The sequence below is a fragment of the Electrona antarctica genome (genome assembly GCF_951216825.1).
Source record: "Electrona antarctica genome assembly, chromosome: 12".
Classification (NCBI taxonomy): Eukaryota; Metazoa; Chordata; class Actinopteri; order Myctophiformes; family Myctophidae; genus Electrona; species Electrona antarctica.
In genome coordinates, this window is record NC_136793.1 from 50,783,997 (window position 1) to 50,928,175 (window position 144,179).

General features: G+C 44.2%; 2 protein-coding genes across 4 annotated transcripts in view; both read left to right on the forward strand.

Moving 5' to 3' along the window:
* Positions 1 to 31,612, forward strand: part of cux2b (cut-like homeobox 2b) — a gene marked incomplete at its 5' end in the record, with an annotated part of 94,825 nt that extends 63,213 nt beyond the window's left edge. The window contains 17 exons of the mRNA XM_079517019.1: positions 253 to 265; positions 679 to 870; positions 1,014 to 1,072; positions 1,189 to 1,237; positions 1,590 to 1,689; positions 2,714 to 3,222; positions 3,826 to 4,042; positions 7,860 to 7,985; positions 10,199 to 10,431; positions 12,639 to 12,836; positions 14,780 to 15,022; positions 16,126 to 16,377; positions 19,876 to 20,047; positions 22,604 to 22,939; positions 24,164 to 24,352; positions 25,036 to 25,312; positions 29,580 to 31,612. Coding sequence (XP_079373145.1) covers positions 253 to 265; positions 679 to 870; positions 1,014 to 1,072; positions 1,189 to 1,237; positions 1,590 to 1,689; positions 2,714 to 3,222; positions 3,826 to 4,042; positions 7,860 to 7,985; positions 10,199 to 10,431; positions 12,639 to 12,836; positions 14,780 to 15,022; positions 16,126 to 16,377; positions 19,876 to 20,047; positions 22,604 to 22,939; positions 24,164 to 24,352; positions 25,036 to 25,312; positions 29,580 to 30,435 — 4,021 coding nt within the window. The 3' untranslated portion in view covers positions 30,436 to 31,612. The remainder of the gene's footprint in view (positions 1 to 252; positions 266 to 678; positions 871 to 1,013; positions 1,073 to 1,188; positions 1,238 to 1,589; positions 1,690 to 2,713; positions 3,223 to 3,825; positions 4,043 to 7,859; positions 7,986 to 10,198; positions 10,432 to 12,638; positions 12,837 to 14,779; positions 15,023 to 16,125; positions 16,378 to 19,875; positions 20,048 to 22,603; positions 22,940 to 24,163; positions 24,353 to 25,035; positions 25,313 to 29,579) is intronic.
* A 10,139-nt stretch (positions 31,613 to 41,751) lies between these two features.
* mtmr3 (myotubularin related protein 3) lies at positions 41,752 to 120,068 on the forward strand (the record flags this gene model as incomplete). Of its 3 annotated transcripts, none has more annotated exons than XM_079517361.1 (20): positions 41,752 to 41,928; positions 46,708 to 46,790; positions 53,854 to 53,921; positions 61,689 to 61,778; positions 63,995 to 64,111; positions 72,504 to 72,586; positions 73,661 to 73,827; positions 75,419 to 75,515; positions 76,752 to 76,865; positions 79,224 to 79,465; positions 83,001 to 83,132; positions 84,971 to 85,082; positions 87,418 to 87,613; positions 90,912 to 91,097; positions 93,054 to 93,224; positions 99,467 to 99,612; positions 100,774 to 102,499; positions 108,465 to 108,575; positions 111,394 to 111,482; positions 119,888 to 120,068. In XM_079517361.1, exons 3-20 carry the CDS (start codon positions 53,919 to 53,921, stop codon positions 120,066 to 120,068), a joined length of 3,963 nt encoding a protein of 1,320 aa, XP_079373487.1. In that variant the 5' UTR covers positions 41,752 to 41,928; positions 46,708 to 46,790; positions 53,854 to 53,918. The 3 variants fall into 3 exon arrangements, with proteins under 3 accessions (XP_079373487.1, XP_079373488.1, XP_079373489.1); XM_079517362.1 differs by lacking the exon at positions 119,888 to 120,068 and adding an exon at positions 111,746 to 111,810; XM_079517363.1 differs by lacking the exon at positions 111,394 to 111,482 and having other exon boundaries at positions 119,888 to 120,018.
* Between the last annotated feature and the right edge of the window lie 24,111 nt (positions 120,069 to 144,179).

Below are 144,179 nucleotides of genomic sequence, written 5' to 3' on the forward strand. Positions count from 1 at the left end.
GCCCAGGGGCCCTCGTGGGAGTTAATCCGTCCCTGTAATGCACAACCTATGTAAAGCGGCTTGGATAATATATACAGTACATGCACCATTTACCTATACCATTTACGATCTGAAATCAGTTTTTATTTGAGTGAGTTATGTATACATAAATAAGAGTATGAGAGCTGGCTCAGGGAGACGGCAGAGGGAGGATGTGAGTCTCTAGACATCTAGGCATCTGAGGCTCTTTCTTCTTTCGTCTCTTTATCTCAGGGGTTCTCAACCCGTGGGTCGCGACCCCTCGGGGGGGGGGTCGCCAAATTATTTTAGGGGGTCCCCAAATTATTTTCAAAAAAAAAAAAAAAGATTTATTTTTTTAATTTGTTTTTCACGATTTTTCAAAAATAGCAGACCTACAAGCTCATAGCGCGCCACTCGGTGGCGCGCTATGAGCTTGTAGATCTGCTATTTTTAAATAGCTAAATTATAACAATGCTTAAAACACCAAAAGGGGTTCCCGGCAAAATTGTAGCAGTCAATTTATATTGGGGGTCGGGAGGGGGCGGGGCGGGGGTCCCGAGACGTTGCCAAAGCATTTTCGGGGGTCCCCGGCCAAAAACGTTGAGAACCCCTGCTTTATCTCGTACTGCTTTCTCACTCTCCCAGCGTGGCTCACATGTTCTCTTCTCACCCTGTCAGGAGAGAGACGAGAAGGGAGAAGTGTTGCCCTCCCAGCTGGAGGCCGCTCTGCTCGCTAAAGACCGCGAAATCCTCCGCCTGCTCGACAACGTCCAGAGGCTCCAGTTCACGCTGCAGGAAGTTCGGGAGACCTCGGCCAATCAGATCCTCGAGCTGGAGCGCCAGCTGGCCTATAAGACGGAAGCTATCGAGGTAAAGTGATCCCGACGCATGGGAAGTGACAGCGCACAAACGAACGCCATTTAGAGTGCCGCTCAGTAGCTCTGATTATTAATGAGGACGCTCTTAATGTGCATTGAAAAAGTGCCTCCTCTCTCTTTTCTTTTCCATTTCAGAGATTAGAAGCTAAACTGCAATCCCAGATGGACTATGAAGAGATTAAAACGGAGCTCAGGTGAGATTTGGGGCATAGATCGGATTCCTAATGAATGCTACTGCATGTGTAGAACCCAAACTTATTATTATTGTTATTATTGTTTTTTACGGCTCTTTATTTTTCACTCCCTTTAGCATCCTGAAGGTGATGAAGCTTGCCTCAGCAAATGGCAGTTCGTCCCAGGTGAGATATTCTGCCTGGTTTTGCAAAAGGCATTTTGGTTCAAGTCAGTCTTATTGTTCATACAGCCCCATTACACAGAGTAGCCTGCCTGCCTTCTAGCAAACCACTCTTTTGTTTTGTTCTTAATGTTCCCCTGGTGTCGGTGAGAAAGAAAACTACAGCAGTTCCATTGAATGGCTCAGTAACCGTCATCCATTGTAGGGATATGTGTTTCCTGCTATAATAGATTAATCGAAATGTAACAGCTTTTGTTTGTGTCCTCCTGTGTGGTTGCGTGCGTGGTTGCGTGCGTGCGTGCGTGCGTGCGTGCGTGCGTGCGTGCGTGTCTGTGTGTGTGTCTGTGTGTGTGTAGGATTCTGTCAAGGCTGCAGAGGCTCTTTTGCTGGACAAAGAGGCCTTTCTCCCATCTCACAAGTACCTGGCAGAGAAGGCTCGCATCTTGCACAGCAACGGTATGGCCGCGACATAACTGTCTAGCCTGTGTCTGCATGGAAGCCATTTACAGTAAACAACCAAATATTTGTTTGAATACATGGTCAGCATCGCTTTGCACAGAAAATGTGCTGTATTTAACAGTTTGACGGCCACATGATTTTCTTTTAACAAAATGCCTCATATCATGAATTTGAATGTCCAATTGACATCAAAGGCATAAGAAAAAATGGCACCTTTTTCACAATGGCTTATTATAGCGCCACCAGGAGGCCACAATAACCTACCTGATGTGGTGGAGACCTGTGCTCTGAGGAGCACGTTTTCTAGTGTTTCATTTTTGAGGGGCGCTAGCCCCTCCTATATACAGGTTCGATGTTTGTTTTTAGTTCAATGTTTGTTTTAAAAACGCCGTTGACAATGAAGGGATCATTTACGTCATATTGTCCCTCATTACGTCATATTGTCTCTTTATTGTTAATGGCGTTTAATGTTTGTGTTGGCACCGTTTGTTTTACATCACCTAATCAACACGAGTTAGACTTTAATATACTATAGCGCCCCTCACTTCACACGGGTTGTGATTTTTAAATTCCACATGCATCTTTTGTCAGTATTAGTCGCACATTCACTAGTACAGGGGTTCTCAACGCGTGGGTCGCGACCCCTCGGGGGGTCGCCAAATTATTATTTATTTTTTTCACGATTTTTCAAAAATAGCAGACCTACAAGCTCGTAGCGCGCCACTCGGTGGCGCGCTATGAGCTTGTAGATCTGCTATTTTTAAATAGCTAAATTATAACAATGCTTAAAACACCAAAAGGGGTTCCCGCCACAAATGGTTTAAGGTTATTGTAGCAGTCAATTTATATTGGGGGTCGGGAGGGGGCGGGGCGGGGGTCCGAAAACGTTGCCAAAGCATTTTCGGGGGTCCCGGGCCAAAAACGTTGAGAACCCCTGCACTAGTAGGCCTAGACAGTATTTACAGTATCAAGGAGAGCAATCCCATTCACCTCAACTGACTGTGTTGGGTCATTTCGCCAGATGACGAGCAGTCTGAGGACTCCGGCAGGGAGATGATGATGATGATGGGGAGGCCGCCAGCCTCCCACTCGTCCTCCTCCCACGGGGAAGGAGGCCGTGCCTCCTCCCCCAGTCCCGGCCCCCCCACCGCCACCCTGGACGGAGGGGGGTCCTCCTCCTCCTCTTCCGGCCACCACCACGGCCTCCCCCTCCTCCCCCGTCCCTTCTCGGTGTCCCCGTCGTGCTCCGCGGAGCGCCTCTCGGGCGACCACGTCCTCCACAAGCAGCTGCTGTCTCCGCTCTTCAAGAAGGAAGGCACCAGCGGCCTCATGGCGTTCCCCACCGCCCTCTACGCCGCCAAGGCCGCGCTCCTGTCGGCCAGTCACCATCAGGGAGGAGGGCCCACGACGACGGGGTCAGGTGGCGCGCTGCTCGAAGCCGGCCTGCCCGGCGGCAGCGACCAATCGGAGAGCGGCAGCTCCACCGCCGGCGACGAGGACCAGCTGGACACGGCGGAGATCGCCTTCCAGGTTAGGGACGGGAATTATTGATTCATTATTTCATTGATTATTGATGACCTTATCGATCGATTAACGGCATTTGAGCGGCGTTTAATTTTTTTTTTTATCTGCAAATCTTAATTTTCCTCAATAATGTTTTTTACCATTTGAGTTACAGGGCCAGGCAATGGCACCGTTGTATGAGGAATAAAATGAAAAGTGCACTGTCTTGTCTGTCACAACCTTTTAAACCGGCACACATCGTGCGTTCCTCGGGCCGCACGCGCGCGCAGCAGACGGCGTTACATTCTCCCGAGAACCGCCCAGTGATAGAACCGCACAATTGTCAATTAACTGTTGCCCGTTGAGTTTAATTGAAGAACTTCTTAACGGCGATTAATCGCTTAACCCATTTTGGGCGGGAACCCCTTTTGGTGTTAGCATTATGCTATGCTTTAGCTATTGAAAAATAGCAGATCTACAAGCTCATAGCGTGCCACCGAGTGGCGCGCTATGAGCTTGTAGATCTGCTATTTTTGAAAAATCGAAGAACGACTGACATAGAAACATAGATTTTTCAGAAGACTGTCAGGATGTAGAAGACATTAACGTTTTAACATCCCCCACTTCCAGGTGAAAGAGCAGCTGCTGAAGCACAACATCGGGCAGCGTGTGTTCGGCCACTACGTGCTGGGTCTGTCCCAGGGCTCGGTGAGCGAGATCCTGGCCCGGCCCAAACCCTGGAGGAAGCTGACGGTGAAGGGCAAGGAGCCTTTTATCAAGATGAAGCAGTTCCTGTCTGACGAGCAGAACATCCTGGCCCTCAGGACCATTCAGGTCCGGCAGAGAGGTGAGTGGACCACTCCAAAACGCTTTACTGCGGTGGTATTCAGACCGTGGATTTCACAATATAAATTGGGGGGGGGGGGGGGGGGGGTCCCAGAGATAGAAATGCCATTAACCCATTTTGACCTGAGATCGGATTCTCAAAAATGTCTTCTACATCCTGACAGTTTTCTGAAAAAGCTATGTTTCTATGTCAGTCGTTCTTCGATTTTTCAAAAATAGCAGACCTACAAGCTTGTAGATCTGCTATTTTTCAATAGCTAAAGCATAACATAATGCTAACACCAAAAGGGGTTCCTGCCCAAAATGGGTTAACACAATCAGCCCCGGGATTCCTTCAAAATAGGAGCTCTGGGGTGGCGGGAAGACATGGCCGCTTTTACTCTGTAAAGCCCCCCCCCCCTCTATAACGGATATTTTTTTTTGCTTGCTTACCTTTCTCTCGTTTTAATATTATCGCTAAATAATCCATCGTGTTCTTATTTTGAACGAGAGGCAGTTGAGAAGTCAGAAATGAAGAGCTTAGTACTGTATATCCATCAGATCAAAACCACGGAGAGCGCCTCTGGATTAGGAGAGACGAGGCATTCTTTCTGCCGCGTTACACTAGGAAGTAACCGGGACCGCATGGTGAACGAAGAGCAAAGCGTACGGTGGCCTTTATAGGGTCTAACTAAAAACAACAACAAAAAAAACAACAGAATATTATTCTCTCGCCTGGTATCATTGAAGATGCGCTAGGACGTCCTTTGAATCCGTCTGTTGGATTCCCTAGGACGTGTGGACACGTCGGATGGACGGAACCTGTTAAACGGGGGTCCTTAGACTAATGCATGTCAAACTGGGGGTCCTTGTTACCTCTGTAAAGCCCCCCCCCCCCATGTAAAGCGTCTTTGGGTAATCAGAAAAGCGCTATATACTGTAAGTTTGAGATTATTATTATTAATATTCAAGCATTTTGATACCAGGCACAGGCGGCCCATTATTTATTCACCATTTGATCTGATGACATTTATAGTGTGTACCAAAATCGCCTTGAGGGGGCGTCAACATATGTGTCACGTGGTAGCGGCCGCCATACTTGTTGTCTTGTCTGGTTTGTTTACATTGAGCGACTATCCAGTGTGCTTGTATACGTTCTTTTTTTAAACTGACCTCACAATGGTGCAGACTTGCTCAGTAAATAAGTGCCACAGCAGGTCACGTCGAGGGAATGAGCCAGAAAACGGAATTAGATTATCAGCTTTCCAGCATGGAGACAGCATCAAGGAACCCAGATTGACGAGTTTACAAAAAAGACGTAGAATGGCTTGGATCGGCGCACGGGCGCAGAGACATAACGTTCAACAAAGTATCTAAGCACAGCCGTGTTTGTTCACAACATTTTCCTTGTCCTTGTAATGTATTTGGGCCCGACGTTCTTTCTATCCATCCTGGTGTTGGTTCACTATGTTGTCGCCAAGAACGAGCTCAATATTTACAAAAACATACCACCGTCACTCTATTCTGAGTGATGTGGGCTAGAATTGAATGCCCACGAGAGGGCCGTCCCTAGCTTTTCAGACGCCGCCCTCCTCTTGGTGACGTACACGTTTTCACACGCTATAGCCTCTCAGACCCAAGAATAAAGAATGTTTTGTTTTTGCATAAATACATGCTGTGTTTAGGAGAGATAACAGGCAAACGTTGATCCAAATAACAATTCTTCTACATCCTCTAATTGTGTAGACTTCTAGTAAATTAAGTAATTCAGATGTTTAACAGAGTTAAAGATCAAGAGTTAAAGATCTATAAGGGTCTATTTGGTGACATATGTACATTATTCGAAATTGGCAGCCTGCATATATATGTCACATAAGCTATATAGAGATATTTCCTATATCCACATTAGCCTGGCTAATAAGCCAGACTAATATCACACAACACTGTCGCGGTATATCAGTCTGGGCTGGCTCCACTTGGATTTCATTTCCCGGGGAACATTTTCTCTTCGACGCAATTGGTCAGAGCTACTGTCAGTCAAAGGTCTCAAGCATTGAACGTCACTGTACCAAAGCCCGCCTATATTGCATACCGTGTCCCGATTGGTCCGACCTGTTCTCTGCTGTAGGAAAGAGGCGTGCTACTGAGCCTCGCCAGACCGTAATCCGCTGGTAGGCAACTTTTTTTTGCCAACGGCTGATTCGGTCTGGTTTATTAACCAGGCTATATCCACATGTGCATAATATCCACATAATTTGCACATATTATATAATAATAAACGCTCCACAGTTTGGGAATCCCTGGCATAATGGTATACACACTGGGTCGGGACCCATTTGTAGGTCGCGGACACATTTTTGTGGGTCCTTTTTATGTTTGCTTCCTACATTTTGTTTTTAAGTAGTATTATTCGGTCCGGTCCCAAGAACGCGACGCGGGCCACGCAGCGGCCAGCGGAGAGCGGGGCTCTATATTTTTTAGTACAGTCACACCAAGGCAAGCTTATACGAATCGGATCCCCTCCCAAACAACCAATACTGGGGAGTATGGAAATAAAATGTTTCACAAATGTTCCCCTCCAAAAATTCACAGCAAATGAGAGGTATTGTGTTGAGGCACAAAGAACACTTTTATTTTGTCAAGTTTCAGGGTCCACAGAGAGGTGGTCCGCGGTCCGTTCGTGGACCGCGGTCCGCCTATTGAGGACCCCTGCTTTAGAGATACAGCGCTTTGAAAATCCTGTTATAATGGAGGCTCAATGGAGCTGGATTTAAAAATCCCATAGCTGGTGGGGACGGAGGCTCTCCATACTAACCGGAGCAATGCTAAAAGGTAAACTGACGGGTCGCCGCTTTCATATATGGAGTATACGGTTGTCTACGAACGTACGCGTAGTAGCCTAGCAGGGAAAAAGTTAATATGTTGCTGTGAAACTCTGTATTTTAGTTGTGCAATAAAATAAAATAAATAATAATTAATTCGGTATGGGCCGTTCCTTTCGGTACGGAGCCAGTCGAGTCGGTCTGGTTCAGTTCGGTATTTTACGGCCGCTGCCAACCAACCAACCAGACATACAGCAATACTTTACAGTGTAGAAGTGAATTGTTTTTTTTTAACTTGATGGTTTAATCTCACAACTCACTGGCATAATGTGGGACAATGAAGTATACAGGTTGCAGCTCACTATTCAATCTCACGCTGGGGGTTTAGCTCTATATGCCAGACCGGTCTAAACCATGTCTAAACCTTTTTCTAATCCACTTGGCCCTCATCTTTAACTTCTACAAGGCTTTCCACTCCCGTGTTTGTTGTTACTTTTAACCCATTTTGGGCGGGAACCCCTTTTGGTGTTTCAAGCATTCTGTTATACTTTAGCTATTGAAAAATAGCAGCTCTACAAGCTGTAGGTCTGCTATTTTTGAAAAATCGTAAAAAAATGCGGCACACATCTTTGAATAGGTATATATTCTTTCAGAGCGAACGTTTTTTTTTTATTTCGACGTCGGGCCTAAATGGGTTAAACTTTGTTTTCTCCCCAGATTCACCGCTTTTGAAAGTTGAGCTTTCCTGTAGCTACACTGCAACCTCAGACAGCGCACTCTCAAAGGCAGTCATTGATCTAGCAGTCAAAAGCAAAGCCTTGGAACTTACTCTCTGATCAACCTTCCCACTCACCCCCTCTCTCTCTCTCTCTCTCTCTCTCTCTGTGTGTGTGTGTGTGTGTGTGTGTGTGTGTGTGTGTGTGTGTGTGTGTGTGTGTGTGTGTGTGTGTGTGTGTGTGTGTGTGTGTGTGTGTGTGTGTGTGCGTGTGCGTGTGCGTGTGATACCCTCTGTGGCAGGGAGCATCACTCCTCGAATTCGAACTCCTGAAACTGGGTCAGACGACGCCATCAAAAACATCTTGGAGCAGGCCAAGAAGGAGATCCAGTCTCAGCGAGGAGGAGGTGAGGATGCAGATGGCTGTAGTAAGTCATCCTTCAAAGACCATCATTACGTTTTTCTTTCCCACCCTTTCATTAATAAAGAAATACCATGAAAACATTTTCATTCAGATATTTCACATCCATTTCATCCAATATTCACCCATTGTTGTTGTAGTTCATACTTATTTATGAATTGTTTTCCTAGTTTCGCTAAAACAAAGTGTTTGATTTGTTTTGATATTAGATTTTGTATTTAAATGGAGCAGGCAAAAATAAGCTTCAGCTTCAACCTACATCTTTTCGGACCGTTTCTAAAGAGCCTTATTGAATTGTACCCTTTTATTTATTTTGCAATTTCACTAGGGGATTTTTTTTTAAATAAAATAAGTCCCTTGAGTTGCAGCAACTCGTTTTCAAGGGGGTCCCCATGGCACAACATAGAACAAGATACAATACACACTTCGCAAACACAAATACACAAACAATACACAAAGGCTCTTCCGGCACACAGAAGACACAGGACACAAGTGTGTCTTGCGTGTGTCTTAGATAAAGAACAACTGTGCTTTGCTCTGCCTGTGTTTCATGGCCGCCCCAATGCTTTTCCAATGGAAGTCACATGGCTTGACCAAACACTTGTGTTTGATTGCCCCCCCTCCCCCCATCACACACACAACTGTTTGGTCAAACCACGTGACTTCCATTGGAAAAGCATTGAGGCGGCCATGAAACACGGACAGCACAGAGCATGTTCGTCTGATATGTGTGTACGAAGCCTTAGAGGTTCTTTAAGAAAAAACGGTACTACACTGGTTGTCAAAAAAGGATCAAACTAAACTTAAACTTAAAGCTTAAACTGACAGCTAAAAGGAGTGGTGGCCCGGGTGAGGATGTGTGGGTCTTACCCGTGTGGGTCTCTCTTTCTAAAAGGAGTGGTGGGTGAGGATGTGTGGGTCTTACCCGTGTGGGTCTCTCTTTCTAAAAGGAGTGGTGGCCGGGTGAGGATGTGTGGGTCTTACCCGTGTGGGTCTCTCTTTCTAAAAGGAGTGGTGGGTGAGGATGTGTGGGTCTTACCCGTGTGGGTCTCTCTTTCTAAAAGGAGTGGTGGGTGAGGATGTGTGGGTCTTACCCGTGTGGGTCTCTCTTTCTAAAAGGAGTGGTGGCCGGGTGAGGATGTGTGGGTCTTACCCGTGTGGGTCTCTCTTTCTAAAAGGAGTGGTGGGTGAGGATGTGTGGGTCTTACCCGTGTGGGTCTCTCTTTCTAAAAGGAGTGGTGGGTGAGGATGTGTGGGTCTTACCCGTGTGGGTCTCTCTTTCTAAAAGGAGTGGTGGCCCGGGTGAGGATGTGTGGGTCTTACCCGTGTGGGTCTCTCTTTCTAAAAGGAGTGGTGGCCCGGGTGAGGATGTGTGGGTCTTACCCGTGTGGGCCTCGCTTTCTAAAAGGAGTGGTGGGTGGGGATGTGTGGGTCTTACCCGTGTGGGTCTCTCTTTCTAAAAGGAGTGGTGGCCCGGGTGAGGATGTGTGGGTCTTACCCGTGTGGGTCTCTCTTTCTAAAAGGAGTGGTGGGTGAGGATGTGTGGGTCTTACCCGTGTGGGTCTCTCTTTCTAAAAGGAGTGGTGGGTGAGGATGTGTGGGTCTTACCCGTGTGGGTCTCTCTTTCTAAAAGGAGTGGTGGGTGAGGATGTGTGGGTCTTACCCGTGTGGGTCTCTCTTTCTAAAAGGAGTGGTGGCCGGGTGAGGATGTGTGAGTCTTACCCGTGTGGGTCTCTCTTTCTAAAAGGAGTGGTGGGTGAGGATGTGTGAGTCTTACCCGTGTGGGTCTCTCTTTCTAAAAGGAGTGGTGGCCCGGGTGAGGATGTGTGAGTCTTACCCGTGTGGGTCTCTCTTTCTAAAAGGAGTGGTGGCCGGGTGAGGATGTGTGGGTCTTACCCGTGTGGGTCTCTCTTTCTAAAAGGAGTGGTGGCCCGGGTGAGGATGTGTGAGTCTTACCCGTGTGGGTCTCTCTTTCTAAAAGGAGTGGTGGCCGGGTGAGGATGTGTGGGTCTTACCCGTGTGGGTCTCTCTTTCTAAAAGGAGTGGTGGCCCGGGTGAGGATGTGTGAGTCTTACCCGTGTGGGTCTCTCTTTCTAAAAGGAGTGGTGGCCCGGGTGAGGATGTGTGAGTCTTACCCGTGTGGGTCTCTCTTTCTAAAAGGAGTGGTGGGTGGGGATGTGTTGTGAGTCCTAACCGCGTGGGTCTCTCTTTACCGTCCAGGTGACGGGAAGTCGTCTTTGGGCAACTCCTCGGGCAGGAGCAGCAACAACGGGCCTGGAGGAGGGAGCAGCTCCGACGACACCATCAAGAACATCCTGGAGCAGGCCAGGAGGGAGATGGAGGCCCAGCGGGAGATGGAGGCCCAGCAGCACGCCCTGCTGGAGATGGAGGTGTGCGGCGGCAGGACCTCGACCACCTCCAGCGTGGGCGCAGCAGCGGCTCACATGGCCCAGGTGACTCCAATTTACTTTCACTTCTACTCCACCACATCTCGGGTTCCAAATATGGTGCTTTTACTCCACTAGGTTTTCTTTTGAAAACGTTATCTGCTAGCCTCGGGATTCCTTCAAAATAGGAGCTCTGGGGTGCCGGGAAGACATGGCCGCTTTTACTCTGTAAAACCCCACTTTGGGAACCGCTGACCTAGACCACATGGATACTTTGTGTGTCTTGGAAAGTCTGGTGGTGACGCAAGGTTGATTGATTCTCTTGAATCTAGGGGGATGCGTTCTAGCGTGCACGCACATGCACCGTTCCGTCCCTGCGCGTGCACGTCAAAAGATTACTGGAACCACGGCGTGGTACTGCGCTCTACGAGCATGACACCACTGGACGGAACCTGTTAACCACTTCAGCCCTGTATACATCAAGGGGCCAGTGAGGCTTTCCAACGTTGAAGCACTGGGCCCTAGCGATAAGAGGAGGGACTGCAGGCGGACCCGTGGAAGTATGACGAGGAAACCCTGTGCAGCTGGGCTTTAACGTTGAGCGCGTTTGCACTTCCGCATTTTGGGCACCACATTTTGATGCCCAAATTGAAAAAAGGCGGAAGTAGACGGTCCTTCCGGGTGCTTCAAAACGCCACTGAGCAACTTCCACTGACATGAATAGCGGGGGGGGGGGGGGGCGGAGCTTCGTGCCAGATCAGTCTCTATCCTTTTATATACTCTATGGTATACATTGCAGCCATTTGAAAATAGCCGACGCACAATGTGTCGCGCTGCGACGCATTGTGAGCTTGTAGATCTGCAGTGCTATTTTCAAATGATTTTAATACATTTGAAAACTTGAAATGAGACAATTCTGCACAATGAGCACTTTTACTTTTGGTACTTTTAAGTACATTTTGATGCCTAAGGCTGAGCTCACACCTTTCATGCAATTCTCGTGCTCGTTGGATGCTCGTTGGATGCATGTTGTGTTGTGTCATGGCCGCCCAATGTATTTCCAATGGAGGTCACATGGTTTGACCCAACATTGTGTTGTGTGAGGGGGAGGGGCGCAGTCGAAACACCCCTCCCCCTCACACAACACAATGTTGGGTCAAACCATGTGACCTCCATTGGAAATGCATTGGGCCGCTGGGCGGCCATGACACAACACCCAACGAGCACAGAGAATTGCATGAAAGGTGTGAGCTCAGCCTAATACTTCTATACTTTTTACTCAAGTACATTTTGAATTCCGGACTTTTACTTGTAACAGTGCGTTTCTATATTGCAGACAGTATTGCTACTTTTTTCTAAAGATTTTTTTCGGGTTTTTTTCCCTTTTATTGATAGATAGATAGATAGTAAGTAGAACGGGGAGAGAGATGGGGGGAAGTTTGTCGGGATCGGGACTCGAACCACACGACACACTGTCCTGCTGGACTACCAGCCAAGGTACCTGGACCACTAAGCCAGCCCAGGCAGGCCAGTATTGATACTTTTTTTTTTTTTTTTTTTAAGATATTTTTTTTGCGGCTTACGCCTTTTATTGGTTTTTTGAAGGGACAGACTGACAGGAAACGGGAGAGAGATGGGGGAAGACATGCAGTAAAGGCCGTGTCGGGCTCGGGAGTCGAACCCGCGGCACACTGCGACTGGATTACCAGTCGGGTGCCCAGACGGTTACGCCACCGCCTGGGCCAGTATTGATACTTTAACTTAAAGTAAAACCAGTGGTGGAAAGTAACTTTTACATAGGTACTGTACTCAAGTACAATTTTGAGGTATTTGTTCTTTACTTGAGTATTTACAATTTCCAATACTTTTACTTCTACTCCACTACATCTCGTTACTTTGGAGATTTTAATTTTAGAAAACATACATTAACCACTTCAACCCTATACATTCGGCCATTTCAAAATAGCTGATCTACAAGCTCACAATGCGTCGCAACACATTGTGAGCGTTGCGACGCATTGTCTATCTATTTTCAATAGATTTTGTACACATTTTGAACTTGTGAAATGGTACATTCTGCACAATGACTACTTTTACTTTTAGTACTTTAAGTACATTTTGATGCCGATACTTTTTTCAGTACATTTTCAATTCCGTACTTTTACTTGTAACGAAGTAGTTCTAAATTGCAGTATTGGTGTACTCTTACTTAAGTAAAACAATTGAGTACTTTTTCCCCCAACTGAGTAAAACATGTCCGTTTCCCGTCCCAGGTGGAGCGCCTGGCAGCCCCGGAGCGCTCCAGCTCCCGGGGCCTGCCTCTGCCCGCCTTCATCAAGCAGGAGGAGGGCGGCTCGGTCTCCGTGTGCCTGGTCAACCCCATCAGCAGCCCCCAGACACCCCTCAGCGTCCTGTCGCCCGCCGCCTTCGTCCAGAACATCATCCGCAAGGTGAAGACCGAGATCGGCGAGGTGGGCACCTACTTTTTTTTATTTTATTATTTTTTTTTTTTCGGAAATGTGTACAACTTACCATAATAGTGAGCAGTGTTGATTTCGTCGACTAAAACTAAGACGAAAAATGTTCGTCGACTACCGTTTTCCACTGACGAAAGGTAAATGGAAACTAAATGAAAACTCGTCTATGATGACTAAAACTAAATATATTGACAATTTCGTGAACAAATAAAGACTAAACTGAAAGGGACTAGTGTACAAGAGATCCAGTATAAGTCATTTTACACTTGGTAGCATGCTGAAAATAGCAGATCTACAAGCTCAAGATCTACAAGATATTGTAGATCGGCTATTTTCAGCAAATGTAAACGTAAATGTCATTACGAAGGCATCAAGGCCCGCCAAAATACATTTTAGTCGACTAAATCACCTGTAGATTTAGTCAACTAAAATCTTATGATATTTAGTCGACTAAAACTAGACATAAAGTGAGTCTGGAACATTCCGGGTGACAAATGTGACTAAAACTAAATGAAAACTATTCAAGAGACTACGACTAAAACTAAAATAAAAATTTGCTGCCAAAAACAACACTGATAGTGAAGGAGCTTTTAGGGCCATATTTTAGAGAAATGTGGACACGGCTGACAAAAGCACCACATTTATTTCCACATTCTCTCCATCACCATACATTTCATTTTGGAAGGGGGGGGGGGTGGTCACGTCCACTTCAGTAGCTTAATGCAGGGGTTCTCAACCCGTGGGTCGCGACCCCTCGGGGGGTCGCCAAATTATTTTAGGGGGTCCCCAAATTATTTAAAAAAAAAAAAAAGTTTTTTTCACGATTTTTCAAAAATAGCAGACCTACAAGCTCGTAGCGCGCCACTCGGTGGCGCGCTATGAGCTTGTAGATCTGCTATTTTTCAATAGCTAAATTATAACAATGCTTAAAACACCAAAATGGGTTCCCGCCCAAAATGGTTTAAGGTTATTGTAGCAGTCAATTTATATTGGGGGTCGGGAGGGGGCGGGGCGGGGGTCCCGAGACATTGCCAAAGCATTTCCGGGGGTCCCCGGCCAAAAACGTTGAGAACCCCTGGCTTAATGCCCGTTATTTTCAAAAAATTATTATGCTTTAAGTAGTAATGTTAAGTAGTAATGTGACATGGGGTTTTCATGAGTTTCATGTGGGGTTTTTCGTGATTCTGAATCCATTCCAAGCATTTGTTTTGCACGAAAAACACTCCTTGGGCTAAATTCTAGTAGCCACTTGCCCAAAGTGCCCTTAATGTGCTGACCTCATCACATGACGGCCCATTTTTAGCCCAAGGATTGTTTTTCGTGAAAAACGAATGCTTGCAATGGATTCAGAATCATGAAAACCCCCTCGTTTGACATGTCACATGCTATTTAAAGCTTAACCCATTCTGGACGGGAACCCCTTTTGGTGTTTTAACTAAGCATTATGTTATACTTTAGCTATTGAAAAATAGCAGATCTACAAGCTCATAGCGCGCCACCGAGTGGCGCGCTACGAGCTTGTAGGTCTGCTATTTTTGAAAAATCGTGAAAATGTGGCACACATCTTTGAATATATATTCTTTCAGAAGACTTTTTTTTTTCATTGCCGGGCCTAAATGGGGAAATTTTGATTATTTTTTTTATTTTATTTTTACAGACAAAAGAAAACAAGACAAACAGACAAAACAAAAATAAAAGAAACAATGTACATTCTCAGACCAGGGAAGCACAGCAAACAATAGGATACCCTAATGACGCAGGAGATATTGTTTTGTATAAAGAGATCCAATTGCTTTCCACCAACTTTATTAGTGTTATCATGTACTAAGGAGGAAGGAAAGACAATCCCATAATACAAAAGAGAAAGATGAAACAACCAAAACCCAAAGACCTTTAATATATTATCTCTCTAAAGCCAAACTTTATTTGACCTGCAGGTGGGCACCTACTTCGACCAGCACTGGTCTCTGGAGCGCGGCACGCCCCTGGGTCTGCCGGGCAGCGGTCCACCCTTCGCCTCCGTCTCTCCCTCTCTGTCCTCGTCCTCCTCCGGGCCCTCGGCCCTGCCCCGGCCCGTCTGGCCCCGTCTGGAGAACGGCGAGGCCGGCCTCCTCAACAGCGAGGAGGCGTCTGCCGCGGAGGAGGAGTCGGGATCGGGTCGGCTCGGCGTGGAGGTGAAGGTAAGCTGGAAGTAAAACTCACTAGAGACAGCCGTGAACAGACGCTCCACACGTCCTAAACTCTTCTCCCTTCTGGCTCCAAAACTATGGAATGCACTTCCCATTGCAATCGGAGCTGCATGTGCAGACTCACTCCATAATCTTCCGCCGTAGTCTGACATCCCACCTCTTCAGACTCCATCTTAGCCCGTAGCACTTGCCCTAGCCTCGACGACCTAAGGCTACAGTCGTACGCAAAAGTCTCAACTTATGTAACTTAGATAGCATTGAACGGCGGCTGTGGCTCAGGAGGTAGAGCAGGTCGTCCAATGATCCCTGGGTCGGTGGTTCGAATCCCGGCTCCTCCTGTCTACATGTCGAAGTGTCCTTGGGCAAGACACTGAACCCTACATTGCCTCCAATGAGTCGGTCGGTGTTAGCTTGCCACCATTGGTGTGTGAATGTGGGAAGTGAGGACGCTGGCGTCGACTGTTCGCCGCTTCACCTCCCAATGTATGAATGAAGCGCTTTGAGCACTTGGAAAAGCGCTATAAAAATGCAATTCATTATTTTATGTAGACATGCGGCACTCTGTAGTGTATATGCATAGTTTCATTACATAGATACATTTTAGCTTACCTATGATTCTTGATGACTATTTTTGAGGGCCCTCCTATGGCCAACTTTGAGTGTTTGTGTAAACACAAACGTTGAAGCCAAAAGTGAGGACGCAAATTGTGATTGGCCGGCGTGATTGGGTGGGAGATGTGCGGTTGTGATGATGCACCGAGTGCCGCGCTTCGAGCTTGTAGATCTGCTATTTTTTGAAAAATCGTGAAAATGTGGCGCAAATCTTTGAATATATATTCTTTCAGAGCGAACATTTTGAACTCAAATCTGTGCTTCTGCGGGGGGTACCTGGAACAACATATTTTCAGATGAGGGTCGGCGGTCAATTACATATATTTGTGGGCGTCCTTGACATGAAAATGTTTGAGAACCACTGACACAGAAACACGAGTTCTTTCCCCGGAAACTGTCACGATTTAGAAGACATTTTGTAGAATCGTCCTCGGGTTATTAAGAGCGTCTGCTGAACTGCCTATACATTGTGAATCGTAAAGGTGGAGTCTGACGCGTCCGTGGTGAGCGGGGAGTCCCCCGGGCCCCCCGGAGGAGGAGGAGGACCCCACGGCGGGAGGCTGTCGTACTACCCGGCCTACATCCCCCGCGCCCTCAAACCCACCGTCCCCCCGCTGACCCCGGAGCAGTACGAGATGTACATGTACAGGGAGGTGGACACGCTGGAGCTGACGAGGCAGGTCAAGGAGAAGCTGGCCAAGAACGGCATCTGTCAGAGGATCTTCGGCGAAAAGGTCAGATGTCATTCTTGGATTTTTTTTCTTTTTTTTTTTCTTTTCTCCAGCAGCAGTGTTGTTATTATTTATCGGGGTATCAAAGCTGCTCCATAGTTAAAGGGGCATTCCACTCATTTTCAACATTTTACTATGACATTAATATACCTTAGAGCTGTTGTGTGGAAATAATTAAAAAAAAGTCCCCCCATTCTGTGTTTCCTAGAATTAGAGGTCTGAAAAAAATCATTAACATGGTGAAACACATCTTGATGATGTCATCAAGATGTGTTTCACCATGTTAATGATTTTTTTCATACTTACAGTTCTAGGAAACACAGAATGGGGGGACCTTTTTATTATTTCCACACAACAGCTCTAAGGTATATTAATGACATAGTAAAATGTTGAAAATGGGTGGTTTTCCCCTTTAACCCATTTTGTCGCATTATGTTATGCTTTAGCTATTGAAAAATAGCAGATCTACAAGCTCATAGCGCGCCACCGAGTGGCGCGCTATGAACTTGTAGGTCTGCTATTTTTTTTAAATCGAAGAACGACTGACATAGAAACATAGCTTTTTCAGAAAACTGTCGTGTATGTAGAAGACATTTTTAGAATCTGATCTCAGGTCAAAATGGGTTAATGAATAGTTAACTATAGTTAAATAGTAACATTTTTGTTTGGATCCCCCAGTGTTGTTTTTGCCAGCGCATTTCCATTTTAGTTTTTGTTTAAGTCTCTTGAATAGTTTTCACTTAGCTTTTTGGTCACATTTTGGTCACCTGGAATGCTTTAGTGTTAAGTCTAGTTTTAGCCGACTAAATATCATACGATTTTAGTCGACTAAATCTACAGTTGCTTTAGTCTACTACAATGCGTTTTGGCGGGCCATGATGCCGTCGTAATGACTGATTTAATTTTACACTTGCTGAAAACAGCCGATCTCCGATGGAGCCGATGCTCCACCTGCTGGTTGATTTCGGAACTAATTTTGCAACGTTCGCAAATTGAAAAGGACAGTTAAATGGAATGGGACAAGGTCGGTGGCACCTAACTGTACAAGCTCACAATGCGTCGCGCTGCGACGCGTTGACAGTATATTTAATCATAGTTTTAGTCATGGCTTAGTTTGTATTTAGTTTTCATGTAGTTTTTGTCAGTGAAAAAAGGTAGTCGACGAACATTTTTCGTCATAGTATTAGTCGACGAAAACAACACTGTCCCGCATACTAGGGATTTTGAGTATCTGCCGATACCGATTTTTCCCGATCCGATATTTCTATTTTTATAGCACTTATCACAACAGTACAATATCCAAAACCACAGACAATATCCAGTCTAATATCATGATATGGATATAATAGTGGGGATGTCCCGATCACGTTTATTTGCTCCCGATCCGATTCCGGATCAGGACAACCCTACCGCATACAGATTGATTGGGATGTTGTATATATACAATAGATAAGCAAGCTTTAGTTGTATTATCAATATTCTGAAATGGAACAGGTGCCCTCATTTCACAGAAACCTCTTCTGGGTTCTCTGTTTCCATGTTCATTCACTATGGAGCAGCTACAGTTCATTTCCAGTTAAGCATATCGCCGGGCTCTCTCTCTGCGTGTCCTGTGGCACGCCCTAGGCATGTCTGGAGAAATAATTCAAATGAAAGTCATACATGATTTAGTTTCAGATAAATGTCATACAAAAATATTAGGCTAACTTCATTAAGGAGTACCAAGTCGACTTATTAAAAATAACACCTCCTTTAGGTTAATGCATTTTGACCCTTGTCTGTTCTATACCGGGGCCTATGCTATTCACGTTTGTACAATCATGCAATGAATGCACTGTTTGACATTTGCAAATAATCAATAACTTGATGTACCATGGATGGATTAATCTCCCCCATTTTCCTCAAGTGTGTTGCAGCCCTGAAAAGGTTTAAACCAAACAGTGCTTGACTATGCTCTGTCTGGAGTCTAACTAACAAGAGATTTTAATGGTGCACTGCTGCCCTCTAGTGCTTGTTCAATGAACATGAATTACTAAAAGCTTTGTTGTATGTATGATGATGTGCCAAATGTAATAACGCTGGCAACTTAGTGCAGTGGTTCTCAGCCAGTGGGGGGGGGGGGGGGGGGGGGGGGGTTCCAGGAGGTCTCCAGCTAGATGGAGAGTTGATAACCAAAATGGTCCCTTATAGCCTAGATCTTTTACTCTTGAGAGCGTGAAATGAAACCAAATGGACCCGGTCCATTCGGTTTCATTTTACGAGTCTGTCTCATTTCTCTCCAAAAGCACGTGAATATGATCGTCGGTATCGATATATCGCGATATACGATATATCGTTACATGCCTACCACTGATACAGAAACATGAGGTATTTCAGAAAACTGTCAGGATTTTGAAGACATTTTTTAAATGTTGACGTCAGGCCTAAATGGGTTAAACATCTGCATTACTTAATTTTCAAGAAGTCTACACAATTAGAGAATGTAGAAGAATTGTTATCCTGTCGTACCACATCAACACAGCATGGAACAGTGGACAGAATCCTATCCAACGACAAAAACACATTATACAACAGGTCGTTTTGAGGAAGCAATCTGATTGGTTGAACTCCTTTCTAGCCGCGCTTCAAACCACATTATTTCAACGCCTAATCAAAACAAACAATTCAGCCGTGCTTTTCTCTCAGAGCGCAGCAGACTCGGTGGCTATAGGCTATAGCTAGTTTCTTGGGTCATTTGTGGTCGTAGTGACTACATCTGTCATTGAAACATTACTAATTTTCAAGCGATTTTCTTAGTTTTAAGTCATTTATGCACTTCAGGCGTGCATTAATGACGTTAAACCGCACCCCCCTCTCGTGTAATATTGCTTAATTCTACGTTTTGGGTCTGAGAGGCTAAATCTCATCAAATGGTGGTCCACCGTGGCTCAAATGCAAAATAAATAATGGGATGAAAAAGGTTGAAAACCACTGCCCTAGTGCCCTTGAGCAAAGCACTGGACTGCAAAAAAAAACTCAAATTCACATGCACAGGAAGAAAAGCTATGTGTAATTGTGCAAAAATCCCCATCCGTGTTCATTTACTGACATTTATTTTTACCGTGTATGAGGTAGTATAAACAGTTGATTTAAAATCAAATCAACTGTGCTCACTGTATAGTTACCTGAATGATTATGTCTACTTTAGTTTTGATGTAAAATCATATATATTCCTTTTTTTCCTCTCAATTAGGTTTTTAGACTAAAGTGTATGTTTTTTTAAAGTCTCCTGTGGACACGTGTTGAGACCTAGCACTTGTGCTAAAACACTAAGCAACGCATCTACAAATTGTACAATGGTGCAATCAATGTGATTCAAATCATTTAACTATACATAACATAACATAAATAGATAATCATTCATTTGAATTGCCTTTCTCTATCTAACTTGACTGTAATGTTGGTCCTGCACACACGCACACGCACACACGCACACACACACGCACACGCACACGCGCACAGGTCCTGGGGCTGTCCCAGGGCAGTGTGAGTGACATGCTGTCTCGGCCCAAGCCCTGGAGTAAGCTGACCCAGAAAGGCAGGGAACCCTTCATCCGCATGCAGCTGTGGCTGCTGGACCAGCTGGGACAGAGCCTCATGATGCAGATGCCCAGCCAAGGCATGCACGTTCAGGGTAAGAGCACACACACACAGCACACAGCACACGGTGTATATACTCGCGTTGGGTTGGCTCAGTCGGTCAGACGGTCATAAACGCATGCAAAGACGGGATTCCTGGAGGAATTATTGAGAGCCTTTAAACCGTTAATTCTGCCTCAAGCCAATAACATCAAGTATGCATGCATGTCTCCGCTGGGTTTGTTTCGCTGACAACATTATATGTGCATCCGCGCAAAGCAACGTGTCAATTAGCGTGCTCGGCCTTCTCGCTCTCTCTCTCTCTCTCTCTCTCTCTAATCTTAATTACATAGTACATACTTAGTCTGTAGAAAGATTACATCAGATTGTATATTATATATCAGATTGTGGACGGGCTTATTGTGCTGACAAGCGCGTTGCTTGATGACGTGGCGATCAGTGTGTTCAGGTTGTAGTAGCCGAGCCATGAGGCCCATATAGGCGGCAGGAGCCTATCTCCTACGTTTGATGTACAATTAACACTTTGTGTGCCCACGCAAAAGTGGGTGAAAATCACTTTCACCTAGAAAATCCATTCATTTTTTTTAATTCAGCTGACTGTGGAGACACATGCTTGAACTTTTTACTTTGAAATGTTTTATAGTTTCTGAGTTATTTAACTTAAACGCCCAATGCATTCCCAATGGCAATAACACAAACTTTGGCACCACGTATTAAAAAAATAATAATAATTTTTTAGATTTTTTTACATTAAAAAAAAGACGTCTTGGGCACTGCGCGTGCGGTAATACCAAAGACGTCCACAGACGTCTTGGACACTGGATGTGTTAAGTACACCCCCTGGACATGACGCTGTAGTAGTCATGTCGTAGGGACTTAATACCCCAATTCAACCCTTGATGCTGAGTGCCAAGCAGGGACACTGGGTCCCATTTTTATAGTCTTTGGTGTGACCCGGCCGGGGATGGAACCCAAAGCTCCCAGCAGTGTTGTTAATGTTTTTGGCAGCACATTTCTATTTTAGTTTAGTCATAGTCTTTGGAATGAAACTTAATTTTGTTTTAGTCACATTTTAGTCACCTGGAATGTTTTACTGTTAGTCTAGTTTTAGATATTAGTCGACTAGAATGTATTTTGGCGGGCCTTGATGCTGTCGAAATGAAAATAGCCGATCTACAAGCTCACAACGCGTAGCAGCTCGGCTATTTTCAGCATGCAACCAAGTGTAAAATGACTTGCCTTTTATTGTCTCCACCAGGCCGAAGGCATGGGGAGAGAGTATGTTTTGCACTCCGTCCGTCCGTCCGTCCGTCCGTGTGTGTGTGTGTCCGTCCTTCCGTCTGTGAACAGCTAATCTCCGGCACCGTTAACCCGGTCGATGCCAAATTTTGCACACACACTCCCTGGATGCCAACGATGAACCTCTGCCCCAGAACGGCCTGTTATAGCGCCACCAGGAGGCCACTTTGTGCAAAACAAGTTTTTGGACAGTACACCTACAGATTTTGTCCAAACATCACGCAAATTAGTACACAGTCTCTCTAGAGCCATTCAACAAAACCGTTTTTTCAGATTTCTCAGACTCCATCCTGATTGGCTAAGATTGAGTGCTCAGTTTCAAACAAAATGCTGCAAATCATGTGTGATCAATCGTGTGATTTCCGTGAAATTGTGCACGCACATTCCCACTAGGCCTAGGAAGAAATGCCATATGAACATTTTCAACTCGGCCTCATGGTGGCGCTATAACTGGCCGAAAAGTGTTTTTACCTCTAACTGCACGGATCTGTGGATAACTTTGTATGCCAACTCCCTAGAGGCCAAGGAAAAACCTTTGCCTGGAATTTTTCACATCTGCTCTTTATAGCGCCACCAGGAGGCCGACACATTTTCTAATATTACTCCTTCAGATTTTATCCAAATTTCACGCAAATCGGTACACATGCTCTTCATAGTCATGTGATCAAGTCGGGTTTGTTTGATTTCTCATAATCCACCCTCATTGTACAAATCGCCACAACTACTCAACGCAGCGTTGAGTTTGTGCGATTGTGGTGAAATTGTGCGCATGCATATAGGCTTTGGAAGAAATGCCACTTGACAGTTTTCAAATCAGCCTCATGGTGGCGCTACAACAGGCCAAGCCGCGTCACACACACACATACACGTTTATATTGCTAAACATTTTGCCAAACATCACACACACACTCCTATCCTCCTGGTGGAGACCTGTGCCCAGAAGGGCACTTTTTCTAGTTTATACTGGATCTCTTGTCCACTAGTCCCTTCCTAACATTTTAGTCTAGTTTTTATTTGTTGACAAAACTGTCAATATATTTAGTAGTTTTAGTCGTCATAGCTTAGTTTTCATTTAGTTTCCGTTTCGTCAGTGAAAAAAAAGGCAGTCGACGAACATTTTTCGTGTTAGTTTTAGTCGACGAAATCAACACTGCCTCCCAGTCCCAGGGCGGACACTCTAACCACGAGGCCAGGCCACTGACCTGGTCATTTCAATAGAAGGATTGTTCAAGCCTAACAGCATGGCTATAGTAGATACTAACGTGTCATTTGATATACGTTCCATCCACAGATAAAAGCCCTGCGACTGCCCAGTCCTCGCCCTCGCCGCCGCCCAGCCCGGCCGACAGCCACCCGAGTCCTCTGGTGGAGCCTCTGGTCAGCCTGGCCCTGGAGAGCAGCAAGGAGAACCAGCAGCCCGCAGAGAGCCTGGGGGGCCTGCAGGGGCTGAACCCACACCCTGAGGGAGGGAAGAGCACCCCGGGGGGGGGCATGATGATGATGATGACGACCCTGCATCAGCCCACCACCCCGCTGGGCATCCAGGAGCTGGTGGCCATGTCCCCCGAGCTGGACACCTACGCCATCACCAAGAAGGTGAAGGAGGTGTTGACGGACAACAACTTAGGTGAGTCGTCATCGAATCATCATGGCGCTGCTTGTTGGTTGGCTCAGAGCGTTGGTGCACTGGACGCTTTTCCGTTTGAACCCATGGCTCATGGACTCGGTACTGCATGCAGGCTTTTATTTTTGTTCGCATTTCGGCTCAAAGAAGAAAAGCCTGGGGGGGGGAAACCATAGAGTATTAAAAGGATAGAGACTGATCTGGCGCGAAGCCCCCCCCCCCCCGCTATTCATGTCAGTGGAAGTTGCTCAGTGGTGTTTTGAAGCACCCGGAAGGACCGTCTCAGAACGTCTATTTCCGCATTTGACCACCACATTTTGGTGGTCAAATGCGGAAGTGCAAACGAGCGCTCAATGTTAAATAAAGCCCAGCTGCACGTTTCCCAGTCATAAATCCACGGGTCCGCTTGTAGTCCCTCCTCTTACCACTAGGGTCCAGTGCTTCAACGTTGGAGCGCCTCACTGGCCCCTTAATTGGGGGAAACCCATTGGAAATTCTGGCATAGGAAGTGGGAGTCGACTTGTATTTCGCGAACCAATAGCAGTGTGCGGAAATTGGTGACGCCAGTGTTCTCCCGGGGAGGGAGAAATCATACAGGCTGGTCCATGCAGGCTACCTGGCACATGGCCCTTGATGCATGGCATCTGCCACCTGTCATCTCTCTCTCTCTTTATCTCTCTCTCTCTCTCTTCACACATTTCTGTCTCTTTCCAAAGTAACTGTCGGAGCATAAATATTTTTTTAAATATATAAACGGTATGTATTACACCTATGCCCAGTGATGTAATGATTAAAGGCCCATTCATACTCCTTACCCCATTTTGTGCGGGAACCCCCTTTTGGTGAAAATCAAAGAACCACTGACATAGAAACATAGCTTTTTCAGAAAACTGTCAGGATGTAGAAGACATTTTTAGAATCTGATCTCAGGTCAAAATGGGTTAAAGGCCTTAAGGCAGCCATTTTGCTCTTACGTCACACTTCGGGGAATATACTGTAGCTGATGATGAGCCATTGAGCCCCTTCCTACCCAAGGATCCCTAACGTCTTCCTCTTCCCTCTTCGCCTTACCTCATCTCTGTCAATGATATCACACTTCCTGTTTGGTTCCGTAGTTGTCAAGTTACACTGACACACTTGATGCATGCGTACAGTAGGCGTGTACCGCTTGGGTATATACTGACTGTATCATGTTGTTGAGAGCGCTGCTTTGTGTTCCCCATGCAGGCCAGCGTCTGTTTGGAGAGAGCATCCTGGGCTTGACACAAGGCTCGGTATCGGACCTGCTCTCCAGACCCAAACCCTGGCATAAACTCAGCCTCAAAGGCAGGGAGCCTTTTGTCCGCATGCAGCTCTGGCTCAATGACCCTCACAACGTGGAGAAGCTGAGGGACATGAAGAAGATGGAGAAGAAAGGTGGATTTGTCACCTTTTATTTTAGTATTATAGTTTGTGAACCGGTTCAAATTCGGCACATGTTCTCAATCTGCACTTATTATTGATGGCATCTGCTTCACCTCCTCATCTTGTTCCATTTGTCATTTTTGCACCACTGGACTGTGTCCATGTTGCTGATTTATTCCATTCAAAAGCCATTTCTTCTGGTTACAATCACCCGCTACAGTATGTGGAGTTTATGATATAGTATACTACAGTGGTTCTCAAAGTGGGGGCCGGGGACCCCCAGGGGTCCTTGAGGGAGTTCCAGGGGTTCCCCAGCTAAATGATAGTTAGGAACCAAATGGACCCTTGTGGGACTCAGAGTGTACAAATGGAACCAAATGGTTCATGTCGCTTCTCTCCCTGAACCAAATGGACACACTCTCAGAGTAATTTAACAATATACATTGGGGTCCCCGAGATAGAAATGCCACTAAATGGGGGTCCGTAGCCTAAACCTAATGCAAGTCAAACTGGGGGTCCTTCAAAATATAATGGTTGAGAGTCACTTGCTAGAGCTGTAAAAATCGTCTGCGGTGATGATTAGTGTCAAGTTGGGGGTCCTTGACATGAAAAGATTTGAGAACCAATGGTATATTACTATAATGTTTTTTTTTCTACTTCTTTGAAACCAGATATCATTTGTGTCTTCCCTCCAGCCTACCTGAAGAGGAGGTACGGGCTGCTGAGCACGGGTTCCGACAGTGACTCGCCCAGCACTCGCTCCGAGTGCGTGAGCCCGGCTCTGGGGTCTCTGGACCTGTGCCCTTACAGCCAGGTGAAGAAGGCCAGGGTGGTGCTGGGGGCCGAGGAGAAGGAGGCCCTGCGGAGGGCCTATCTCCTGGAGCCCTACCCCTCGCAGAACACCATCGAGATGCTCGCCTCCCAGCTCAACCTCAAGACCAACACGGTCATCAACTGGTTCCATAACTACAGGTCTGCAGTTCTAGAAAAGCGTGAATATGCAGTGGACAGAATATGAAAGAAAAGCCTTTAATGTCCTTACGGGAAATTGGTTTCCACGATGAGTCAAATGGAAACACAAAAACACTAGATATGTGCAGTTTGTGCACTAGATTTAAAATCGTAGAAACATAAAAACAACATTTAAAACATGTAAACAAAATAAACGTAAGGCTAGCACATGCATAACCTACTGGTACATCATCTTGTGCCAGAAGAAAGTAGCTACAAGAAATATGTAGAAGACATATTAAGACATCAAAGCTTTACCAGGCATTAAAGGGATATTTCACTTCACTAATTGTATTGTCTACTCAGGCTCATGTGAACACCGCAGACAGTTTTTAAGTTGCTTGATTCAGTATTTCGATATTTGATATTTTAGCTGCCCCGCCCACTTCCTATACAAACGCATTGTAACTTCAAACTCTATTTTAACCATGATAGATTCATCGAAAATACCCAACCTTTTTTACTGGTGTCCTTCCAATACGTGAGGGGCCGTGGTTTTTCATTTACTGTTTTTATTTATTTTTAATAATTATTTTTGATGTTTAGGGTGGTCTCAGGTAAAGTGGGCCGTCAGGTAAAATGAGCCAGCTAAGGTTTCAGCTTCCTAGCTCCTAGCCCTTTAAGTTTTAACAGCCAATGGCTGCACACGTTTCTTGCCACAGCAGTACTTGACATAAAACAATTTATTTGATTGGTCTATATTTTTTATGGTGGGAGGAGCAATGCCTCAAATCCAGACCGACATTGGAGAACACTCGGTTAGTGTCCGTGCAGGCAAATGTTACTTGCCAATGATAAGGTTTATAAGTCAAGAAAAGTCTAATCTACAAAAAGATATTTTGAATACATGGACCACCCATTTCATCTAAAATGGGACAGCCATTTTATCTGTAATGAGACTCTCAATTATTGTAATTTCTGCATGCTTGCACCTGTGTGATTGCAAATAGGTTGCATCTGTGTGATTGGGGCTGTTTTTGCATGCACATACATTTCCTCCAAAACACAGAGTTCAATTGACCTAAAGTTGAACAAACTAATGTGTTAATGTTCATTGTTTTATCATTACATGTAATTCTACACTGTATCTTGCATGCTATTCATTGTATTAATACGATGTAGGCCTAGTGACATTATTTTTTGAGTGGTGTAAACCACTCCTACAACTGGCTTTTGTGTGCAGAAAAAAATGAGCATGGTTGCTATGTTCAAAATAATTTCTGACGTAATTAAATCACACCCGGGTGAACTGGATGACCGTAGCAACCATGGTCATTTTCTCTGCACAGAAAAAGCCAGTTGTGAAATCACATCCGGGTGTGATTTCATTACGTCAGATCAGAGCTGATCAGGCTACATAATACCTTACCTTATTTCATTACGTCAGACATTACGTCAGACCACAGCTGATCATGCTATATAAAACCTTACACCACTCAGTTCACACGGGTGTGATTTTTTTTATCAGAAATGACTGTTTTGTTTTTGCATTTTTTATGATTGTGATTTTAGCTGAACACCTTTTTCATAAAAAACAAGTCGGCTAAGCAATACATCAGTATTATTTGAGATGAAGGCCACCATTATACATTTTTTGAGTGGTGTAAACCACTCCTACAACTGGCTTTTGTGTGCAGAAAAAAATGACCGTGGTTGCTATGTTCAAAATAATTTCTGACGTAATTAAATCACACCCGGGTGAACTGGATGACCGTAGCAACCGTGGTCATTTTCTCTGCGCAAAAAAAGCCAGTTGTGAAATCACATCCAGGTGTGATACATACATTTATCAAAAATCACACCCGTGTGAACTGAGTGGTGTAAGGTTTTATATAGCATGATCAGCTGTGGTCTGACGTAATGTCTGACGTAATGAAATCACACAAAATATGTATGTAAAAAAAGCTATCATTTTTGATAAATGTATGTATCACACCCGGATGTGATTTCACAACTGGCTTTTTTTGCGCAGAGAAAATGACCACGGTTGCTACGGTCATCCAGTTCACCCGGGTGTGATTTAATTACGTCAGAAATTATTTTGAACATAGCAACCATGGTCATTTTTTTCTGCACACAAAAGCCAGTTGTAGGAGTGGTTTACACCACTCAAAAATGATAGCTTTTTTTACTTAACATATTTTGTGTGATTTCATTACGTCAGACATTACGTCAGACCACAGCTGATCATGCTATATAAAACCTTACACCACTCAGTTCACACGGGTGTGATTTTTTTTTAATAGATTTGTTTTTTTTTAATGATTTATCAACATTATCATTGACAACTCGGATTGCTTTCACCTGGCATTTCCCCTGAGCAGTGATTATATGACTGATGATTGCACCATATCAGATGTGACGCATTGCATCTCCCACCATAACAACCATAGACCAATCAAATAAACTGTTTTATGTCAAGTACAACTGTGGCAAGAATCACGTGCATCCATCCATTGGCTGTTCAACTTTAAAGAGCAAGGAGCTAAGAGGCTAAAAATAAATGTTGGCCCATCTTAGCTGATCAGGTGGCTCATTTTACATAAATGCAAAATCTAAAAAGATATGTGACACTTATGTTTCAAAAGCTGTAGGGCCTAAACTATTTATTTTTTTATTATATAAATTTAAATCAAACATATTGAAAACAGTCAATGTTTTCGGCGGCGGTGGCTCAGGGGTAGAGTGGCTGGATGGTAACCGCAAGGTTCCCAGTTCGAACCCGGGCTATGGTGTCGAAGTGTCCTTGAGCAAGACACTGAACCCCAAATTGCTCCTGATGTGCTGGTTGGTGCCTTGCATGGTTTCCGCCGCCATCTATGAATGTGTGTGTGAATGGCTGAATGTAATGCACAATCTATGTAAAGCGCCTTGGATAAAGGCGCTATATAAATGCACCATTTACCAATGTTAAAGGAGCATTCAGTGATTTGAGTGATTTGGAAAACCACCCAGTCCGCCCCGGTAACAAAATGTGCACATGCACGCTCTACAGTGGGGGGAAGTGCAACAGGCCAACAGCATGTGCACCAAGGCCCGCCCCCACTCAATCATGATTGGAGGAAGGCCCCTCATCCTGATTGGATGAAGGCTTTGCCACCCGCCACCAAAACTGAAACCAGGGGCTCACTGGGGACAGGGAGGAACTCCTTATATGGTCAGCACACTCTATAGTAGGGAGGATTATCCAGAAAGAAATAAGTGATATTTAGATTAAGTCAAATCACTGAATATACCTTTAATCATATAAACCCAATTTAGTGTCATGCATCACTTTTTCTTAGTTCCCCAGGCTGATTACCAAAAAGCGGCCCAAATTAGCTGACATCTCCTTCTTCCGGCCTCTTCCTGGAGGAGATTATTTTCCAAAATAATTATTAAAAATAAATAAGAACAGTAAATGAAAAAGCACAACCCCCTCACGTATTGGAAGGACACTATCGGTCACCAGAAAAAAGGTTGTTTTCGATGAATCTATATTTGAAGTTATAATGGGTTTGTATAGGAAGGGGGCGGGGCAGCTAAAATTAATATCAAATATCTAATTACTGAATCAAGTAACTTAAAAACCGTCTGAGGTGTTCACATAAGCCCGGCCACTTTTAAAAAAAAAGTGAAATATCCCTTTAAATGAACAATGCAAGAATGCAGGAAGTGCAGGCATGGAGAAGTTTGACAATCATGTCATTTAAGCTTATAGAAAATGTTTGCGCACCGTGTAAATTGCACTAGACAAGAGAGCGCGTCAAATCGAACTCCAAATGCCTTCCACTGCAACACTTGCATACTTTAAACATGTTTTTTTGTGGCTTTCGCCTTTATTTTATATTTTTTTATGGAGGGACAGACAGTAGGCTGACAGGAAATGGGGAGAGAGATGGGGGGAAGACATGCAGTAAAGGCCGACGGGATCGGGAGTCGAACCCGCGGCACACTGCCAGACTGGATTACCAGCCAAGGTGCCTGGTGCCTTGTTTATGGGCCGACAAATGGTTTTGATCAGAACGCCGATGTTCTGTCTTCATTTCTGACTTAATCAAGCATCTCGTTTGGAATATAAACGCTTCTAGAGAGACTTCAGATGTGACAGTGTGAACTGTGAGGTAGTACCGGAAGAGTGAAAATCTGAGAGTAAATTCTGCCTCATCTGCGTGGCACTCTAGCGCCTTTTATTCTGAAAAATTCCCCGGCAAAAGTAGTGTTAACATGTCGCGTTTTTTTTGCGCAGGTCCAGGATGCGGCGGGAAGTGCTGATGGAGGGCCTGCCGGACAACGACACGGACGCAGAGCACCACAGCTACTCCCCCTTGGCCCCGCACAGCCCCCCCTACTCCGACGGAGAGGAGCGCAGGCTGCCGCAGCCCTCAGGATACGTCCCACACTCCGGCCGGCCTCTCAGCGCCAACGCGTCACTGCAGCGCGTCAAGCAGGAGGCGTCCGACAGGGAGGACGACGGGGAAGAGATGGGCTCCAGGGAGGGCTACGCCATGAGACAGCCGAGGGTTCAGTGTTTCTCGATGGCCGTCCAGTTCCCGCAGTTGAAAAGCGAGCGCGAGGACGGATCTCCGGCCGGCTGCCGCGAGCCCCACTCGGCCGGCCAGAGCCTGAGGCAGCAGCAGGAGGAGGGGATGGGTAGCGTCCAGGCCCAGGGCCTGTATCACGGGCCGCTCTCACAAGACGGGCCCCAACGAGCCAACCAGTCCAGGCACGAGGGCGACGACTCCAGCAAGTCCCCGGTGGACCCGGTCAGCTTCAAGGCCTCCTCGGAGCCGTGCCGCAGCAGCCTGGAGGTGTCGCTCAACTCCCCGTCGGCCGCCTCCTCGCCGGGCCTCATGATGTCGGTCTCCCCCGTCCCTTCCTCCTCCGCCCCCATATCGCCCTCGCTGCCCGGCAACAACCCGCCCTCGTCGTCGAGCACCAACAATCACAGCCTGGACCCTAACCCGCTGCCCCCCCTCCTCCAGAGCCCCAAACTCAACCGGAGCTCTCAGAGACGCACCGAGAAAATGGCCAACCTCAATAACATCATCCACCGGTTAGAGAGAGCGGCCAATCGAGAGGAGACACTGGAGTGGGAGTTCTAGTGTCCGTCTCTCTTCACACACATCCACATCCTGCTCACGCAATACTCTCAAAGAGAAGCTTCCGGAACACGAGGAAATGGAGCCTGGCTCCTGAAGGTCTGTTCTCCTCCTCCTCCTCCTCCTCCTCCCGTACTGAAAACTGCTCACAGAAAATGGAAAACACAGAGCTAAACATACAGACATATTCCATAAGAGAACTTTTAGGAAAGTAAAACAAACAAAAAAAAAATATTTATAAATGTGTTTTAGGTTTTTTTGATAATGAATACTACTTTGAAATATATGTGACAGCACTAGCTGTTGTTTTACCTGTTGGACTTGATGTGAAGACTTTTGCAGCTATGGTGTCATGAAATGTACACTGAAGTTCTGTAGATTGCCACTGGGTGAGATTAAAAAAAGACCCCTGTCTTAAGCCATCAAAAGCACTATAACTATTTGAAAAGAGACACTGACCAAATTTGCTACTTTTTGAATAGCAATTTTTCAGATTTTGTCTGTAAGACGGGACAGTTTAAGTCGAGTAACATGAAATCCTACTTCTGACTGAGGGATAGTCCTTCAAGACTCTAAATATTCCACATCTCGTATGTACTTAGTTTCTTGGTGATATGTTTTGAAACTATTTGTAACTCAGACGTATAAAATGTGGTTGTACATGTTGTAGAATTGTCTGCAATAGCCTTCTCTAAACCTGATGTAGCATGGTATTCACCTGACCCCCTCCTATCCTCTGTAGTTAGTCACCTGTGATATACTTGAGCAAAAAAACGAGAGAAAAAAAGTTTAAAAAGAATTCAGCCAAAAAAAAGACAAAAAAGAGAGAAAAGAATCACAACAAAAAAGGAAATGTTAAAACTAACGAGTATACCGTAGTATTTTTAGTGTTTTTGTTTTTGTTTTCTTTGGATAATCCTTGAGGTTTACAGTTCTAGGGCCCGTGTGCTTTTGGTAGTAAATGAAACATTCACTATACACGAGCACAGTTTACACGATTTATTTCAGACTTATACCTCTCTGAACTGGTTCTCAGACTGTAAACGGGTGAAGAAACACAGTAGATACACCCGGTTACCTCAGATTTCGTTGATCATTATGATCATCATGCTATGATCACACGTTTCATTCTTATACATATGCATTAACCACATTCTTTGAATAAATGGAGGAACATTTATTTTGTATCATGCCTCACAGACAGAACAGTCTGAAATCGGTGGGGATTGCTGCGATTCCAATGAGGAAAAAAAAAAAAAAAAGTTATTTCAGTCACAACAACTAATATGCTACCATTTGAAGAGACAGGAGGCAAACGATCCTGCCATTTTACTGACTCCATCATGTGGTCAGTCACTCTTGTTTCCTCTGCACTTTTACCTGGAAAAAGAGGAAACACTTTTGAAAATGGTAGGCTGACAATTTCTGCCCTTGAATTTATCTTCCTTTTTTAAAAAGGAAACCACTACAACTTGACCTGATGAAACAAGCTAGACTTCAACTCAATTTAGGAAGAGGTTTTCATTTGTGGGCAGTTGCATAAGAAATGGAATGAACCATTCCACCACCAATATAATATATAAATGATTATGTTTGGGCTATCTCACAGGAGTGTAGTATTTTTTGGAGCATAATACAAACCGTATGACCTCTTATCAACATAAACCGTAAAAAGTCAGTTTGTAAGTACAGTATATTACAGGACACTACAGGTTACAGGTTCTCCTCTCATATTATCTTTGCTCCTGACCACTTGTGTATTGTGTCTATAGACGTTTCTTTGTCATGCTTGCAAGTTGTTCTTTATGTATTTTTGCCTCTGTTTTATACTCGGAACGATTAACTAGATATTAAATACCTCGTGTATGAACTACTTACAGCACTTAGATTTTGATAATTGTGAAGGATTCAAGAAAAGTTCAAATATCAAAATTATCCTAACTTTAGTGTCCAAAAGTCTTTGCCTTTACTGTATCGTTGAAGTTGGTAGTAAAACACTTGCACATCGTCTAAATAGTTCAGAGGACTTGGATTGTATTATGTAGAGATATATATTACACAATTAACTGAAAAATAATATCTTACATTCTTGGAACAATATGTGCTGATTATATTGGAGAAAAAAAATAGAGTGTACAGATTTAATAAACCAAACCCGTACGAGCCAGTTCTGGGTCTGGCAAGCTTGCCCAACCTTTTAGACTCTTCTCTCAGGGTAGTCTTGCTTTTTAAAGCTTTACTGAAACAGTTGCTCTCATCAGTGGCAGTGAATAAGATAAACAAAATAGTACCTGGCGTATAGAAAGACCTTGTTGTCGTGCATTAAATGGAATTACGGAAGTTGTAATTAAGTCTATGGGACTAGTATAGGTTTGCTTCTTGAGAGCTGCAGGTGTTCTCTAATCTATTACACAGACGTCCAAGTATGGTATCAATTGGTATTGATTTTTGGCACTACCAGGATGAAGCTAATGGATATCCTTTCAGAGATAGTTTGCAGACTTCACTCTCACAGAAGATTGGTCTCTGGTTTTCATACAGTATACCTCCATTGTTTTGTGCATAATTTATATGCTGTGTTAATAGTGACATTCTGTATATGGAATTCTCATTGTCATACATGGTACACAGTAAAATTTATCAGTGTTCATTTATCCATTTATTACCATAAGGGTCCATTTGGTTGAATTTCGTCGGTGTCGGCTGAAAATCGTATATGTCCAAAACTGTTACTTTTTCCGGAAATAGCTGATGTACAAGCTCATAATGAATTGCGAGTTTGTATATCGGCTATTTTCGCTACTATTGTGCAACACTCTTGTAGGGCATTAATGAAATAAATATATATTTTTAAAATATATCGGGGGTTCTCAACGTTTTTGGCTGGGGACCCGCGGAAACACTTTGGCCGTGTCTCGTGACCCCCGCCCACCTCCCCACCCCCAATACAAATTGACCGCTACAATAACCTTAATAGAGAAACTGCATCATAAATAAAGATATAATCATTTAGGAAGGTTTATGCATGTACTATGTGTAGGCTACTATGTAAACTCTTAATTTCCATTTTCCAGCCATTCAGTTGCAATGGCTGGAATTGCCCCCCCCCCCCCCCCCCCCCCCCCCCCCCCCGCAACCCCCCCAGGTTGAGAACCCCTGAAATAGATGAAATATGGAGATGCAAGGTTTCTGCCCGACAGGAACGATTTGTACTATCTCAAAAGTTACATTAACACTTCAAAGTTTACTGTGTGACATGGACATATATGGCTGAAAATGAAATGTATACTCAGGCCATTATACCATTATACCTCTTCATGTAAACATCACATTATTGTTTCAATTTGCATGCAATTCCATTCTGGTCGCTCCACATTCTTTCTGGTGGATAGATAGACTCTTTTGGATTGTTGTTTTGGACATTGGAATCGGCACTTAACTTATTTGACATCATTTAAAGACCATGCATGTTGCAGCTGTTGATACATTTGGCTTTCACAATAGCTTCCACAGTGTCACCATGAGGCAGGTTAAAAAATGGTACCATCTGAAAAATAAATGCAAGTATAATCACAACTCAAAACATACCCATTTATACACTTGTTTAAATCAAGTTTTGTTTTAGTTTTTTTGTGCCATATCATGCCTCGGTGCGTTGTCCTCAGGACTAATGCCTTGTGGTAAATCGTGATTTTAAAAAGGGGGTACAGGTTTTTTCCTACCCCAGTTTGGAAAAAGCTAAGCTTTTTGTATCGAGAGGCCTAACACATGAGATGATTTTTTTTTTTTTTTTAATAATTGACATTGGTCACTAAATGATGAAAATTTGGTCGGCACGATTTGAGTGATTGCATTCATAGTTTTCAACATGGATACTAATCTATTATGTCAATATTTACAGCTCTGACAAGGAGGGTTTGTCATTTGGGGAAAGATGGACTTTGAGGTTCCAACTGTGAGGCACCAAGAGATACAAGTGTCATAAAGGCTTTAATAACTGTCTTATACCACATATTTCAAGGTAGGCTATTAAATGTTAATGAATGGACAAAAGTATGCCAAGCGTCTTGAAATTGAATTTACACATGTGTATCAAGCCATCATACAATACATAATTGTTTAAGATCTTGGTGTGTTGCGTCTTTATTTCTTCATCAATCATAAGAACTCCGGTAGATGTCTGACTATAGAACACTGTTTCCCAAACAGTGGGTCGCAGATAGCCTCGCAGTGGCCAGACGGGAATCTGTCCGTGGCAAAACATTGAAAATGAGTATTGGCCAGATTATTAGTCTGGCCAAAAAGCCAGGCTTTAGGTGGCGGACACATTTTTATGGCCCCTTTTCAAGAAACATTCCCCAAAAAGCTAATGTTTTCATGAATTATTACCAAATCAAATGATTTTTCCAAGTAATTTCTTGAATATATAAAATAAAAATCTAAGAAATTCCATAAATTAGAAAACTAATGTTTAAGAAGTACTGAGAATAGCCGATCTACGGGCTAATTTGGGTCCCAGAGGAATGTCTATACTTTGTCTTTTGGGTCTCAGGCTTTGAGCACCACTGAAATATCAATCCTACACATTATGCATGCTCTCTGAAAATGTTTACGCCATTTAGGCCTGACTTCGAAATTTAAAAAATGTCTTCTAAATCCTGACAATGTTCTGAAATACCTATGTTTCTATATCAGTGGTGCTCAATATTTCATGTCAAGGACCCCAAAAACGATACGTAATTAGCCACGCGTACCCCATCTGAAAATAGTGTTGCTCCAGGGACCCTCCAGAAACAAAGATATGAGTTAAAAACATTCGCTCTGAAAGAATATACATTCAAAGACTTGCGCCACATGTTCACGATTTTTCAAAAATAGCAGATCTACAAGCGCATAGCGCGGCACCAAGTGCCGCGCTATGAGCTTGTAGATCTGCTATTTTTCAATAGCTAAAGTAGAACATAATGCTTTAAACACCAAAAGGGGTTCCCGTGGCCGCCCAGAGATGGATAAGCTGGGAAGGTGGTAGGAAAGCAGACCCAGGAGGATGCAGACTCCTAGCAACTAGCAAGTCGCAGAAATAAAAGGTACATGTTTGTAATAATTGTTGAGATAGAAGCTGGTAAACGGCTAAAAGACATGCACATCCCGGACCTACTAGGCTGGGTGCTGGATTTAAAATGAAATAAAAAGGTATTAAGAAATCTGTACACGAGTATTGCTGCTCCCAAATGCAAGTTTAACGTTACTAATGTTACTAAATAAACGTGCGTTGGGCAGCAGCAATACTGCCACGGGTGTGCAGATTTATTTTTCAATTCTTACATAACATGTTTGTAATAATAGACCGCATCTCTCAGGATGGATGACATTGGCAACAATGCCACCATATCCTATAGGCCAGGGGTTCTCAACCCGTGGGTCGCGACCCCTCGGGGGGTCGCCAAATTATTTTAGGGGGTCCCCAAATTATTTTCCAAAAAAAAGAAAAAAAAAAAGATTTTGTTTTTAAAACAAAAATCACGATTTTTCAAAAATAGCAGACCTACAAGCTCGTAGCGCGGTGGCGCGCTATGAGCTTGTAGATCTGCTATTTTTAAATAGCTAAATTATAACAATGCTTAAAACACCAAAAGGGGTTCCCGCCCAAAATGGTTTAAGGTTATTGTAGCAGTCAATTTATATTGGGGGTCGGGAGGGGGCGGGGCGGGGGTCCCGAGACATTGCCAAAGCATTTCCGGGGGTCCCCGGCCAAAAACGTTGAGAACCCCTGCTATAGGCCAGGGGTTTTCAACTGATTGTGAACCAGGGACCACCACCCTGACTTAGAATCAACCTGGGGACCACTGTTGTGTTGGGTGGGTTTATGGGCTAAGATTAGTGCTTTTGTAACACTTGCTTTGCATCCCAAGTGTGTACATCCCACTGTTTCTCTAATGCAGGGGTTCTCAACCCGTGGGTCGCGACCCCTCGGGGGGTCGCCAAATTATTTTAGGGGGTCCCCAAATTATTTTCAAAAAATATATATATATATATATTTTCACGATTTTTCAAAAATAGCAGACCTACAAGCTCGCGCTATGAGCTTGTAGATCTGCTATTTTTCAATAGCTAAATTATAACAATGCTTAAAACACCAAAAGGGGTTCCCGCCCAAAATGGTTTAAGGTTATTGTAGCAGTCAATTTATATTGGGGGTCGGGAGGGGGCGGGGCAGGGGTCCCGAGACATTGCCAAAGCATTTTTGGCAATGTCCCCGTTTTTGGCCGGGGACCCCGGCCAAAAACGTTGAGAACCCCTGCTCTAATGGTCCATTGACCACTAATAATGTCCTAATAATAATGACTCAACCAAACAATCCGGTTTCCAACTCCCTTCCAACTCCCTTTTTCTGTTGAATTTCTTGACCTGCAACTTGTCAGTAAAGGACTACATGGACGGTCATCATGTAGGTCACCATGGGGTCATTCAGTTCACTGTTTCTCAACTAGTGGAACGATTTTTCTTTTTGTTAAATCAACAAATTACTGCATTACTAAATGAATAGTCAGGGACCACATGCAATACTTCCACAGACCACCTGTTGGAAACCCCTGCGTATAATAGGCTGTGGAATACAAGTGGAATAAAAGATGGCCCTTCCAATGTTCTTCATGGCGAGTTAAAGCATGCTTCTGTGTCTGCTTTTAAACAGAAAATACTTGTTGGAAACTAAAAGGTAACACTTCAAGGGACATTTCACCGCTGGAAGAAACTGCAGTCACTCACTGTTAATAATAGTATTCGTAGCACAATTAGAAATGTGCACCCTGTGGCCAGACAAATAATGAAGTCTGTGTGTTTGACTATAGGGTTTGACTGCACCCGTCTGAAGTGAGTGGTGCTGTAGGCCTACTGTACTGTACTGTACTGTACTGTACTGTACTGTACTGTACTGTACTGTACTGTACTGTACTGTACTGTACTGTACTGTACTGTACTGTACTGTACTGTACTGTACAAGCCCTCCTCCCTGGCCTGTGTGTGTCTGTGTGTTAGGCTGTGCAACAGTGACATTTGGTGGTGAACAAATGCTATAATGCTATTTTTGTGCTCGGGCACAGCCAGGGACCCAGGGACACAGGGACAGACCATAGAGAATAAAGAAGGATAGAGACTGAACCGGCGCGATAGCCCCCCCCACCAAATTTTGGTGCCCAAAATGCGGAAGTGAAAACGGGCTCAACGTTAAAGCCAAGCTGCACGGGGTTTCCTCGTCATACCTCCACGGGTCCGCCTGCAGTCCCTCCTCTTACCACTAGGGCCCAGTGCTTCAACGTTGGAGAGCCTCACTGGGGCCTTGGGACAGACCCAGGGACACAGCCACACCCATAGCCGTCTATAGACCGATTCAGAAACGGGTCTCATGGTCGCAGGCAACGTATTTCCTGTAGGCGGAGACGACATATCTGCGGTTTCCCCGCACCTCCTTCTACTACAGCAGTGAATGGAAAAGTGACTGATGTTAGTCTGCCTCAAACGTTACTCTTTTACCTGCTTTTTACTAACACTAACATTACAAAGATGCCCAGAACATCGGGATGAACCTGTGTAGTTTATAGCTGCTCCAACAGTAGTGGCAACATTAAAAAACAAAACAAAAGCGGAATGTCAAAATATCTACCGTGGTGGCTGAGACCAGAGCCATATAGTAATGGTTGAGACAAAGCAGTGAAAGGTCCTGCAAGATACATAACGGCAGTCTTACCCAATACCCAAAACTTTCTGTTTTAGGAACACAAGGCTGCTGTACTTTATACCTCATACTAAGCATTAAAGTATGAGGTCCCTGCGACCATGAGACGCGTTTCTGAATCGGTCTATAGGAGTGGTTGCACCACTCAAAAAGTGGTTTTCATGACAGGTTTTTGGTCATGAAAATGGCGTCATGACACACACATAAAAACCCCCAGAAAAGTGTTTCTTGTGTCCTATAAATATCATTAAAATAAGCTCTGGTTGCAAAAGGGGTGAAGTGGCTGTGGCCCTTTAACAGTAACACAAACAACACTATGGAAGCGACCGTATAAGATAAGAGATACGATAAGATAAGATAAGATGTATATTGTCACTGTATGGAACATACAACAAAATGTTGTTTTAGTGCATCCACTCAAAAACAAATAACAGCGTCAACAAAGAAATACAGTTAGATACACAATTGGTGTATTGATTGATTGTAGCAAGTATTTAAGATATGTGAAGCATAGTGTGAAGACAATAACACGTCCCACTTTGTCACATGCTCATGCAAGTAGGTCAGTAGTAAGTCATGAGGCCACAATAATAATAATACAAATAATAATAATAATAATAAAACTATTTGTATTAAAAAATAGTGTTCCAGAGCATGATCCAGATATAGATATGTGTGTGTTGACTTCAACAGTATTACAGTAATTGCATGATTGCACAACATTGATGATTTGTAATTATGCGTATATATATCCACAAATAATTCACTTAATTGTAGTCGTGTTTTTTGCTCTGTTTGAGTGTAGCCTATAATCTGACTTGCAACACTGACTTGTGCTGAATGGACAGTATGTGTGTCAACATAACAGCTGTCAGTGTAAACAGATCACATCTCTGATAGATAGGCAGCCAGTAGCATTCATTTCCATGATTATTCAGAGGTTTACAGAACAGGACAGCCATCACAAGACCCACTGTGTTTACCAGTGTGGTGTAAAGTAAATAACTACATTTACTCAAGTACTGTACTTAAAGACATTTTTGAGGTCTTGTTTTGTTTTAATTTAGTTGAGTATTTCCAATTTTCAGTACTTTTACTTCTACTCCAGTATAGAGCGTCGCAGTCCCGCCCCCTGTCATGACATTGGGAAATGAATCCCAATGCATTTTTCCCATAGACATTTCAAAAAGTATTTATTTAAAGATGGTTACGCCGCGGACAAAGCCAACTCCAGTCGTGACAAATCATGACAATAAACACAATATTTTGGACCAAACAAACAATTACAAAGAAGAAAAACAACAAAAAAAGTGTTGTAACCTGCCGTTTTTTTCTACTTTCTAATTCTTTGTTTGGACCAAAACATTGTGTTTATTGTCATGATTTGTCACGACAAGAGTTGGCTTTGTCCGCGGCGTAACCGTCTTTAAATAAATACTTTCTGAAAAGTCTATGAGGAAAATGAACGGAGAATCATTTCCTGGGCCCTGGTAGGGGGCGGGACTGCGACGCTCTATAGCCTAGCCTACATCTCAGAGGTAATTGTTATTACAAAACTTACATTAACCTCAGCTGGCTTCAGCCCTGCCCCTATTTAAACTAAGATCGGCTATTTGAAAATAGCCGATCTAGAACCTCTATAGATCGGCTATTTTCAAAAGATTTTAATACATTTTATACATAATAATGATACCAATTTGGAAACTGGACATAATGCATAATGGTACCTACTTCTGGTACTTGCATTTTGTATTAACAGTTTGTAGAATGCGTAGACTAGGCCTACAGTTCAAGAAAAGTACAGGTCAATGGTTACAAAACCTGCTATTATTTAAGAGGATAAAACAAAAAAAAAGCACTATAAGACATCAGAACATGTAAACCATACAAATATACACTTCTAAAAAAATACAAAATAATAATATATCATACGGTTAGAAAAACAGTGGAAAATGTGTACAGTAGGCTATAGAAAAATCACACCCGTGTGAAGTGAGGGGCGCTCTTATCATCATACATCATCTCATTCTGGCCAATTACAATTTGCGTCCTCACTTTTGTCTCCAATGTTTCTGATGAATTGAAAATGGTGGACCCGGTTGTAAACAAGTGTGGTGTCGTCCACACTAGTCCACAGTAACAGTTTTTGTATTGAGTTGTGCTTTCATTTGAAATGTACCTATTCTGCATGCTGTTAAATCAATCAATCAATCAATCAATCAATCAATCAATCAATCAATCAATCAATCAATCAAACTCAAAGCTGGCCAGTGGCCATTCAATGTCAATGACATTCAATGTTTGTGTTTATACAAACCCTCAAAGCTGTCACCAGACTGGTGTTTACATTATTATCATGCCGCGCGTGCTTAGTCCCTGCTTCTTCGACCACGCCTCCCTCACGCACGCCGTGACGCACGTGCGCCACGTTCTACTACGTCGTGTGTTGGGGTTGGAGACAGTGTTGCCATGTCCGCTTATTATAAGTGACTTTGTGCTTGTTTTTCCTGTAAAGTTACTTGTAAATATTTGTAGTTGTTGCGGGCTGCTGTTTTTTGGGGTTTGTTTCTAATGGGTATAGTTGCTTACCGGTATATTGGGCTTGTTTTCTAATGTTGTTTAAACCAGGGATTCTCACACATTTTCATGTCAAGGAGTCAAGGACCCCCTATCTATTTGTCTGAGAAGGACCCTATTATATACCTACATGATCTAACAAATATTTTGTGCCAGGGACCCGCATGTGTGTCATTAAAATGTTTCAAAAATATTCCACATTTGTCACTTTTCCCCCCAATATTTGTTTGGTTAAAAATAGCATATCTACAAGGTCACTGTGCGTAGCATGGCTTGTAGATCTGCTATTATCAAAATAAAAAACCCTATTCATTTATTTGGGGCTTCTTAGATAGTCTTGAGAAAGAATGCTGATATTTGTCCCAAAGTGACTGCAAAAGAAATGCTGCTACTTAATGTTTCAAAAAAGCTTTATACCCTGTATTATAACATGTATGAATTGAATTGAATTGAATTGAATTGAATTGAATTGAATTGAATTGAATTGAATTGAATTGAATTGGTAAATGGTGCATTTATATAGTGCCTTTATCCAAGGCGCTTTACATAGATTGTGCATTACATTCACCCATTCACACACACATCCATACACCGATTGCGGAGGAAGCCATGCAAGGTACCAACCAGCACATCGGGAGCAATTTGGGGTTCAGTGTCTTGCCCAAGGACACTTCGACATGTAGACAGGAGGAGCCGGGATTCGAACCGCCGACCCATGGATCATTGGACGACCTGCTCTACCTCTTGAGCCACATTGAATTGAATTGAATTGAATTGAATTGAATTGAATTGAATTGAATTGAATTGAATTGAATTGAATTGAATTGAATTGAATTGAATTGAATTGAATTGAATTGAATTGAATTGAATTGAATTGCTTCGCTTCTTTTTCTTTTAGACCCTGGATGCTTCTTTCTCACACACAATCTGGCAAGTGGCAACACTGACTGGTTGTGGAGAGATTTCGCGGCGGTGGTGGTGGTGATGATGATGATGATGATGGCGACGACGACGACGACGACGACTCGGCTCGGCTTCTGCTTGTTGTACTACTACGGGAGGAGGACGCAGTGAAGCTGGCCTCGGCTAGTGGGATATGACCGATAGTTTGTTCCACCACCAGTGTTGCTTCATTGGTAGTCGTTGTTACAAAAGCTTCGGCTTTTCGCTTCTTTCTTTTCACGGTGAGTCCGTCCGACCCAGCCGGGTTGTGTTTTCCTCCGTTTTTGTGTTTTGACAGAGCTCGAGCGGAGCGGCCTCGCTGGCTGGGGTCCGCCCTCCATCTCATAACAACAACAAAAACACTACAAGCTAGCATGCTAGTATTGCTACACACACACACACACACACACACACACACACACACACACACACACACACTCACAGCTGATTTATTTTAACCCTGCGGGTTTAAGCAATGTATGTAACACATGTATGGACACTTAACGGGCCCACTATTAGGTCACATTTGTGTTTCATACAATATCGGGGTTAAAACATGGATTTAATTGATTTTAACATTTCCCCCTGCTATTAAACCCGATTCGGTCAAATTCACAGTGAAGCAGCGCAGTTATTGTTTCGACCTGTTAGCTTAGCTTACCATTACTGTCTAGCTAGTGTTTTAGTTTGTTCTTGACTAGGCTACATTGTTGTTATTGGCGAATACAATACATAGCTGCCTGTAGAGAGTTTATTTTAAATCATGTCAGCATTGCTGATAATGATGCTATTATGTATCTTCTAGGTGATATTATTGCAATCCACTTGGGAGGGATGGATTTCAAGCAAATGACACAGCTAGCTGCTATGCATGGCATGTAGAGAGTTTAAATCGTGTCAGCATTGCTGATAATAATGCATGATGCATATTAATGATATTATGCATCTAGAACGTTAGCCATTAATGCTAACGTAACGTTAGCTGACTGGAAGGAATGAGCGCCTGCAAAGGAGTTTCAGAGTTGATATTGCAATGAATGCACTTGGCAGGAATGGATTTCAAAGAAAGAACACGATACACGATATGAGAATTTGCACTTCAAACTTGTTGCAGTCATTTGTTTAGGCACATACGACTGCTAGTCCGTTGCCATTATTTATTTGACAGATGTTGAAGCCATGCAGCCAACCCAGTTGTATTGCCAGGCAGGCAGTTGGGGTGGCTGTATATAAAACAAAAACTGCCTTTTGACAGTACAGGTCAGATCATCATTCATTACTCGCCAACAATCTTCAGATTAGATAAAGTTCAGATTTTCTGTTGCATGATCGTGTAGCCATGGAGTCACGGGTTAGGAGTAAGGTTAAGGCTCTGTAAGGGGCTTAGACCTCCCTGACTGTGTAACTGGGAATAGTAGAGACTGACTGAGCCCTCTGCGGTAAACATAGCCTGTGTCTGTGTGTGTGTGTGTTATAGAGATATGCGTTATCGGCCAACGCCAGCGGTGTGATTGCGTCAGTAGTAAAGTGAAGTCATGTTATTGGTGTCCTTCCGTGGCTACTCAGCAGTACACACACACACACACACACACACACACACACACACACACACACAACAACAACTGGACAGACAGACAGACAGACAGACAGACAGACAGACAGACAGGCTGTAGTGTCTGTGCGATCAGGGGCCAGGGTCCTTCCAGTGCAATGTTGGCATTCTTTTTCCGGCTGCTTGCTGGCTGCTAAGTAAGCCTGTCGTTGGCATGGCATCTTGCCCCAGAGAGAGAAGGTGTGCGATGCCCCAAGGAACCCTCAGTCTCCATTGACTGATCCGCAGAGATCGGGTTTCAGTTTCTGCCAGAGAGCCGCTGACCTTTACAACTATTTGTTGGCCTGCATCATGCTGAGAGGTCTCATAATGTGATGGGCACGGACTTTATTTGGAGTTCATTAATGCTTGATTTATTATTGTTATTTTTTTTATGGACTGGTCAACGGTGGTCCCCGTGGGAGCTATTTCAAACTCGTGGTCTTATGCAGGGTGGGAAATTGTTGGCCGTGTTTTGCCTTTTCACCCACCCAATTAGCAGGATCCCAACAGTCGCTTGTTTAATATTACAACAACTTTGGCCGCAATTTGCAACACTAGATCCTTTTTAATGGGTTGAATCTAGAGTTGCAACACCAGCCATTGACGGCCCATACACCCAAACGGAAGAATCCTATCTGATTGTATTAAACAACGTTAAACTCACCAACATTGCGGCTGTACGAAAAGCTTCTATCTGCAAAGTGTTTGTTTCATAAAAATCCACCTTAGACACGTTATGAGCTATTTTCTGTCAATAAATTCTGTGCAGGTGATTATTTTTCTAAGTGTTGGAGTTCGGAAGCGCTTGTTTTCAATAACCTCCTGAGTCCTGAATTATTGTGCAATTTCAAAACGGGTGGTACGCGGTGGCTTCCAAACTCGAAAAGTTATCATCTGCACGGAACGTATTGTTGGGTCAGCTACATGTAGCTTAACCTGCCCAACAGTAACACTGGATTTAATTATTTATTTGATGTTTTTTTTCCAGTAAGAATTGAGGCTCGAATACCTGCATGACACGTATAGTGGAGTAAGCAATAGGTCTATTAAAGTTAATTGATAGGCCTAGTATTAGCTATGATTCATTGTTATCTGCAGTGTTGGGCAAGGTTAGCTACATGTAGCTGACCCAACACTGCAAAACAGTGATTCATAGCTAATAGGCCTATTAATTAGGCCTATTAACTAGTCACTAGTTCATAATAACATGTCTACGATCAGATTGTAAACAGACTTCTGTTTGGATGTATGGGCTGTCAATGGCTGGTGTTGCAACTCTAGATTCAACCCATTAAAAAAAAATCTAGTGTTGCAAATTGCGGCAACAACAACAACCATAAACTCTGGTCAAAAATAAATGCATACATATTTGTAATTGTAAAGTAGTGCTGCACAATTATTCGAAAAAAGATTGCGATCTAGATTCAGACACATAATGAGATCTCATTTCTGAATTTGAGCAAGAATGGTGCAGCACTAGAGGCTGTCCAATTCATTTTAGTTACTCTTATGTTTTTGCTACAAGAGAGACTTGAACCCATTTTGGGTGGGAACCCCTTTTGGTGTTTTAAGTATTCTGTTCTACTTTAGCTATTGAAAAATAGCAGATCTACAAGCTCATAACGCGGCAACGAGTGCCGTGCTACGAGCTTGTAGATCTGCTATTTTTTTTTAAATCGTGAAAATGTGGCGCATATCTTTGAAAATATATTCTTTCAGAACGTTTTTACTCAAATCTTTGCTTCCCGGGGCGTCCCTGGAACAATATATTTTCAGATGGGGGTTGGAGGCCAAATACATATAATTCTGTGGGTCCTTGACATGAAATATTGAGCACCACTGATATAGAAACATAGGTATTTCAGAAAACTGTGATGATTTAGAAGACATGTTCTTTAAATTTAAATGGGTTAAGAGAGGTTTAAGTCAAGCACTTTGATGTTGTCTGTTTAAAGCCACAGTAGTTGGCTACAGGTGCCACATTTTGAATGTAGTAAATGTTCAGCAACTAAAGACAATACATGTTTTCGTGGAAGAAATGGGAATCGTGATATCGATTCTTGCGGAGGTAACTACATCGAGATCCACATTTGAGCAAGAACCGTTGGGTTCTGGTTCTGGTCCCCTGTTCTTCTTTCCTACATGCACACTGTGCCCTCTTATGGACTGTTGTTGGGTTCATTGGGTTCACTCTACTTACACAGTTACATAAGCAGACTTCCTCCATCATTCATTTGTGTATGTATATACCGGTGTATACATTATACTATGTATATATGGCTGAAGATGGCTCACTCAATATATTTGACGATGGAAATTATATATTTCAATATATATATATATATATATATATATATATATATATATATATATATATATATATATATATATATATGAGTAACATGGCTATCCTGAAGAGGCATACAACTAAATTGGGGAGGAAAAAGGGTAACAAATAAATAAAAATAAGCTGCATTTTCAGGTCGAGATGCCATGTCGAGATGCCATTTCATTAGATCAGATGAGAAAACACATGCTGAAGGGGTAATATGAAATTTCTAACCCTCCCAAAAATGTATTTTCTCTTTACTGAAGAGTTGGAGAGACGGGAAGATCCCTGTTACTACTAGCAATGATGATTATTGTGAGAATATAGGGCTTTTTTGTTTCAACAAATCTTCACCGTTTTTAATAAATCACTTAACAAAGGTCAGAGCCTGGTAATAGTATTAAAAAGTCTCATTGGGGTTTCCGATGAGAAATGGTAGACTTTACTTTTTAAGACCCACCGTTTAAGCAGAAATGATGTGTTTTGATCTGTTCTATCTGCGAAGGTGAAGGTTACAGACCACAGTGATTGATTGGACCAGGGCCACCGGTTGGCTAGACTGTGTTGTAGACCACAGTGATTGATTGGACCAGGGCCACCGGTTGGCTAGACTGTGTTACAGACCACAGTGATTGATTGGACCAGGGCCACCGGTTGGCTAGACTGTGTTGTAGACCACAGTGATTGATTGGACCAGGGCCACCGGTTGGCTAGACTGTGTTGTAGACCACAGTGATTGATTGGACCAGGGCCACCGGTTGGCTAGACTGTGTTGTAGACAAATTGTCAAAAAGACTTGTCTGGCTTCTTTCCATTCCACAAACGACGTGTTAAATTGCTATATCTCGCACACATAGGTTTCTTCAACCCCCACACTAGCACTGCTATATTTACAAATAAATAAAGAGGTCTGTTGTAGGTACTGTAGAATGTAAAATTACTCCTCATATGTAATATATATATATATATATATATATATATATATATATATATATATATATATATATATATATATATATATAGAGAGAGAAGGTACTTTTTAAGGTACTTTTTAAATGAAAGCATTTGTTCATGTCTATTTGCCTTGGTTTCCCACAGATTTCCATGTCCTCCTCCTCCTCCTGAGACGTTCAAAACGGGATCTTCGGGGATAAGTCATCGTCTGTTGCTCGTTGTCTGTGGTGAGTTCTTCTAAACCCGGCCGAACCAGAATATACAGTAGATCACATGACTCTTTTTGTGTGCGGCCCTTTTGGTTTCTGTTGTTGTGTTGTTTGTGTGACACGAGCACTTTTTCTTGCCCTCTCACATGATGCCACAGTATGATGCACTTGCTGAAAGAAATAAAAAAAAGAAAATAAATATACTGTAGTGTATACAGTAATATATATATATATATATATATATATATATATATATATATATATATATATATATGGGGTGTCACAATTTTGATTTAATACCAGTTTCTCAATAAGTAGCTTACATGAATAATGACCCGTACGGTCATGGACTATACTATACAGGCTGTTTTTAATCAGGAAACGGCATACATGGTAAAGGTTCTTTATGCAGAATTGAAGGCTTTGGCCTATAAGCTGCTGCTTGTTGCATTGTGATCTTTTCAGACGGCCCCTACTAATTCATTTTCAATGAGAGCTGAGCGAGCAGGTAACGCCTGTCGTGATCAGCATGCTGTGCCCAGCGCGCTAGCCGGTAACGCCTGTCGTGATCAGCATGCTGTGCCCAGCGCGCTAGCGTTGAATGGCCTCGTCGGACGGACCGAATCCCTAAAGATATTTATTAGGCTACGCATACGCAACAGTCGGTACCGGCTTTGTCGTCTTTGAAATGTTTTCAGCCCATTTGTCATTTTGATGCTCATGATAATTGAATGTCCATTTCAATCAATTTTCAGGGATTGAAGTCGTGACTTCAATCCCCAAAATGTGATAAAAAAAGTGTGATAACGCACGCACGCACGCACGCACGCACGCACGCGCGCACGCACACACACACACACACACACACACACACACACACACACACACACACTGTTAGGCCTTCTTCAGGTCTAGATGTATGTCCGCCTCAGACTATGGGATACTGAGAGTACTATGCACACGTAATATGCCCTCCTCAAGGCTAGAAGTCTAGAGTCCTCACATGCCTCACCCTGTTTGTATGATGCCTTGTGGGCTATGTAGATATCTATCTATATCGATAGGTACACAGATATACACACACACACACACACACAGTATATGCCCCTTCAAGACTAGAGTCTTAACATGCCTCATAATAGCTCGCTAGATGCAGGGTGAATTCATATATGCCTTAAAGGGGCTATTCTTGCCTCTACCTTGACGTTTTATGTGGGATTTATTGCCATGCTAGCCAGTTAACGACTGCCGGTTATGGCCGCTTCTGAAGAAATACGAGCCGTTTGTGTACATACAGTATATATATGTATATATATATATATATATACAGTATATATGTATATGCCACGAGGTTGCCTGACCTGAAACTCCAGTCAGCGCTCCTTTCACTATTTGAGGTCTTTCCTATAATGCAGGGGTGGGCAACTTTGACGATGGAGAGGGCCACTATATTTCCACACTCACTCCCTAGGGCCATATATTACTGTCGTCGCAAAAATAGCCGATCTACAAGCTCAAAACGCGTCGCGGCTATTTTTGCTATATTCGAATTGAAATGTTGAATTATTTTTTACTATTTTTGAATTGGAATCCTGAAAATTAACATTTTTATGTAATTTCAAATGCCTTTTAATTATACTTGTGTTGAGCAATCTACTATTTAGACTGAAGTAATTAAAGCGGGTCATGTTTGCATGTCGTGGAATTGTAAACAGCTGAAACCAATATTATATCAGTATCATGACATTAACCTGAGGGCCACATTAAGTGAAGGTGGGGGCCGCATGTGGCCCCCGGGCCGCCAGTTGCCCACCCCTGCTATAATGTCATAGGAAGCAGCTAGCCAGCCACACTGAGGCCCCTTTTCCACCGCTTGGTTCCCAGTGGGAACCGGTTCAGTTCTTTTCCACCGCTTGGTTCCCAGTGGGAACCGGTTCAGTTCTTTTCCACCGCTTGGTTCCCAAGGGGAACCGGTTCAGTTCTTTTCCACCGCTTGGTTCCCAGTGGGAACCGGTTCAGTTCTTTTCCACCGCTTGGTTCCCAGTGGGAACCGGTTCAGTTCTTTTCCACCGCTTGGTTCCCAGTGGGAACCGGTTCAGTTCTTTTCCACCGCTTGGTTCCCAGTGGGAACCGGTTCAGTTCTTTTCCACCGCTTGGTTCCCAGTGGGAACCGGTTCAGTTCTTTTCCACCGCTTGGTTCCCAGTGGGAACCGGTTCAGTTCTTTTCCCCTGCTTGGTTCCCAGTGGGAACCGGTTCAGTTCTTTTCCACCGCTTGGTTCCCAGTGGGAACCGGTTCAGTTCTTTTTGGTTCTCAGTCCATGAGCCAGAGCTCCAAAATTGGAACGTTAATTATGAATTGAGTGGGCAAAACCTATATTAGATTGTTATCACCATGAAACTTCCCCAATTGAGTACTTACACGAAGACAATGATTTATTGTGTTACAAACTTTACATTTTTAAATATGCAAATGAGGCATTATGTAGGAAAATATGCAAAAATAATCGAAAATATGAAAAAGCTACTACTGTGGAAGGTTTAGGGTTATCATGTATTCATTTACTTGTATTGATCCTATAAACAATTTAATATAGGTCTAGTTTTTCCCACCAATTTTGGAGATCTGGCTCATGGACTAAGAACCAAAAAGAACTGAACCGGTTCCTATTGGGAACCAACCGGTGGAAAGGGGGTCTGAGAGTTGCACCGCGCATATTGGGTGACACAGAAGATGTTACTGTCCACTTGGCGTTCCCCCTGTCTGCCTGGTGGAGTCCAAATACAAAGTGAGGATTGAAGGAGCATACTGGTAGATGGAGTCCACTTCAAGTCCTGAATGTCATGTAAAAATAATGGTACCTGGCTAAATGTTTGTGTGGTACTGTGGTTTTCTCTGCACACAGTCTGGTCAGGTAGTAGGTGAATAGTCTAGTGACAAACACGTTTGTTTTTTTGTTTATATATTTGCTTTGACATAAAAACAGGCTAGCCTGTGCTGCTACAGAGCTGATCATGAGGTTATAGCTTCACTTCTTCCCTGGAACCCTGCCTCAAAGCAGACCAGAGTTCGTTCCCTGATGTCATCGCTAGGGACACATGCATCAGTAAGCAGGAACTGGGGATGGCAATGAAGGACCGGGAAGTCTGGTGCGGCCGAAAAATGATGATGTGCTGTACAACACATTTTCTAGCGCTGATTGAACCCGTGGCAATCACTAAGCTACAGTATTTTCAGAGTAAATATTTATTCATAGACTTACACATGGCAAATTGGCTGTTTTGTGACATCCAAAAGCATAACTGTTTATTGAGATACACTGTTTCAGTCCAAGATAAGTATTGGTTTCATATATCAAAATTCAAAAGTAATCATTTTGACATTGATACTCTCCACAACTGGGTGTGCAACAGGCAAACTGCAATTTGTGTCATAGCTTGGCTTGGAAACGGTGGCCTAGTAACCTTTGTCAATACTTTAGCCTTTTTTGGGCACAATAGTCTTATCATGTTATGTTTGTATATTGTACCTAGAGATGTGGTTTAGTAGGCAAGTAGTAGCTCAGTGCAATAAAGAAAAAAATACTTGATTGATTGATTGAAGAATTTATTAACAGTTTGCAGAATTACAGTACATTTCAGGCACAAACTCAATACAAAGGCTGTTAACTGTGAGTGGACGACCCAATTAAGCATTACACTTGTTTCCAACAGGGTCCACCATGTTCAAATCATCAAAACATTTAGAGACGTACAAATAGACACTTCTATAGACAGAACAGGAATTCATCATAAAGGAGGTAAAAAGGGAAAAGAAACATATACAGTGAGGGGGAAAAAAGGGGTGGGCGGTGGGGGGGATTCACGTTCAGCTCCGTTAATTTGTTTGTTTTCCTTGGAGGAGCTGCGTTGGGTCCCCAAGTCGGCTCCGTGGCCGTACCTTGAGTTGGCTGTGTGGCCGTGACCGTCTCTTTTGTTGTCCTTGCGTTGGGTCCCCAAGTTGGCTCAGTGGCCATACCTTGAGTTGGCTGTGTGGCCGCGACCGTCTCTAGTGTTGTCCTTGCGTTCGTGTTTGAGGGATTCCGATTTTACAGGGGCCAGTTTCGAATTGCAGCCGACCGTAGGTGCCCTTTGAGAGCGGTTTTGAAAGAGTCAAGGGATTCGCATGTCTTAATGACAGTTGGTAGGGCGTTCCACATTTTAGTGGCATAGGAGCGAAAAGAATTTAGTCCCTTGTTTGTGCCGAATCTGGGTTGTACATGGTTCGTTGCACTCCCTCTGGTGTTGTGGGTGTGGACTTCGTTAACATTAAGGAAGTATCTAGACAGGTACATGGGTATCTTGGTGGTGTATCGAATCTTGTGGACCAGACCCATTGCAAGATGCTGTACTCTGTCGTCGACCCTAAGCCATTCCAGCCTGTCGAAGTGGGCAGGGGTGAGGTGGGTTCGGGGGGCTAGATCAAGTAGGAGCCTGACCAGTTTGTTTTGGGAAGTCTGGAGCCTGGTTTTAAGGGCCTTTGAGGTGCTGTGGTACCAGGAGGTGCATGCATAGTCAAAGAAACCCTGTACAAGGGCTCCTGTTAAGGTCTTCAAGGTGTTTTTGTTGACCAGTGAGGAGATCCTGTAGAGGAATCTTGTTCTATGGTTGACTTTTTTGATTACGTTGGTGGCCATTTTATCACCGGAAAGATTAGCCTCCAGGATGGAACCTAGGTAGGTAATTTCATCTTTACGTGTGATAACATTGTCACCCACTCTAACCAAGAAGCCATTTGCCTTGCTGAGATTACTAATAGAGCCAAAGAGAATGGATTCAGTTTTTCCCAGGTGTAAAGATAGTTTGTTATCAGCGAGCCAGGTGCAGATTCTACCGAGTTCAGAGCTGAGGGCATTTTCAACCTGCAGTTTGTCCCTGTCCGAGACCAGCAGTGCTGAGTCATCTGCGAACAGGAACAAGTTGCAGTCACAGGCTGAAGTCATGTCGTTTACATATATTAGGAACAGTAGAGGCCCTAGTATGCTTCCTTGTGGAACGCCACAGCTCACTGGGAGGGGGGGGGACAGTGTTCCGTTCACTTCCACCATCTGTTCTCTCCCCTCCAGGTAGGATTGCATCCAGCTCACTGATGTGCTATCGAAACCAATTGCTTTTAGCTTGTTAACCAGTATGGAGTGGTTCACGGTGTCAAAAGCCTTTTGGAGGTCCAGCATGACCATGCCGCAGTATTTGCCAGCGTCCACCTCTTGTTTGATGTGGTCGCTCAAATAGAGGAGGCATGTGTCAGTGGAGTGGGATGTTCTGAAGCCAGATTGGAACTCGTACAATAATTTATTAGTGGCAAGATACTTTTCAACCTGTTCATAGACTATTTTTTCCATCACTTTCGAGATGGAACTAAGAATAGAAATAGGGCGGTAGTTGCCGGGGTCTAATTTACTCCCTTTCTTGTGCAAGGGGGTTACTTTGGCCAGTTTGAAATCTTGGGGGACCTGTCCCTGTTTGATGGAGAGGTTTACTATGTGGGTGATGATTGGAGCTATAGAGATGGCTGAGTCTCTGAGAAATTTGGAGGGAATGTTGTCATGTCCTGTGGCCTTGTGGGGTTGGAGGGCACTCAGTTTCTTAATTACCTCATCAGTTGTTACCATAACTAGTTTAAAATCGTCTTTACAAACACCTAGGTTTTTGTAGAAGGTTGTAATGTGCTCTACACCAAAGAGCCCAGAGTGGGAGGGCAGTTTGTTAACCAGAGTTGTTGATATGTTTGTAAAGAAGATATTCAAGTAGTTGGCCACATCAAGGTTGTCAGTGATGAGAGTGTTGTCAGATTTGATGTTTATGTTCGAAAATCTGGTTTTTAGTTTCTGACCATAGCTTAGTTGATTGTTTAGTAGCTTCCAGAGCTCATGAGGATTGTTTTTGTTTTCCTCAGCTTTATCATTAATGAAGTTACTTTTAGCTGATTTGGTCATGGCAGTTACACTGTTTCGTAGTTTGATTCGTTGTGTATTTAGGTTGTTCAAACGAGCTTGGCGAACACTGTCGAAGCGCTTGGCTAGCTTTGACTTGCATTTTAGAACTTCAGAGCATTTTTTGTCTCTGGCTTTCATTGCAGCCAGTATGTCCGAATTCATCCATGGTTCCGAGCGGGTTTTGCCCCTGGTGGTTCTCAAAGGAGCCATGTTGTTCAGTACTGATGTAAATTTGGTTTTGAAGCCAAGCCAAGCTTCTTCGACATGTGTGCTTTTAAGCTCATCGGACCAATCCAGACTCTCCAATACTTGGTTAAAGACCTCACTAGAGTAGGTTTTGAGGTCCCTTGATATGACTGTTTTGTGGCAGCCGGTCTTAAGTTTTTGTATTTTGCGGGTACAGAATATCATAAAATGATCACTAAGCCCACATACAATAACCCCTTTCTTGGAGATTCTGGATTTGTCCGAGGACAGAATGAGATCAATGACAGTTTGAGTAGAATCACACACTCTAGTGGGTTGGGTAATTAGCTGACTGACACTATGTAGATCACAGAATTTACTGAATGACTTAAACACAGGTGCTTCCTTTCGTTGCATGTCTGTATTGTAGTCGCCAATCAGGATTTTCTCTACACATTCCTCCTCAGCTAAGCACCCCTCAAGTATATCATAGAACCCATGTTGGTCAGGCGGTCTGTAGACGGTGCCCACTAATACTGATTTAGCTTTTTTGAAAATTAATTCAACCCACACAGTTTCAATTTCATCATGCTGTAAGTCAGTACGAGTAACATATTCAGTGTCTTTGTGAATATACATACACACGCCACCACCATGCCTGTTTCTGTCGTTTCTGATCAAAGATACTGTATGCTTAGCTATGCTATCGGTTTGAAAATACAAAGTTCTCATTCATGTAACACTGCAGTGGGGAATGAAGTAGATGTTTACCGTTTTATGCAATTTAGCATGGAGTGAAGAGCAGACAATGACAAGAAAGATGCAATTTATAATTGACATGTTTCATATCAATCGGTGGTGACATTTCTCCCTCTCTCTCTCTCTCTCTCTCTCTCTCTCTCTCTCTCTCTCTCCTCTGCAGACTGAGGGCCCGGAGAGGAAAGCCCGGCACTTCTTCCTGGAAGACCCACACTCCTGACAGGGGCCATGGTAAAATCTATTCTCATCATGCTTTCTCTCTAGACTAGCCCATTTTGACCTGAGATCAGATTCTAAAAATGTCTTCTACATCCTGACAGTTTTCTGAAAAAGCTATGTTTCTATGTCAGTCGTTCTTCAATTTTTCAAAAATAGCAGACCTACAAGCTCGTAGCGCGCCACTCGGTGGCGCGCTATGAGCTTGTAGATCTGCTATTTTTCAATAGCTAAAGCATAACATAATGCTAACACCAAAAGGGGGAACACAGTGTTTCTCACACCAGATAACACATTACAGGAGAAAAAAAAATACTAATATTTATATTCTATTTGTATCTTCATACTGCATATTGGTGCTCTGCTCACTATCGGTTCACTTCAGGGGAAAAGGCACACTCAAGTCAGACAGTCTTTCAGGGTTCAGAAGAGTGTGGATTTTATTCTCTTCCCATCTGCTCACTATTGGACCACAGTACCATTTCTGTATACCTATATATCTATATCTAATCACAATGGAACATCTTTATATTAAAGGAGCATTCAGTGATTTGAGTGATTTGGAGAACCACCCAGTCCGCCCCGGTAACAAAATGTGCACATGCACGCTCTACAGTGGGGGGAAGTGCAACAGGCCAACAGCATGTGCACCAAGGCCCGCCCCCACTCGATCATGATTGGAGGAAGGCCCCTCTCATCCTGATTGGATGAAGGCTTTGCCACCCGCCACCAAAACTGAAACTAGGGTTTTTTGACCCCAGGGGCTCACTGGGGACAGGGAGGAACTCCTTATATGGTCAGCACACTCTATAGTAGGGAGGATTATCCAGAAAAAAATAAAAAATAAGTGATATTTAGATTAAGTCAAATCACTGAATATACCTTTAATAAGAAGTTAGCAAAGTGACTATAACTGGCCTCTTCAAATCCCCGTGAGGAATGCTTGAAGTGGTCCACGGACTCCACTTTGAGAGCTCCAACATCTATAGAATAACTGTCCTGTGGGCTGTGTGTTGCAGTCTGCACAATCGGAAACTGTTCATTGATTTTTGACTTTGTTAATCAGTTGTGCTCGCCGGGAGGAGGCAGACGATTGTTTCAGCAGACAGGCCACGGCACGGTGTCAAAGTCCCACTCTGTCTGTCTGCTGCTGCCCCGGCAGAGCAGCTTTCACGTTTCACCGCAGAGACATTTTCTTTATTCAGGAAAAAAAATAAGAAAAATACTGAAATCAAATCGCAAAACAATCATTCATTTCTTGAGTGTTATTTTCAAATTGCAAATACTGTGTATATATTAGGCATGTAACGATATATCGATATATATCGATATTAACAGGGGTGCACACAAGCGGTACGCCAGTGCGCATGCGTCGTCAACAGCTGGCGCCGCCCAGAATGATTATTATGGCCAGAATACTAGTAAAATCTGTAGCGAGAGCATTTCCCACCGACTGCCAATCAAAGTACGTCTTGCACAAGTGCACTGGCCATTGTGGCCAATCACAGCGCGTCCTTACTCAAACGAGGGAGGATCCATTTCCATTTCCATGCTGCTCGCTGCTCGGAGGAGGGCAGTTCGGTTGACTGGAGTTTACTACTGAGAAATCCTGACACAAATGGTTCGGCTTCTCCGTTTCAGATGTGGAGCAAACTAAAAAGTAAAAGTTGTAAAAGGGGATGCTTTGGATGCTTTGCACTCTTCCCATTCGCCGCTGTGCTTATGTTTGTTTTCCGGGTGCTGGAGCAAGTTGCTCGTGTGCGATGCCGTCTCTCACAGCCTAGGCACCGTAGCCTGGCTAATAAGCCAGACTCAAATCACACTGTCGTGATTCGGTCTGGCTTATAGGCACCAGCCACTGACTTTTTACGGGTACAGGTTTTAGTTCCGACAGTGGGAAGAGTGCAAAGCATTGCGGACTGGCACTGCTGCTGCAGCCTGCACAACATGAAGCTTATCAACATGACAACACCGTGTCCCGACATACTGTCCCTTATTATCGTAAAGTCGGGTAGTGTACACTGTTTATTTTTTCACCGAGGAGCCATGTGTGTCTAACTGTCTGAGTCTGACTGTACGTTGCCTCGGTAAAAACAAAAGGGAAGCCTGACGTATGCTTCGCCGTACGACCGACGTGTATGTTAAACAAATAGCTGATCTGCATGCTCACAACGTGTCGCCTCCGCAACACGTTGTGAGCTAGTAGATCGGCTATTTAAATATATATATATATATTTTTTTTTTAAAGTACCTAAATATTGCTTTGATGCTCATATTATCCTTAGGAAGTATTAAGTTGTTTTTATTAGAATATGCATTTAGGGCTGGACCACACATGGACCTAGCTGCAATTTCCAACTCTAGATTTTTTTTTATAATGGTATGAATCTAGAGTTGCAATACCCTCCATTGACTCCCCAGTCCCCACCTATCCAATAAATATAGTTTTTCTATAAGTTATTCATGCATCCCTCTTTTATCCATCCGGCGAGACGGGTCGCCGCATTTTAGGAGCACCAAGTAACTCCTCCAGGTACTCCTCTGAGTACTAGACCAAAAAAGTTGTGTGCACCCCTTGATATTAATCCCGACGATATGAATCGATTCATTGAAATTAAAAAAATCGATTTTCCAAAAAAAAAAGTGTGTGATGTGAAATGTGCGCTTTAGTCATATTCCATCATATTCAAGTGCTTTTGGAGAGAAATGATAGTCACTTTCAGTAGTAGAGCACTGTAGAGGGGAGCTGTGTGTGTCTGTGACTGTGCCCAGGTGATGATGGTCGTAAAGTAATGCTACTTTTTTGCAATGTAGTTAAATAAAAAATCTCAGGGGGGAAGATAAATTATGTAAAATTAAAAAAACGGTAATTTTTCTTTAAAATATATATTTTTTTTTAATATCGTGAAAAATCGTATCGTGATACGAATCGTACCGTGAGTTGAGTGAATCGTTACATGCCTAGTGTGTATATATAAACAAATTTTAGGACGAGTAAGGTTGTGAATTCTAAAGAAATAATTGCAGTTCTTCTGTGCCCTAATCAAGTGCCTTCCGTTAAGTTGTATGTTTTTATTCAAACTGACCGTAGCCTCAGATTCAAAAAATGTCTTCTACATCCTGACAGTTTTCTGAAAAAGCTATGTTATCGATGTCAGTCGTTCTTCGATTTTTCAAAAATAGCAGACCCACAAGCTCGTAGCGCGCCACTCGGTGGCGCGCTATGAGCTTGTAGATCTGCTATTTTTCAATAGCTAAAGCATAACATAATGCTAACACCATTTTGTAGAAAAACACATGATTTCTACTGAAAATATGCCTGCATTGCTGCAGTCACACTGTACACACAGTGGCATTTTTCTTTTTGTCAATGTCAAGCTGCCCTATAATGTTATTTAAGGACGTCAGTCAGCGCTGAAGGCAGATGGACAGGTCATGTGTGTGTGTGTGTGTGTGTGTGTGTGTGTGTGTGTGTGTGTGTGTGTGTGTGTGTGTGTGTGTGTGTGTGTGTGTGTGTGTGTGTGTGTGTGCGTGTGCGTGCGCGCGCGCGCGCGCGTGCGTGCGTGCGTGCGTGCGCCACTCACAGCTTGGCTCGCGCGCGCCACTCACAGCTTGGCTCGCAGTCCGACAACACACTGGGTAATGCTGAGCCAGCAGGACACACTGTGCCCCTGTCCCATTATCTGCCATCTCTCTCAGTGGACCACCCTAATCTCCCTCTGTCCAGCCAGCCTCTAGTCTTTGGATACACTCTTTAGTCACTCTCTGATTATGATGGGATGTCAAATGTATTATTATAAATTTGTTATACCGCTGTGGAAAACCAACGTGTTATGTTATTTCCAACGTAACGGCTCAACGGAAATACTCAAGACAGCAGAGAGGGAATGATAAAGCATATAATTTAAAAGTCCTTAACCCATTCTGGGCGGGAACCCCTTTTGGTGTTTTAACTAAGCATTATGTTATACTCATAGCTCATGGCGCGCTACTAGCTTGTAGGTCTGCTATTTTTGAAAATGTGGCACAAATCTTTGAATATATATTCTTTCAGAAGACTTTTTTATTTTTATTTCGACGTCGGGCCTAAATGGGTTAAAAGTCCTTAACTTGACAAGAAAATGTAGAGGTAAAAACAACCAGAGACCTTTTTGCGACGGTGCCGTCACAATGCCATCTTTGCTTACAAGTTACAACATGAGTACAGTGCAGTGCAGTGCAGTACAGTACAGTACAGTACAGTACAGTACAGTACAGTAGGGGTTCTCAACGTTTTTGGCCGGGGACCCCCTGGAAATGCTTTGGCAATGTCTCGGGACCCCCCCCCCCCCCGCCCCTCCCGACTCCCGAAATTGACTGCTACAATAACCTTAAACCATTTTGGGCGGGAACCCCTTTTGGTGTTTTAAGCATTGTTATAATTTAGCTATTGAAAAATAGCAGACCTACAAGCTCGGAGCGCGCCACTCGGTGGCGCGCTCCGAGCTTGTAGGTCTGCTATTTTTGAAAAATCGTGAACATTTTTTTTTCTTTTTAAATAATTTGGGGACCCCCTAAAATAATTTGGCGACCCCCCCGAGGGGTCGCGACCCACGGGTTGAGAACCCCTGCAGTACAGTACAGTACAGTACAGTACACCCTTGCGTGTGAAGCTGAGGTGACAATGTTACATTTCCCTTGGAACATAAGATGAAAGCCTGTGATAACTAAACAATGATTGTTGTGCTTATGGTACATTTAGGGGGGGAGGGCACGTAACACTGGGAAAGTGTCATAGTAGCTTGTTTACAACTGAAACGGACTTCCTGTGCATAACTTCCTCTTAAAAAAATAAGAGCCACATGTAATGATTAGTCAACACCAGTTTTATTTCTAAGTCTACTTACAGGACATTAACATCACATTTGAGTTCCTTTTGAAGATTTCTCTACATAACTGTTGCAATTGCATGCCTTTGATCTACGTGCAGAAAACATTTTGACGACGTATGCGCACTGGCACATCGGTTGTGTGCCCCCCTGATTATTAGTAACATGTAAACACAACATGAACATAGTACTCTTATTATGCATATCGCATTCTCGCCGAGAAATATTTTCGAGTTAAAAAACCCCCGAATGGTTCAAGCCTATTTATTAAGATTCGAGTGCCAACCCTAACGAGCGAAGGTTCGAACCCCGAATGTTCGGGGACAGCCTTAACACACACACCTGCACACACACACACACACACACACACACACACACACACACACACACACACACACGAAGGGCAAAAACGTAATCTTCAACTCCCAGCCTTCTGGCCTGGCAGGGATACATCAGTGATGTAAATAGGTTTTCACTGTAATGGGTCCTGGGACCCAGGGTGGCTTTTAAATTTGTTTTTTTGTGGCTTTCCCCTTTATTTTTTACATTTTATATGGAGGGACAGACAGTAGGCTGACAGGAAATGGGGAGAGAGATGGGGGAAGACATGCAGTAAAGGCCGTCGGGATCGGGAGTCGAACCCGCGGCACACTGCCAGACTGGATTACCAGCCAAGGTGCCTGGACCACTGAGCCACGGCCCAGCAGGGTGGTCTTTTAGATGGGACCCATGGACATTTTATAAGTCCTACTTCAACGACGTTAGGAGGAGTCATATTTTGTCATTTTTACAAATTGCAGCATAAAAAAACTCTTAATTTAGTATGGTTATAAAATGGTTATATTCATGTATAAAATATATCTGAAAGAAATAAACAATTCTAAATCTTCTAAAGAGTTATGCAAACAGTGTAAAGTATATGCGAACATAAAGTAAATTAAACGGCACCAAATTACAGTACAGTGCTGAGTACAGTAGTGCGTCCATGGGACCCCCAGAAAGGTCCACGGATGGGTCCATTATCAATAATCTGCGTTTTGGGATGCAAAATGCACGCTATTAGCATCACTGATACATATTTGTGTGTTTTCTTTTAGAGAGGGGCAATTCATCGGTCATCACATCGGTATAACTATCGGCTGGTATTGGCCTTAAAATGCAAAATCAGTATTGAATCGACATCAGAATAATATTTCGGTTTTAGCAGATATTTCATTTTTATAATAATTATGTTGGAAAAATAAATTGAAAAGCCTGAAAAGGCCTTTTGTGATGTTGAAGGTGTTCAGTGTTTTCTGGGGCAGCTTTCAAAAGAGTCAACCAGTTGGAACATTTTTCAATACAAATACTACATTAACCCATTCAGGCCTGAAATTTAAAAAAAAAAAAAGTTTTCTAAATCATGACAATTTTCGGAAAGATTTGAGGCACATTTTAACGATTTTTCAAAAATAGCAGACCTACAAGTTCATAGCGCGCCACTCGGTGGCGCGCTATGAGCTTGTAGATCTGCTATTTTTCAATAGCTAAATTATAACAATGTTTAAAACACCAAAAGGGGTTCCCGCCCCAAAATGGGTTAATGGTTAATGTGGTTAAACGCTAACGTGACAGACATGGATGCGTTCCAGGTCTCAATGGATTAAAGCTGTTTATGTTGGGGCCAACATTTCAATTACGGTGCATCCCTAGTTTTGGAATAAAGAGGCATTCAGTGTTTATAAGCCTTTTTTTGGACAATATTCTTATAATTTCTTAATACAGAATGAGATCATATCGACATTGGTTATCGGCCATAACGGCAATTAATTATATCGATATCGGCCAAAATGTCTCATCGGTACATCCCCATTCCCCAGTTTGTTTAAGGACTATACGTGACCCATTCTGGACGGGAACCCGTTTTGGTGTTTTAACTAAGCATTATTTAGCTCTTGAAAAATAGCAGATCGTACAAGCTACGAGCTTGTAGGTCTGCTATTTTTGAAAAATTGTGAAAATGTGGCACAAATCTTTGAATATATATTCTTTCAGAAGACTTTTTATTTATTTCGACGTCAGGCCTAATTGTACTCCGTTACAGGCACCTAAAAAATGCAACACCACCAATCACAAAAAAATCTGCTTTCTGCTGAAGTAGGCAGTTCTGAAATTCCGTTTCTATTCGAATCCATGTGTAAACGATTGTGAAAGCCACTTGCATGTCGTTGGTGTCGGGGGAACATCTGGTTGGTGAAAGAGAACGTGTAAAGGCTAGTTGCTTCAGTGCAGTGGTGTTGCTCAGTGGCTGACAGTGGGAGATTGTGGCGACACTGGGCGGCTCCCAAGTGTGAATGAATGTGTGTGTGGCTGTGTCTGTGTGAGTGTGAAGAAGCATGCGTGCATTCCCAGAGGAAATGCATAACAATGTGTACTGTACTGTACTGTACTGTACTGTACTGTCCGCGTGTTTCACAGCGGTATGGCAGTAGTAGGCCGAACAGACGGCCGGCATGCCTTTTGATTGGTGTGGCGGAATGCTGCAACCATCAACCGGTTATCCGTAGTCGGGTCGCGGGGGCAGCAGCTCCACCAGAGAGCTCCAGACTTCTCTCTCCACAGCAACATTAGTAACTTCATTGTGGGCGATCCCAAGGTGTTTCTGGCAGATTTTTGGAAATATAACTCCTCCATCTCAATCCTTGGTCTGCCCGTGGGGGGGGGGGTGGTCCGCACAAATCTTTGAATATATATTCTTTCAGAAGACTTATTATTTCTTTTCGACGTCACGCCTAAGTGGGTTAAACAAGATGACGGGTGGCCATCTCGCTGGGTTTCCCACCCCCAAATATAAAGCAAAAACGAAAAATATCCGCCATTTCAATATGGTCAGCGGAGTCTTGACTTGAAGTTGTGACTTGTTGTGTCTCTGCAGGAGGAGGAGGGGCAGCAGAGCCTGGAGTGTATCCAGGCCAATCAGATCTTCCCCAAGAAGTCCCCCGTCCTGGAAGAGGAAAACCTGCAGGTAAGCTGCTGGATTCAGGATTAATTGTGTGAAATAAATCCCAATGCATTTTCCTCCATAGACATTTCATAAAGTATTTATTTAAAGACCTTTTAAGAGTCGTACGAAGCCAGCTCGAGTCGTGACAAATCATGACAACAAACACAATATTTTGGACCAAACAAATAATTACAAAGAAGAATAACAACAAAATAAAGTGTTGTAACCTGCCGTTTTTTTCTACTTTCTAATTCTTTGTTTGGCCCAAAACATTGTGTTTATTGTCATGATTTGTCACGACAAGAGTTGGCTTTGTTTGCGGCGTAAACGTCTTTAAATAAATACTGTCTGAAAAGTCTATGAGGAAAATGAACGGGGATTTCTTTTCCGGGTCTCACGAGAGGGCGGGACTGCGACGCTCTATACCTGGGATGGGATATGGGCTAAGATGTAGTGCTTTCATAATACTTGGAACAACATATTTTCAGATGGGGGTCGGCAACCAATTACATAATAATCTTGGGGGTCCGTCCTTGACATGAAATAGTTTGGGAATGACAGAAAACTGTCAGGATTTAGAAGGCATTTGTAGAATCGTCCTCGTGTCTAAATGGGTTAAACTGATATGCAGTACTGATAGAGCAGACACATGATGACATGATGATATGGGCTCATTTCCTAATAATGATGACTCAATCAGGCAAGCTGGTACACTTACCCTTCTTGAGATTCTAACTCCTATGTCTTCACCTCAGACTTCCCAGTAACTGACAGCATCGACGCACTACCACGGAACAAAACCGGTTTAGTGCACTGTTCCGTGGAAGAAAATACAAAATCTCTTCACTTTGCTACATTACAAAATGCATCGGTCAGGGACCACATGCAATACCTTCAATACGTCTCAGGAAGACAGCCCTCCCCCTATCCACAAGGAGGGGCAGTGCACCAAAGCATTATGGGAATTGTAGTCCAGGAAGGAAGTGAGCCCAGTGTCCATGACATGTCTGAGCTCTATACACTGTCATATCAGTCACTGTCTCAATTCTAAGTTCTGAGTTTCCAGCCTAATGTCCATTTAAAAAAAAATGAAAATACATTTTGGATCTGAAAGTTTGTCCTATCAATCCTAATGATAAATAAGTAAGATTGATGACTCTATTTACAGTTTGATGTTATATTTCCCTTTTCTGTATTCCTTCCCTGTATCAGTGTTGATTTTGTCGACTAATACTATGACGACTACCCTTTTTCACTGACGAAAACTAAAAGGAAATTAAGCTATGATGACTAAAAGTAAGACTAAATATATTGACAATTTCATCAAAATAAAAACTAGACTAAATTGTTTGCAAGGGACTATGGGACACTCATTTTACACTTGGTTACATGCTGAAAATAGCTGATCTACACGCTTCTGTTGCGCAACACTCGATGTTATTTTCCGGTGGGACGTCATCGAAAATGTTCCCTCCACATTTTAGCCGACGAGATGGAAAATCTTAAAACGTGAATAACTCTTGATCTAAATCATTCCGTCCAATTCTAAGAAAAGATCATGTGTTAGACGGCCCACCGCGGTCCCGTCGCTAGTCGCGGTACAATTAATCATACCTCCCGTTGTCGGATCGCCTCAAGAGTGTTTTGGCTACACATCAAGCTACTTCAGCTACATCCGGGATAGCATCCGGTCCGTCGCTAAATGTGCTCCGCTGCTATAAATCGCTGGGCGCTATGATTTAATGGGTTAAATAACCTCCGGGCATTCCACTCATTTTCAACATTTTACTATGTCATTAATGTACCTTAGAGCTGTTGTGTGAAAATAATAAAAAAGTTCCCCCCATTCTGTGTTTCCTAGAACTGGAGGTCTGAAAAAAATCATTAACATGGTGAAACACATCTTGATGATGTCATCAAGATGTGTTTCACCATGTTAATGATTTTTTTCATAATTACAGTTCTAGGAAACACAGAATGGGAGGACTTTTTTTATTATTTCCACACAACAGCTCTAAGGTATATTAATGTCATAGTAAAATGTTGAAAATGGGTGGTTTTCCCCTTTAAGGCCCGCCAAAACACATTTTAGTCGACAAAATCAACTGTAGATTTAGCTGACTAAAGCTAGACTTAACCCCAAAACATTCCAGGTGACCAAAATATGACTAAAACTAAATTTCATTTCATTCCAAAGACCATGACTAAAATAGAAATGTCTCTGTCTGCTGTGTTAGGTGCCCTTTCCTGAGCTGCATGGAGAGTTCACAGAATACGTGGGAAGGGCAGAGGACGCCATCATCGCTATGTCCAGCTATCGCTTACACATCAAGTTCAAAGAATCCATTGTCAATGTAAGTTGTCGGAGAGAAAAGGTATTTCAACTGGACTCATTATTAATGTACAGTATAGGGCATTCCCAGCTGGACAAGGCTGATCGTTAAAGGTTTCATGACATGCATTTGTTTTTAGAGGCGGGATCAAGGCAGGACTGTGTATGCCTTGATCCCGCCTCCAGCTGCCGCTGATTGGCCAGGCCGTTTGGTGGCCGGTGCATCGACTCTGCCTGAGAGTTCCCAGATGGGAGCAGGAGGGGGGGGGGGGGGGGGGGGGGGGGGGGTAGAGGGCGCCAGTCCACAGGTTCGTGTACTTTTTATTTGCATTGAAATCCCCATAGGGGGATTTTAGATCTCTTCATTTAAGAACTGTGTTTGAAAAATAAACCGATCATTTTAGTCATCAATCGGCCTTTTCACTCATATGGATATGAAGCATCGACTGAAGGTGGAAATGTACAAATATACCCAAAGTAATACAAAATAAGCGTTAGAAACGAGTCAAACAACCCAGAGACTACATTTCCGGGTAGGCGGGGTGGCTGCAGAAAAAGAAACTGACAAGTTTTTTTTTTTAGTTTTTTTATTTATATTTAATGTTTCGTGGTTACTACGAGTCGAGTCACTGCCAGCTGAGCTTACGTCAACGAGGAATCTCAGGAACGCAATGTATTGTGTTGACAGCTGGGCGTGACGTATATTAGCAGCGACATTGCTAGTAGTTTCAAGACTTTTGCGGCCACATTAATTCCATTTTCTCCAGAAACTGGCTGTATCAAATATTAATGGACATCATTAACGACACCCCCCTGACAGAAAGGCTGGGATGATCGGTTTATTTTTAAAACCGTTCTTATATGAAGCGACCTAAAATCCCCCTATGGGGATTTCAATGCAAATAAAAAAATACATGAACCTGTGGCGCCCTCTACTGAAAGTGACGTCAGACTTCGGTGCTCTATGGGTTTCCCCCCAAGCCCCCAGTAAGGCTATCCAACGTTGAAGATGCCACTACCTACTGGCGAAATGTGGAATTGCAGCACTTAATGGAAGTGGACGGACGTTCATGACGTCACATGAAAAGCCTGGGCTAGGCTAAACTTCCGCTCGCTCGAGCCATTGAGTTATAATTATACTTCCGGAAGTCTTCCGGGTGCTTCAAAACGCCACTGAGCAACTTCCACTGGGGGGGGGGCTAACGCTCCAGTTCGGTCTCTATCCTTCTTTATACTCTATGGTTTCCCCCCCCCCCCCCCCCCCCCCAGGCTTTTTCTTTTTGAGACAAATGCGAACGAAAATAAAAGCCTGTGTACCGAACAGCGGTAGAAAAAGTACTCTATTGTTTTACTTAAGTAAAAGTACCAATACTGCAATTTAGAACTGCTTCGTAAAAGTACCGAATTGAAAATGTACTTGAGTAAAAGTACAAAAGTATCGGCATTACTACAAGTAAAAGTACTCATTGTGCAGAATGTACCATTTCACAAGTTCAAAATGTGTACAAAATCTATTGAAAATAGCAGATGTATAGGGTGTATAGGGTTGAAGTGGTTAGTGTATGTTTTCTAATCAAAATTAAAATCTAGTAACTAGTAACTAAAGTTTTCAAATAATTGTAGTGGAGTAAGTAAGTACACATTTTGGCTCTGAGATGTTAGTGGAGTAGAAGTGAAAGTATTGGAAATTGGAAATACTCAAGTGAAGTACAAATACCTCAAAATTGTACAGTACCTAAGTAAAAGTGCCTAGTTACCTTCCACCACTGGTACCGACTGAGCTACCGTTGCTATAGCCTGGAGTTCACCTATGCTTTCTATGGCAGGGGTTCTCAACCCGTGGGTCGCGACCCCTCGGGGGGTCGCCAAATTATTTTAGGGGGTCCCCAAATTATTTTCAAAAAAAAAAAAAAAAATGATTTTTCAAAAATAGCAGACCTACAAGCTCGTAGCGCGCCACTCGGTGGCGCGCTACGAGCTTGTAGATCTGCTATTTTTCAATAGCTAAATTATAACATAATGCTTAAAACACCAAAAGGGGTTCCCGCCCAAAATGGGTTAAGGTTATTGTAGCAGTCAATTTTTATTGGGGGTCGGGAGGGGGCGGGGCGGGGGTCCCGAGACGTTGCCAAAGCATTTTCGGGGGTCCCCGGACAAAAATGTTGAGAACCCCTGGCATAGGCAGCTCCCGGCAGGATCCGCCGGCAGAAACTGTGCGCAGCTGCTGGACATGAGACTAATTAATTAGAGCGACAGAGAGAGAGGAGTGTGTGTGTGTGTGTGTGTGTGTGTGTGTACGGGTGTGCGTGTGTGCGTCAATTTAACAAAGGTGCAGACGATCAGAAATCAGCAGAGAGTGGTCGACGTTTGCGCTACTCTATGCCGAATTGAAGTGGACTCGGACCCAGACTTTTTTTTTTCTCCCTGGAAATCAAAACGTCTGGGTTTCCGAGGCTATACCGTTGCTATGGCTGCTGTAGTTCCACTGGCGATGGATGAGAGTCACAACCCCTTCTCACCGTGTCAGGAAGAAGGTGGCTTTGTTTATCCTCCACGTCGGGTCGCTCTGGAAAAAGAACCTTTCATCGCAACGTGTTCTCAAGTCAGTCGGTACTAGTAGTAGAGTGTACTTATTCCCCTTTTCACTAGAAAGACGGCTATTTCATTTCCCTCCGAGTCGCACTGTTGCAGAGTGCCAGCGTTGGTTTTTTAAAATTTGATTTTGTGTGGTCTAGAACAGGGGTTCTCAACCCGTGGGTCGCGACCCCTCGGGGGGTCGTCAAATTATTTTAGGGGGTCCCCAAATTATTTTAAAAAAAAGAAAAGAAAAAAAGATTTTGTTTTTTAATTTTTTTTTCACGATTTTTCAAAAATAGCAGACCTACAAGCTCGTAGCGCGCCACTCGGTGGCGCGCTATGAGCTTGTAGATCTGCTATTTTTAAATAGCTAAATTATAACAATGCTTAAAACACCAAAAGGGGTTCCCGCCCAAAATGGTTTAAGGTTATTGTACCAGTCAATTTATATTGGGGGTCGGGAGGGGGCGGGGCGGGGGTCCCGAGACGTTGCCAAAGCATTTTCGGGGGTTCCCGGCCAAAAACGTTGAGAACCCCTGGTCTAGAAAGTAGCAAACATTGATTTGGGCGGCTGTGGCTCAGGAGGTAGAGCAGGTCGTCCAATGATCCCTGGGTCGGCGGTTCGAATCCCGGCTCCTCCTCCTGTCCACATGTCGAAGTGTCCTTGGGCAAGACACTGAACCCTACATTGCCTCCAATGTGTCGGTCGGTGTGAGCTCGCCACCATTGGTGTGTGAATGTGGGAAGTGAGGACGCTGGCGTCGACTGTTCGCCGCTTCACCTCCCAATGTATGAATGAATGAACCATTGTAAAGCGCTTTGGGCATTTGGAAAAGCGCTATAAACAAAATGCAATTCATTATTTACAGGCTGAAGAATTACTTGTTGTTGTTATGCTTCTCTTAATACTCATTTCTAAGAGTCAGACTTGCAGAATGGAAACCCTCTTCGTGTGGGAATTACAAAACACCTGGCAGTATATGCCAAATTGTGTGTAGAGAGCACATAGACAAAAAACATGCGTTACCTTTAACTTGTGGCACGCAGTTAGGACACATGTTTTCCTTAATATCGCCCCAAAAGTCCTCTTCACATTGATCTTAACGTGCATTTCTATTTTCTGCTAGTTGCACATGACGTGCACAGCCGTCTTGATTGTGTCACTTTCACTTTTGGCACACAGCAGGCCATGTGTTAGCACCAGGGTTAATTGGACCTGAATGAGGCCCTAGTTCTATCATCTAGGCCAGGGGTTCTCAACGTTTTTGGCCGGGGACTCCCGGAAATGCTTTGGCAATGTCTCGGGACCCCCGCCCCGCCCCCTCCCGACCCCCAATATAAATTGACTGCTACAATAACCTTAAACCATTTTGGGCGGGAACCCCTTTTGGTGTTTTAAGCATTGTTATAATTTAGCTATTGAAAAATAGCAGATCTACAAGCTCATAGCGCGCCACCGAGTGGCGCGCTACGAGCTTGTAGGTCTGCTATTTTTGAAAAATCGTGAAAAAAAAAATATTTATTTTTATTTTTTATTTTTTATTTTTTTGAAAATAATTTGGGGACCCCCTAAAATAATTTGGCGACCCCCCGAGGGGTCGCGACCCACGGGTTGAGAACCCCTGATCTAGGCTTTATTCGCATCAAACGGAGAGACTCACACATTTCATGATGCGTTTGCATCACATGGCAGCTGTTTGGGTGCTCAGCAATCTGCCAGAGGGTGTGGGAGGAGAGAGAGAGAGAGAGAGAGAGGGTGAGAGATAGAGGGTGAGAGATAGAAAAGACAGAAAGTGTGTGTGTGAGTGTGTGTGCGTGTGTGTGAGAGAGAGAGAGAGAGAGAGAGCTATTGAGGGCGTGTTGGAGAATGTGGACCGGGCAGGACGAGCATCGAAGCCCTTTTAACAAGCAGCCCAGGAATTTTGGCAGCAGCCAGATTAGGGATGTAGATTAGAGTATGAATTAAAACTTCCGCGGGATGTAAGAACGTCAGGAATGTGTGTGTGTGTGTGTGTGTGTGTGTGTGTGTGTGTGTGTGTGTGTGTGTGTGTGTGTGTGTGTGTGTGTGTGTGTGTGTGTGTGTGTGTGTGTGTGTGTGTGTGTGTGTGTGTGTGTGTGTGTGTGTGTGTGTGTGTGTGTGTGTGTGTGTGTGTGTGTGTGTAGTCAGCAGCAGCAGTAGCAGCAAGCCCAGTCACACAGTCATGCGGCATGCCCAGTTTTAACATAGCACATTCATTGATGTGCTCCCTACTAGTTAAAGATATCTTGTATCTCAAATGGGATTTCACATCTGTGTAAATATAAAGGTAAAATTGTTGTAATTGTTCCTTGTTCTGTTTTTTGTTTGTTTTTCGGATAGCAAAATTGTTGTTGTGAAGTGTCAGTAAGTACCTCTAGCGTCTTTGCACAGCGTGGGGTGGTTAACAGCGTGCGTGTGTGTGTGTTTGTGGCCGTCTCGTTAACCTGCTGAGAGGCAGTAGCGGTGTGCACTCCTCCCCAACCCGTTTGTGGTAAATGAGCTGGATAAAAGACTTGAAACACGAAAGCAAAACATGCACCCACCCACACAACAGGAGGTGCTATCTCTTAACACGATGCGCTATCTCTGTATACGTTATTGTGTATTATATACCGGTGTGTGTGTGTGTGTATATAACAGCTGGACAGGCTCACGAGGAAGTTGCTCAAGAGACGACCTTGTTGGTCAAGTCATTGCAATAACGTTTTGTAAGCTTAAATCCAGTGTTTGTTATATAATGCCTTCCCCTTTTGTGTTTCAACGTGCTGATGATTGCCTGTCCAGGATCCTGCATGGCTTTGGACTCGACTGTGTGTCAAGAACCGCTTTTATTAGCTCGCGTCAGTTAGCAAGAACCGCTTTTATTAGCTCGCGTCAGTTAGCAAGAACCGCTTTTATTAGCTCGCGTCAGTTAGCAAGAACCGCTTTTATTAGCTCGCGTCAGTTAGCAAGAACCGCTTTTATTAGCTCGCGTCAGTTAGCAAGAACCGCTTTTATTAGCTCGCGTCATTTAGCAAGAACCGCTTTTATTAGCTCGCGTCAGTTTGCAAGAACCGCTTTTATTAGCTCGCGTTAGTTAGCGGGGCTTAGTAAGACAAAGTAGTCTTGCTATTTCCCTGCAGTATTCAAAATATGTTCACGAGTCATAAGCACATTGCCGTTCTGTACTTTGGATAGAATTTGCTTAGAAAATATCATTAACATGATAATACAGATCAGCTCCACCGGTGTTCCTGTGTTTTAGTGTTTGTTTTTTAGGAACAGGGATAGTCTTGTGTTTATTGAGCGTTCGGGGAGATGCTACGTTACATAACCGTCCATGGAAATGCCCAGTTTGCCTTCACAAGAAGTAACCTGTATGACTGGTTTGCATCCTACCAGTTGTTGGCAGCATGATGCAAACTATGCTATTGAAGGTCACGTTGGAAAAGAGCATTGCATCACTGATTCTTAGTTGGCACGATGGTGATTTGCAGTGCATCTTTCAAGTACATACAGTTGGAGGCCATCGATATTGTCCTTTTCTTTTTGCTGAGGTTTGCGTGATCTGCGCAAAAGGACAGGTAACCCATTTTGGGCGGGAATCCCTTTTGGTGTTTTAAACATTACGTTATAATTTAGCTATTGAAAAATAGCAGATCTACAAGCTCATAGCGCGCCACCGAGTGGCGCGCTACGAGCTTTGTAGGTCTGCTATTTTTTTTAAATCGTGAAAATATTTATTTCAGAAAACTGGAGGATTTAGAAGGATTTAAAAAAAAAATCGGTGGCACCCAACTGTATAAAGTGTAGAATAGACCACTACTACTAACCTGGCGCTTGTGGTTATGGGTTTCATGCTGCCTGGAGTGGATGAACTGCATGCATTATTTGGCTGGTCGTTGATACATTTTGCCGCCTAGTTGTTTTCAGTTGTCCCTCTGCAAGGGAGACCGCCATTGCTGTCTATAATACGTCATTTCAAATCCAACGCTCTAAAGACGTCAGTGTTTTCACTGGTTTTTCGACGGAGGCCGCTCTACCAAACCTGTGAGTTCATCTAAGGCCTCACTCAGACCTTTACTGCGTTGCTGTATGCTTCTTGGATGAATGTTGTGTAGTGTCATGGCCGCCCCAATGCATTTCCAATGGGAGTCACATGGTTTGACTCAACATTGTGTTGTATGAGGGGGAGGGGCGCAGTCGAAACACAGCTGAAAGCCATACAACAGCTTGTAGTCCAAAATGTAGTCCAAAAACCATGTGACTCCCATTGGAAATGCATTGGGGCGGCCATGACACTCACAACATTGACAGTGGCCATGACACTCACAACATTCACAATGCAGTAAAGGTCTGAGTGAGGCCTACGGCTTCCGGATCAGAGGGCAACCGGGGGAAAAAAATCAAAACCAAGCCGGGACATTTATCGGATCGATCGAGTTTCACAAAAAAAGGTATCTTTGGTGAACAAGTTGTTCATTCAAATGCCGAGAACGGAACTAAAGAACGGAACATGGCAGAAACACACTTTGTTTCCCTGGTGAAAGTAGAGACTCTTCTTTCTTTTGAGATATTTCTGTGGGTCTTGAAAGATTCGTAAGAATGCTCAACAACGCTAGACACACAGACACATATCGTGGATTCACTGACGCTTCCTACTGGGAAGGAAGCATCGACGTTGTGTGTCTGGCAAAAGACAGGCTACAAAAACGCTGGCAGTGGCTGCAGACTGTCCTAGAGCCACTCTGGCAGTTAATGAGTTGTTAAGCACATCATGGTGAAAAAGTTTTGGCATGTAGCCACATCTAGCAGCTTACAAGCAAGCGGGTAAATTGCCTGGTGATTTACTTAAGTATACCTCGTCGTTATAATAAGGATAATAAGGACACATGGACAGGCTTAAAACCCAGTGCATTTCTGTCTCTATACTGGATCCACCAATCGGCCCCGTGACACCTGTCCCCCACGTTTCATCCGTGTGAGGAGAAAGAAAGTTGGCCTGCAGTGCTAACTTGGGTCTCCATATCAGATTGTAAGCACCCGCTCCGAATGCTATCAACCCATAATCACCAGTAGGTTACTCACCAAGACCATGCAATGGCGCACGTAAGTAGGCTCTACTGGAGCCTATACTGGCTGCGATAAGGAGTCGCGGAAGTGAAATGACTGCCGCCGAAGCTAAAACATTGTGTAACTGCGCTGTACAACAACTTGGCTTTGCGCTTGCTTACGTGACCGGTTAAAGGACCACTTCACCACTTTTCAACATATCTTCATATAATTGGTCCTCACTAATGTTCATGATAAAACACCACCATGTTTTCCTACTCAGTCTGTGTCTCATAGGAGGGCTTTGGGCAGTTCGGACACCCGTCCACCAGTGACATCATCATTAGGCAGATTTTTCTTTAAACAAGATTTGTTTTAAAATATATTTAGATTTTTATTATCGTGAGAACGATGGCTTCAACTTTTGCATTTCAACTTTTCAGGAAAATAAAGCCTGCTGTTTCTATTAGCTTGGATTCACCATCGATGATGTCACTGGTGGACGGGTTTCTGAACTGCCCACAGCCTTTCTATGAGACACAGACTGAGTAGGAAAAAAATGTGGTATTTTATCATGAACATTAGTTAGGACCAATTATAGGAAGAGAAGTTGAAAAGTGGTGAAGTGGTCCTTTAAGACTGAGGTTAGGTTAACAACGTCTCTGCTCCAGTCGAGCCTACTGGCTCCATTAACTGGTCTTGATAAGTAACCTGCTGGTTCATAATGGGTTGATAACACTCGAATCTGCTACTTTAAGTTGATCTGTGCCTTCTCTTATACTCCCAGGTCCCTCTTCAGCTCATCGAGAGCGCAGAGTGTCGCGACATGTTCCAGCTCCATGTCACCTGCAAGGACTGCAAAGTTGTCAGGTGTGTGTGTGTGTGTGTGTGTGTGTGTGTGTGTGTGGGTGTGTGGTGTGTGTGGTGTGTGGTGTGTGGTGTGTGTGTGTGTGTGTAACCTGAACAATATGATGGACGCAGATTGCGATGCAACGTGTTATCATATTATGACCGGCATAATCACAGAACTTCAGAGGTTCTGGAAGGTTTCAGGTTCTCGAGGAGGATTCTGGGTGACTCTTCGTAGTCGAAAAGAGCCATACTTTTATCAAATATCCAGCCTTATTTTCCCCTGGGTGAGTGTAGGTATAAATTAAAAGTTTTGGACTTTTTACAAGTACCCCCGCATCCTCGCGACACCAATACGCATTTACTTACAACCTTACATTTAGATGCCATTGGAACTATTTGTATTAAAACTTTTCAATCAAAGCGCAACCACATTTTCACAACTTTTATGTGAGTCTTTCATTTTTCTCCAAAAGCCCTCGCATATGACACATTACATAATTCACTAGCCAGAAACTAAATCTGAATTATTTCACAGACCCCCTGGCTATGGGTTGCGGACCCCCAGGGGTCCGTGGACCCCACTTTGGGAACGGTGACACTAGATCAAAGTGTTGCAAATTGTTTGTTGTCTTTGTAAATAAATTAGGTTTTGGGTATGTACGAGATATATAAAAAAAAAAAAAAGATTGGGTGGTATTCATCGTTGCTCTTGGTAATCTCAATAAGCAAAAAATGCCTGAATGATAATGGGGCGGATCGGGTTTTAGTATGCATTCGGTATGTCCCGATCACGTTTTGTTTCTCGTTTCCGGTCATTTTTCCGAACACCCGATCCGATCGGGACATCCCTAGTATGCAAATGTTACATACATACTATACATACATACTATACATACATACATACATACTCTATCGCAAGCTGTCCTACATACATTTGTGCAAATAAGAATTTGGCATATTTGAACTCAAATTGCCGATGGTCAAGTCTGTTCAGCCGTACTACCAAATGATTCATTTGGCCTCGCAAAAACACAAGGGTGACAAAACGTTTTCACGTGACGGTTCCTCTCTCCATCCCATCCCGGCACACAGGTGTCAGTTCTCCACCTTCGAGCAGTGCCAGGAGTGGCTGAAGCGCCTGGCGGCCGTGGTGCGCCCTCCCTCTCGCCTGGAGGACCTCTTCTCGTTCGCTTTCCACGCCTACTGCATGGAGGAGTACGCCGGGGAGAAGGAGCAGCACGGAGAGCTGTGTAGACCAGGTGCACTGCCGACACACACACACGCACGCACGCACGAAAAATGTCCGTCGACTAACGTTTTTTCACTGACGAAAACTAAATGGAAACTAAATGAAAACTAAGCTATGATGACTAAAACTAAGACTAAATGTATTGACAATTTCGTCAAAAGATTAAAACTAGACTAGAATGTTAGGAAGGGACTAGTGGACAGGAGATCCAGTATAAGTCATTTTACACTTGGTTGCATGCTGAAAATAGCTGATCTACAAGCTGTGAGCTTGTAGATCTGCTATTTTCAGCAAGTGTAAAATCAGTCATTACGACGGCATCAAGGCCCGCCACTAAAATCTTATGATATTTAGTCGACTAAAACTAGACTAACACTAAAACATTCCAGGTGACTAAAATGTGACTGAAACTAAATGAAAACTATTGAAGAGACTATGACTAAAACTTGAATTGAATTGTTGCCTAAGTAATAATACCTGATTATGTGAATCACTATCCTAGATTCTATAATAATCATGATGTCCTTTTGCTTATTCCACTGCTGTGGATTTGAGAAATGTGTAACACTATATTTAATGATATTTCATGAATTGATCTAATGACCATGTTGTGTTGGTTCCACCCACTGACTAGTAACGTGACCCATGGGTGTCTATTTAAGTGGGTGGATCACTGACATCTTGAGTTTGACCATATGAAGAGCCTTGGCTCGAAACGTCGTCAATAAATGTATCCTTCGGAGCATATGAGTGTGCGGCTTCCCTTCTCTTTTCATATGTTACTTTTTGAACCCAGCACCTCCATGAAGTGATGTGCGTATTTTACTATAGTTTCTGTATGACTAAAACTAAAATCAAAATTTGCTTCCAAAAACAACTCACTTCTGTATCTCTTCCTCCCCAGTGTTGATTTTGACACCAGATTTTTGTTTTAGTTTGAGTCTTTTGAATTGTTTTCATTTAGTTTTAGTCACATTTTAGTCACCTGGAATGTTTTAATGTAAAGGTCCCTGCACACTGCTGCGTTTTTCAGATTTTTAGCAGCGTTTTTCCACGTCCGGTCTGCACTCTGCAAGGACCTTTCAGTCTAGTTTTAGTCATACGATTTTAGTTGACTAAATCTACAGTTGATTTAGTTGACTAAAATGTATTTTGGCGGGCCTGTGATGATGATTTTACACTTGCTGCAAATACAAGCTCACAACGCGTCGCATTGCGAGCTTGTAGATCGGCTATTTGCAGCATGTAACCAAGTGTAAAATGACTTGTCTTTTTCTTATACTGGATCTCTTGTCCCACTAGTGCCTTCCTAACATTTTAGTCTCGTTTTTTATTTGTTGACAAAATCGTCAATGTAGTCTCCATTTAGTTTTCGTCGGTGAAAAAAGGTAGTCGACGAACATTTTTCGTATAGTCGACGAATTCAACACTGCTCGATCTCGGCCTACCCGTATGTTTGCCTTTCCGTCTTGCATCCCCCCCCCCCCCCCCCCCCCCACCCACCCACCCGCCTGGCACCCTCTTGCAAGTCCTCAGATAACCTTGCTTTTCCACTGCTCTGGTCTTATCCATCATCATCATCATCTCCTCCTCTGCCGCAGGTGAACACGTGACCTCCTGGTTCAAGAACGAGGTGGAGCGGATGGGCTTCGACACCCAAAACGCCTGGAGGATCTCGGACATCAACAGCAAGTTCAGGTATTGGCCCCGTCCTGTGGTGTTCTTCAGTCAGCGCTCGACTCCACTGTCCCGTCTGTACCTCCCGATCACCACCACCACCGCACTGATGACGCCCTCTCTCACTCTGTAACTCCCCCCTGGCTAGGAGAGTGATCTCTGCCGGGCCCCTGTGTTTTTGCTGGCACACGGCACAGGGTCAGACTGTGTGTGTGTGTGTGTGTGTGTGTGTGTGTGTGTGTGTGTGTGTGTGTGTGTGTGTGTGTGTGTGTGTGTGTGTGTGTGTGTGTGTGTGTGTGTGTGTGTGTGTGTGTGTGTGTGTGTGTGTGTGTGTGTGTGTGTGTGTGTGTGTGTGTGTGTGTGTGTGTGTGTGTGTGTGTGTGTGTCTCTCTCTCTCGCTCGCTCGCTCGCTCGCTGGTGCTGGTGCTGGTGCTGAGCCCTGTGTGGAGATAAGGGGCCCGGCCCAGGATTAGGTGTCCCGTGCAGGCCGAGGCTCTCTCCTACTCTCCCAGTTTGTTGTCATTCACTTCCCTTCTCTCTCTCTGACCCCTCCACTCTGCCTCTCTCTCTCTTTGATCCCTCCTCTCTCTCTCTCTCTCTCTCTCTCTGACCCCTCCACTCTGCCCCTCTTTCTCTCTCTCTCTGACCCCTCCACTCTGCCCCCCCCCCCCTCTCTCTCTCTCTCTCTCTCTGACCCCTCCACTCTGCCCCTCTCTCTCTCTGATCCCTCCAATCTGCCCCTCTCTCTCTCTGACCCCTCTACTCTGCCCCTCTCTCTCTCTCTCTGACCCCTCCACTCTGCCCCTCTCTCTCTCTCTCTCTCTGACCCCTCCACTCTGCCCCCCCTCTCTCTCTCTCTCTCTCTCTTTCTCTCTCTCTCTGACCCCTCTATTCTGACCCCTCCACTCTGCCCCTCTCTCTCTCTCTCTCTGACCCATCCACTCTGCCCCTCTCTCTCTCTGATCCCTCCAATCTGCCCCTCTCTCTCTCTCTGACCCCTCTACTCTGCCCCTCTCTCTCTCTCTCTCTCTCTCTGACCCCTCCACTCTGCCCCTCTCTCTCTCTGACCCCTCCACTCTGCCCCTCTCTCTCTCTCTCTCTCTCTCTCTCTCTCTCTCTCTCTCTCTCTCTCTCTCTCTCTCTCTCTCTGACCCCTCTACTCTGCCCCTCTCTCTCTCTCTCTCTGACCCCTCCACTCTGCCTCTCTCTCTCTCTCTCTCTCTCTCTCTCTCTCTCTCTCTCTCTCTACTCTGCCAGGCTCTGTTCCAGCTACCCTCAGCAGCTCCTGGTGCCAGCGTGGATCACTGACAAGGAGCTGGAGAACGTGGCTGCCTTCCGATCCTGGAAGAGATTCCCTGCCGTGGTTTACAGGTCTGTCTGTGTGTTTTGTCTCTCTCTTTCTCTCCCCTTCAGCTGTTCTGACTGACCTTGGCTTTGGCTAGTCTCGCGTATAGCCAGACAACTATTCCACAATAACCTCTGAATGCTAGAGTCTGGAACTACACCTCCTGAATGCTATATAGAGTCTGGAACTACACCTCCTGAATGCTATATAGAGTCTGGAACTACACCTCCTGAATGCTATATAGAGTCTGGAACTACACCAGTCCTGAATGCTATATATAGTCTGGAACTACACCTCCTGAATTCTATATAGAGTCTGGAACTACACCTCCTGAATGCTATATAGAGTCTGGAACTACACCTCCTGAATGCTATATAGAGTCTGGAACTACACCAGTCCTGAATGCTATATATAGTCTGGAACTACACCTCCTGAATTCTATATAGAGTCTGGAACTACACCTCCTGAATGCTATATAGAGTCTGGAACTACACCAGTCCTGAATGCTATATAGAGTCTGGAACTACACCTCCTGAATGCTATATAGAGTCTGGAACTACACCAGTCCTGAATGCTATATAGAGTCTGGAACTACACCTCCTGAATGCTATATAGAGTCTGGAACTACACCTCCCGGAATCCAGAGGAAGGAGGCTGCCATTTCCGGAAGAACACTGTTGTGTTTTAGAAGAAAAGTAGGCCGTAGGCACTAAGGCTATTTAAATATTGATAAACCTGTGGATCCTGCAGGTTTCAGATAGATCCACGCTTCACCATCAGTAAGTGTCCTCCATGATCAAATGTAGTGAATAACTCAAAATGTGGATAAAACTCTTATAAAAGTTGTGTACCACTATAATTAACACCCCAATCGCCCAGGACGAAGTTCACCGTCCTTTCAATTAGTAACACCCAGCGCCCAGGACGAAGTTTTATCCAAAAGACGAAGATTATTGATATCACAACCGATCGCATCGCTCCACAGCCTAGGAGCGCCTGTTGCGCAATACTCGATGTTGTGTAACAGTGAGACGTCATCGAAAATGCCCCCCCCCCCCCTGTTTAGCCGACGAGAACGAAAATCTTAAAACGTTAATAACTCGCGATCTAAATCATCCCGTCCAATTCTAAGAAAAGACCCTGTGTTAGATTTAATCATAACTCCCGTTGTTGTCGATCGGCTCTAGAGTGTTTTGGCTACATTTAGCTGCTCCATCCACATCCAGGATAACATCCGGTCCGTCGGTAAAAGTGCTCCGCTGCTATAAATCGCTGGGCGCTATGATTTAATGGATTAACCTATTCTGGGCGGGAACCCCTTTTAGGTGGGAACCTACAAGCTCGTAGCGCGCCACCGAGTGGCGCGCTACGAGCTTGTAGGTCTGCTATTTTTGAAAAATCGAAGAACGACTGACATAGAAACATAGCTTTTCCAGAAACAGAGAGCCTCTGGAAGGCTCTCTGTTACTCTGGAAGGAATGTAAACCTTTAGAACAGGGGTGGGCAACTTTAACGATGGAGAGGGCCACTATATTTCCACACTCACTCCAGAGGGCCACGTTGCATATTACTGCCGTAGCAAAAATGGCAGATGAAATATAGCAAAAAATATCTGATCTACAAGCTCAAAACGCGTCGCAGTGCAGCGCGTTTTGAGATTGTGGATCAGCTATTTTTGCTATGTTTTATTTGAAATCCTGATTTATTTATTTTTGCTTATTTTTTTTTTATCCTGAAAAGTAACATTTTTATTTCATTTCAAAATGCCTTTTAATTATAGTTAGTTATGTTAACTTTATGAACTAAATACAAATATATTGGACATAAAATAGACCCATTAACCCATTGTGACCTGAGATCAGATTCTAAAAATGTCTTCTACATCCTGACCGTTTTCTGAAAAAGCTATGTTTCTATGTCAGTCGTTCTTCCATTTTTCAAAAATAGCAGACCTACAAGCTCGTAGCGCGCCACTCGGTGGCGCGCTACGAGCTTGTAGATCTGCTATTTTTCAATAGCTAAAGCATAACATAATGCTAACACCAAAAGGGGTTCCCGCCCAGAATGGGTTAAGCTACTAATATAGAATGAAGTAATTAAAGCGGGTCATGTTTGCATTAATGGAATTGTAACGGCAACAATATACGTATCAGTATTCTGACATTAACCAGTTGCCCATGTATGCTTTAGGCCATATCGTACCCTCATCTAAGTTGTGTTGCCATAGCATCATGCCCCATAAGCACAAAGCTATACTCTCATTCTGGAATTGCATTCCCCCCCCCCCCCCCCCTGCAGACATTGGAGTCTGTTGTTGCTGACTCACTGTCTCATGGCCTCTCTCTCCCTCTCTCTCTCTCGCTCTCCCCCTCTCTCTCCTCCAGGCACCAGACCACGGGAGCAGTCATCGCCCGTTGTGGCCAGCCCGAGGTGAGCTGGTGGGGCTGGAGGAACGCGGACGACGAGCACCTGGTCCAGTCCATCGCCAAGGCCTGCGCCGTGGACGGCAGCTCCCGCAAACACCTGGCCAACGGCACCAACGGTACCAGCGGTACCAACGGTACCAGCGGTACCAACGGTACCTCCTACAGCAGCAATGGCACTGACCTGCCCGACACAGATTTCGGTGAGTGTCTGACTCACACGGGGGGCATGTCTTTGGTCCGACGTGCTAACAGTCCGACACGCAATCAGTCCCGACACCCTAACCCCAAAACCTAACCTAACCCCAACCGCACGCGGCCGGGGAACCACCACGGGTGAGTCTTAACCCATTTAGACCTGAGGCCGATTCTACAAAATGTCTTCTAAATCAGGGCAGTTTTCTGCAAAACCCTACGTTTCTATGTCAGTGGTTCTCAAACTATTTCATTTCAAGGACCCCAGAAATGATATGTAATTGGCCGCCGACCCCCATCTGAAAATATGTTGTCCCAGGGACCCCCCCCCCCCCCCTTCTGAAAATATGTTGTTCCAGGGACACCCCCCCCCCCCCCCCCCCAGAAGCAAAGATTTGAGTTAAAAACGCTCTGAAAGAATATGCATTCAAAGATTTGCGCCACATTTTCAAAAATAGCAGTGTTTTAAGTATAACATAATCCTTAAAACACCAAAAGGCGTTCCCGTCCAGAATGGGTTAATCGGACACGCATGTGTCTTAATCCATTGAGACCTGGAACGCATCCATGTCACGTTAGCGTTAGCGTTTTAAACATTATGTTATAATTTAGCTATTGAAAAATAGCAGATCTACAAGCTCATAGCGCGCCACCGAGTGGCGCGCTATGAACTTGTAGGTCTGCTATTTTTGAAAAATCGTTAAAATGTGCCTCAAATCTTTCCGAAAATTGTCATGATTTAGAAAACTTTTTTTTTAAAATGTCGACGTCAGGCCTGAATGGGTTAACCCGGACTGTTGCATGTCGGACCAACGTACGCGCCCTGACTCAAACACGCCTCTGGTATGCATTGAAGCAACGCCACTGCATAATGTGGCCAGTTAAGTGCTTCCTCTCACATCATGTACATCCAACATACATGCATGCAACATCCAAATTGCACTGACATGCCTGAAACTGTTTGCTTACACACGCACATGCGCGCGCACACAATACATACTAAACCAGCGGCATTGACAGGCCTATAACACAGAGCTCAGCACTCACCCGTTGTGTCACAACATGCACCTACCGTCACAACACTACCCGCAGCAGACATGTCTGTGCATTGACACTGAGCAGACACATACTTTCAGCCCGAGTCTTATCTTGCTATCTGCTTAGAGAGAGAGTTGCAGCAGACACCGTTCAAGAAATGTAACCTGTCAGGGCCTGTCTGATGGAGAGAGCTGTTGTCAGAAGGAGCACACACACGGACGCAGACACACACGCACGCACGCACATACGCACACAGATATCACAACATTCCATATGTCATGTGGAATCTCAAATGGATATACAGACAGCTCATTTCCTTACGTGACGTTTGATGTTGAATGTGGAAGGTCTCCAAGTATCAAGTGCTGCCATGTCTTTAATTCCATTCCAAATAACCATCATCAATCATCGTTGTAGCCCCTGTCTCTCTCTCTGCTGTCTTTTGTGTTCCTTTATTGTTAGCTGAAACGTTGATCTAGAAACGGAATGTACAACAGCTGTTGGGTACAACAGCTTTTTGTAAAGATTACAGAATATACTGCACGCGTCATGTATCCATCCCACCCTGCTCCTGTTTTCTGTTTTCTAGAATCGTCCTTGACCAACAGCTCAGTGTTTTCACCCTGCTCCTGTTTTCTGTTTTCTAGAATCGTCCTTGACCAACAGCTCAGTGTTTTCACCCTGCTCCTGTTTTCTGTTTTCTAGAATCGTCCTTGACCAACAGCTCAGTGTTTTCACCCTGCTCCTGTTTTCTGTTTTCTAGAATCGTCCTTGACCAACAGCTCAGTGTTTTCACCCTGCTCCTGTTTTCTGTTTTCTAGAATCGTCCTTGACCAACAGCTCAGTGTTTTCCCCCTGCTCCTGTTTTCTGTTTTCTAGAATCGTCCTTGACCAACAGCTCTGTGTTTTCACCCTGCTCCTGTTTTCTAGAATCGTCCTTGACCAACAGCTCAGTGTTTTCACCCTGCTCCTGTTTTCTGTTTCCTAGAATTGTCCTTGACCAACAGCTCCGTGTTTTCACCCTGCTCCTGTTTTCTGTTTTCTAGAATCGTCCTTGACCAACAGCTCCGTGTTTTCACCCTGCTCCTGTTTTCTAGAATCGTCCTTGACCAACAGCTCAGTGTTTTCACCCTGCTCCGGTTTTCTAGAATCGTCCTTGACCAACAGCTCAGTGTTTTCACCCTGCTCCTGTTTTCTGTTTTCTAGAATCGTCCTTGACCAACAGCTCAGTGTTTTCACCCTGCTCCTGTTTTCTGTTTTCTAGAATCGTCCTTGACCAACAGCTCAGTGTTTTCACCCTGCTCCTGTTTTCTGTTTCCTAGAATCGTCCTTGACCAACAGCTCAGTGTTTTCACCCTGCTCCTGTTTTCTGTTTTCTAGAATCGTCCTTGACCAACAGCTCAGTGTTTTCACCCTGCTCCTGTTTTCTGTTTCCTAGAATCGTCCTTGACCAACAGCTCAGTGTTTTCACCCTGCTCCTGTTTTCTGTTTTCTAGAATCGTCCTTGACCAACAGCTCAGTGTTTTCACCCTGCTCCTGTTTTCTGTTTTCTAGAATCGTCCTTGACCAACAGCTCAGTGTTTTCACCCTGCTCCTGTTTTCTGTTTTCTAGAATCGTCCTTGACCAACAGCTCAGTGTTTTCACCCTGCTCCTTTTTTCTAGAATCGTCCTTGACCAACAGCTCAGTGTTTTCACCCTGCTCCGGTTTTCTAGAATCGTCCTTGACCAACAGCTCAGTGTTTTCACCCTGCTCCGGTTTTCTAGAATCGTCCTTGACCAACAGCTCAGTGTTTTCACCCTGCTCCTGTTTTCTGTTTTCTAGAATCGTCCTTGACCAACAGCTCCGTGTTTTCACCCTGCTCCTGTTTTCTGTTTTCTAGAATCGTCCTTGACCAACAGCTCCGTGTTTTCACCCTGCTCCTGTTTTCTGTTTTCTAGAATCGTCCTTGACCAACAGCTCCGTGTTTTCACCCTGCTCCTGTTTTCTAGAATCGTCCTTGACCAACAGCTCAGTGTTTTCACCCTGCTCCTGTTTTCTGTTTTCTAGAATCGTCCTTGACCAACAGCTCCGTGTTTTCACCCTGCTCCTGTTTTCTAGAATCGTCCTTGACCAACAGCTCCGTGTTTTCACCCTGCTCCTGTTTTCTGTTTTCTAGAATCGTCCTTGACCAACAGCTCAGTGTTTTCACCCTGCTCCTGTTTTCTGTTTTCTAGAATCGTCCTTGACCAACAGCTCAGTGTTTTCACCCTGCTCCTGTTTTCTGTTTTCTAGAATCGTCCTTGACCAACAGCTCAGTGTTTTCCCCCTGCTCCTGTTTTCTGTTTTCTAGAATCGTCCTTGACCAACAGCTCCGTGTTTTCACCCTGCTCCTGTTTTCTGTTTTCTAGAATCGTCCTTGACCAACAGCTCCGTGTTTTCGCCCTGCTCCTGTTTTCTGTTTTCTAGAATCGTCCTTGACCAACAGCTCAGTGTTTTCACCCTGCTCCTGTTTTCTGTTTTCTAGAATCGTCCTTGACCAACAGCTCTGAGGTGGAGACGCTGGCCATTCAGCCCCACAAGCTGCTCATACTGGACGCCAGGTCATACGCTGCGGCTGTGGCCAACAGGGCCAAGGGCGGAGGCTGCGAGTGCCCAGGTCGGTGCTTCTTAACACCCCGAACGCCCCGGGGGTTATTTAATCCATAAAATCAGAGCGCCCAGCGATTTATAGCAGCGGAGCACATTTAGCGACGGACCGGATGCTATCCCGGATGTAGCTGAAGTAGCTTGATGTGTAGCCAAAACACTCCCGAGGCGATCCGACGACAACGGGAGGTATGACTAATTGTACCGCGACTAGCGACGGGACCGCGGTGGGCCGTCTAACACGTAATCTTTGCTTAGAATTGGACGGAATGATTTTGATCAAGAGTTATTCACGTTTTAAGATTTTCGATCTCATCCGCTAAAATGGGGGGGGGGGGGGGGGGGGATTTTCGATGACGTCCCACCGGAAAATAACATTGAATGTTGCGCAACAGACGCTCCCAGCCTGTGGAGCGAATCGATGCGAGCTGTTTTGATATCGATAACCTCCGTCCTTTTGATCGATCTCCGTCCTGAGCGCTGGGCGTTACTAATTGATTGAACGGAGAACTCCGTCCTTGCCGCTCAGGGTGTGGCTTTGAACATGCACAGAACGAATGTAAAAAAACGAGTTTTATTTGGCATAGTATATCGCTTTTCGTTTTGAAATCGCCAGTGGAATGACCTGCTGTTGAGCAGGGCACTCGCATCTTTGACTTGACTACTAATTATGATTGGGACCCAGATCCGGTTCCCAGATTGAAGAACAGGAATCGGTTCCATCGTATCTGGAACCATTTTTTTTTATCACACTGTCAGACTTGAGTAATTGTAATTGCTATACAATTACTATACCATGTGGTTCTCAAACGTTTTAATTTCACTCTCTCTGAGTCACAGACCTGTAAGGGTCCATTTGGTTCCATTTGTACTCTCTGAGTCACAGACCTGTAAGGGTCCATTTGGTTTAATTTGTACTCTTAGTCACAGACCTGTAAGGGTCCATTTGGTTCCATTTGTACTCTCTGAGTCACAGACCTGTAAGGGTCCATTTGGTTCCATTTGTACTCTGAGTCACAGACCTGTAAGGGTCCATTTGGTTCCATTTGTACTCTCTGAGTCACAGACCTGTAAGGGTCCATTTGGTTCCATTTGTACTCTCTGAGTTACAGACCTGTAAGGGTCCATTTGGTTCCATTTGTACTCTGAGTCACAGACCTGTAAGGGTCCATTTGGTTCCATTTGTACTCTGAGTCACATACCTGTAAGGGTCCATTTGGTTCCATTTGTACTCTCTGAGTCACAGACCTGTAAGGGTCCATTTGGTTCCATTTGTACTCTCTGAGTCACAGACCTGTAAGGGTCCATTTGGTTCCAATTGTACTCTCTGAGTCACAGACCTGTAAGGGTCCATTTGGTTCCATTTGTACTCTCTGAGTCACAGACCTGTAAGGGTCCATTTGGTTTCATTTGTACTCTTGAGTCACAGACCTGTAAGGGTCCATTTGGTTCCATTTGTACTCTCTCAGAGTTACAGACCTGTAAGGGTCCATTTGGTTTCATTTGTACTCTCTCAGAGTTACAGACCTGTAAGGGTCCATTTGGTTTCATTTGTACTCTGAGTCACAGACCTGTAAGGGTCCATTTGGTTTCATTTGTACTCTGAGTCACAGACCTGTAAGGGTCCATTTGGTTTCATTTGTACTCTCTCTGAGTTACAGTCCTGTAAGGGTCCATTTAGAACTCTCCTATAGGAATCGTTAAGGAATCGGACCGTTAAGACGGAATCGTTAAGGAACCGGAATCGTCGAAATCCTCAAGGTTCCCATCCCTGACCACTAAATGCATGCAAATTCCATCAGGATAACGGCTTCAACCAATGCTTGTGTTCCCTCCCTGGTCCTCCAGAGTACTATCCCAACTGCGAGGTGGTGTTCATGGGCATGGCCAACATCCACTCCATCCGCAAGAGTTTCCAGTCCCTTCGTTTCCTCTGCACCCAGATGCCTGACCCGGCCAAGTGAGTTGCCCTCCAGCGGCACCCGTCTTATCTTCCAGAGCGCCGGGCGTGGCGGTGGTTCTCACAGCGTTTTAATTTTTAAAAAAAGACTCCGGCATTACGGCCGAGATACACCGAGCGCATGTGCGTGTGATACGCGGCTACTACGCGAGCCCCGCATTAACCCATTTTGACCTGAGATCAGATTCTAAAGATGTCTTCTATACATCCTGACAGTTTTCTGAAAAAGCTATGTGTTTCTATGTCAGTCGTTCTTCGATTTTTATCAAAAATAGCAGACCTACAAGCTCGTAGCGCGCCACTCGGTGGCGCGCTACGAGCTTGTAGATCTGCTATTTTTCAATAGCTAAAGCATAACATAATGCTAACACCAAAAGGGGTTCCCGCCCAAAATGGGTTAATACGCAGACTTTAAGTGTGTGTGTGTGTGCGTGCGTGCGTGCATTTGTGCGTATATACTCGCACACGCGCTTTGAAAAGCCTGGTGTAGCTCGGCCGCCAGGCAACGGACCCCCCCCCCATAACTCTTGAGTGTGTACAAATGGTACCAAATGGAAGTGTCCAGTTGGTTCCATTCGTACACTCTCAGAGCTGCAGACCTCTTGGGGCCCATTTGGTTCCCCATCTATCAATCATTTAGCTGGGGGACCCCTTGGAACCTAGGATCCCCGGACGTTTTTATTTCCAGGGAGAAAAAAAGAAAGTCCACTTCAATTCGGCATAGAGTAGCGCAAACATCACTCACTCTCTGCTGATTTCTGATCGTCTGCACCTTTGTTAAATTGACACACACACACACACTCCTCTCTCTCTCTCTGTCGCTCTAATTAATTAGTCTCATGTCTAGCAGCTGCGCATAGTTTCTGCCGGGAGCTGCCTATGCCATAACAAGCATAGGTGAGTTCCAGGCTAGGGGACCCCTTGGAACCTAGGATCCCCGGTCTACACTTTGAGAACCACTGCCCTACGAGCCCAACTTTGAGTCCTAACCGGGTAACCTGGATGCATGATCCCAAAGGTGTCCAACCCATGGTTTCAGTAGCTCTAGTAACTAGCGATCGCATGCGTTTCGACCTCTGTTGTACATCCGTTCCCGATTTAGGCGGCTTGGCAAGCTCTCAGACTACAACAAGTCATGTCTTTCCATTTGTACTGTACAGTGAACTGTAATTGAATCACAGAGCACCACCCTCGGATCAAAAACTATTGAAAGCACTCTAAATTGATAATACTGTAGCATCATTCTCCAAGCAGTGGTTGGCAGATAAAGTCAAAGGGAGAATTCTTGTGACTTGGGAGCGTGCTAAAAAAATCCTGCTCCTTAAACCATTGAGACCTGAGAACAGATTCTACAAATGTCTTCTAAATCGTGACGGTTTCTTTGAAAAATGTATGTTTCTTTATCACTGGTTCTCAAACTATTTCATGTCAAGGACCCCCCACAAATTACATATAATTGGCCGCCGACGCCCACCTGAAAATATGTTGTTCCCAGAGACCTCCCAGAAGCAAAGATACGAGTTTAGAACGTTTGCTGTGCACGGATAAAAGATTTGCACTCATTGTCACGATTCTTCAAAAATAGCAGATCTACAAGCTTGTAGCGCGGCACTCAGTGCCGCTATAAGGCGACTCGGGTCTAAATAGGTTAATGCTTGATCTCATAATGAGATTGTGTCTTAGCGAAGAGACCGGGCCCTTTGTGTCAGTGATTCAGTGTGTTTGTGTGATCCAATAAATGTGTGTGGGATGTAGTGTGTGCTACATGCAGTGCACTGGCCTCCTTTATATAAACAGCCCTTACGTCGCACGCAGTTTGTTAAATGGTAAATGGTGCATTTATATAGCACCTTTTATCCAAGGCGCTTTACATAGATTGTGCATTACATTCACCCATTCACACACCGATGTGAATGAGGAAACCAAGCAAGGCACCAACCTGCACATCGGGAGCAATTAGGGGTTCAGAAGTGTCTTGCTCAAGGACACCTCGACACTACCTCTAGGGGAGCCCGGGTTCGAACTGGCAACCTTGCGGTTATCCCTCCGGCCACTCTACCCCTTAAATAATGAGTCTGTGATTCACTATTGAATCGTGGAGCTCAAGCACATGGCTTTGATGGGTAGCAGTCAGCAGATCTACAAGCTCTCAACATGTCATGCTGCAAAGCGTTGTGGGCTTGTAGATCAGCTATTCTATAGCTATTCTACTAAAAATGGAGGGAAAGAAAAAACAAAACTCAATTTGAATAATAACTTTTTTTGTGTGTGTGTGTGTGTCTGTGTCTGTGTCTGTGTCTGTGTCTGTGTCTGTGTCTGTGCGCCCTGCCTGCAGCTGGCTGTCTGCCCTGGAGAGCACCAAGTGGCTGCAGCACATGTCCCTGCTGCTGAAGGCCGCTCTGCTGGTGGTCAACGCTGTGGACAGAGACCACCGCCCCGTGCTGGTGCACTGCTCCGACGGATGGGACCGCACGCCGCAGATCGCTGCGCTGTCCAAGCTGCTGCTGGACCCCTACTACCGCACTATTGAGGTATGGACCGACCCGTACTACCGCACTATTGAGGTATGGACCGACCCGTACTACCGCACTATCGAGGTATGGACCGACCCCTACTACCGCACTATCGAGGTAACCACCGACCCCTACTACCGCACTATTGAGGTATGGACCGACCCCTACTACCGCACTATTGAGGTAACCACCGACCCCTACTACCGCACTATCGAGGTATGGACCGACCCGTACTACCGCACTATCGAGGTATGGACCGACCCGTACTACCGCACTATCGAGGTATGGACCGACCCCTACTACCGCACTATCGAGGTATGGTACCCACTCGAGATGCACTCACAACATGTGCTTACTTAGTGACGAAGTTAGTTATCTTTTCATTATATTTACTTTATTAGGGATGCACCGATGCATAATAATAATAATAATAATAATCTTTATTGTCCCGAAGGATATTCATCTTCATAGGTCTGTTCAACACTCGCAACAAAACAACACATAGTACAGAAAACATTACACCACGACAATACAAAACTATGAGGTCCCCCCACTGTGTACAGAACCATCCTATCAGCGGGGCAGTTTGTTTAATGCCGCGATGGCTGAGGGGACAAAGCTGCTACTAAAACTGACCTTCTTCCATGGTAAGGTGTTGTATGGCATGAGGTTGAAAAAGCGATACAGGGGATAATCCGTGTCAAGTGATATTGGAAGGTTTGGTGTGGGAAGTCCGATGATCTTTGAAGCAATATGGGTAATACTGAAAAGTTTGTTTCTGTTAGGCATGGACAGTATGGTGTAGAAACATGCGGAACAGTACCGGCCACATATCGGTATCTGACCATATTTGCGGTTATCGGACAATATCGGTATCGGCAAATTAACCTGACATTAACACCCTGAGCGGCATGAACGGAGTTCTCCGTCCTGTCAATTACTAGCGCCGCAGCGCTCGGGACGGAGATTAATAAAAGGACGGAGATTTATTGATATAAAAACCGATCGCATCGCTCCACAGGCTGGGAGCGTCTGTTGGGCAACATTCCATGTAATTTCCGGTTGGGACGTCATCCAAAATGTTACCCCCCCATTTTAGCGGATCAGATCGAAAATCTTAAAACGTGAATAACTGTTGATCTAAATCATTACGTCCAATTCTATTCAAAGATTATGTTTTAGACGGTCGGGGTGTTAACTGATGGCAGTAGCCGATATGTATATGTTGTTGATATTAAGCATACATTTTGCATTGGCGTGTTGGTGATCTGCAGCCTACCAAGCTATAGATTCTGAAAATGGATTTCTTGTATTGAACATGCATTTGTTTCTCTGGCACAAAAGGGTGAAATAAAAACAACAAAAACTCATCAGTTATCCTCTAAATTGTTATTGTAAACATCAGTATCGGCCAAGAATTTCCATATTGGCCTATTTATTTTATGTTACACTTGTCACATGTTTGCAATATGGCTGATGCAATATTGTGGGCAGTGAAATGTGTGTACTTCAACATAAAATAATATAACAACAACATTGGTGCGTGATTAGCATAATATCTATTCATAGCAAGTGTGTAGTGGACAGAATGGTTTGACATATAACATACACATGCATACGTATGATGCATAAATAATACACATTAACACAAATATTTCTGGACGTATAACCATTACAACTTTAATATCTTGGTTTTGTATATTATTCATTCATTGAGGCATGTTCCGTCAAATTAAAAGAGTGTCACATCCTCACACTTTGTGAGCTTGTAGATTGGGTATTTGACCTGAGATCAGATTCTAAAAATGTCTTCTACATCCTGACAGTTTTCTGAAAAAGCTATGTTTCTATGTCGTTCTTCGATTTTTCAAAAATAGCAGACCTACAAGCTCTGAGCTTGTAGATCTGCTATTTTTCAATAGCTAAAGCATAACATAATGCGATGATGATGTGTATTATATACTGTATATATTCACGAAGGCAATATTGGGCTTAATAACACTTATGATGCTGCCAGAGTTCTTCAGAATAAAGGCGCTAGAGTGCCAAGCAGATGAGGCAGATTTTACTCTGAAAAGCCCCGCCTTCCGTTTCCCCCCCAAAACCGGGAGGTATAATGTTCCATTACTACCTCGTCTGTTCTCTCTTTAGAAGCGTTAATATTCCAAAACGAGATGCTTGGTGAAGTCAGAAATGAGGACAGAACATCTGCGTTCTGATCAAAACCATGGAGAGCGCCGTAGATTCAGACATAATGGGAAGATTTGTCATTATGGACTGTCTAAAGAGGACGAGACGCGAAGACCGTACGGGCGACGCCATGTTGCTCACATGGTGCTCCATGGAAGGAAAGAAACATGCACAGTTGAGACCAGGAAGTTGGACATGACAAATCATAGATATGGCACAAATCTCTCCTTTCATTGGCATCACGCCATCTGCTGGGCCATTTGCGCCATATCTATGATTTGTCATGTCCAACTTCCTGGTCTCAACTGCGCATGTTTCTTTCCTTCCATGGAGCACCATGTGAGCAACATGGCGTCGCCCGTACGGTCTTCGCGTCTCGTCCTCTTTAGACAGTCCTTGCCGTAAACCAGGAAGTGAACGGCTACGCGCAAAACATGCCCGGGAGCTTCTGAACAAGGTGTTGCCTAGCAACGGGAGCTGTCAAAAAAATTTATAACAGCGATCCTGCTTTATATCATTAAGTGTTAACTCATCTCAAGCTCTCGCCGATCGGCAGCTCCATGTTCGATTGGCTTTCCCTTCAGCCACAATGCATTGGAAAAAAAGGAAGGTGGTGGATGAGGCCTTTCTAGGCCTTTTTATGAGAATTCCAGTGCAGATCGCGCTGGATGAATACAGTGACTGTGTTCAATAGCAACTCCCGTTGACCACGTGTCTAAAATATGAACGCTTCCAAAGACTCTTATGTAGTTATTAGTCCGGACGAGGAGGCACTCTTCTTCTACAACCAAATAGGATGGTGGTGAACGGTGGCGGTCGCTGAACTATCGCCAGCGCCGCCTGGCGGTGGTTGAGTTAACCCATTTTGACCTGAGATCAGATTCTAAAAAATGTCTTCTACATCCTGACAGTTTTCTGAAAAAGCTATGTTTCTGTGTCAGTCGTTCTTCGACTTTTCAAAAATAGCAGACCTACAAGCTCGTAGCGCGCCACTCGGTGGCGCGCTACGAGCTTGTAGATCTGCTATTTTTCAATAGCTAAAGCATAACATAATGCTAACACCAAAAGGGGTTCCCGCCCAAAAATGGGTCAAGTGGTGAACTTGTCGTGGGCTGTGTGTCTGCAGGGTTTCCAGGTGCTGGTGGAGACGGAATGGCTGGACTTTGGCCATAAGTTTGCAGACCGATGTGGCCACGGCGAGAACTCTGAGGACCTGAACGAGCGCTGCCCCGTCTTCCTCCAGTGGCTGGACTCTGTTCACCAGCTGCAGAGACAGTTCCCTTGCTCCTTCGAGTTCAACGAGGCCTTCCTGGTGAGTGTCCTGTCCTGTCCTGCCCCGTGGCATGTCCTAAGTAGCCTTGCCGAGCCATGAGGCCCATAGGGCAGGAGCCTATCTCCTGTTTCTGTAGCGTGAGGCAGCTTGATGTACAAGTACACCCCCTGGACATGACGCTAGTATGTCGCAGGGACTTACCCCCAATCCAACCCTTGATGCTGAGTGTCAAGCAGGGAGGCACTGGGTCCCATTTTTTTAGAGTCTTTGGTATGACCCGGCCGGGGATTGAACCCCGACCTCCCAGTCTCAGGGCGGACACTCTAACCACAAGGCCACTGAACTGCCCCGTAGCATGTCCTACTAACATCCTTTTGAGCCCGGGGATGTTGCGTTCATTTACATCCAGCCCCTCCGTTTGAATGGAAGAACTTCCATACTACAGTGCATGTCTGGAAAGTGGCTTTAGACGAACCGTCGGCAGTGAGGAATCACACCGTTAGCCTCATAGATATTTAACCACCCATTCTCGGGGCGGGAACCCCTTTTGGTGTTTTAACTAAGCATTATGTTATACTTTATGTTATACAGATCTACAAGCTCATAGCGCGCCACCGAGTGGCGCGCTACGAGCTTGTAGGTCTGCTATTTTTGAAAAATCTTGAAAATGTGGCACACATCTTTGAATATAATATTCTTTCAGAAGACTTTTTATTTATGTCGACGTCAGGCCTAAATGGGTTAACCACCCATTCTGGACGGGAACTCATTTTGGTGTTTTAAGCATTATGTTAAACTTTAGCTATTGAAACATAGCAGATCTACAAGAAATCATGACAGAAAACTGTCATGATTTAGAAGACATTTGTAGAATTGGCCGCAGGTCTGAATGGGTTAAAACAAAATCACACCCATGTGAAGTGAGGGGTGCTCCTATCATCATACATCATTACGGCCAATCACAAGTTGCGTCCTCACTTTTGTCTTCAATGTTTGCATTACGCAATGTTTGTGTTTACACAAACACTCAAAAGTGTCCATTCATTGTCTATGGCATTCAATGTTTGTGTTAGGACAAAGTATGTGTTTTCACATACACCAAAAGCTGTATATAGGAGGGGCTAGCTCCCCTCAAAAAATAGATGCCTCATTGGCCGCTGCACTTCGTTTGAGCCAGGGACTTTTTTTTTTTTTTTTAACCCTATAAATAAATAAAATTCAACCAAGCCAAATAAGTGTGGCAACCCCTGATGTAGATTAACAATAATTGTAACTCTTGAGAGTTAATAAGGGGCCATTTGGTTACTAACTCCATCTTTTGGATGAGGACCACCTGGAACCCCCCTGGACCAGTGTTGAGCCAATTGATCACAATAGCAACCCCAGCTTAGGCCTGATTAGGTAAATTCCCAACACCTGCTAAATCCGCCAAACCTGTATCTTGATTGGAATCAATCTCCACTCACACTCCTCTCAGTCATGCAGCTACACAGACACATCCAGGCACACTTTGGTAGGCCTATAGCCCTGTCCTGTTTGGATGACTATATTGCCTTTCCAACAGATTTTCATTAAAAAAATATATATATATATATCGATTATTAATTTTAATAATCAATTTCGGGTCCTATTAACGATAATCGATTAATTGATTAATCGATGAATCGGACCCATCCCTAGTTCTATGTTTGGTTAGCCCACCCAGAAGTCTGTATCAGCTTACATTACCCAAAGCAGTGGAGTGTTTATTATGTTGGAGATTGGCACCAATGTCAGGCAACAATTCCATGTGTTGTTTATGTTCGATATCCAATTAGCATAGGGTTGTGTTGACGTACTTGGCAAGGAAATATTGCCTCTTTTCATGTTGATACCTGGGGGTGTCTTTCAAGCTCTTACACGTCTGTCTGTCTGTCTGTCTGTCTGTCTGTCTGTCTGTCTGTCTGTCTGTCTGTCTGTCTGTCTGTCTGTCTGTCTGTCTGTCTGTCTTTGTAGGTAAAACTGGTTCAGCACACCTACTCCTGTCTGTTCGGCACCTTCCTGTGTAATGGCGGCAAGGAGAGGGAAGACCGTCATGTCCAAGAGAGGACGTGCTCCGTGTGGTCGCTGCTGCGTCCGGCCAACCGCGCCTTGAGGAACATGCTTTACTCCACCCACTCCGAGACGGTAGGTTCACTCCATTACTCCACCCACTCCGAGGCGGTAGGTTCACTCCATTACTCCACCCACTCCGAGGCGGTAGGTTCACTACTGGTATCGGAGAATTCGAGGTATTGTTCGAATGCAGCCAGCAACCCATTTAGGCCTGACGTCGAAATTAAAAAGAAATATTTTAAATCCTCCAGTTTTCTGAAATAAATATTTTCACGATTTTTCAAAAATAGCAGACCTACAAGCTCGTAGCGCGCCACTCGGTGGCGCGCTATGAGCTTGTATATCTGCTATTTTTCAATAGCTAAATTATAACAACGTTTAAAACACCAAAAGGGGTTCCCGCCCAAAATGGGTTAATGCATTTGAACGATGCTCGAATCGGGTGCATGTGTTTGGTCCGACGTACGAACAGTCCTACGGCCATGAGTCCGACACCCTACCCAAAACTCACAGGGAAGCCACGGGCGAGTTTTAACCCGCAGCACGGGTTAGTTGTAACCTGCCAAGCATGTCAGGAGCCACGGGTTAGTTTTAACCTGCCACGGGTTAGTTGTAACCGGCAGCGCATGTCGGGAGCGACCGTGTTGTCGAACTAATGCCTGTCGGAGTGTTAGTAAGTCTAACCAACGTATGCACCCCGTTTCTATTACTAGTACTACCACCAATACTACCAAAACTAATACTTTGACTGCTGCAGAAAACTAGTAGGCTTCAATAGAGGGTGTGCGTATGCATAAAGTGAGTGGCAAAGTGAGTTTAATGGCATTTAGCATTGTGTAAAGGTAGTGTAAACATGATCTTTTCTTAGAATTGGACGGGATGATTTAGATCAAGAGTTATTAACGATTTAAGATTTTTGGCCTGGTCGGCTAAACGGGGGGAACATTTTCGATGACGTCCCACTGTTGCGCAACATCAAACATTGCGCAACAGGCGGCTCCCAGGCTGTGGAGCGATGTGATCGGCTTTGATATCAATAACCTCCGTCTTTTTGATAAAACTTCGTCCTGGGCGATCGGGGTGTTAAACATAAAATGCATTTTCAGAAACGTAAACTGGGATACAGATTTTTCCAATCGGGATAGAGAATGCAGTCAGGATACAGATTAAGCAAGTGGAATTGTAAGTGATGACACAAAGAAATGAGCAGACACATTTTGAACTGGAACACTAACAATTAAGCTCATAAATAGCTACTCTCTCCTGATTGGCTGCAATTTTGTCACCTTCCTGAAAATGTATTTTCAGTTTATTAACACCCCAAACGCCCGGGGTTATTTAATCCATTAAATCAGAGCGCCCATCGATTTATAGCAGCGGAACACATTTAGCGACAGACCGTATGCTATCCCGGATGTGGCTGAAGTAGCTTGAGCCAAAACACTCTCGATGCGATCGACAACAACGGGAGGTATGATTTAAAACGACTAGCGACGGGACCGCGGTGGGCCGTCTAACACATGGTCTTTTCTTAGAATTGGACGGAATGATTTAGATCTTGATTTAGATTAGTTATTCACGTTTTCTCGCCGGCTAAAATGGGGAGGAACATTTTCGATGACGTCGCAACCGGGGTAAATAACATTGAGTGTTGCGCAACAGACGCTCCCAGCCTGTGGAGCGATGCGATCGGTTTTGATATCAATAACCTCCGTCCTTTTGATCAATCTCCGTCCTGAGCGCTGGGCGTTACTAATTTATTTGAACGGAGAACTCCGTCCTTGCCGCTCAGGGTGGAGAGACCCTTGTTACTGATGTATGTCTGGGCTGTCAAGGCCGGAACGTAGTTCTGTAGGAGTTCCCGCATTACTTGACCGGGTATGATGATATGATGATACCCTCTATTGTATTGCACATTCATAGACAAAGTCAAACAGTGCTCTCTCAAACAAATACAAGTCAACAAGAAAAACAATATAAATGTTAGACATTAATCTAAATTAAAGGCAGAACAAAATGAGGCAAATTAAAAGCATTTATACAATGGGGCTCATCTGTTTTTTTTTTTGTTTTGTTTTTACCCATTCTGGGCGGGAACCCCTTTTGGTGTTAGCATTATGTTATGCTTTAGCTATTGAAAAATAGCAGATCTACAAGCTCGTAGCGCGCCACCGAGTGGCGCGCTACGAGCTTGTAGGTCTGCTATTTTTGAAAAATTGAAAACATAGCTTTTTCAGAAAACTGTCAGGATGTAGAAGACATTTTTAGAATCTGATCTCCAGGCTCCAGACGTTGTTAGGGCGTTCCCAAAGCCTTGGTGGGTGGGGCCCAGATGGTCTCAGAGCCGATACTCCATGTGGGCGGGACCGACACCCCTAGAGTGTCATAATTCAAGTTTGTTTAGTTTTATGGTTGGTTGTTATTGGAACTATACTCGTACTTGATTTATGAGCCCTTTTTGGTCTAGCCTCTTGGGAAGGAAAACACACACATCTGTGTCTGCTTAGTTTGTATTGTGCTGCAGGCTAGTATTTCCTTCCTTTCATTTTCACATTCCTCTATACTAAGTTTATGTTCATTTGAATTAATAAATATATGAGGTATGAAATATATTAATCTAAAAAAAAAATTAAAAAAAATCTGAATGTTTTACTAATTCAGCACTTCAGATCTAACCGACTGCACCGGTGTAGTTTAGGTCAGCGCTTCCCAAAGTGGGGTCCGCGGACCCCTAGGGGCTGATTCATACTCCTATTTTACCGCTGTTTCGGCGCTGTAGTGCCGAAATGATTTCGCCTCGTCAGAGATTTTCAGTAGCACCGAAGAGCCGACTTTAGGACGGTACCCCCCCCCCCCCCCTCCCGAACCTCAAATGACGTCACATTGTAGGCTCTACAGAGCCGAACCGACTTTTATTCGGCTCTAAAATAGGAGTATGAATCGGCCCTAAGGGTACGCGACGCATAGCCAGGGGGTACCCGAAATAAAACGTACTTTTTACTTTTTTTAACATTAAAATTATGTTTATCTACGTGGTCATTTCTGCCAAGTTGCGAAATAAACGTATTTTTTGTGTTGTTCATTGTGTTTCTCCCATGTTTGCTTTGGGCCAATTAGCTGACATGATTACTACAACTACAACATCAGTCAACCTGTCGTGACCCCAAACAGTAACAGCAGGACGCATGCTGCAGAAACAACAAAAAGACTCGGGACACTTGAAAGGTTTCTGCGGCCGCTTCAGATGAGGGGGTACCTGGAAAAATGTCTACCCCAAAAGGGGTACCTGGTCCAAAAAGGTTTGGGAACCCCCGGTTTAGGTTGCCCACCTGTATTCAAACACAGGCTTCTTGAACTCCTTGTTGGTAAAAAAGAACTAGGCTGAGTGATCACGTACCTGATAAAGCCCTTGGTCGTTGCAGGTGCTCAGAGGTTTAAATACGTTGCGTTTTGCGTCCCAAAACGCATTATATATAGGTAATGGACGCATTAACCCATTTTGGGCGGGAACCCCTTTTGGTGTTTGAAACATTATGTTATAATTTAGCTATTGAAAAATAGCAGATCTACAAGCTCATAGCGCGCCACCGAGTGGCGCGCTACGAGCTTGTAGGTCTGCTATTTTTGAAAAATCGTGAAAATATTTATTTCCGAAAACTGGAGGATTTAGAAGATTTTTTTTTTTAAATTTTGAGGTCAGGCCTAAATGGGTTAAACCAGGGGTGGGCAATTATTTTTCCCAAGGGGCCAAATGAGAAACAGAAAATATTTTGGAGGGCCGGGCCAAAAGGCTGAACTTAATTATGCATAATATCAATTATAAAAAGCAGTAAATGGCATTGTTTTGCAAAGCAATGGTGAACAAAATGTTAAACATTTGACTCAAATTATAGGCAGAGTGACTATTTTACATCATGATGATGTACAATAAGAGCGCCCCTCACTTCATATGGGTGTGATTATTTTTACTTTCTACTTGCAGGCTTGAGACGTTTCCTTTCCCAGTTGAAAACTATGTTTTTGTTTAAGTTACAAGTCCTGTAAATACTAGCATTATCTTTTAACATTGAGAACATTAGAGGTAGCTCTCTGTTCCATTCGAAGGACACTGGAGGTGCCACTTTCACAACCCATGGCGCGCTGCTTACTATCAGCGAGAGATGAGTGTTGAGTCACAACCATTAAACGACGACGTTCTGAAAACGATAATAAGCCAACCAGTGATGGTATTGTTGAGACTTGGCAGCCTGGCAGGCGCTGTATGTTGATGTGTGCACGTTCGTTCTGCCAGATTTACTTTGTGGTACAGCAGTGTCGATCGACTCGTGTGCCGAAAACAGACGATCCACAAGCTCACGGCGCATCGCCCAAGCGTTCTGAACTTCAGAAGCATGCCACATTCTGGGCGCAACAACGCCATACGGCAGCATCTTAAAACATCCTAACTTTATTGGCGAGGCGCGTTAGAGTGGGTTAAATAAAGCAATGAAGCATAATGGGATTTAACTTGTCCTCCTGCGAGGAAGTTTGGTAATCAAAGCATGCGCCTGAGCCTACCGTGTTGTGGAGCTGCATGCTTCATGGCTATTTGCATTCACCGACGTTGTTGTCAACAATTAATCCAAAAAGCCGACATTTTCGCATATGAGGGGGGTGAAGGAAGGAAGACAGGTTCTCAATCACACACAATTCTTGTGCACAGTTGACGTGCAGATTGTGTGCACTGTGAGAATGCATGGGCTTCAAAATAAAAGCGATGCGGTTTTAGTCCACCCATAAGGTAATTAGAAAGTATGTTTTTTATTTTATTTATTCTTTTATTTTCTGATTATCAAGTAATCTTTCTCGGGCCGGTCAGAGTCAGCCGGCGGGCCGTATTTGGCCCGCGGGCTGTACAATGCCCAGGTCTGGGTTAAACCAACGACCACTGTGTCCACGGGACGCAACTTTATCCCGCACTGAAGACTATGTCACTCTCTCGGTTCTGCACTGCTGTACTGGAGAAGTATATCACTCTCCCGGTTCTGCACTGCTGTACTGGAGAAGTATATCACTCTCCCGGTTCTGCACTGCTGTACTGGAGAAGTATATCACTCTCCCGGTTCTGCACTGCTGTACTGGAGAAGTATATCACTCTCCCGGTTCTGCACTGCTGCACTGGAGAAGTATATCACTCTCCCGGTTCTGCACTGCTGCACTGGAGAAGTATATCACTCTCCCGGTTCTGCACTGCTGTACTGGAGAAGTATATCACTCTCCCGGTTCTGCACTGCTGCACTGGAGAAGTATATCACTCTCCCGGTTCTGCACTGCTGTACTGGAGAAGTATATCACTCTCCCGGTTCTGCACTGCTGCACTGGAGAAGTATATCACTCTCCCGGTTCTGCACTGCTGCACTGGAGAAGTATATCACTCTCCCGGTTCTGCACTGCTGTACTGGAGAAGTATATCACTCTCCCGGTTCTGCACTGCTGCACTGGAGAAGTATATCACTCTCCCGGTTCTGCACTGCTGCACTGGAGAAGTATATCACTCTCCCGGTTCTGCACTGCTGTACTGGAGAAGTATATCACTCTCCCGGTTCTGCACTGCTGCACTGGAGAAGTATATCACTCTCCCGGTTCTGCACTGCTGTACTGGAGAAGTATATCACTCTCCCGGTTCTGCACTGCTGCACTGGAGAAGTATATCACTCTCCCGGTTCTGCACTGCTGTACTGGAGAAGTATATCACTCTCCCGGTTCTGCACTGCTGTACTGGAGAAGTATATCACTCTCCCGGTTCTGCACTGCTGTACTGGAGAAGTATATCACTCTCCCGGTTCTGCACTGCTGTACTGGAGAAGTATATCACACTCGGTTCTGCACTGCTGTACTGGAGAAGTATATCACTCTCCCGGTTCTGCACTGCTGTACTGGAGAAGTATATCACACTCTCGGTTCTGCACTGCTGTACTGGAGAAGTATATCACACTCCCGGTTCTGCACTGCTGTACTGGAGAAGTATATCACACTCTCGGTTCTGCACTACTGTCTGTAGCGCAACTAAAACCCCCCGCCTCTCTACAGAGAGAGAGAGAGAGAGAGAGCAACGCCTCGATTGTTTTACTAACCTTTGTCTCAAATTGAACAAGCAAAACTATAATCCACAATGTTAGTAGTGTGTCCTTGCTTCAAATTGCTTGGAAATCAGGTGTATATTGCCAGCAGGCACGTGGCCGCAGCTGTGTGAGACGGTGAGCCCGTGCATGTCACCCTATAACTTGGCGGTTATCGGTGTTTCACTGATGAAGCTCTTGCCGCTCTTGTCGCAGGTGCTGCATCCGGTGTGTCACGTGCGCAACCTGATGCTGTGGACGGCCGTCTACCTCCCCAGCTCCTCCCCCACCACCCCCTCCGACGAGTCGTGTGCACCCTACCCCGTGCCTGGTGCCAACCCCGAGGATGCACCCCTGGGCAGGTGAGCCTGGCACGCTGTCACCGAGCCCCCTCCTCCTTCCCTCCTGATGTAAGATAAACCCAGATTGAGGGCCTCCCAACGGTCCAGAGGACACTGGCATTGATCGTTTAGATATATATTGTGCTTTGCAATTTAGGCATTTAGCAGTTACGCTCTTAATCCAGAGTGATTTACAGTAAGCAAGAACAACACATAATACATCAAATGCATACAAAAATAGAATCATAAGGAAGCTAAGAACCTAGCATCTGTCTAACACAATCTGTACGGTATGCACTACTAGACTATATTGTGCTTTGACTGAACCCACATCTTCTTTGCTGTCATGGATAATTTGAGATTGTTTAATTATGTTTTGCTTATCTCATGCTTCATGACCGCCATGGCATCATGAAAGAGGAACAGGGTGGCGAGGGCAACTTGATTTTTTGTCATGTTTGTTGACACTCTTTTTGATGATAGTTTGCGTTTCTGTACTATTCTGACCAGCATGTTAAATGCTTCATTTATTTAGAAATGTTATGGGATGAGAGAAGAAGCTTTAAGGTCAGCCTTAAAGGAGCATTCAGTGATTTGGAAAACCCCCCGGTCCGATGTGCACATGCACGCACTACAGTGGGGGGACACGCGACAGGCCAACAGCACACACACCAAGGCCCGCCCCCGCTCGATCATGATTGGCAGAAGGCCCCTCTCTATCCTGATTGGATGAAGGCTGGGCCACCTAGCCAAAAACGAAACCTAAGGTTTTTTGACCCCCAGGGGTTAACTGGGGACAGGGAGGAACTCCTTATATGGTCAGCACAGTCTATAGTAGGGAGGATTATCACAACAAAACAAAACAAATAAGTGAAATCACTGAATATACATTTAACCCATTTTTGGCGGGAACCCCTTTTGGTGTTTTTAAGCATTATGTTATACTTTAGCTATTGAAAAATAGCTAAAGTATAACTATTGAAAAATAGCTAAAGTATAACCCCCGCAGCCCCTTTCCCCATGTCTCTTACTCCCGAACACTCCGTAATGATTAACTGATTATATGCATGGCTGCAGTTGAATCATGAGGCTGCACAGACACTGAGCCATTGTATGATGATGAAAGCTCATTTCCATGTGCTAATCGACTCCATTCCTCTCCCCCTTTCCTTCCCCTCAAAGGCGTCCGAAGACTCGCTCTTTCGACAACCTGCCCAGCGCATGCGAGCTGGGCAGCTCGCTGCCTCCCAACCGGCGCTCCAGTGACCCGAGCCTGAACGAGAAGTGGCAGGACCACCGCCGCTCCCTGGAGCTCAACATGGCCGTGGGGGGTGCTGACGGAGGTGGGGACCAGGACGGGAGACCCAACGGTCAGCCGTGCCCGGACGCGGGCGACTCTGAGCTGGAGGACAGCCCTCAGCCCCGGCCGGGCCAACAGGCTGTTGGTCTCGCGCAGGGAGCCCCCTCCGTGGGCTCGCCCGGAGCAGCAGACGCAGCGGAGGAGGAGGCTGAACTGTCCGTGGCCATGGGCGTGGCAGAAGGTCAGATGGAGAACATTCTTCAGGAAGCCACAAAGGAGGAGAGCGGTTTTGATTCGCAGAAGGTGCCCGGCGCCGTGGCTACTCTAAGCAATGGAGAGGCGGAACCACTGAGCAGAGTCGACACTGAGGAGGCTGATCAGTATGCCACGGTCAATGGGACTGAAACACAGGAGGAAGCAGCCTTCTCCAATGGTCATCATCATCCAGAGAATGGTTTAAACCAGGAGGATAACGTCTCTTTGGCCAGTCCTCCCTTGTCCACGGCTCTGCCCACGATGGGGTCAGAGGCCCTGGAGGAACAGGACGTGGTGCAGATCTCTGAGAAACTGGTGAAGCAGATTTTGGAGAACTGCGTTGCCCAGGTGGCACCGGATCAGTGCCCTGTCCAATCAGAGCGGTCTGCAGCAGCCCATAGAACTATGACTAATGGCCACGGGGACAGGACACCCGAGGAGGAGCCAGGGTCTGCAGAGAACCCTCCGACTCCTGACCCTATAGAGAACCCCTGCCCCGACCCTACGGAGAGCCCCTGCTCCGGCCCAAAGTCCAACAGAGGCACCCCGGAGCCTGTGGAGCAGCTCGATAGGAGGGCCTCCCTCATGGAGTGCTCCACAGAGACTCTGACCGAAGAGGCCTGCAGTAGGCTGGAGCTCTCGTCACAACAGCCGCCCACATGCCTGCTGGGCCCTCCTCAGCCTTGCAACGAGGGCGGCGGCAGCAGCAGCCGCCGCCACCACCACCACCACCACCACACCTGCCCTGGGAAAGACAACAGCAGCCTAGAGGCCGAGGCAGAGCGCGGGGTTGCCGCTAGGACTTTAAGTAGGGACGGCGGCAGCAACAAGCAGCCCCCTGCCGTCAGTGCCTTTCATCCTGCTGGCCGGGAGGGGCCGTGCAACGGCGAGAGTTCAGACGTGGAGACCTGCGGCGGCGGCCACCATCACTGGCTGAAGGCCAACGGGGAGCAGCGCACGCAGCTCAGCAGGCAGGTGTCCCTGGCCAGCTGCAACTCCCTGAGCCTCCATCCGTCGCGGGGGAACGGCTGCTCCTCCCAGCACTACTACCGCGGCGGCTGTCTCCACGCCGGCGCCCCGCCGCCGTCGGGCCGGACGGCCGCCAGCCCCGAGCAGCAGCAGCAGGCGGCGGCGTCGTCATCATCATCATCCCGCAGCCACCTGGACGACGACGGGCTGACGCTGCACACGGACGCCATCCAGCAGAGGCTGAGGCAGATCGAGGCGGGCCACCAGATGGAGGTGGAGACGCTCAAGAAGCAGGTGCAGGAGCTGTGGAGCCGCCTGGAGAACCAGCAGCACGGGGGAGGCTCGGGCTCGCTGAGGCTCAACGGAGACATGGGAGACGAAATGGTGAGAGACACTAATACGGTGCTTTTCAACCCTTTTTCTTTTGTCTTTTCTTTTTTTTTTAAATTAGGAACTGTGTACATCAATTTATAATTCAGGCATTTAGCAGACGCTCTTAATCCATTTAGGCCTGACGTCGAAATTAAAAAAAAATTCTTCATCCTCCAGTTTTCTGAAATAGCCTACCTATGTTTCTATATCAGTGGTGCTCAATATTTCATGTCAAGGACCCCAAAAATTATATGTAATTGGCCTCCGTCCCCCATCTGAAAATGTGTTGTTCCAGGGACCCCCCCAGAAGCAAAGATTTGAGTTAAAAACGTTTGTTCTGAAAACATATATATTCCAAATGTGCGCCACATTTTCACGATTTTTCTAAAATAGCAGACCTACAAGCTCGTAGCGCGCCACTCGGTGGCGCGCTACGAGCTTGTAGATCTGCTATTTTTCAATAGCTCAATGTTTAAAACACCGAAAAGGGGTTCCCGCCCAAAATGGGTTAATCCAGAGCAATTTACAGTAAGCAGGAACAAAAGACATGGTAATAACACCAACCAAATACATAAACAAGAAAGGATCGCTAGTGATATTTGTCAGGTGAAAGAAGCTCTGTCGTCTCCCCCCCCCCCCCCCCCCCCCCCCTCCCATATTAGTCTGATTATTGTTTTAGTAACATGTATGTTTGTGTCACAACAACCTTGCGCCTCGCGGCCGTTTTCGGACGCTTTTATATGGATACTCCTTCCCCGTCACCCTGTGAGTGTTGTGCATGCTTGTCTCTGTCTGCAGCCTGCGCCTGTGGCTGGCAGGGATATTTGACTTTCCCATTGACCAGAAGGCAGCTTTGCCGTTGGTTGGTGTCCCATTGGCCAGAGGAGCCAATCAGATCAGTCTTAACACCTTGCTAGCCCGGACCTATTTAATCCATGTGCCCATCATTTATAGCGCCCGGACCACTTTTACCGGCGCACCGGAAGTTGTTGTGAATGTCTGTGTAGCAGCTAACAATAGCCACACCACTCTAGAGTCGATCGACAACAATCTATCGAGACTAGCGACTGGACCGTGGAGCGCCGTCTAACACAGGATATTTTTTCATAATTAGACGGGATGATTTAGATCGCGAGTTATGAACGTTTTAAGATTTTCGTTTTCGTCCGCTAAACAGGCAGGGAACATTTTCGATGACGTGTCACTGTTTGACACGTCATCGGATTGGGCAACAAGCGCTCCTAGGCTGTGGAGCGAAGCGATCGGTTTTGATATCATTAATCTCCGTCCTATTTATCAATCTCCGGCTTGGGCACTTGACCATGACCTTGAACTTGACGGAGATCTCCGCCCTGGGCCTCCATGGTGTTAACTAGGTGGCGAAAGATGGTGAAATGGTCGCTTACATTTCATGGTCGATCATGAATCGTACATCTTACATCTTATAGTAAGATATAAGCAATATGTCAAAATCTTAATGACCTTTTTTTTTATTATTATTCAGACAGATTTTGACATATTATTGCGTATAGCTACTTTAATAATACAGAAGACAAAGAGAGGGATAAAACAACCAAAACCCAAAGACCTTAATTGCGACCAAAGGTCGCATTTACTATGAAAACGTGCAATTCCCGTCAGTCAGTGTATCACTCCAAATCCCCATGCATGTGGTGCCCAGGTCTCGTGACATCACTATGACATCTGATGTCATAGTAAATGCGATCTGCTGTCGCAATTAAGCCCATATATGGAGATCCCTGATATCATCAATATTGGCCAGCAACTCTACATCTGACCTCAAACCCTTAGATCTGCATGTCAGAACCTGTTCTGACATTCTTAATGTTGATTCTTCCCCATCCGTCCTTCCTCTTCGATGTCCAACTTTTGACTGATGCCTGTTCATTCAAACTCTAGACGGGCCTTCTGTTGACTTCTGATAGCGTTCATTTTACACTCTCAATAGTTAAAGATCTATAAGGGTCCATTTGGTTACGAACCCTCCATCATTTAGCTGGGGACCACCTGGAACCCCCTCAAGGACCACTGGTTTGAGAACTACTTCAATGACATTGAGCAGAAATCAAATCTCTAGTGGCAACTGGCAATATTGACCAGTTATCAGAACAAAAGGGCAAAAGCATGATTATGGCTAAAACATAATCCTCCTTGACATTTTGGCTTGATTATTAATCACTTTGGAATTTAACAACTTTTGAATTAAATGGTGTTTCAACATTTCAGGAGTAAGGCATTTGTAATCCTCCGTCTGATTGAGGAATCGCAGAGGATAATCTTGCTTAACCCATTTTGGGCGGGAACCCCTTTTGGTGTTAGCATTATGTTATGCTTTAGCTATTGAAAAATAGCAGATCTACAAGCTCATAGCGCGCCACCGAGTGGCGCACTACGAGCTTGTAGGTCTGCTATTTTTGAAAAATCGAAGAACGACTGACATAGAAACATAGCTTTTTCAGAAAACTGTCAGGATATAGAAGACATTTTTAGAATCTGATCTCAGGTCAAAATGGGTTAAACTATTCCTAGTTTGGTGTCCTATAGAGCGCCGAAGTCCCGACGTCACTCGCTCATCCCCTGGTTCTGCCTGGGTCACTGAAGTCATTTCTCATATGGAGAATAACATGGGGTCATCTTAAAATCGTTTCATATAAGCATTGTGGTCCAAAAATGAACAAGCTGTCTCAGCGTTATTGTCAGGGAGGTGTCTCTGTGTCGTTTGCGACGGTCAGTCACTCATATATGATACAGTCTGTTTCTAGCGAAAATGTAACTAATTCAGTAGCAGTACTAACAATAGCATTTTCTCTCAGTCTATAGAGCGTCGCAGTCCCGCCTCCTACCCTGGACCAGGAAATTAAACCCAATGCATTTTTCCCATAGACATTTCTTAAAGTATTTATTTAAAGACGGTTACGCCGCGGACAAAGCCAACTCGAGTCGTGACAACTCATGACAACACAAACAATATTTTGGACCAAACAAATAATTACAAAGAAGAAAAACAACAAAAAAAGTGTTGTAACCTGCCGTTTTTTTCTTCTTTCTAATTATTTGTTCGGCCCAAAAAATTGTGTTTGTTGTCATGATTTGTCACGACTCGAGTTGGCTTTGTCCGCGGCGTAAATGTCTTTAAATAAATACTTTCTGAAATGTCTTATGAGGAAAATGAACGGAGAATCATTTCCTGGTCCAGGGTAGGAGGCGGGACTGCGACGCTCTATATTCTTCATGATGACATGTTTATTTTTCAAAACACAGTTCTTATATGAGGCGATCTAAAATCCCCCCTATGGGGATTACAATGCAAATAAAAAGGACATGAACCCATGGATTTGCGCCCTCTATCGATGTTGACGTCAGACTTCGGTGCTCTATAGTAAATTAACAAATTAAATAAGTACAGCTGCATTCTGGCAGGCTTAGTGAATGGTTTGACATGTCGGATATGACCTTCTGTTGTGGTCAGCGTGCACGCCTGTACTATGTTTAAGTATTTGGGGTTTAGTGAGGCAACTTCAGGTTTAATCCTGAAGTTTAATCCTCAATTTTCAGGGTCAAAACCCATGTCAAAACTGTGTGTGTGTGTGTGTGTGTGTGTGTGTGTGTGTGTGTGTGTGTGTGTGTGTGTGTGTGTGTGTGTGTGTGTGTGTGTGTGTGTGTGTGTGTGTGTGTGTGTGTGTGTGTGTGTGTGTGTGTGTGTGTGTGTGTGTGTGTGTGTGTGTGTGTGTGGGCCTGTCGCAAAGATGCAAAATGATATTATACTATATATCTGATTGACTTTTATACCACTTATAGTATTTCTCCAGATCGGGTAAATTGCAGATCACCGATCGAGTCATTTGGAGCACCTCTGTCAGGTTGTGTTTTGACATTACGATATAAAAGCACCACCCACTGACCAAGCTTTTCTCTTGGAAAATCACCATTTGTTAGAACAACACCGTAACACAACATAAACCATGAAATATAGTATATAGAATGGAGAATTGGCAGCAGTTTTGCAGTTTAACCCATTTTGGGCGGGAACGCATTTTGGTGTTAGCATTATGTTATGCTTTAGCTATTGAAAAATAGCAGATCTACAAGCTCATAGCGCACCACCGAGTGGCGCGCTATGAGCTTGTAGATCTGCTATTTTTGAAAAATCGAAGAACGACTGACATAAACATAGTTTTTTCAGAAAACTGTCAGGATGTAGAAGACATATTTGTAGGAATAATTCACAGGAATGGTCTATGCTCAGTTCTCGTAACAGCATGTGGGGTCCAAAGGGTCCAGTGTATGTATCTAGGAGACGGTGCTCACATAGGAGCATAGTGTTTATATTTAGGTCTCTCCATCTGCCTGGATGTTAAACCCATTCTGACCTGAGATCAGATTCTAAAAATGTCTTCTACATCCTGACAGTTTTCTGAAAAAGCTATGTTTCTGTGTCAGTCGTTCGATTTTTCAAAAATAGCAGACCTACAAGCTCGTAGCGCGCCACTCGGTGGCGCGCTATGAGCTTGTAGATCTGCTATTTTTCAATAGCTAAAGCATAACATAATGCTAACGCCAAAAGGGGTTCCCGCCCCAAAATGGGTTAACTCTTTTATTGCTAATTACGAACATATTCGTTGTCGTATACCCGCCCCCCCCCCCGTAGAGCTCCAGTCAAAGTAGGATGTCCTATGCCTCGTATCTCTGAGCGTTGAATGACTTTGTTTTGTGTGTGAAATTAAGGATATTGTTGTCGCCGACCACATGGGTAATTTCCAGAGGGGGAAGAACTAATGAAATGTGAGGGGGGAGGTCTGCTCTCATTTGCACGTTCTGTAGGTTAGGGGGTCTCTTGCACACTACAAGAGGGGACCGAGAATCATTTTTTTATGAAGTACCGGACGATCCGTATAATCAATATTGCCAATGTTCTTTGGCAAGTATGTGTTAGTTAGTTAGTATGTGTGAAAAGTTAATTCTATTGTTTAGACTTTATGAAGTTGTGGAATTCCTGACAACACTGTCTACCTCGATCTTCCAGTTCGACACGTGCTGAATAAATGCACTGAAGATCAGAGCTTGTAATGGTCATGCAATCGTGGAATGAGCAACGCAGCTAAACGTACCCGATATGCTTCTCTTCTGGTAATCGCTCTTGTCCTGAGCGACCTGCCAGTCGCTTATAGGCCTGTGCCAGTCACGGGTGTGTGACTCAGTGGCACCTGAGCATGGGCCCTGCAACTTAGTTGAGTGTGTGTGTATGCTCCAAGCAGCGACACCGGATCCATTGGAAAGATGCAGCGGTTTGTCCCTTCAGGAATCGGGATAAGGCGCGTGCAATAGGCCAAGTGGAAGCTGGTGTTCTGTTAACCCATTTTGACCTGAGATCAGATTCTAAAAATGTCTTCTACATCCTGACAGTTTTCTGAAAAATCTATGTTTCTATGTCAGTCGTTCTTCGATTTTAAAAAATAGCAGACCTACAAGCTCGTAGCGCGCCACTCGGTGGGTATGCCAATTTATTTTGTACAGGCCTCAATTATTCACATCCAGTTTTTACTGTTTACCCTCCAATGCGCTTAACTGAAATACAATGCCTGGGTAAAGGTCCAATAAATTCATCCAATTATTTTGCAATTTTTTTTTTAATACTTTTTTTGAACCCATTTTGGGCGGGAACCCCTTTTGGTGTTTTAAAAATAGCAGATCTACAAGCTCATAGCGCACCACCGAGTGGCGCGCTACGAGCTTGTAGGTCTGCTCTTTTTGAAAAATCGTGAAAATATTTATTTCAGAAAACTGGATGATTTAGAAGACATTTTTTTAAATTTCGACGTCAGGCCTAAATGGGTCAAACAAAACACACTGACAAAAAGCAAAAGACAGCATTGGCATTAATGTATTCCTGTGTTGTACTAGCCATCTATTTGATTCATCTTCTGAATGCAACTACTGTACTGTCCGTGCTTGGCAGGCCTCAATGACGGACTCGGAGTACAACATGGACCACAACTGTCTGTCTCGCTGCAGCACTGAGCTCTTCTCCGAGGCCAGCTGGGAGCAGGTGGACAAGCAGGACACCGAGGTAAAGCCACCAGCCCACAATCACGCTCTTTATAGGGGATACATGGGATGGGCATAGCTGGGAGCAGGTGGACAAGAAGGTAAAACTACCAGCCCACAATCACGCTCTTTATAGGGGATACATGGGATGGGCATAGCTGGGAGCAGGTGTACAAGAAGGTAAAACTACCAGCCCACAATCACGCTCTTTATAGGGGATACATGGGATGGGCATAGCTGGGAGCAGGTGGACAAGAAGGTAAAGCCACCAGCCCACAATCACGCTCTTTATAGGGGATACATGGGATGGGGATAGCTGGGAGCAGGTGGACAAGAAGGTAAAGCCACCAGCCCACAATCACGCTCTTTATAGGGGATACATGGGATGGGGATAGCTGGGAGCAGGTGGACAAGAAGGTAAAGCCACCAGCCCACAATCACGCTCTTTATAGGGGATACATGGGATGGGGATAGCTGGGAGCAGGTGGACAAGAAGGTAAAGCCACCAGCCCACAATCACGCTCTTTATAGGGGATACATGGGATGGGGATAGCTGGGAGCAGGTGGACAAGAAGGTAAAGCCACCAGCCCACAATCACGCTCTTTATAGGGGATACATGGGATGGGGATAGCTGGGAGCAGGTGGACAAGAAGGTAAAGCCACCAGCCCACAATCACGCTCTTTCTTTGGGGATGGGCAGAGTGAACATACCAAAGCAATGGGCAAACATGTTTGTTTTGAGACAAACTCTTAGGCATTTGGAATTAGCCCTTCGCTAAGTCCCTCCCCAACCCGTCCTTGTCCAATAGGAAGAGACGGGTCAAGCTGTCCTTCTCACCCATTGAGCATGTTAAATGATGGGATTTCTCCATATAAATAATGGATCATTTCAGAAGCAAAACCTTCAAAATGTCTTCTAAATCTAGTCAACCAGGCCTGCAGTAGGCTATGCACTGGGCAAATGTGCATTATTTAACACCATGGAGGCCCGGGGCGGAGATCTCCGTCAAGTTCAAGGTCATGGTCAAGTGCCCAAGCCGGAGATTGATAAATAGGACGGAGATTAATGATATCAAAACCGATCGCATCGCTCCACAGCCTAGGAGTGCTTGTTGCCCAATCCGATGACGTGTCAAACAGTGACACGTCATCGAAAATGTTCCCTGCCTGTTTAGCTGACGAAAACGAAAATCTTAAAACGTTCATAACTACCGATCTAAATCATCCCGTCTAATTCTGAAAAAAGATCCTGTGTTTGACGGCCTTCCGCGGTCCAGTCGCTAGTCGCGATAGATTTATTCTTACCTCCCGTTGTTGTCGATCGACTCTAGAGTGGTGTGGCTATTGTTAGCTGCTACACAGACATTCACAACAACTTCCGGTGCGCCGGTAAAAGTGGTCTGGGCGCTATAAACTCGAGTCGTGACCAATCATGACAACAAACACAATATTTTGGACCAAACAAATAATTACAAAGAAAAAAAACAACCAAAGAAAAGTGTTTTTTTTCTACTTTCTAATTCTTTGTTTGGCCCAATACATTGTGTTTATTGTCATGATTTGTCACGACAAGAGTTGGCTTTGTCCGCGGTGTAAACCGGTCTTTAAATAAATACTTTCTGAAAAGTCTGTGAGGAAAATGAACAGGGATTTTTTTCCCGGGTCTCTCGAGGTCTCTGCGACACTCTATATTGTCACTTTACTGTCATCTGGGGAGCCAACCCACAGGTTGAGAACCACTGGTCTAAATGTGTGGGTTGTGGGTGGTGCGGTTGGTAAAAACATGGCAGCAACCAGAGTAATCTAGTAAGAGAGTGGTGACACGCTTTGATCTCGCCGCAAAGCAGGTACCTCAACGGGAGTGTCATTACTCTCTTACTAGATTACTCTGGCAGCAACGTAGACAGGATGCGACGTTGCTTCCCACAGCAGCTACACGTGCTAAACATGTACGCCGTTGTAGAGAGAGACTACGATTTGCTTTGGACGAACGGTCACTTGACTTGATGGCGCACACACACACTCCAATACTAAAGTGATTACAAATGTAACAGGCCATTGCCTGACTCCAATGAATAAAAGTAAGCCTCGTCGCTTTGCCTATCCCTCCCTATAACCCATTTAGGCCTAACCTAAACATTTGTGACCGGGTCTGGCAAATAGGCCCTCATCTCGACCAGAGTAATTTTTCAGTTTTTTACAGATTATTAAAGTACAGAATGTAAGCTTTCATATGATGTATCATTCAATGACATTGGAGAATATTTGAAGAAGATATGACCATTTTAAAATTAAAACTTTAAAATGGTCATATTTTTTTAAAAAAGCTGAGAAAAACCCCTTTGAATGTTCACAACATTCACAAAACAAGCCTACTTTGACTTATAAATGTATACATTTAATTTGCCCAAATCAATAATCTGTTGGAATGAAAACCTTCTTCAACATTCAAACTGTGTTAATATGAAATCACAAAAAAAAGAAATCTAGTTTATTTTATATTTTCTGCCTTTTCATTATAGGCGAGATGAGGACCATGTTGCTAGACCTGGTCACATTTTTAAAAAAATCTTCTAAATCCTCCAGTTTTCTGAAATAAATATTTTCACGATTTAAAAAAAATAGCAGACCTACAAGCTCGTAGCGCGCTATTAGCTTGTAGATCTGCTATTTTTCACTAGCTAAATTATAACATAATGTTTAAAACACCAAAAGGGGTTCCCGCCCCAAAATGGGATAATGGTCTGAGAATGTCAGCTGATGGGTTGTATATAGCCTGCCGACCCACACACAGTAGTAAGAGGTTGTGAACTGAGCTAAATTTGGCTGCGTGTTGCAGGTGACCCGCTGGTACCCGGACCATTTGGCAGCCCACTGCTATGGCTGTGAGAGTAGATTCTGGCTGGCTACCAGGAGGCATCACTGCAGGTAAACCGCAGGGCTCTCTTATCATTATCAGCCTGCTGCAGCTCAGAGCATCAGTATCACTAGTGCTTAGGGCTGTGAATCTTTGGGTGTCCCACGATTCGATTCGATTCCGATTCTTGGGGTCACCATTCGATTCAAAATCGATTTTTTCGATTCAACGATTCTCAATCCAAATCTTAATTCCAAATCTTAATTCAAAAGCATTTTTTTTCCAGATTCAAAACGATTTTCTATTCAAAATGATTCTCGATTTCAATACATAGGAGTTCATCACAATCTACTCCGGTCTTGAACTGAAGTGACTACAGTAACTTGAAAATGACTGAAGACATGATGTTTACTGTGATTAGGGTAAGCTTACATTTCATATCACAGACACCATGTAGTGAAAACTCCTGTAACTGTAACCAGAAAAAAAAATAATAATTATGAATCGATTTTGAATCGTTCATGAACTGAATCGCGATTTTAATTTGAATCGATTTTTTTGACACCCCTACTAGTGCTGCACCATTCTTGCTCATATGTAAATCTCGAATTCCCCCCCCCCCTCCCTCCACAACAATTGAGATTCTCAATTCTCGCACGGTTCTTTCGTTTATCTCCGTGAAAATATGTATCGTCTTTTTTACATTCAAAATGTGGCAGCTGGAGCCATAACTACTGTGGCTTTAAACCAAGCCAAAAGTGACTTGGAAGATGAATTGGGACAAGCCAACTAGTGCTGCACGATTCTTGCTCAAATTTAGAAATGAGATCGCATGAGATCGCGCCGGTGCATGAGATGTAGATCACGATCTTCTTTCGATTAATTGTGCAGCACTACGTATCCCTATCAATGGCTGCCTGTTTCTTTTCTGTTATGGTTTAAGAACATTTCCTATGTTCAAGTTTGTCGTTTTGTCCTCGTGTTCCTGGATTTACGTGAGCGTCTTTTGTTTTGTGTTAGTTTTCTATATTTTGTCCTTGAGTTTTTAAGGCTCGGAATGATTTTCCTATAGTTGCTGGATAAATGGGAATGGATTTTGGCGTTCTATCACAGGGGTTCTCAACCCGTGGGGTCGCGACCCCTCGGGGGGTCGCCAAATTATTTTAGGGGGTCCCCAAATTATTTTCAAAAAAAAAATCACGATTTTTCAAAAATAGCAGATCTACAAGCTCATAGCGCGCCACTCGGTGGCGCGCTATGAGCTTGTAGATCTGCTATTTTTCAATAGCTAAATTATAACATAATGCTTAAAACACAAAGGGGTTCCCGCCCAAAATGGGTTAAGGTTATTGTAGCAGTCAATTTATATTGGGGGTCGGGAGGGGGCGGGGCGGGGGTCCCGAGACATTGAAAAAAGCATTTCCGGGGGTCCCCGGCCAAAAACGTTGAGAACCCCTGTTCTATCACGTCAGGCCACTTCTGTCAATGAAAGTACATTATCATTGCATTTATTCGGGTACTTCTGAGTGTGCATGATTAAAGGGACCACTTCACCACTTTTCAACATCTCTTCATATAATTGGTCCTCACTAATGTTCATGATAAAATACCACCATTTTCTCCTACTGTGTCTCATAGGAGGGCTTTGGGCAGTTCGGACACCCGTCCACCAGTGACATCATCATTAGGCAGATTTTTTTTTTAACAAGATTTAAAAAAATATATATATTTAGATTTTTATTATCGTGAGAACGATGGCTTCAACTTTTGCATTGCAACTTTTCAGGAAAAGAAAGCCTGCCGTTTCTATTAGCTTGGATTCACCATTGATGATGTCACTGGTGAACGGGTTTCTGAACTGCCCACAGCCCTCCTATGAGACACAGACTGAGTAGGAAAAAATCACACCCGTGTGAACTGAGTGGTGTAAGGTCTTATATAGACTGATCAACTGTGGTCTGACGTAATGTCTGACGTAATGAAATCACACCCATGTGAACTGGGTGACCATAGCATAGGGCTGACCCAAAAAAATCGATTAATCGACGATCGATCGATATGCACGGGAATCGATCTTGAAATAAAAAATCGAATAGTCATTAAAAAAAAAAAGCGGCCGCTTTTGGTCCGCGAGCCGGCCCCATTTGGTCCGCGAGCCATACTGCATGCTGGCGCCTCGCAGACCTCGCAACGCCTCCTCCCCTCTCCCCCCTCACTCAAGTACGCCCCGCACCAATCCGATACCACATTTTATTTAATCACGTGATGCGCGCAGCACGGTGAGACGAGGCCGCCGGTATTGAAAACGCGCATCTCCAGCCATAGGTGTGAACGGCTTTGCCGACGTGCGAATGGGGGACAATTTAAAACAAAGGCGGCTTGCTGTAGTTTGCGACTAACATAAATTTGCGCCGTGGGTGGAAAAGTTTGGTTACATTTTAAAATACAAGAGGGGAGCTAAATGCACTGCAGTGATCCAACTATTGCAACTTCAACGGGGGAGAGAGAGAGAGAGAGAGAGAGAGAGAGTCGCGTTAGAGAGAGAGAGGCAGAGAGAGAGAGATGCAGAGAGAGAGAGAGAGAGAGAGAGGAGGGGGGTCACGTTAGCAACAGGCTAAGCTCACAGCATATCGGTACGTTCGTTCTATAAACGGTAGATCCGCTCCCGTTTGGGGGCTGCTCCCAGCCCCTAAACGGTAGCGATCTACCCTTTAATAGAACGAACGTACGGTGCATTTGTTGCATGAAGCGTAGATCTGCGAGCTCGCAGCACGTCATGTCACAAACCGAAACAGCTCTCATTTGGTTTTGTCATTTTCCTCTCTCCGCAGTAGACTGCTGCTCTGTGCTGAGTGCTCTCGTTAGTTTTATTGTCCGTGGCCATGAAAAGTGCGTTCTCTCCCGAAGTTTGTTTGTTAGTTGCGGCCGCACAGGGCCTCACGGAGTCGCAGACGGCATTTTTTTATTAGTTGAAAAGGAACGGCTCCTCTCTCTCTCTCTCTCTACCAATATTATACTGCCATGTCTTAATACAGTGTTGCTTTTTACAAATACAATAAGCAAATGAAGAAGGTTGATCACAAAGTTAGTGTGCTACTTTGATGGGAATGCGACGTGATTAAGAATACCTGCCTGGGTGCTGTGCGAACAGTGAATCATTATATAGTTTCTTACCTTGTTGTGGCTCGTGCTGGTTTGAAAAAAGAAGAATTATAGGCATAATCCAATTATAATCCAAGGTTTGTTTGTCTGGAGGATGGAGATCCAACACTATGTCATATTATTAAAGTAGGCTAAGTAAACTTTAAGAAGAGCTGGTCAGTGAGAAGCTGCTCCGCTCGGCTAATTGATCTGACCTATATTTGCGCAACTGACTGCTGTCATAAAGCCTCGATTAAATGACGTTTTATTTCACTTAATTTTACGGCAAGATCAGGAAAATGCCTTTCCTTTACACTTGCGTGTGCTGTTTCCACGAAGCCTCTGAGTTTATTTCAATTATAAATGCAAAATGCTGTTCGTCCTGTGCTGCTTTGGATTATATATTTTTTATTTGAGAGGTAATGCCTGTGTCAGGCAGTTTTATTTAATGTTGACTTGTTACGGTCGGATGTTTATTGGGTCAAAGCAACAATTGTTGCTTATTGTTAAATAAAATAATTGAGACCAATCCAAGCATGCGTTTCTCTCTGCTATATCGTTGTTTTATTTATTTTACACCGGGGCTCCACCGGGCGCGTCAGCGTCGCGTCTCCGTCACCGTCAGGGAATGTTCCCTTTTTAATCAATGAAGGGTGGCTCCACTGCCCGCGTTGCGTGACATTAACGCGTGCATTAAAATTGAACCGGTGCTTTTTTGACCTACGCGACGGAGACGCACCGCGTCCGGTGGAGCCCTGGCGTTAATTCATTGTGCGTCACTGCTCGCCGCGCAACCCCCCCCCCCCCCCCCCCCCCCCCCCCCCCGTCGGATGACGAAGCGTCGACGATCGATCGCTATTCGTTTCGAAGCGTCGATCATCAAAAGCGTGATCGAAGGTCAGCCCTACCATAGCAACCATGCTCATTTTTTGGTACGAACAGACACGTAAACTAACAAAGCCAGTTGTAGGAGTGGCAAAAATGGTGGTATTTTATCATGATCATCAGTTAGGACCAATTATAGGAAGAGAAGTTGAAAAGTGGTGAAGTGGTCCTTTAAGACATGAATACTTACTTTCAGTCGGGTGACATTTGCATTTCCTTGTTGCTGCTGTTTGTTTTGTCTTCTTTGAGGTGAGATGTGTCGGGTTATTCATTGACTGATAGAAGTAGTGTGTTCACTTACTTTACTTGTATAAACCTTTGGCCCTGTCTGCACTTTAGACTCAACTTGTTTACAATAATTTGCGTGTTGTCAGCACAACTTGGTTGACACAGTTTCATGCAGCCTCCATCAAACATTTTAACTGGCCGATATTGTTGCAGACAGGAACCCTTGCTGGATTTCTGTCTTGTTGTCTTTGAGATTTCAACTAACTAGCAGCATTTCATAATTGGAATTGTTGAACTGCAATTATTTCCTCAATTCCTAAATGTTCTTTTTTTTTTTAGAAAGCAGACTGTTTGAGTGTGCAATATGAATCTCTACTGTTACTAGTAGTACTCATTTAAAAGCCAAAATGACCACAAATTAACAGTCCAGCATTGTCCCTTCTATACTGTATTTTGACGATCCTGTGTGTAAAAATTCAGCTCAGCAGGAAGTATTTGGGGCTTTAATAAAATCTGGCATAGCAAAATGGGTGATAGCAGAGTAAAGGCCTATTCATACTCAATTTTTTTAGGTGATAAGGTGACCACCGAAATTGGTTAGTAAAAACGCAGAGGTGTGTTGGGTGTGGGTGAGCGGTGAGTCGCCTACCACCGCGGACTCAGTGACGTCATATTGTAGTTTTCGCGGCTCAATGACGTCATATTGCAGTTTCCGCGGCTCAGTGATGTCATATTGTAGTTTTCGCGGCTCAATGACGTCATATTGCAGTTTCCGCGGCTCAGTGACGTCATATTGCAGTTTCCGCGGACTCAGTGACGTCATATTGCAGTTTTCACGGCTCAGTGACGTCATATTGCAGTTTCCGCGGACTCAGTGACGTCATATTGCAGTTTTCGCGGCTCAGTGACGTCATATTGCAGTTTCCGCGGCTCAGTGACGTCATATTGTAGTTTTCGCGGCTCAATGACGTCATATTGCAGTTTCCGCGGCTCAGTGACGTCATATTGCAGTTTCCGCGGCTCAGTGACGTCATATTGTAGTTTCCGCGGCTCAGTGACGTCATATTGCAGTTTCCGCGGAGCAGTGACGTCATATTGTAGTTTTCGGTGGTCACCTTTATCACCTAAAACTGTAGTATGAAAAGGCCTTAAGAAGGGATGAGGCGTCATGAGGATGAGTGTGTTTTAGTGTGTGTGCGCAGTGGGCCAATCTTGATGGCTGCTCTTATCCATTCTCTACCCCTCTCCTCTACAGTGGCAGGGAGCCTGTCCAGGAGGTCTGGTGAGATCCGGCTCCCCCCTGTCCCTCCCTCCCCCCAACCCCCAACCCTGCATTACTACACATGTTTGTTTGACACACCCTCCCTCCCTCCCTCCCTCCCACCGGCCCTAACCCTCTCTGTCTGTCCCCAGCCCACCCCTTCCACTGCTCCCCAGCCACACTGCAGCTGGTTTCCCTCTCCACTCTTGCTTTTAGTTGGCAGCTCTGTGCATTGACGAGGTGCATGCGTGTGTAATTGGAGTGTGAGGAGTGTGAGGAGGAGGAGGAGGAGAAGTTCAGGGCCAGGAGGATATTGTCGTTCAGTGGTGGTGTATAAATGGCCCTGAACCTTTGACGGCGGTGGTGGTGTCGCTGTCGTTGAGGTTTTGCTAGGAGGATGGTTGAGGCCTTTTCCCGTTACCTCCATTTAATTTTCAATTCTTCTGTTTGTTTGATTGTTTGTTTTTTTGTGTTCATGTCAATGGCAAAAGTGTTAGGCCACATTGTAAATTCAGGGCCAATGAGTCCAACTCGCCAAATGCAAAATGTAGTTTCTAATTGACTGTCGCAATTTCCAAATCCCAAGTGGGCATGCCATAATTCCCAAACGACCCACTAAATGGGTGGGTGTGGTGTATCTACAGTATGTTTATCGATACATTTGTCAGTGAATCTCATATTGCAGGCTTATCCCCCCACACACACACACCCCGTTAGGGTGACCAGATGTCCCCCATTGCGTCCCCCTCATTTCCAAGACGTTTCAGGCGTCCCGCAAATTGAGACCCTGTCCCACATTGTGACTGGCAGGCAGCAGTGTTCAAATGCCCTAATAGTTAGTCCCCTAATATTTGGCCTTCTGTCGTAAAGCTTCTCTCGTTGTCTCTTTTCCAGCAAGATGTGTTTTTAAGCCTGTTAAAATAACATGAGAAATATCCCCTAGGCTACGGTAGTCGACCGTACCACCCTTGACCAAAATGTGCATTTTAAAACGCAAAGTGAGACGCCAGTGGTTTAATAATAAAACGAGGCAACTTACGTAATACGTTGCTAACCTAGTCCCCGTCCCACACGAGGCACGAGCGATACTTCTGTCCCTCAAATGAACAGTTAGGATCTGGTCACCCTACCCCCCCTGGATATAGCGCCTCATCAGCAGCAGCAAACCCCCCCCCCCCCCCTCCCTCAGACACTGTGGCAGCATGCTGTGCTAGTCCTTCCTTACGGCATCTCATCTCTCACCAGCACTGCATGTTACTGGAGGCCACACAGTCAACTGGTTACTGTACACACAGGCACAAACATGGAGGCGGCCACACAGTCAACTAGTTACTGTACACACAGGCACAAACATGGAGGCCACACAGTCAACTAGTTACTGTACACACAGGCACAAACATGGAGGCCACACAGTCAACTGGTTACTGTACACACAGGCACAAACATGGAGGCCACACAGTCAACTGGTTACTGTACACACAGGCACAAACATGGAGGCCACACAGTCAACTGGTTACTGTACACACAGGCACAAACATGGAGGCGGCCACACAGTCAACTAGTTACTGTACACACAGGCACAAACATGGAGGCGGCCACACAGTCAACTAGTTACTGTACACACGGGCACAAACATGGAGGCCACACAGTCAACTGGTTACTGTACACACAGGCACAAACATGGAGGCCACACAGTCAACTGGTTACTGTACACACAGGCACAAACATGGAGGCCACACAGTCAACTAGTTACTGTACACACGGGCACAAACATGGAGGCCACACAGTCAACTAGTTACTGTACACACGGGCACAAACATGGAGGCCACACAGTCAACTAGTTACTGTACACACAGGCACAAACATGGAGGCCACACAGTCAACTAGTTACTGTACACACGGGCACAAACATGGAGGCCACACAGTCAACTAGTTACTGTACACACAGGCACAAACATGGAGGCCACACAGTCAACTAGTTACTGTACACACGGGCACAAACATGGAGGCCACACAGTCAACTAGTTACTGTACACACAGGCACAAGCATGGAGGCCACACAGTCAACTAGTTACTGTACACACAGGCACAAACATGGAGGCCACACAGTCAACTAGTTACTGTACACACGGGCACAAACATGGAGGCCACACAGTCAACTAGTTACTGTACACACGGGCACAAACATGGAGGCCACACAGTCAACTAGTTACTGTACACACGGGCACAAACATGAATTGCAGCGTGAATTAGATGAGATATTTATTCATTTATTTTTCATTATATATTTATTTATACTGAGGGGCCAGATTTGTTATGAGCAATTTCCTCAGGAGAGTACAGGCAAGTGAAGGGGCTGCTGTGTGTGTGTGTGTGTGTGTGTGTGTGTGTGTGTGTGTGTGTGTGTGTGTGTGTGTGTGTGTGTGTGTGTGTGTGTGTGTGTGTGTGTGTGTGTGTGTGTGTGTGTGTGTGTGTGTGTGTGTGTGTGTGTGTGTGTGTGTGTGTGTGTGTGTGTGTGTGTGTGTGTGTGTGTGTGTGTGTGTGTGTGTGTGTGTGTCTAAATGTATGTGCGTGCGTGACTGCGTGTAGCATGGCCTTAAGCTGAGCATGGTTGGTTAGAAAGTCAACAAAGCCTCCAGTGCGATTTTGCCTTCCTGTCCACTGTCCAGTGATGCCTGTTGTTCTCAGATGGAACATTAAATTATTTTACACCGCTTAAGACCACTGATGTCAATCTGGCACATCATAGTGGAAAGTGAAAAAAATCCAACACAGCCAACTTTGAACAGTGAACACAATCTCTGTGCAAAAAAAAAAAAACGACCACAAACCACAATGTTTTATCACCTATACATGTAGCTATAGCCACTCAAGTTGGTTTCATCATTCCCGTGCGCAAAAAAAAAACTGCGGCTGACCCATCTTGTCCCCACCCCCGACCCCCACCCCCTCCCCATGCAGGAACTGCGGTAACGTGTTCTGCGCCAGCTGTTGTGACCAGAAGATCCCCGTGCCAAGCCAGCAGCTGTTCGAGCCCAGCCGCGTGTGTAAGAGCTGCTACGGCGGCCTGCAGCTGAAGCCTGCAGCGCACGCTGCAGCGCTGGAGCTGGTGGAGAAGCCCATCACAGCCAGCTCCAACTAGGGGGGGTGGGGGGGGGGGGGGGGGGGGGGGGGTTAGAGAGAGACTGGGGGGGAACGGTCTGGGGAGGGGAGGGGAGGGAGCGGGTTCGTTGCCGGTTCCGCCAGCCTCCAACACAGGCACACAGCTGGAGAGCACTGGACTCCACTCTATAGAATGTCCCCCATCCATGTACTTTGGTTGTGCGTGTGTGCTGAAGAATAACGGATTTTTCTTCTTCTTGTAAATATGTAAACCAAGGCTGGATGGATGGATGGATGGAGGAGCTGAATTTGACGCGTTGTCGGCCAGACAGACAGACAGACGGTCAGACGCTGAGCACTTTTTTTTTTAAATGGGTTGGGTAATGTAATGTATGCACCGGGAACGAACTAGTGGGCAACAAACGACATGTGGCTTAGTGAGAAGAAGAAGAAGAAGAAGAAGAAGAGAGGAAAAAAACGCTCGCACTACGCCGCACGCGCGGAGGACCGCTGGGCAGCGGTGGGACTGCACTGTAACATCGCCGGGGATGATGGGAGCGAGAATGGGACTTCCCGGTTTTCTTTTTTTGGCCGGGGTAGGCATGGGGGGGGGGGGGGGGGGGGGTTGTCCCCACTGTGTTCATAGAGGGGGTCTCATCGTGGAGGTATTTTGTTCATCTGAAACACCACACACACACACACACACATCATCCAGAATGCTCAACAAAATCATCAGATCGTCAACTCATCATGAAGAGAATGTGAAAACTAACTTGGGCTGGGCGATATACGACTACACTGTAGATATGTTATATATTTATATATATATATATATATATATATATATATATATATATATACAATATCGATTTTGAGGTATTTGGTCAATAAATATTGTTCTAATTGCTTATGCCCATATCGCCCAGCCCTAGTAGTGAAAACGCCAATTGTGTCCATGTCTCCAAAAAGACAACCAACCCCTCAGCATTGCAACGGTGTCGTTTCTTTCAGGACATTTTGACAGGGCTCCTTGCTTTACATGTTGGAGGAAGGGTAAACGTTTCAGAGCACATGGACTAAATCCCAACTTGCGGAGATGAGCACTTAATGTTTTGACACAGTTTGCGTATTTTCTGTAAATTTGAGTTGTATTTCACTGCCTATTTTTGGGATTCAGCCCGCCGTGTCATAATTGGATAGTTGCTGATGGATATTTGATAGCTGTAGTTGCGTTTTATTTTTATTTTTTTACCTTGTTTACCCCTCTCTTGGATTGCGTTGCCGTTACACGATTTTCTTTTCTAAACCTGCTGACTTGTAATGATCACTAACCAAATGCATTCATCAGTTGGCAAGGGCCTTGTGAGGATATAATAATAATACATTCATCTTAATTTATAGAGCACTTAGCCCGTTTAGGCCTGACCAACATTTAAAAAAAAATCTTCTAAATCCTCCAGTTTTCTGAAATAAATATTTTCACGATTTTTCAAAAATAGCTAAATTATAACATAATGTTTAAAACACCAAAAGGGGTTCCCGCCCAAAATGGGTTAACAGAGCACTTGTTTTTTTATGTAAAGAGCTTCACATAAGTATGTTCAGCCCCGATACCAGCCCCATTGACTTCCACTACAAAACGGAAGTAAAGACATTCAAAAACTATAAAACACGTGGAACATGTTTGAGGCACCAAGTTGGCCTACTGGCGGTGAGTGCACAAGACATTTGACATCGATCAGTCCAGCGCTCTGCGTTAATATCCCCCCGAAACACGGACACACACATTTCTAAACGCTTGACTCCCACCAAGAAACCAATAAAAAGTGTATAGAATAGTATATAAGCTACTGCTTTTTTTTGTAGTTGGAGTAGAGCAGTTGGTTTCCATTGATAGCAAAAAGAAAGCTGTTGAACAAAACAAAAGTAAAAAAAAAAAAAAGAAATCCCAGTCTGAGCATGTTTTAACCCTTGAACTACCATTGGCGGTTTTGACGTAGTGAATTAATTAATCCAGACCTCCCGTTGACGGGATTGATGGGATTGTTTTATTCCCTATAATCGGGGGCTTTGTTTTAAATTATTTAGCAACTTTTAGCATTTTTTTCTAACGGCCGATGTCGTCCACCTAAAACTGGCCGAAATCCTCGCGTGCACGCTCGCGCACGCAGTCTTTATGTGCATAGCTGCTCAAAATGCGATATTCGGAGCTTGATTCGAGCTTAATTTGACTCGGATATGAAAATAAACAACGGTCACATGGGACCGGGGACAAATCACTGTGACCGTGCAGAAAGATAGCGGAAGTTGACACCCGTTTAACCGGAAATGATGACGGCCCAGATTCGGTCAATTCGGTCAAAATCGGCATAATGGTGAAGTTACCGCCACCATCAGGACTGGGTGTCTAATACTATATACTTGCCCCGTTAAAATGAGATATATTGTGTATATCACGGATATTTCTATTGGCATTCAAATGATGAATTAAAAATCATGAATAGAGCTGGCAGAAGGCGCTGAAAAGCTGCTATCGGGGTGGCAGTCCAAGGGTTTTAATGTGAAAAGCCTGGTTAGTGATCATCAGCACTAAAGGTTTCTTTAAAATCATGCACCTTTCCCCACTCCTTCCAGTCGATCAGTTCATCCGTGCTGATAGACTGTTATTAGACAGCAGTTTTCTGAAATAAATATTTTCACGATTTTTCAAAAATAGCAGACCTACAAGGTCATAGCGCGCCACTCGGTGGCGCGCTATGACCTTGTAGATCTGCTATTTTTCAATAGCTAAATTATAACATAATGTTTAAAACACCAAAAGGGGTTCCCGCCCAAAATGGGTTTTAATGTGAAAGGCCTGGTTAGTGATCATCAGCACTAAAGGTTTCTATAAAATCATGCACCTTTCCCACTCCTTCCAGTCGATCAGTTCATCCGCACTGATAGACTAGTTATTAGACGAAGCAGCTACTAGGACACCGTGAATTAATAATCCATGGGTTCCATTCTGTCCGTCACTCTTGACGAGCTGCAGGTGGTTTCTGCTGCCAGACATGGGCTGTATAATCTCTCCCGTTTATCTTGCCTTCATGCCCTTCAATCACTTCTTTTTTTTTTTAAAACTACAGTACCTTACCCAGCAGGCACTGGGGGGAGGGTGGGGGGAGGTGCAGGTGAGCAAATTGTCTTAATCGAGGTTTAAATCAGAGGTGTGAAGTGATGGTTGAAACGCGATCATAGGAGCCATTTTAGTTTCTACTAATAATGGATTGATCTCTGTATGGGGACCCTTAACCTCCCGTGTTTTCATCGTGTTTATTTATAAGACATTCTGAAGTTTCGTTCAGACCTGAATAGTTCGAGCGGTGCGATTACATACAAAGTCATTGCAAAGACGAGAAGTTGCGCGAACGGGGCGACAAAGCGAATAGCCGCCTGGTATCTTTGCCCCCGGCTGGAAAAATCCAACTGAAGTGACCTTCGCTTCAGTTGGTTTTATCCATCCAGTTACAACTTGAACTGACCACAGGGACTCGGCAACGGTGGAAAAAAACAATATACAAACCCTTTGCAAAGACACAGGAACTAGGTTTTCTGCTCATAAATGAGATAGTAGCAGTAATTATGTTAAATATATTGAACCGAGCCATCTTGGGTCCATTTGGTTACACTCCCAAAGTGAAAGTACTGTGTCCACAGCCAAGAGAATTTCTTCTATCAACGCATCGCGGACCTTTGCGACCAAAGTGAAGCGATTAAAGCGACTGGAAACAAATCTATTTCTTCAGGTTTGAACGCACCTTAAGATGTACATCATGATGATATTGGCAGCAACTCATCTTTTAAAACCGTAACCACTTAAACCCCATAATACTTATAGTTGCCCAGGGTCGGCTCTCTCTACTTGGTTCGCACTTTTCTCCCCTCCTCTACAACGAAATGTCTTCGCTGAAAATAGCCGATCTACAAGCTCGCAGCACGCCGTGTTGTGAGCTTGTAGATTGGCTATGTTATATATGGACGCTATAGGGTTCAAGTGGTTTAAACGAGAGACATTCTGTCTTGCATTCTCTCTCAACCATGACTTCGTTCTCTCTCAACCATGACTTCATTCTCTCTCAACCATGACTTCATTCGTGATATCCAGTTTTTGAATGACGGATAGACCACGACCACTGGAGATGTAGAACGTGAGCAGGGTGTGGGGGGAGATTATAGCTAGCTGCTTGCCAAATGACTGGTACATCTTGGCTGGTGGTGGTGGTGGCAGGAATGTTTGTCTTTAAAATCATGCACCTTTCCCCACTCCTTCCAGTCGATCAGTTCATCCGTGCTGATAGACTGTTATTAGACAGCAGTTTTCTGAAATAAATATTTTCACGATTTTTCAAAAATAGTAGACCTACAAGGTCATAGCGCGCCACTCGGTGGCGCGCTATGACCTTGTAGATTGCTATTTTTCAATAGCTAAATTATAACAATGTTTAAAACACCAAAATGACTGGTACATCTTGGCTGGTGGTGGTGGTGGCAGGAATGTTTGTCTGCTAGTCACTTTACAACTATCTTTTGGAAATCATACTCTATTCAAAAAAATAATGAGTTGTCAGGAAAAAATATAGAAAAGGTTTAACTTCTCCATGTTCCTGAACATGAGAAGAAAGAACTAGTGATTAATTAAAAGGAAGAAGGTGCTCTTGGCTTGTAAAGCCTGATTTATGCTTGGGGACAAAAATATCATATTGTCAACGCAACAAAGTAACTGTCTATCTAGTGTATTTATTTTTGTCCAGTCTTAACTACTCCACATGAAAACCAGATTACCCAGATGTACAGAGACACCCCCACCCTGCCTAATGGCCGTTCAATGACCTCTTCGCGCACACATATATTTTCTTTTTTTGTAAAAAATAAATGAATGAATGAAATAATATATTCAGATACATATATAGCATTTAAGAGAAAACAAATGTATAGAATCTTTGATAGTGGCTCACTAAATTTAGTCACCAAAACGTTTTTCTTATTATTATTTTTTATTTCTGTCTTGTTTTTTTTCTTTTGTTAATTGCAGAAAAAAAATACATGTTGATAAAGAATTGTCTTTCTTTTTTTTTTTTTCCTTTTCTTGTTAAATAGAGGAGCAGGGTGACCCCGTATTGATGCTGAAGTGTCCCCCCACCCCACCCCCTTTCAAATGCGACCATTTCTTTTCCTTTATTTATTTGAACTTCATTGGGTTTTACTCTTGAATTGTTTTTTTTTTTTTTTTGTCTTTTCAAATGCAGACAATTCAATTGCCAGAAGATAATCTGTGTTTGGGTTTTTTCAGTTGTGGATCTGCAGCCAGGGCCGCAAGCAAAGAGATGAGGGGTCTGATCAGTGGCTACACAGTTGACCCTTTTCCTTTCACTGTGATCTTTTAACCCATTCAGGCCTGACGTCGAAATTTAAAAATAAAAAGTTTTCTAAATCATGACAATTTTCTGAAAGATTTGAGGCACATTTTAACGATTTTTCAAAAATAGCAGACCTACAAGTTCATAGCGCGCCACTCGGTGGCGCGCTATGAACTTGTAGATCTGCTATTTTTCAATAGCTAAATTATAACATAATGTTTAAAACACCAAAAGGAGTTCCCGCCCAAAATGGGTTAAGGCCAGATGATCTCACCACGCCGGTGTATGTATGTCTGGAAGTCAGAGTTCACTTGTGTTGGAATCAGACTCGGATGATCCACACAATGATCCTGAAATGGTCCGACAGGTGTTGTGGTGAGGCCATCCAGAGATCTTATATATGGTATGTTTTAAGTCACTCGCAGGGCTGTCGCGATTACAGATTTAAGTTGGCGATTAATTGTCTTACAAAACATTGCGATTATTAATTCATTTCAGATTGCTTTTAAAGGCCTCGTAATCAAACATTGCACAGGGCAGATCTGACAAGTAACTTAAATATACTAAGAACGAAAAAACATCACATCCTCAGTGATGTATCCCAAGGTCATCAGGGTTTTGGTTGACCCAGCCGGGGCGATCAAGTCCCGACTTACGTCCCAGTAGCTACCCACCATCAGTCCCATTAGGGAAAGACCAGGGCCACACAATCCGCTGCTCCCCAACTACTCTGCCTAGGGGGTAGACCAAACGGGCGCGTGGAAGGACTAGGCTCTGTGGGTTGACTCCTGTCCGGGCCCCTCCTACGTCTCACCAGGTCCAGGTACCTGTGCGTTGCACCAGACTCACCCAGCAACTCCTGACACTTCATTCAGGAGCGGCGGATTCTTGAGCCGCAATGGTTCTGCAGGCTCCACCTGTGCAACGGTGGTGCTGCAGGCTCCACTTGGGGTTACTAAGAAATCACCGACGTATTTAATAAATAGCTGATCAGCTATTTTTTTTATTGTAGATCAGCTATTTCTCCTTAAAAAAACAATTAAAAAAAACTTTGATTCTGACTATGCAAAAATAATTGCGATTATCTCTAATTGCGATTTAGACGATGATGTAATAATTGTGACAGCCCTAGTGTTTCCAATCAGACTTTGACACGGTCACAGTGAAACGACAAGCGTAACCACGTCAGCAAGTCATAATGCCTATGCACTGAGAGAACGGTGGTCCAAAACAACCCAAACTAAAGTCCCTAAACAAACACACAAACCATTACTCCACTCGTCGAATACATGCACAAACACTACCTCTCTCTACCTTGTATATATACCAGTTATTATACCAACTTTGGCCCTAGACGTTCCCTAGTACTGCTGGGTTCATGTTCTACCAGGAGGGAAATGATTACATTCAAATGGTCAGGTTTGACTACTGAAGTGAGTACACAGCTAGACTAACATGAACTGTCTGGTAAGAACATGGGGAGTACTTGGGGAGCTCAAACAGGTGGTGACCGTTGTATACACACAAACAGCCTCCTCCATACCCTCATTAATGCGCGCACACGCACACCGATAGATTTTCCAACTCATTTGGAGTTGAATGACTCTTTTGCTTTACATCAAAAATGGCCTTTTCTTATTTGAATTAGTGTTTTTACAAGCAATCAGCTGGAGCATTAAAGGTACAACACATGACTCAACTATGTTGAAGATTATCTTCTCATGACTGCCAATCTTTGAGTTGTAGTTATTATACTCATCAAAGTAGAAGAAGGGCCTACAGTTAGCTTATTCGTAGACTGACTTGGGCCAAATAGTATTTGCATATTATGGTTTGTTTATATGGTGTGGGTGCAGGGGAGGGTAGAATAATACACTGAGACGCTTAAAGTTGAGACGACAATCGCAGCGACATATTTGCAAGCTGATTTAGTGTACGTTTGTGATTGACAACCTACCGATAGGCGATAAGCAAGCCCCACCCATCTCGTGTTTCCCTGCACATTGAAACAAAAGCTTCTGTTGCAGTTCCTACTTGACTCAAGCGTGGTCATCGAATGTCAGTCGCTGGGAGGCCTGCGCCACACTGGGGCTGGGATGAGTCTGTGCACACACAGACTCATCAGCAGGTCGAAATGATTAGCTTGGACTGTTCATTTTCTCATTGCCATTCTGTCTTCTGCTTGTGTATTTCAATCACGTGTAACTCCAGCGCGGTAGTACTTCATTCAGTCCATCTAAAACAACGCAGACAAGCAATGTCTTTGTCAGGATAACGAGAGTACTTGTTCGAAATTTGCTTTTTTTTTCCCTCTCCCTTGTAGTGAATAAAGTACTACTGTCTCAAACATACGAGGTAACTGTGTACAATGTCTTTTACTATCCAGCACTGCACTCACTTGCACACACATCTGGGTACCCATTGGCAAAACAAAGGAAAAAACGGTGCTACTTGCACACAAAAGCTTCACATGCTGTATGTTCTAACACTGATCTTGGGCTTTTTCATAATCCTAATTAACCCATTCAGGCCTGACGTCGAAATTTAAAAAAATATATATATTTTCTAAAATCATGACAATTTTCTGAAAGATTTGAGGCACATTTTAACAATTTAAAAAAAAATAGCAGACCTACAAGTTAGCGCGCCACGAGGCGTGACCATATGTAGGTGTGGATGACTAACGGACGGACGGCCGGGAGATGCAGGTTTTCATAGTAAATGCGATCTACGGCCGCAATTACACATAAACCCCTATTTGAGATCCAGGGCTATTCATGGCAGATTCGGGGCTGTTGCCCCTGCAGACAGATCCACCCCTAACTGCCCCAGACATCCACCCCTAACTGCCCAGCCCAAAAATATCACAGTTTCTCGATTTGACTGCATCTTTACAGGACAAACATTTCAGCTACCCAGCCTTCTTCAAGAAGGCTAGATTTAGATTTGATTAATTGAATAAATAGGACCACAATGAAAGGACCTTTTTTGTGGTATCCTTTTAGCTTTAATGTCTTACTGTACAATGTGCTGTTTACATTACTGACTATAAAGTAATCAATCAATCTTCATACATCATCATGGCCCTGGATATATTGATACATCGTTATCCGAGTCCTGCCTGGGAAAGCTTGAACTCTGGAGATGCTGTGCCAGTCTTTGGAGTACTCTGCACCTTTCTCTTACCAAGAAAGGTAAGAATGTATAAAAAGTTTAAAACACATTCAGACCCAGGGACGGCTCCAGGGGGGGGGCAAGGGGGTGCTTTGGCCCCCCCTAAGCCCCCCTCCAAACAAGCCAAATTGACTGACTTCTATGTAAACCAAGATTCATTAGCCCCCCCCCCCCCCCCCCCCTCTAAATAGCCAGCCCCTCCATAGCACCCCCAGTCACAATCTTCTGGAGCTGTCGCTGTTCAGACCCCTGCTCTATATAAATAGCTTGGCTGAAAATGCTTGCAGCCTGATGCCCTGAGAGCTTGTAGATCTGCTATTTTCACTGAATGTTAGCCCCAGAATAGGCCGGGATACTTATAGATTCAAGTGGTAAAATGAATAAAATCTCAGATCTCTTCATCCAAAGGAACGGGCACAAAGACGTTCTGACTGATTAGGTTCTGTGCAGTCACCAACATGTCCGTATAGGCTACACTGACACATGTGTCTGTGGCAAAGACGTGGTCATCTCTGTGGCAAATGTTTTTGTTTTACACACCATTATAATGTTCTTATTTTGATCACAACACCCACTTTGATACTGAATGTCAAGTCTCCAGGTTCTCTTCAGAATATGTATGACAATCACTCTGGCACATTAGGAGGCCACTAGTAGGTTTCTAGGTGAAAGTGATTTTTTGACGTGCCACTATCTGCCATTGAGCCCCATTATAAATGTCTCAAATTTGAAAGCACTATATTTCTAAAACTAAACATTTCAAAGATTAATTTTCAGGCAAACATGTCCACCGTAAGATGAACCTAAATAGGTGTAAATATGTAGGACTAGTAGCATGCCAAAGTTTGTGCTATTGCCATTGAGAATGCATTGGGCGTTGAAGTTAAATAACTCAGAAACTACAAAATATTTCAAAGTAAAAAGTTCCAGCATGTGTCCACAGTAAGCTGAATTATAAAACGTGTGAATGGAGTTTCTAGGTGAAAGTGATTTTTGATGTGCCACTATCTGCCATTATAAACTCCTCACATTTAAAGCACTATATTTCTAAAACTATGAAACATTTCAAAGATTCCTTTTCAGGCAAACATGTCCACCGTAAGATGAACCTAAATAGGTTTGAATGGGGATTATAGGTGTAAGTATGTAGGACTAGTAGCATGCCAAAGTTATATATTTTTTCGGACGGAATACTATAGCATGTCGTTTTTCGTGATTTTGGAGGATTTGAAAAAAAGACGAAAATCATGAAAAAACGACATACTATAGTCCATGGTTTGGGACGGCATAATATATTATGTCATATTTTCATGATTTTGGGACACTATGTCAGAGCCAGGACTTGAACCTGCAGCCTCCTGATTCCCAGGCAGGCTTTCTTAAAAGGCCGAATGGATAATGACAGAAGAGCCAGAGACTTGTTTCCATTGTGGTTCATAAACATTTGAACGTCTAGAGATAAACAACAGTAAAAGAAACAATAGACAAATCTCCTGTTATTTTATTTTTTGTATTTTATTTTTGTATCAATGTTTTACTCAAAGGGAACAGCAGACTGCATTGTGGCAGGTAGCAAGTAGATCAGTGACTTAGCACACTGGCTGCATGATCTGGAGATTGTGGGTTCAAACCCCACTCAAATCTTTACCTGCCAAAATCTGCCATTGACCCCCATTCTGAATTTCTCAAATTTAAAAGCACTATATTTCTAAAACTATGAAACATTTCAAAGATTCCTTTTCAGGCAAACATGTCCACCGTAAGATGAACCTAAATAGGGGCGAGATGACCTGGTACCGGCCAGAAGAGGCATATAGCGGAGTTCATGTGGTTATAAATGCTATTCAATGATGTCATGATGTTTTCATTGTCAAAAGAATATTGTCAAGGTGGTGCACTGTTTTCATATTGCTGGATAATATGGTGCGGTGGGAGAGGAGAGGAATCAGTTATGTTGCATTCATTTATTGATAATCATTAGGCCTATAGCCTATGTTATTTAAAATCATAACACGAACATAGGCCTAAATGCCTGCAAACATATTGTCATTAACCTATTCATTCATTCATTCCTTCATTCAACCATGAATAAAAAATATATCTAATAACATTCTTTTATAGAATTGCGACAAATGCATAAAAGCTCCATCATTATGTGTTTAGAATCATTTGCAATCCACAATCATTGGGGAGGGAATAACCTGACTGTGTCAGATGGTGGCAGTATTGAGTAGCCTACTGTCGGATATCATCACTGGGGAGTAGGGAGTAGGTAGTAGGGACTATGAATTCGGACGCAGCCACTGATTTCGGACGAATCCTTGGTTTGTGTTCATGGTAACCGGTGACAACTTCCTGTACTTCACACACAACACAGTTACGAGATGGAACACTTCATTTTACTCAAGGAGTTTCAACTTTATTGAATTTTAATATAAACATAATAGTTCAAAAATTTCGCACACCTACATATCAAACATGTAAAAAAAAGAAAAACACATTTTCAATTTTAACATGAAGCTTTAGTTGCATAAAAACATTTGCACACCTAGAACAGACTGTTGAAAAAGCAGTGAGCAACATAAAACATTATAAAAAATAATAACACGGTCAACTTGGGTCAAGAGAAGGGTTTATCCTGTTACCCGCCTTATTGTGTTTTAAACCTGCAACTTTTCTTGCAGGTTTTTCTTTCATTGATAACATGTAAATCATACAGTTACAGTACACTGAGTACAGCGTTCAACACTGCTGCAAGTCAACAGTGAACTTTACAGTTCATTAAGAGGCATTCAGGTCCATTTCTGTGCTTTAGAAAACATGGCTGCCGATTGGTGGGTGGGACAGGGACTGCATTTCAGATGTTCACGTACTTTTACGTAAAGACTCATGGTGGGGCTATATCTTGTACCACCCCTTAACCCTTATCCCTAAACTTATTTGCCATTTTTTACTATTTAAAAAAACCTTTTAAAATAGTTCAAATAGCTGATCTACAAGCTCACACCGTGTAGATGTAGATTGGCTAGTTGAACTATTTTAAAATGATTTTCAAAATAGTAAATAGGTGGCGCAAGACTAGGGCCCAGTCTCAAAGGGATAGCATCAAAACAAAAGTCCTTTGCAATTTTGTTTAGATTTCAGGCCCTATCAATTCATAGACATGACATGAAAAATAACAAAATTCAATATAATCAGAAACAATAATAAAAAATAAAACATATATGTACAGAGTGGAGTGTTTAAGGGAGGAGTGATCCTTTCCTCTCCCTCCGGCCTGCTGAAAGGTGGATTTTTAGGCCCTGCTTCATCTCTCTCAGCCAAGGGGTCCTTGCCGTGAATAACGTTGAAGACCCCTGGTATGGGATTATACGTCTAGGTATACTTTAATATTTATTGATGGCGTCTCCTGTTCTGCAACCAGGCGGGATGATTCAGATTGTATTATGTATATACTTTATTCTGTGCCCTGTATCTGTGACCTTTACTGTGGTGCTCTCTCAAAACCCTTTAGAGATCCACCTCGTACACAGGAGGTCTCCTGCCTCTTACTGCCCCGTCAGCACCTCCTCGTACACCCACATCATCATACAGGAGGTGTTCTGTCTCCTCACTGGGTGCAGCGTCAGCACCTCCTCGTACACCCACATCATCATACAGGAGGTGTTCTGTCTCCTCACTGGGTGCAGCTTCGGCACCTCCTCGTACACCCACATCATCATACTGGTGGTATTCTGTCTCCTCACAGGGTGCAGCTTCGGCACCTCCTCGTACACCCACATCATCATACTGGTGGTATTCTGTCTCCTCACTGGGTGCAGCTTCGGCACCTCCTCGTACACCCACATCATCATACTGATGGTATTCTGTCTCCTCACTGGGTGCAGCTTCGGCACCTCCTCGTACACCCACATCATCATACTGGTGGTATTCTGTCTCCTCACTGGGTGCTGCTTCAGCACCTCCTCGTACACCCACATCATCATACTGGTGGTATTCTGTCTCCTCACAGGGTGCACCTTCGGCACCTCCTCGTACACCCACATCATCATACTGGTGGTATTCTGTCTCCTCACTGGGTGCAGCTTCGGCACCTCCTCGTACACCCACATCATCATACTGATGGTATTCTGTCTCCTCACTGGGTGCAGCTTCAGCACCTCCTTGTGGATCTGGCTCTTCATACTGGTGGTATTCTGTCTCTTCACTCAGTCCGGCTTCAACGTCGGAACGAGCAAATTCGTTATAATAAACTATCTCTACGCTCTCCCGTCTTACATTATAATAAACCACGCCAATGTCCTGCGCTCCCGCACGCCGTCTTCTGATGACCTGGAGAAACACAGCAGTGCCCGGCTTTAATAAACCGGCTCTCTTAAATTAAAAACGTCTGACATTTACATTGCAGTGTTATGTTGAATAAAGAAGTATAATTACCTTCCAGAGACGATAGAGGACAGCAATTATCAGGATCGAGAGCAGCAGCACCATGACTGTACATGTGAGAACGTTAGATGTCAGATGAGAAGCTGTGAGGGAAATATGTTAAATATGTTAGAACATCAAACATCATGCAAAAGAACAGCGTAAAGATTGCTTGCTTGAGTTTCAAATTGTGACTTGAAAAGACCACATTTCGTGTTACCTGTGACAGTGATAGAGAGGACCTCGCTCTTAGAGGAGAAGTTGTGAGAGAAAACGTGGATGTGATAAACACAGATGTAACTTCCCTGGTGGGTGTGGTTTGCTGCAGGAAACAGGAATGTGGCAGAGTGATTGACAGCTGTCTGGGTATGGTTCTGAGTTCCGCTGCATCCAGAGATGTTGTGTGTTGCATTCAGTGACGCTGTGTGTTGTGTTGCATCCAGAGATGTTGTTTGTTGTGTTGTGTCCAGTGATGCTGTGTGTTGTGTTATGTCTAGTGGTGTTGTGTGTTGTGTTGTATCTAGTGGCGTTGTGTGTTGTGTTGTATCCAGAGATGTCTGTTGTGTTGTATCTAGTGGCGTTGTGTGTTGTGTTGTATCCAGAGATGTCTGTTGTGTTGAATACAGTGGTGTTGTCTGTTGTGTTGTATCTAGTGGTGTTGTGTGTCGTGTTGTATCCAGTGGCGTTGTGTGTTGTGTTGTATCCAGTGATGTTGTGTTGGATGCAGTGATGTTGTGTGTTGTGTTGGATACAGAGTGATTGACAGCTGACTGGGTGTAGTTGCGCGTGGTGTTGGATCCAGTGAAGGTGAGGTAGAAGAAGCCTCCTGGGTACTGTGGCAGGATGGAGCATCTGATACTGAAACTGAAACCCTCAAACACCTGCTGCTGGCTTTCAGAAATGGAGTGTACTAAGGTTCGCACTGATGTTGTGTGTTGTGCTGTATCCAGTGATGTGTGTTGTGTCGTATCCAGTGATGTGTGTTGTGTTGTATCCAGTGGTGTTGTGTGTTGTGTTGTATCCAGTGGTGTTGTGTCTTGTGTTGTATCCAGTGATGTGTGTTGTGTCGTATCCAGTGATGTGTGTTGTGTTGTATCCAGTGATGTGTGTTGTGTCATATCCAGTGATGTGTGTTGTGTCGTAGCCAGAGATGTGTGTTGTGTCGTATCCAGTAATGTGTGTTGTGTCGTAGCCAGAGATGTGTGTTGTGTCGTATCCAGTGTTGTGTGTTGTGTTGTAGCCAGTGATGTGTGTTGTGTCGTATCCAGTGATGTGTGTTGTGTTGTATCCAGTGGTGTGTGTTGTGTTGTATCCAGTGGTGTTGTGTCTTGTGTTGTATCCAGTGATGTTGTGTTGGTGGAGCAGCTGATCACATGCAGCTCCTGCTGCTGGCTTTCAGAAATGGAGTGTACAAAGGTGATGATAGGCTTAAACAGCAGATCTGGAACAAGACAGAGGCGATTGGCTGAAATTGGTAATACAGTAGATTTGACTGTATGACCAGTTTAATTATAAGATATTGTACTGACAGATAGATGAGACAATGTGTCATTGTTGAAGTTATTGTTTTACCTGAACAGATAATCTCCAGTCTGGCAGTGGAATTGCCAGACTTCTTTGTTCCACACTCCCTCAGTGAAGACTCAGACCCAACACAGGAAGCTGAAATCCACCATACAGGTTCATGTGTAGAAGCAGAAGTCCTTTCTCTTGATACAGCAGAGCCACACTCCAGCTGTCGACACACTACAGATGATGACTTCAGGTTCCAGTCAGACCGACCATCCACTGGTCTCCACTCTCCCTGGTGTTTCATCTCCAGTATTCCAATACACTTACTGGTTCCCCTCACCAACCTGACATTGTCAGACTCTGTACAGAGACCAGAGAGTAAACAGTAAAGATTCATATTTATTTATTCATGAAATAATAATCCAAAGTTCCAAACCAAATGTTTAGCCTGTCTTTTACCTGAGCAGGTGAGTCCAACAGACTTGTAAGGTGAGCTTGTGTTTCTAGTTGAGTCTGAAGTTCCACAGTCCAGGAGAACAGACTCGTTGCCTTTACACTGGAACTCTTTGGTCCACATTGAAACATTGGCTTCTCCATAGAGCGCCCCCTGGAGGACTGAAGGAGGCCCACATCCTAGCTGCCTACAGACCACCTCTGCATCCTGCTGGTCAAAGTCACCTTCACACACTGAGACCCAAGACTCATTAGACTTCACCTCCACTCTGCCTGAACACAAACTAGGACCATTCACCAACCTCACAGACTCTGGAGACAGAGAGAGAGAGAGAGAGAGAGAGAGAGACATTTCAAGTCACTGACGATAAAGGCATAATAAAACAAGAAAAATGAAAGCAATAACAAGCCCAGAGACATTATGTGCAAGATGAATGTTACATACTGTAGCATAATAGTATAGTAAGGCATAATGCCCCATCAGAACATTCCACACATGTTATTTTCACAAACAGCAAATAATGGCTCCGAATGGTTTAATAATTGATCAGGGCCAGTGTTTCCCGTGGCTTTGTCAGACATTACTGTCGTTGAAGTAGTAGTTTGTTACCTGAACAGTTCACCTCCAGTACGTACAAGGAGGTGGAAGACATCTTATTTCCACAGTCACTCATAGAAGACTCAGACCCAACACAATGAGGTGTTATCCTCCATGCAGGTTGATGTGTAACACCAGAACTCCTCTCTGTTGAAATGGCAGAGCCACAGCCAAGGTGTCGACACACTACAGATGAGGACTGCAGGTTCCAGTCAGACCAACCGTCCACTGGTCTCCACTCTCTCTGGTGTTTCATCTCCAGTATACCAGCACAGTTACTGGTTCCTCTCACCAACCTGACATCATCAGACTCTGTAGAGACAAGAGAGTAAACGCAATAAATAAACAAACAAACAAATACAAAAATAAAATAAATAAATAAATCACAACCATGTGAAGTGAGGGGCACTCTTATCTTCATACATCATCTCATTCTGGCCATTCACAATTTCTATCTTAACTTTTCTGTCCTCAAGTCCTTTTTATCTCAAGTCCTCAAGGCTAATCACTTGTGGCGTCCTCACTTCACACGAAAGGGTGCTCTTATCATCATGCACCATCACACATCATATTCTGTGCTTAGCCAATCAAATCATCACAAATGTAATTCTGGCCAATCACTTTTGGCGTCTTCACTTTTCTGCCCTCACTTGTATCTTCAATATGTACTTTGCTCAGCCAATCAAATCATCACTATGGGGTGATCAGCCAATCATCAGCCAATGTTTGTGTTCACACAGATCCACAAAGCTGGGCATCAAAAATAAAATCACACCCCAGTGTGAAGTGAGCGGTGCCGTTGTTGAGTTAATCTGCTGCACCCACTATCAAGTGGGGGGGTGGGATTAACATGCAAGGGGAAAAAACATGTTATTACTCTCATTATAAAATGATTATCCAAATTAAAAGGTGTCTTTTACCTGAGCAGGTTAGTTCAACAGACTTGTCCGATGAGCAGGTGTTTCTGGATGAGTTTGAGGCTCCACAGTTCCGGAGAGCTGACTCAGTGCCTTCACACTGGAACTCTTTGGCCCACATTGGAGCCTTGACTTCTCCATAGAGCGCCCCCTTGAGGGCCGAAGAAGCTCCGCAACCAAGCTCCCTACAGACCACCTCTGCATCCTGCTGGTCAAAGTCACCATCACACACTGAGACCCAAGACTCATTAGACTTCACCTCCACTCTGCCTGAACACACCCTAGGACCATCCACCAACCTCACAGACTCTGGAGAGAGAGAGAGAGAGAGAGAGAGAGAGAGTGATTATACAATGATGTTAGTGATCTACAAGAGAATGTATGAATGCATTATGGATGCAAATTGAATCTAATCACATCAGAGGAAAGTCAACGTTGTTTTACTGAAACCCTAAACAAACAGTGTTCTTTCATTCTAAAATAAAGTAATTCATATGGAAATATATAATCAATAAATCAAAACACAAATAACTAATCATCATCATCATCACAAGATCTTCCCCAGTAGCTCATGAGACTAAAGGCCTTTTCTAGTCACTGCACTCATAAACATGCACACACGCATAAACACACATGCACACACAAGCACGAAGACACTTACGCACACACGCACGCAAGTGCACATACATACACGCACAGAGATGAAATGAGAGACTGTAAGGACTGCCGTCATTGTGTTACCTGAACAGTTCACAGTGGGTTTGCCTGTAATCAAACCTTTCCGTGTGACATGATTCTCCATTATGACACAGACGCTCAGTGAAGACTCAGACCCAACACAGTAAGGTGTAATCCTCCATACAGGTTGTTGTGTGAAACCAGAAGTCCTTTCTGTTGAAACGGCAGAGCCGCAGTCCAATTGTCTGCACACTACAGATGAGGACTGCAGGTTCCAGTGAAACCCACCGTCCACTGATCTCCACTCTCCCTGGTGTTTTATTTCCAGTATACCAGAACAGGTACTGGTTCCTCCCACCAACCTGACATCATCAACCACTGTAAAGAGACAGGTGAGTAAACATTTAAACAGTATCACTTTATAATAAACATGAAAGATCACACTTGTGTGAAGTGAGGGGGGCTCTTATCATACATCATCACATTCCGGCCAAGCACAATTGGCGTGCTCACTTTTCTGTCCTCACTTTTAGCCTCAATTATGTGGCACACACAGACACAGAACTATACTAGCCTATACTACTATCCTATAGCTAGCACCCCTCAAAAATGATTGCAGGGTGTAGCTTGTCTTTACCTGAGCAGGTGAGTCCAACGGTCTTGTCAGGCAAACAGGTGTTTCTGGTTGAGTTTGAGGCTCTACAGTCCAGGAGAGCAGACTCAGTGCCTTCACACTGGAACTCTTTGGCCCATATGGGAGTGTTCACTTCTCCATAGAGTGCCCCCTTGAGGGCCGAAGCAGCTCCGCAACCAAGCTCCCTACAGACCACCTCTGCATCCTGCTGGTCAAAGTCACCTTCACACACTGAGGCCCAAGACTCATTAGACTTCACCTCCACTCTGCCTGAACACACACTAGGACCATCCACCAACCTCACAGACTCTGGAGAGAGAGAGAGAGAGAGAGAGAGAGAGAGAGAGAGGGGGGGGGGTGGTTATGTTAAACAAACATTATGTTGTAATTGATGTTGTAAGATTATAAGAGCGCCCCTTACTTCACACGGGTGTGACCTTTTTAAATCACACTTGTGTGAAGTGATGGGGCGCTTCGCATCCTGAAACAAACATTGTACAAACAGTCCATTTGGCTGCCACATGACATCATGATTATTTTTGTGTTTACATCACTAGACAAGTTTTTTAACTGTTTAGTTTTATATTGCATTCAACTTCGTCTCTGTGCTGTACGGCCGACGGCCACTTATAGGTCTCTGTTGCTAGGTAACCGATGTAAAGGCAGTGAACCGGAAGCGAAACAGTCTCGCTCCGCCTGCTTTAACACATCCCTGGTCAGGTATTCATTCATTCTTCCCTAACTTTCCGCTGGAACTAACGTATACAAGTACAAGCAGTGAAATGTATCCTAGTATCTTTTAGGCACTACAGGGTTCCCTCTACACTTGTTTCTACTTGTGTGATTCTTTAACTTGTTTGTTGACTACAATTCATGCTTACTTAGTGTATTCCGATCACACATGTAAATTGCTCTGTATTATTTAATTGTGGACTTCACATGAAGAGGAAAGGCATATTTTAAATAGCATGTTGATGATAACACAACTTTTACATTGTTGATGCATATACTGTTTACTGCTTTTACCTGAACAGTTGAGCTTCAGTGTAAGAGTGGAATTATACGACTTTACTGGTCCACACTCCATCAGTGAAGACTCAGAGCCAACACAGGAAGATGGAATCACCCATCCTAGTTGACGTGTAGAACTAGAAGCAAATTCTGTTGAAAGAGCAGATCCACAATCCAACTGTCTACACACTACAGATGATGACATCCTGTTCCAGTCAAACCAAGCCAACACCGGTCTCCACTCTCCCTGGTGTTTCATCTCCAGTATACCAGTACAGCTACTGGTTCCTCCCACCAACCTGACATCTTCGGACTCTGCACAGAGTAATAAGCAGTAAAAACGGATTACATTCATTACAATACCTTGGACAATACAATATAAAAATCAGTTTCAATTGTGTTCACCTGTTGAGTTGTGAGTTGGTTTTAGTTGGAGAGCTGAGGGGAAAAATAATGAATAAATTAGTTTCACTCTAACGATACACTGGAAATGAAGTCTGGAAATCTCTGTTGGAAGTGTTATTGAAGATGGATGGATATAACGTGTCTGTCTGTCTGTCAGTACAGGTATGTACTGTGAGGGCATTAGCAGCAGTTAAATGAACAGGTGTGTTCAGTATAGTCATTAGCAGGGCAGCAGTAAAATAAACAGGTGTGTTCAGTATAGTCATTAGCAGGACAGCAGTAAAATAAACAGGTGTGTTCAGTATAGTCATTAGCAGGACAGCAGTAAAATAAACAGGTGTGTTCAGTATAGTCATTAGCAGGACAGCACTGGCCCAGGAGGAATAGGAAGGTTCCCGGTTCGATCCCGGGCTCTCCCTGTGTTATTGTCCAAGTGTCCTTGAGCAAGACACTGAACACAAAAATAGCTGATCTACAAGCCCACAACGCGTCGCAGCGCGACGCATTGTTAGCTTGTAGATCGGCTATTTTCAGCATGCAACTCATTTTAAAATGACTTATAGTGGATTGTCCACTAGTCCACTAGTCCCTTCCTAGCATTTTAGTCTAGTTTTTATTTGTTGACGAAATTGTCAATATATTTAGTCATGGTAGCTTAGTTTTCATTTAGTTTCCATGTAGTTTTCGTCAGTGGAAAAAGCTAGTCGACGAACATTTTTAGTTTTAGTATTAGTCGACGAAATCAACACTGCCTGGGAGACACGACGAATGTCATCTAAAATGATCAGTGATGATAATATGTGTGTCATTTTCAGGGCCCTGTCGTCATGGAACTGCAGACCTATCGTTACCATGGACACAGCATGAGTGATCCTGCAGGTGTCAGGTAAATAAATAAAAGCTACACCCACTTATGCTACTTTTGAAATGTATTCTTTAATTTCATTAGGATGTGTAAGAAAGAGGAGGACGATCACACTGAAACATTCACCGTGTTGACGCCCAGTGCTCTTGATATCTCACTGTAGTCTTCTTTGATTGATTGAATACTTTATTCATTGCTTATTTCTTTACTGCGTCGGAATAGCATAATACCGCCCGAACTGCTCCCAAGTTGCATGGTTTCCTCTGCTATCAGTGTGTGGATGGGTGAATGTGTAACGCACATTGTTACCCCATTTTGGGCGGGAACCCCTTTTGGTGTTTTAAACATTAACGTTATAATTTAGCTATTGAAAAATAGCAGATCTACAAGCTCATAGCGCGCCACCGAGTGGCGCGCTATGCACTTGTAGATCTGCTATTTTTTTTAAATCGTTAAAATGTGCCTCAAATCTTTCAGAAAATTGTCATGATTTAGAAAACCTTTTTTTTTTAATTTTGAGGTCAGGCCAGAATGGGTTAAGCACTTTCAATAAAGGCGCTATATAAATGCACCATTCACCATCATAAAAGTTCACCTTAAGAGTCAATATAAAATGATTTATGTTGTGATTATTATCTTTAGTAAGCTTTAGCTTACTATAACTTTAATAATACTGCATTATAAGCAGATTATAATGCATTCATACTGTGTTATTATTATTGTGATAAAGCATTTATCAGTGTTTTTAGAATACATAAACAGTGATAATAAAGCATGACTACTGAGGTAATGGTTCAGTCTCTACTCACGGCAGTCAGCGTGTTCGTCCTCACAGTCACATCTCCACGACAATGGAATGCACGTGTCTTTCTGACAAACAAACTGAAGGGGGAGACAGAGGTTCAGGTCCATAATAATCAGTAATGTATCAAAGACATGTAACCCATTTAGGACTGAGGACCAGATTCTACAGAATGTCTTCTAAATCATGACAGTTGTCTATAAAACCTATGTTTCTATGTCAGTGATTCTCAAACTATTTCATGTCAAAGAACCCAACAATTATATGCAATTGGCCGCCGACCCCCATCTGAAAATATGTTGTTCCAGGGACCATCCCTGCAAAGATACGAGTTAAAAACGTTCGCCCTGAAAGAATATACATTCAACAATTTGTGCCACATTTTCACAATATTTGACAAATAGCAGATCTACAAGCTCATAGTGCAGCACTCTGTGCCGCGCTACGAGCTTGTAGATCTGCTATTTGTCAATAGCTAAAGTATAACATAATGCTTAAAACACCAAAAAGGGGTTCCCGTCCTTAAAGGAGAATTCCATACTAGAAGGCTTTCTTACCTTTATTTGTAGTTGTTACGTCCCCACCAAAGAGGTCCAGGTGTTATTTTGTGCAAAAGTGCATTATTTCCCCTACCATAAGCCCTCAATGGGGGTTGGGGTTTTGTGCTAATTCGCTTATTTCCATCAAAATAAGTAGTCAAGTTGATTTTTGAGCGATGGAAATGATGGAAATAAGCGAATTAGCACAACACCCCATAACACCATTCAATTCAATGCAATTCAATGCAATTCATTGAGGGCTTATGGTAGGGGAAATAGCCAATAATGCCCTTTTGCACAAAATAACACCTGGACCTCTTTGGTGGGGACGTAACAACTACAAATAAAGGTAAGAAAGCCTTCTAGCATGCGGAATTCTCCTTTAATGGATAAAGTCATACAGAGTAACACAAGTGAAGCTGAGGTGAATCACCTGGCTGGCAGTGCAGTTGGACATGCACTGCTTGTCGTCATCTGACAAGTAGGAGTCGGTGGGACAGGAACACTTGTAGCCTCCTCCAGGTGAGAGCAGACACAGGTGACTGCAGCCTCCATTGTTGGTCTGACATGGATGACCAGACACTGCAGGGTGGAGAAAACATGCAACACATGTAAGGAATATGAGAACACACACCTATATGTTAAAACAGTGCTTTATAAAACCTGTTGTAAGAGACACACCGATGTGTGTAAGTAAAGCAATAATTAAGGAACACCTGTATTCAACACCAGGTTGTTTATACAACACTTTTCAAAACATATCAATTAATTCAACATACAGAAGAAATAAAAGTCATGAAACATAATGAAGAGTAATAATGAGAGTGTTACAGCAGTTGGTACAGACCCTCAGGTTGTCTAGAGGGGTGGTAGATGTGGATGTCATGAGGACCGTTCAGCTTGCTGATGATTGTGGTCTTGTTGGTACCATGAGTCTTGTTGGCTCTGTAGATGGATCTGTTCGTCCAGGCTGTCCAGTAGATGTGATCCTCAAACACAGTAATAGCATCGATGTAGTCCTGACTCACAACTACAGACACACAGAACCCCAAATATAAAGAGTCAGACTGTAATAAATGCATGCATGAATAAAGTACTACAAATACTGCTTTAACATACATTAGAGTATAACAAAGTGAACAATGTGTGTGTGTGTGTGTGTGTGTGTGTGTGTGTGTGTGTGTGTGTGTGTGTGCATGTGTGCGTGTGTGTGTGTGTTGTGCACCTGTCTGTCTGTTGGTTCCATCCAGGTTGGCAAACTCAATGTATTTCCCATCGTTGGTCCAGTATATGTGATCATTGATGTAGTCTAACGTCAGGCCGTAGGGCTTGGAGATCTTCTCCTTCACGATGACTGTCCTGTTGGTGCCGTCCATCCCCATCCTCCCTATGTTGTTCTTACTATAGTCTGCCCAGTACAAGTATCTGTCAGGGAGACACTGTGTCAGGGTCAGGTGTGCGTGTGCGTGTGCGTGTGCGTGTGTGTGTGCGTGTGTGTGTGTTTAAATGTATCTGTATTAATTTAACTTTTTTTTTGAAAGTATATACTATTAAATATCAGTCAGTATATGTCTTTGCATATTTATTGTCATAATCTGTCCTGTGCAATTTTTGATTACGAAGCCTTCAAGGCAATCTGAAATTACATTTGATTCATATGTTTTAATGTTCAATGCCAAAAACACAATTAAATCGTTAATAGCAATTATTTGTGTGACAATTAATCATCAACTTAAAAGTGTAAACGTGATAGCCCTATTCACAGGATGGTTGATAAATTCAGTGTGTGGTTCATGATGTCACCACAGTTTTCTTACCCGTAGCGTACATCCACAGCTATGGTCCATGGCATGGCCAGGTCAGTGTTGAGCAGGACTGTTGGGTACGACCCGTTTAGTTTGGACACACCTATGGTGTGATGCACCCAGTCAGTCCAGTATAGGTTTCCTCCTATCCAATCAACAGCCAGGCCCCATGGTGTGATGGTCGACGTGTTGTGAATGACCTGTCAATGAACCATACATGCACTCTGAATATACTCACCACGCCTTCATTCTTACATTATGATAGTTAGAGCAACTTGTCAAAGTGTGGGCTGCATGGGATACGTGTGTGTGTGTGTGTGTGTGTGTGTGTGTGTGTGTGTGTGTGTGTGTGTGTGTGTGTGTGTGTGTGTGTGTGTGTGTGTGTGTGTGTGTGTGTGTGTGTGTGTGTGTGTGTGTGTGAAACTAAGACTGAATGCATTAACAATCTGTACATTTAGTTGACTAAAATCTTTATTCAACAAAAACTAGACAAACAATAACACATTTCAGATGACTAAAATATGACTTAAACTAAATTAAGTTTTATTAAAAAGTTGCGTCTGTGTCGCCAAATATATCATTATTTTAAACCAACTGTTGAAAAAGAGTGCAGATCTACAAGCTCGTAGCGCGGCACTCTTGTACGAGCTTGCTATTTTTTTTTTAATTGTGAAAATGTGGCACAAATCTTTGAATATACAGTATATGCTTTCACAGCAAACGTTTTTAACTCAAATATTTGCTTCTGGGGGTGTCCCTGGAACAACATATTTTCGGATGGTGGGTCCGCGGCCAAATACAGATAATTCTGTGGGTCCTTGACTTGAAAACATTTTGAGAACCACTGCAAAATAGGGTTTTCAGCATGATTTAGAAGTCATTTGTAGAAACTTGTAGAAAGGTCTTATTTAATTAATTAATGTAAAATGTTAAT